The following is a 144,179-nucleotide window of genomic DNA, read 5'->3' as shown; positions in this document are numbered from 1 at the left end:
CCAGTTCAGTGCATCAATTTAACAAGTATTTCTTGATTTTAAATGTAATTAAATTTGCATTTCCCCTTATAAATAGTACCCATATTATGATGCTGTTTTATCCTGATACCAAAAAATTATCATCCTTGATTCCAAGGTCATGCTGCTAAAGCTAATCTCTTGTAATGAACTTCTTTCCAGCTTAGCCTGTCAACAAGGAAAGAATTCACTGATGTCAGTGACTTCAAGTATTGCAGTGCCTTGACAAATATGCTTATTATTGCCGTACTTTTATTTTTTTATTTCAAGTTTTTATTTAAATTCTAGTTAGTTGAGACATATGGTAAAATTGGTTTCAGGTATAAAATTTAGTGATTCATCACTTACATACAACACCCAGTGCCCATCCCAACAACTGCCCTCCTTATTACCCCTCCCCCACTTAACTCATCCTCCACTCGCCTCCGTCCATCAACCCTCGGTCTGTTGTCTGTAATTCAGAGTCTCTTCTGGTTTGCTTCCCTCTCTCTCTTTCTCTTTTTCTCCTTCTCCTATGTTATTCTGTCTTGTTTCTTAAATGCCTCATATGAGTGAAATCATACTTTTGAAAGCATGTAAAACTTTTGGTTTGGGGAAGCAGATGATTGAGGAAGAGTTACTATCCACAAAAGATTTGAGTCAACTGAGCATGATATGATGATTGAAAACTAAACAGATTAATAGTCCTTCGTTAGGGGAATAGTATTACTTTGTTTATTATGGGAATAAACAAATTTCATAAGAACTTTGTTTTAAATGAAACAGAAAATAATAATCCACATCCAGAGATGAAGATAGAAATACAGAATACACACCTAAGTTTATCCCTTTCTTTAAATTTTTCACATGTTCTCATAAATTTGGTAGATTTTTGCTTCTGGGCCCCCAAATGTTTTAATAATAGTATGATTCTAATATGAGCAAAATTCCTTACATTACTATGTTTCATATCACTTGAGAAAATTGAAGAGCTGTCACTGGCATTAATTATGTCAACAAAATAACATTTATTGTTGCATATTATTTTGTCCTTTATTATACCAAAAAGTAAAAGATTTCTAAGTATATGTATGGATGTGTGATATTTATTTTTATTTCTAAAAATTTTGTTGAATTAGCCACAGGATGTTACATGTAAAATCCATTTTCAATTTACTCATATTTTTATTAATTTTGCCCATAAGCACAAATATCATAATAATTATGAATAAAGGAGCTTCAGATAAGATAATGGCATATTTGCTCTGAAAGCAGATTGTATTTTGCTATGAAAACATGATAACAGTATGGTTCTAATTACCTCCTATATTTTGGAGAGTGGCAGCCGGCCAATGAACTGCATTTTTTCCTCCTAAAAGGATATAATCAAATAAATGGTAGATGAAGCTTTTGTTGACTCTTGGATATGTAAATTAAGCACGCCATTTAACAAGTTATTTTGTCATCCTGATGAGTGGAAACATTGATTTGCAAGACTAATTATACTCACTATTTTTAGAATAAGCAAAGGGATTTGCATTATGTAGTTTTGCAGAACATCAGAATCAGACAGGCAGGTTCCCTGCAGGTCAGGCCCTCTCGGAAGATGTCCTGGACTTTTACATAAAATTTATCTTAGTAGAGGAGGTGAGGTTTATAAGTCAGTAATTCACTGTGGGGCCATTTCATGTTTTGAAGTCAATTAGAGGTGGCTGCTTAGACACACCTTCCCAGATGTCAATGAAGGTCTTCACCTGCAAAAAGGCCACTAATTACTAATATATCTTTAATGGTACAATAAGTCTAGACCTTTGCTAGTCCTCAGAAAAACAGTGTTCCTCCAACAGAAAAATATTATTTTTTTGTTGACCTAGTAAAACATCTTGTAAGTTGATTGAGATTCATTGAACACATCTGTTTTATGCAATAGGGGTTCAAGGAGAGTGCCAAGAGAAGAGATAGCACTTAGGTTTTGGAGTTACCCAGAGATATCTAGAAGTAACAATCCTTTCCAAGGAAAAGAGCATATTAACTAGATATTATAAGACGAAATTGCATTTTAGGTTTCTGATTTTCAACTGTGAGGAAATTCCGGATTTTCATGGAGTATAGGAACGTATCACCTAGCCTTTCCTCTTTAGCACCTTTAGGGTGGAGATCTGTGAATTGGAATTTAGTATCAAGAATAAATGGAAAATACCCTTCCATTTGTTTGCATCATCTTCAATTTCTTTTGTCGGTGTTTTATAGTTTCCAGAGTACAGGTCTTTCACCTCCTTGGTTAAGTTTATTCCTGGGTATTTTATTCTTTTTGGCACAATTGTAAATGGGATTGTTCTCTTAATTTCTCTTTCTGCTACCTTATTATCAGTGTATAGAAATGCTACCAATTTCTGGGTATTAATTTTATGTTCTTCAGTATTATTGAATTACTTATTACTTCTAATAGTTTTTTTGGTGTAGTCTTTAGGGTTTTCTAGTACAGTATCATTTCATATAGTACCATGTCATCTGTATTGATAGACAAGTAGATAAGGAACACAATAACACACACACACACACGAATAGTATACAGCCACAAAAAAAAAAAAGGTAAGATCTTGCCATTTGTGACAACAGGGACCTCGAGGTTATTATGCTAAGTGAAATAACTCAGACTGAGAAAGACAAATGCCATATGACTTCACCCATATGTGGAATCTAAAAACCAAAAAAAAAAAAAAAAATGAATAAACAAAAAGCAGAATCAGATCAGTAAATATGGAGAACAAACTGATGGCTGCGAGGGAGAAGGGGTAGGAGATGGGCCAAGTGGGTGAAGGGGAGTGGGAGATACAGGCTTCCAGTTATGGAATGAGTAGGTCATGGGAATAAAAGTCACAGAGCAGGGAATGTAGTCAATGACATTGAGCATGGCAACAGGTGGTAGCTCACACTTGTGGTGAGCATGGCATAACAAGAAGTTGAATCGGTAGGTTTTATGCCTGAAAAATAATGTAACATTGAGTGTTAACTATACTCGAATTCAAAGTGCTATTGAAAAAAATAAGTGGAAGATACTTACAACTTGAAAATCTGTGTTCAAGTCTCACATTTATGGGGCTCGGAGCATGCTGGGCGCACTAAATTTATTAGGGAACAGAAAATAGTCTTCTTTCAGTGTTCCTTACTCAGAAATATGCCCAAGAAATACCTTTTTGATTTAAGAAGAGAAAGTTGCATCATTCTTCTAAGGTTAATTCCCCTAGGGTAGGGACAGTCACGGCGCTGTTCACCTGAACTCTCTTCCTGAGGAATTAATTTGCCTCGACTAAAGGTGCCATATTCCCGCTGGAGATGAAGTCAAATCACAGAAAGAATCTGAATCCATGTCAGCATCTGCCCAGGTCTTCAAAGACTCAATGACAAGCCCATTCTGGACTTTTCAGTAATGTTATTGCTAGTGGCAGTGGCTAAGCTAGCAAGATTCAGAGCTGTATTATTTATATTAAGCTCTAACTGTAAATCTTTATCCTCCATCTCCTTGTCCCCCCAGTCTTGGGATATACCCGGACAGTCGGCCATCAGATTAAAAGCCACAATTGGAAAAGTTAAGCTCTAATTTAACAGCAGTGGGATCATTTTTATTTTTTCCATCCTCATTACTAGTTAAAGACATATTTTACCTATACACTTCAAAACCTGACTTAAACATGCCTGAGTGACATGTTCTATAACGACATAGAGAGGTGAGATAACATTTGCCAAAGGTAAATTTCATGAGCCAGACACTTCACTGGGAACTTCATACAAACGATCTTCTTTAATCCGCACAGCAATCCTGTGAGATTGGAAGCATTTTCCTCACTTTACCAAGGAAGCTGAGGGTTACAGACGTTAGTGACTCTCCCGACAGGTGGGACCCTCAGCTACTAACCTGCAGGAGTGGAACTGAAACCAGATTTGTCTCAGTGAAAGCCTGTGCCTGCTGCATAATCTGAGCAAAAGCATTTCAGAATTTTAACTGAAACAAGTCAGTCACCCAGTGCAATTATTCACTTAATGCTGGGATTGCCTCTAAAATAATGCTTTTAATTAATCATTAGCTAAGGTTTAAAGACTGCTAATAATGATGAGAACTTTTAGATCTTATCTCTTAGCAACTTTCAAATATGCAATGCAGTATTGTTGACTAGAGTCACCGTGCTGAACACGCGTCAGAGAGCCATGACTTGCTTATTTTATATTATGGTGAATGTTTCGTAATATATACGAATATTGAATCATTATGTTGGAAACCTGAAACTACATTATGTTGTGTATGACAATTGCGTCTCAATTTTATTTATTTTTTCATTAAAAAAAAAAAAGATTTATTTATTTATTTATTTTAGAAAGAGAGGAGGGGCAGAGGGAGAGGGAGAGAATCCCAAGCAGACTCCCTCCTGCGTGTGTAGCCCGACACAAGACTCGATCCCGTGATCCTGAGATCATGACCTGAGTCTGACATTCAACCAACTCAGCCACCCGGGCGTCCCCCTTTATATCTCAATTTTTAAATAATAAATAAATAAGCCATAAATACAGAAATTAGGGAGCAAAATTAAGGCAAAAAATTTCTAATAATGAGAAATTGAGGCAGTTTATTTAGCTCAAAATTTCTATTGTTGCCCTATCAAGCATCTCAGAAGCTAGCCAGAGGAGCTATTTAAATTAAAATTAAATAAAACTAAAAATTCAGTTCCTCCGTCTCACTGACACATTTCAAGTGCTCGATAGCGTCCTGTGGCTAGTGGCTATCATACTGGACAGCATTTAATTGTATAAATGAACTGACACACAGATGTCTAATATATTAAGTTCAAGAGCAGCTATTCTAGTTACTATCTGAAGGCTTAAAGCCAGTCTTAAAGGTGGTGCATTGATTAACAACCTTGTGGTAACTCTTAAGCCCCTCCCAATACCCCTGTGGCTTGAAGAGCACAATTTGAAGGTGACTATTCTAGAAAAATCATCAACATCATTCTAATTGTGATGTATAATTATAGAATGTCAGAGGTGGAATGGATTCCAAGCTCAGCCCATTCAATCACCTCATTTTGCCAAAGAGGAGGCAGAGTGCAGGCAGGTGAAGCCATCCTCACGCTTCAAACTTAATAGCTCAATTGTCTTTCCTGTTTGCTTATTCTAAATTCCCATTCACCACACATGGGGGGAGAAAAATAAACTGGAGTTCCTTCAATGAAGTCCATGAACTCTGAAATTGCATATATTATTTTTGTCATTTATTGTACATTATCAAGGGAAATGACCCATAGATCCACACAGATTTCATCAAAAACCTCAAAGCATTTTTGTGATACTCAAAACAGTAAGACTACTGTGACCCTAATAGGGTTTGTGCAACATAAGTTTCCTACAGAATGATTGCACATCAGGCTTTAAAGGACTTTCCTTGCAGTACATATTGAGATCCAGAATAATAAGAAATGGGCAGGCATCAGAATTAATTCATAAAGCAGCTCACCCTTGCAGGAAACTCTTAATTGAATTAGAAACATCACATTAAATTAAAATAAACATTTGCATATTTGACAAAGAGACTAGACCACTTTGTTGTAAACACTGTTGAGAACAACTTTCATGATTTAAGAAACAAAACAAACTTATTTCCCCGGCTTAACATAAAAGCAGTAAGAGAATTGGAAATCCTAAAGCAATTCTTGGCAATGATTAGAAATATTCTTGACTTTTCATTCTGATATTGATGACATATAGAGCCCAGAGGACAAAGAATGTTGTGTGAAAAAATATGTAAAATAACTTTCATTTTAATTCCCATTATTGTGGATATGTAATCATTCTTTTCACATTCTTCAAGCTTAAGCACTTGTAATTTGTTATTTTGATTTTTGTAATATTTTGAAATATTGATACAACAAAAACTGTTATGCCAACTATGAAATTTTTTCATTATTTCTTTTTCTTTTTTTTTTTATTTATTTGACAGAGAGAGATCATAGGTAGGCAGAGAGGCAGGCAGAGAGGAAGAAGCAGGCACCCTGCTGAGCAGAGAGCCAGATGTGGGGCTCGATCCCAGGACCCTGAGATCATGACCTGAGCTGAAGGCAGAGGCTTAACCCACTGAGCCACCCAGGCACCCCACATTATTTCTAATGCCATTTACAGCCTGTCCATCTCTTCATTATCAAGAGTGAAACCTGTTTAATGATTGCTGGATTTTTTTTTTTCAGTGTTTTGGATAATTACCATTTTTGAGCTGTTTTCCTACAGGAAATTAAATGCTATTTACAATGCATTTGTATTTTTTTTTCTTGTAAAATGCTGCTTTGAAATAACTTCTCATGATGTGAATGGTCTTGGAAAAAATAAAGCAGCTGAAGCAGAGAAAGGGATATTTCTGCCCTGACCCCTTATACGTAAAACCTTCTGTCTAGCAACACAGCGCAGTCGGCAAACCCATAATAAGCACATGAGCTCTCCAGGATACTTGCCTCAAAGCCCAAGAGAAAAATGTTGCCAAGTGTTCGGCATCCAGAAGTGTTAACACACTGCTTTGCTGTGCACTGTGCCAGGAAATGGCTTTCTCCCACCAAAACAAACCAACCAACCCCAAAAAGTAATACAATTATCGAATTTCGCTGAGACCTAGATGGGAGCTGGGTCTACACAGGGTAATTACTGCATGTTGAGTTAAGCAGAGGACTGGCTTTTTAGGAGCTTGATGGAATTGGGGACTGATCTTCTGTGTCTAGCAGAGATGGATGACTGAGGGTCCACAAATCAGCAGCATTAAGAATTATACATCAATCTTTGGGAAAAATGGGGGACTGGAGTATTTTATCCACCCAAGTATCTGATTAGCAATCGTTATAATCTGATCATACAGAAGAGATTTGTGCATATATAATCTATTCTCCGGAGTCCGGGGCCACGGCTGGGTAGAATATGCCTTCACTGGCTCCTCCCTTTTTTCTGAAGCCTTTCTCTACTCTCCTAGCAGCGTTTCCTGGGACCACCTCCCAAATTATGTAGTGTGCACTAAAGAACTAATAAAAGTTTGTATCCTCTATCATTAGGGTAGCTAGACAATATTTAACCCCCATATCCTAATCCGTACAGCACTAACCTAAGAATTGCCCCTGTAACATTTTTAAGGAAAATGTTCTCGGTTCCTCCGTGGCTAGAGACAAAGAACAGAATGCTAGGCTGTAGAATTTTTATTACCTGATACTCTCTCGGTGTTTTCAAACATGAACCAGGCAATTCAATGAAGTAAGTTTTGGATGTATTGTCCGTTGAGGATCAGCCAAGCTGAGATATGTACCAATTATAATAAGCAGGGGGAAGGTCCTTATAGTTTGATAAATGAAAGTGACATCTCATTTTAAAAATTCATTAATAAGGAGATGAAGCGTCTTACCTCATTTATTTGGGGTCTACCTGAACTTTCTCATTCTTAACTACCCATGTATGGAGTAGTTAACTGGGGGCAGGCAGAAAAACGGAGGAGGAAGTTTCGAGGTCGGGCCTGGCACTGGCTGGGCGGGGCTCTGTCACCTGCTTGTTTGGGGACTTAAGGCACTTAACCTCTGTGAATCAGTGTACTCGTTCTTAAAACTCTAGTACCAGTATCTACCACTATCGAACGAAGCATTAAAATTAGGATAATGGAGGCGGGATCTCGGATGGCTCAGTCCGTTAAACATCTGCCTTCAGCTCAGGTCATGATCCCAGGGTCCTGGGACTAAGCATCAGGCTCCCTGCTCAGCAAAAAGTCTGCTTCTTCCTCTCCCTCTGCCTCGCTCTCCCCCATTCCTGCTCTGTCTCTCAATCTCTCAAATGAATAAATAAAATCTTAAAAAGATAAAATAAAATTAGGAAAATCGATATAAATCACTGAGCCCACTGACATATGATAAACATTCAGAAAATGGTAGGGATGGTGAATTTATGCCCCCCTTAGGTTTTTTTTAGGTTTTTTTTAGGTTTTTTTTTTTTAAAGACTATTTTTCACTTACTATACAATGAGTTCATGTAAAACTACTAACCCCATCTATTTACCATATGTGCTTATCCAACATGAACTGTAGTTTCATACAAAATGTTTATATATGTAGTTAAGTTTGTCTGTTTTATCTTTTCATCTGAAATCTCTAACCTAAGAAATTTTATATCTCCCTCTCTGAAGTTTGATAAATATTTAAAGTGTTTAATTACAAATGGTGTATTCTGAACTCATAAGCTCTCCTAAAGCCTTTATTTCATTTTTGGAGGAAAAACAAATAAAACATCCAACTAAGCTTCTCTTTATGTATCCTAAGGCATATGTTTATTTTCAAATACCCCTTTTTGTGCTTAAACGTTTGTAGCAAACAAAGAAATTTCTCTACTCCACAAAGTTAAAGACCTCCCTAAGGACTAGCTCTCTGTGTAATCCCCTGCCCTTGCGCACAGATAGAACCTTCGATCTAACAAAACCTCACTCCCTTAATTATGTGATGTTAGAGGGTAGAAGAGATTTTGCAGATGGAATTAAGGTCCCTCATCAGTTGACTTTGAGTTAATCAAAAGAGAGATTCTCCTGGGTGCAAGCTAATCAAATGAGTGCTTAAAAGAGAGAAGACACAGCAGCAGATACTACCAAGGGCCTGGAAGAAAGCACAGCCTTGCGAACTATGTCTGCAGGGCCCTGGGGTGGGGGGGGCAGCCTCGGGACTATCCTGCTGGGGGCTCTGCTCGCAACCAGCAAGAAAGCGGAGACCTTAGCTCTACACCACAAGGAATGGAATTCTGCAGCAACCTCGGTCAAGCTTGGGAAAGAACCAAAAACTCCAGATAAGATCATACCCCTAATCAAAATTCTGATTTTGACCCTCCAAACCCTGAGGAGAAGACCCAGCTTGGCAGTGCCTGGACGCCTGACCTACAGAAAGCATAAGATGATAAATGGTGGTTGTTTTAAGATGCAAAATGTGGGATAAATGCACCAATAGAAAATGAACGCACTGTTATATTCTGACTCCTACAAAATTTTACAGTTGTTTTCTAGATTTTTCTCATTTTGGTCTGTTGAACTTACAGAGATGTGCTTGACATCCTGCCCTACGTAGATTTTAGCCCTTCCCAGAAAGTAAGGCAGTCATTTGGGACATGAATTACTTAGAGTTAAAAAGTACCCATCCAATTATAAAGATTTGTGTCTAGCTTACTAATGTTGAATCACAATTTGATGGAACTAGGTAGATAATTATAATAGTGAACATAATCTAATACTGATAATAGTGTAATAGCGAACAAGTATTTCACAGTTAAGTATGTGACACACATAATATGTACTAATTTTTATTTAAGTCTCACTTTTTAAAAAAAACAATTGAACTCATTTTTTTTTTAAGATTTTATTTATTTATTTGTCAGAGAGAGAGAGCGAGCAAGCGAGCACAGGCAGACAGAGTGGCAAGCAGAGTCAGAGGGAGAAGCAGGCTCCCTGCAGAGCGAGGAGCCGGATATGGGACTTGATCCCAGGACGCTGGGATCGTGACCTGAGCTGAGGGCAGCTGCTTAACCAACTGAGCCACCCAGGCATCCCCACAATTGAACTCATTTAACACATGTGGAAATATCCTTGGAAAAATTGAGTGACTTGCTGAAGTTCACAGTCACTAAGTGATGAAATCCAGTGTTAAATAAAGGCCACCTAACTCGAGACTGGCTTTTGATCAATTCCCCCACAGTTTTGTGATTTCTTTTAAAGGAAGAGTTTTGTTTTTTGTTTTTTTTTTTTTTTTTTGAGTAAAATCCAGAAGATTATTTACATTTGGGATGTAAAGAGTGAAATTCATCCAAGAACAACCAAATTCAATATTATTTATTTGAGAACATGATGCAGTAAGATTCAGCCAAACTTCAGAGATTTCAGCTTCACAGATACCAAACTGCCTACAACTACAGGATATCCCAGTTCATAATGAAATTTGATTGAACAATTAATATTGTTAATAGAGTTTCTAGAGATTAATAGAACTTAGAAAATTTGAATCAAGATCATTATACAAATTAGTGATTTGAATCTTAGGAGATGAAATGACTTGCTCAAGCTTAGCTAACTTTTCCTTCCCCATTACACTTCTCTCAAGAGACCAGAAAAATCACAGGAGCTGCAGAAATGAAGGCATGATTGGGTCTCAGAATCGCCTTTAGGTGCTTTTCTTGAAGACGGAATGTATATTTTCTTCTCTTCCCTGTGGAAGATCAAGGGAATTTGTGAAAATCAGGTTCACATGGACATCAGACAGACATAACCAAGAGAAACTGTGATAAACCAGCAGAAAACAGGGAAAAAACAAACAGGAAAAAAACCAAAAAATATTAGTTTCAAGGCCACAGAAAACAGGGAACACCAAAACAGGACAAAAACAGGGAAGAACCAAAAAATATTAGTTTCAAGGATTAGTTTCAAGAATGAAGTACAATATTGAGACAAAACAAAAGGTTAAATCAAAAAGTCTGAGGCCAGGCTGGTATGAATACAAAGGTCTAGATAGGACAAGGATAACTCTTGAGAGTTTATGAGGTGTGGTATCTCTGCTTTCTAGATCTGAACTCCTCTGAACATGGAGTTATTTCAGAATAATTAATAAAATTATTATTTGTTAAGAAATAGGAAATAGACTGTATCAACCCATAAGCTTTTAGGTCTTTAAATGTTGAATTTCACACCTACTCACAGGCTCATTACTGCCTATATTGTCATTACTTCAATGGTGACTATAGAAATCCAAAAAGTCTCTTATAATCTAATGCTCTTAGTGTCTTGGAAATTTTCTTGTGAATTCCAGATACTTCCATGATAATATTTCAGATACCATAGCTTCTGCTATATACACTTTGCAAGGCACCCATGTATCTAAGTATAATTTCCCTCCAGCCCCCCTAGAAATCTATCAGAAAATAACCAGCAAGGACCCATGGTCTCCAAGCCACTTCTAATATACCCATCCACCGTATCTTTTTGCATGCTTTTTGATGGGTATGCAAAAAGTGCAATATTATGAATGTCTGTTCAATAAGTCATGTATTGACTACAAGTCAAAGCAAGCAAGTGCTAAATCCATCCCAATATTTTTTCTGCTCAAATCAATGGGCATTGGCCATTTAAAACAGGAATCAATAATAGTGACAGATTTCAATGCTATTGCTAAGAATTTATATTAATACAAACAGCATCCACATTATACTTGACCCTGTGACACAGAAGACAGAAAATCAATACCCTTATATCCCTGCTTGGATTAAATTCTCTTCTTGGAATATGCTAATGAAAAGTCAACCACAGTGCTAATGTTTTCTGCATAATTAAGATAACTTCATAAAAGGTAAAATAAATTATAACATAGCAAGCACTTTTGTTGGAAAATTAGTACCAAATTAAATAACACTCAAAAAACCCAATGGCAATAACATCCCCAGTCACAAGTATTACTTATTATAACCCAAGATGCTGAAACTGTAAGTCAAGTTGTTCTCTACTTTGTGTTGCTATTATCTATTAATAATGAAGTGGTGTGTGTGTGTGTGCGTGTGTGTGTGTGTGTGTGTGTGTGTATTTAAAGCACACAAGCTCAAAAAGTGGAAGACTGTGAGTGTTTTTGTACCTGGATAATGTGTAGATAGGAAAGCAATTTAAAGCAATAGAATGCATTATTTAATGTCAGTACAACTTTCAGTGTGACTCAAACTTAATGATTTTTGGAGTTCCATCAGATGTCTACTCAATTTCACACTGCAGACAGTGTTTTAAAAGAAAATTTACTATGAAAGTTGGAAAAGTAATTACTCTTCAACTACAGAGCTATTGTCTTTTAAAAGATGCATGTATAATTTGGCCTTGGCCTCAGAAAAGAGCAGTCACAATGTTCAGAGAAAGATCCACTAGTACAAAAACATCTAGAAGAAATGGAGAAATCAGACATTTAAGATATACTGAATGAAGTATAAAATACTGTCATAGGTGATTTAAGAAATCGAAGGTTGGGGCGGGGGGGTGGTCCCTGGGTATCTCAGTAGGTTAAATGTCCAACTCTTGGTTTATGCTCTGGTCATGAGATGGAGCTTCACTTTGGGCTCAGTGCCCAGCACAGAGTCTACATAAGTTTCTCTCTCCCTCTCCTTTTCCCCCTCCCCCTGCTCTCTCTCAAATAAATAAATAAATCAGAAAGAAAGAAAGAAAGAAAGAAAGAAAGAAAGAAAGAAAGAAAGAAAAGAAAGAAAAGGCAGGAAAGTAGGAAGTTAGGATGGCAGAAAGGGAGGGAGGGGGGGAGGGAGGAAGGAACCCAAGGAAGTTAAATTAGAAATACAAACATTCCCATTCTTTCTTGGATATTCCCAATCAACTGATTTCCTTGATGGGCCCTTTATTATTTAAAAAATGTGCTTACAGACAAACCAAATTTCCTCCTCCCCCTTTAATTTCTTCTCTTGCCACTTAGCCGGTGACTTTGAAACTATGGAGTCAATCATTTTATTTGGAAGATAGAGTCTTCCATTACTCTTATGTATAAGATTTCTAAGATAAGTGCCATCTACTTGCAATATATGTGCAACCTCTCAAGCATTCATCTTCGATCTCCTTTTAAACTCATTATTGTTGTGTATGTACCACACACACTGTTCCAGGCACTGGGGAAACAAAAAGAAACCAGACATTCAAGTGCCTCTTGTAAAGAAACTTAATGTTCAACTGTTATAGCAAATCTGTATCTAATCTAAGTTCTAATCTTCTATCAAATTTTGCACCAGCTCAACCATCTTTATTAGAGCTGACCGTTTCTGAGAATCACTCTTCTCTTACACTGCAGCTTCCAACGTCTCTAGTTTTCACCCTCTACACACTATTTTTTTAAAGATTTATTTATTTATTTGAAAGAGAGAGAGAGGGAGGGAGAGAATGGGGGTTGTGCTGAGGGAGAGAAACCTCCCATAGGCTCCCTACTGAGGGAAGAGCCCCACATGGGCCTGAATCTCAGGACCCGCAAGATCACAACCTGAGCTGAAACCAAGAGTCAGATTCTTAACCAATTGAGCCACCCAGGCGCCCCTCCATGTACTACTTTTGTATGTAATTTGAAGCTATATACATTTTCCTCTTGAGAATTTCCTGTGATCGACTTTTTTTTTCCTGCCTTCGCAACAGCAATCTATAGACAAATGAACTTGGTCTAATGCACTCAATGAAATAAATGTATTGATGATCTAACAGGGCCATTCACAATTCTGAACAGTGCAGATAAGAAATGAATAAAATAAACAAACACCCTTGCCTCAAAAAGCTTACATAGTGTTCATTAGGTATACATGATTTTCTTTGTCATTTGAGTAACTAGGACTGCAGCAAGACGGTGTGTCTGTGTCTAGAAACTCTACCACATTCATTACAAATTAAGAAAGCACCAGATAACTAAACATTAAAGGCAAAATAAAAATCTTAACCAGAGCCAACATCTATAAATATAATCATGGTGAACTATTTTAAATGACTTTAAAATTTTACTATTTAACTGCAAATTGTGAGATGTGATTAAAAAGTGAAGGTGGGGTGGGGCGCCTGGGTGGCTCAGTGGGTTAAAGCCTCTGCCTCCGGCTCGGGTCATGATCCCAGGGTCCTGGGATCGAGCCCCGCATCGGGATCTCTGCTCCGCGGGGAGTCTGCTTCCTCCTCTCTCTCTGCCTGCCTCTCTGCCTAGTTGTGATTTCTCTCTGTCAAATAAATAAAAATATTAAAAAAAAAAAGTGAAGGTGGGGAAATATTAGAAATAAAGTAGAAACCTATGCTTAAAATTAAATATGCAAAAAGATGATGTCATTGGATTCTTTTCTATATATTCTTTACATTTTTTTTTTCTTCCTGGAGTTCTGGGCACTCCAATACGGTTTCTCCTATGCTTATCTCATACAAGACAATTAATTATACTTTATTCTTCGTGCGATGCTTTTACTAGTCTCAAAACTAAATAGATAGAACTTCTACTTTGTTTCATATTTGTAGCTATCTCAGTTTTTTCTTTCCCAGAGATCATTCTATTCCCAACTGAAGATTGGCTGTGCAACTCTAGGACATGACAATGATCAGGGTCCTTTTCTTTTTTCAGTGATCATTCAATGTTGATATTTTACCCACTTCCTATTTCTTTACCTAAAAAAATAAAAAATCCACATGTTATTTTATTCCTTCAACCTATGTTAATGACCCATTTTATGCCATGTAATATCCCAGGTCTTGGGAAATATGAAATAGTGAACATTTTCTTTTTAGGAGTTGGTAGCCTGGTAGAGATCATTGTTATACAGACACATATTTACAATAAAATGTAATAACTTTTAATAGAGGTAAATAAAGAGGTAGAGAGTTGTGGACGAATGGGTTTTAGAGTCTAAACGAAGAACGGGAGAGGCGCTAACAGAATGAGGGCTGCAGAAACTATTTTGTTTACCTCTGTCTGAAAGCTCGAGGGGCTCACACAAATCTGTGTGATTTATCCCCCAATCAGTTACCCTACTTATAAAACATGAAATGTTTAATTTAGAGAAACATGAATTCTGATTTCACCTCTGTCCCAAACTCATTAAAAAGGAAGGAATCTGAATGTTATTGTAACACTAAAAAGCTGGGCATTTTGGATAGTTTAAGACGCTTCCACTTGTTTCTAGTTAACTTCTGTCCTGGAATGGGCCATCCAGTTGTTCTACTTGGGGCTGTCTTCCTGCTTCCGGACGGACTGCCTTCACTTTTGTAAGCTGCAGTAGTGCCAACCCTGTCTCCTCGTATCTCCCAGAACAATACCGTCTTGAAATGCACTTGACTCTTGAACAATGCAGGTGTGGACCGCACAGGTCCAATGATACATGGATTTTTTTTAATAAAGTGAGTACAGTACTCTAAATGTATTTTCTCTTCTCTATGGTTTTCTTGATATCATTTTCTTCTTCCTAACTTACTTTATTGTAAGAATACAGTATATAATACCTTTAACATATAAAATACGTGTGTTCATTGACTGTTCATGTTATAGGTAGGGCTTCTGGTCAGCAGTCAGCTATTAGTAGTTCAGTTTTGGGGAAGTCAAAAGTTATACTTGGATTTTCAAATATATGGGGGGCCGGGACCCCGACCCCCACATTGTTCAGAGGTCAACCTTATGCTATTTTTTGTCTTTCTTTTCATCTCATATTAAATGGGCCATTCTGTCTACTGATAGGCTTCAGGCAAATCCATGAGCAGTATTCCTGCGAGCTGCTGTAGGAAGGGCTTGTCTGGTCAGAATCTCTGAGAGACCTTGCTTGGCCTGATTCTCAGGTGGGTATAAATATGAACCCTCCCCCTCAGCCCCTCTTCACCATGACAGTGACAGTTGGAGTGGAGGCCTTTGGAAAGGGCATTCTTTCCAGGAGATTATTTACTTTTGCGTGAGGAAGGGCTGGGGGTTGTTAAAAACTTGAGCATCTACCTCTGGGCTTTCGATGTTTATATTTTAATATCTATGCCCCCTTTGCCTGAAATTACACTTTCTATATGAATTGTGTGCCTCCCCCCACTTTTTAATCATTTTGCTACTGGGATCAGTAATTTTGCTTTTTATTATGTAAAGCGTGGTTATTTCATTGACTTCTACTAACCATAAAGTGTGTGGTTTTCCCCACCATTGTTAAATTGTTTCATTCTTTAAAGTCCTGTGTGTCACACTAACTAAATGCCTTTGCTATTTTAAATGTTAGACACAAGGAATACAAGACATAAGCAAATACAGACATAAGTAAATGTAAGACGTAAGTAAATACTCACATGAAATGGGTCCAAAGGCAATCCCAAGCAGTGGGAACTCCCAGGCTTACTTCTCCCAGTCCCACTCTGCCGCTGAACAGAGGGGCTACCCAGAATTCCTCAGGAATTTAGGAATAAATCAAGAGTCTCGAGTTTTAACAAGATAGATAGAAATTTCCCAATGACTATCAACTATATGAAGTATGAACAGACTTGCCACAAAAATTTAAAGGATACTTCTACCGTTGTGTATTTGTGTGTGTGTGTGTGTGTGTGGCCTTGACCCAGGTTTGAGAGCAGCGAACAGGTCAGTCAGTTCTCCTTCTGGACCATTAGATTCTGTCACACCCCCTATGACCCCAAGTCCAGGTGCCAGGCAACCAGGGACAACCCTGCTTCCCCAGACCTACTGACATTATTCAAATGAGCCAATCCCAAGCATGTTTACCCGGCCTCCCCTTTCTTTTCCACAGAAACTACAATCAAATTGCTTGTTCATGGCTCACTTCCCGCCCTCTGCCTGCTGACCCACCCTGAGCTTGGTGCTTCCCCTGAGTGGCCCTGTCCTGGGGCTCTATGTCCTCCCCGGGATGCTGGGAGTAACCAAACTGTACAACTCTTTCCGGTCTCATCGTACGTCACCACCACAAAGTAACTAGGATTTCTCGGGCTCCTGAGTGGCCCAGTCGGTGAAGTGGCTGCCTTTGGCTCAGATCATGAACCCCGGGTCCTGGGACTGAGTTCTCACTCTCCTCCCCACTCCCATACTCCTGCTCTAACTCCTGCTCTGCAAACATGTTGGGTTTCTCAGTGATGTTTCATTTGAGAATGGTAAACAGAATACAGCACGTGTGGGAACAAACACAGTCAAAGCACCGGTTTCCATAAGACGGAACAAGTAAAGATGTAGGTTTTAGGAGTACTTTTACAGGACTCCGACCGCCTGTGGACTAATAATGCCACCTGGTGGACAAATGAAATAAATGCAAAGAAGCGTTTCTAGATAGGCGTGTGCGTGTGTGTGTGTGTGTGTGTGTGTGAGAGAGAGAGAGAGAGAGAGAGAGAGAGAGAGAGAGAGAGAGAATTAGGGTAAGGGATTTTAGTAAATGTTCTTGTATGAAGTCACAGTAAATCATATTCAGTTGAACCTATAAAAAGACCAGTTCCTGAGAGCTGTGATACTCAGTTTCTTCCCACATATATTTAACAAGGTTTACTAGTAATTAGTACCAGTTCCCTCATCTGTCATTTATGCAGAGTAAACTTAAGCAAGTTGCTTAATTTCTCTGAGTCTCAGATAATTTACATCCATAATATCGGTTAATTCTCACAAGAGAACACTGCGTGGAGGATATTAATATTCTCATTTCTTTAAATGAGAAATCAGATTCTGCAGCTTGAAACAAATTAGGCCTTCTACCCAGGTAATCCTCCCAGCTGATCAACCCTTTGAATAGTATTTCATTTATTAGAACTTTGATTAAATGGCACACAAAACCCTACAGTCTTCTGTTTCCTTAGATGTTTTTGCAATAGAAAATGATTTTTGTTTCATTTGATTTGATGCATACAAAACTTGTGCCAACAAAGATAGCTGCAGGTCAGCTGTGACTTCCATTGGACAGAGATTAGAGGATGAAGGGGTATGGCAGTGTCTAGAGAGAAGATGGCATCTTGTTAAAAAGAAGAAGGGAGAGTGGGAAATTGCTATTTGCTCTGGCTTGCCCGAGCTGTCCAGAGCCTCGGAGGCATTGGAACCTGCACTGTGGACTCTCCCCTCTTCGTGCCTCGGAGGGGGGATCTCACCGTGCCAACAGCAAAGGCACTGCCCAGCCGCGCTGCCAGGTGCCACCTTCCAACCCGGCAAAAGTCTCAGCGCTGGGGGAGGGCTGCCCCCCACTCTGCCTTAGCGTTTTTATTATTTTCTTATATCAGGTTTTTGGAGCACAACTTACATTTTTAGGTATATTTCTATCAGTTGTGTTTTTTGTTCAAGATTTTTGCTTTTTTGAGAGAGAAAGGGAGCAAGTGGGGAGGGACAGAGGGGGAGGGAGAGAGAGTCTCAAGCAGATTCTGGGCTGAGCTGGGGCTTGATCTCCTGACTCTGAGATCATGACCTGAGCTGAAACCAAGAGACTGCACACTGAACCAAGGGTGCCACCGCGGTGCCGGTATTTCTATCCGTTCTGACAAATATATGCAACCGCGTAGCCACCATCACAGCTAAGAAGCGGAGGATTTCCATTACCGCAGATTCTCCTCGTCCAGCTGAGAGTTAGTGCCCTCTGCACAGCCCCCAGCCCTAACCCCTCCTGCCCTACCTTTCCTTTGTTCATTTTGTCTTTTCTAAAATGTCACATAAATAGAATCCAACAGCATGTAGCCGTTTGTGTCTGGCTTCTTTCACTTTCGATAATGCTCAGGAGGCTCATTCAGATGGCCACGTGTGTCGGGGTTTTGTGTTTATTGGCGGATAGCGTCGCACTGTACGGATGCATCTCCGTTCATTTATGGAGCCATCACTTGGTGAGTCGCTCATTGGGACTATTAGGAATAAAGCTGCTATCAACATTTGCAAAGATGCTTTCGGTGGACATACATTTTTATTTGATTTGGGTAGAAATGTAGCCGTGGAATTGCTTTGTCATATTAAATGTAAAAAAGTATAAAAATCTGGGATGTCCGAGTGGCTCAGTCGGTTAAGCGTCTGTCTCGGGCAGGGTCATGGTCTCAGGGTCCTGGGATGGAGTCCTGCATTGGGGTGGGTGGGGGGCGGGGATCCCCGCTCAGCAGGGAGTCTGCTTCTCCCTCGCCCTCTGCCCCTCCCCCTGCACATGCTCTCTCACTCTCTCTCTCAAACAAATGAATAAAATCTTTAAAATATATACATAAATCTGCCAGACTGCTTGCCACAGTGATCGTTCAACTTTGCATGCCCACTAGCAATTTTGAGAGTTCCTATTCCTTGACATTTTTACGTGCACTTGGCATTATGGTCAATTTCTCTGTGTGTGTTATTCTAATTTGTAGTTGTTTTCCACTATGGTTTGATTTGCATTTTCCTAATGACTAAAGATGGTGATAAGCTTTTCATGTGTGTATTTGCCATTCCTATATCTTCTTTTGTCGGGAAGGGCTCCTCAAATGTCAATTAGATCAAATTGGTTATATTGTTTTTAGGCTTTTTTTACTCTGATTGATCATCTATTTGTGGTATAAATAGAAAATTACTGAGAGAAAATTAAAGTCTTTAAACTCTAATTGTACATAGGTTTAATTCTTCCTTAAATTTTATCATTTTTATTGTATTTTGAGGCTCCTAATAGGTGAATATACATAGAAGAAAGTGTTTTCTTGGAGAACAGACACCTTTTATCATTTCTTTACTCCTTCCCCCTCACTTAAAAGCTTTCAACCCAGGTCTTTATACTTAACTGGCACATGTCTTTAAGCCAGTATCAAAGCTCTGTCTTACAGTTGAGGCATTGAGAATGCCAACATTTACTGTAATTATATGTGGTTGGGTTTAAAACTGCCATCTTGCTAGTTATTTTTCTATTTTCTCCATTTGCTGCTTCTTTCTTTTGAGTTAAGACTTGTGGGTTGTTTAAAAAATCCAATTTATCTCCACCACTATTTGATTAGTTCTATGTCTTTATTTATTTTTTTAGTAGTTGCATCAAGGCTTGCAACATACATCTTTTATTTTAGTGACTCTCTTCCACATTGTACTTCTTCAGGAATGTGTTGGCCACTCTGTGGCTATTGTCTTTCCATGTATGTGTTAGAATCAGCTTTCTTGATATCTGCAAGGTAAATTCCTGCAATTTGGGTTGGACTTGCACTGAATATGTAGATCGAATTAGAGAGAATGGCCATCTGTGTCACGTGGTTGCAGTCATACAGTATGTAGCCTTTTGGATTGACTTCTTTTACCTATTAGCATGTACTTGAGGTTCCTTCCTATCTTTTCATGGATTGTTAGCTCATTTCCTGTTATCACTGAATAATTTCCGTTCTTTGGGTGGACCACGGTTTATTCATCATTCACCTACTGAACAACATCTTGATTGCTTCTAAATTTGGGCAATCATAAAGCTGCTGTAAATATATGTGTGCAGGACCTGGGGTGGACGTAAGTCTCCAACTCATTTGAGTATCAGTGAGTATGATTGCCGGGTCATAGGACAAGAATATGTTTACTTTCGTAAGAAACCTAGAAACTATCTTCCGCAGTAGCTGGACCGTTTTGCATTCCCACTGGCAGTGAATGAGGACTCCTGCTGGTCCACATCTTCATCAGCATTTGGTATTACCAGTGTTTTTTTATTTTTATATCTGGATTTTATTTTTATTTCCGGATTTTATTTCTGGATTTATTTCTGGATTTTATTTCTGGATCCATTCTGATAGACATGTGTTCATTGTTGTTTTAATTTGCATTTCCTTAACGACATATGATGTCAAGAATCTTTTCATATGCTTAATTGCCATTCGTGTCTCTTTCTTCATGAGGTGTCTGTTCTACTCTTTTGGTCATTTTTTTTTTTTAAGATTTTATTTATTTGTTTGACAGACAGATATCACAAGTAGGCAGAGAGGCAGGCAGAGAGAGAGGGGAAAGCAAGCTCCCTGCTGAGCAGAGAGCCTGATGCGGGGCTCAATCCCAGGACCCTGAGACCATGACCTGAGCTGAAGGCAGAGGCTTTAACCCCCTGAGCCACCCAGGCGCGCCTCTTTTGGTCATTTTTAAATTGGATTGTTCATTTTCCTGTTGTTGAGATTAAAGCGTTCTTTGTATATCTTGGATAACAGTCCTTTATCAAATGCGTCTTCTTTAAACATTAATTTCCCAGTCTGTGGCTTGCCTACTCCTTCTGTTAAGCTATTGGGTTTTGTAAAAGTTCCTTATCAAGTTGTGAAATTTCCCCTCTACTCATAGTTTGCTAAATGTTTCTATGCTGAATAAATGTTGGCTTTTAGCAAATGTTCTTTCTATATCTATTGATATGGTCATATGATTTTTCTTCTCTAGTCTGCTGATATGACAGATTACATTAATTGGTTTTCAGATGTTGAATCAGCCAAATGATCTAGAGCTTTAAAAATAAATATATTTTCTGTTTTTGTAGATTAAAGAACAAATTTAATCAGTAAGATTGGAAGATTAAATTTTAAAAAATAAGCCTTCCTTGGATACTAAAGTACATTGTGGATATTGCTAATTAGATTGTATATGGTCAGAGAGTAAATCCAAGGTTAAAAGAATTTTAAGATGAAACACCATAAATACATAAATTTAAATATTGCTGATTTTAACTTGACTTGACACTCCCACTCTGCCAATTACTTTTACTTGAAAGTTAAATTATAAGTAATTTTATTAACAGAATATTTCCTGCCTTAAAAAAAAACACTGCCTTTATCCAGACATTTTCTTTTATGTTTAAAATATTTTCTTTTAGATTTTTTACAAGTAGAAATATACTCCATATTTTCAATATGCCAATTCATACTTTTTCCAATGCAGTGTAGAAAATAAATTAGTATAAATTAGATAATAAATTGAATATAAATGATCTCTTTCCTCAAAACAAAATATTCTGTTTGTAATTAGGAATCAACCCCAGGAAAACTTTTTTTTTTAAATATTTTATTTATTTATTTATTTGAGAGAGTGAGAGAGAGCACAAGTGGGAGAAGGGCAGAAGGAGAAGGAAAAGCAGACTCCTTGCTGAGCAGGGAGCCCAACTATGACTATGCGGGGCTTAATCCTAGGACCCTCCGATCATGACCTGAGCCAAAGGCAGGCACTTAACTGACTAAGCCACCCAGGGGCCCTAACCCCAGGAAAATTTTTATTGGAATTATAACCTGTTTCAAAATGTCTATAAAACTTCTAAGATGTTTATGTGCACACATACTACTCCTTAAAATGCTTCTTAGTGATATGATGTGATATCTAATAGCTACAGTATGTACACAGAGAAGAATAGATAAACACTGAGTTTTAAAATGTAGTCAAAACTACAGCACATTTAATGAGACTTATGAAAGTTGCGTATTTAGATAAGCAAGAACTGGATAAATATTTTTCAGTCAATCCAAACATATCCTTTGTATTTCATGTTTTTCCAGGCCCCCCAAATTTCTAGTTGTATTTATAAATTCCTACAAAATATAGCGCCCTTGTCCCATAATTCACTTCCAAGGGGACCGCTGTCTCGGATAGCCCTTGGGTGTGACTCCTAGAGCCACAATCACAGAAGTGCCTCAGGTTTGGAGGCACTTGGGTTGCTCAGTCAGTTAAGCCTCTGACTCTCGGTTTCAGTTCAGGTCATTATCTCATGGATCATGGGATAGAACCCAGAGTCAGGCTTCACACTCAGTGGGGAATCTGCTTGGGATTCTCTCCCTCTGCCTCTCCTCCTACTCATGCTCTCTATCTCTCTTTCTCTCAAATAAATAAATCTTTTTTTTTTTAAAGGAAGGGCCTCAATTTTGAAATTCCTTTGTTCATAAATTTCATACTTATTCTGCACTTCTTCCTTTTTCTGTTACCATGGAATATCATTTCACCCTCAAAATCACTAATCACTCATCACTAATTCAAGAAACCGCACTTGGACATAAACTTCTTCCTATCCATCCAGTCCCTGGATACCTCCAGTTCATCCCACATCCTTCGGACCACTCCTCTGTACACTGCACAGTCTAGTCACCTGAGATTTAATGCCCCTGATCTAAGAAACTCTTGACGATAGCCTTCCATGCACTTCTGTCTTCTTTTGTATGCATGACACAACTTTAACCAAGGATGAGAACAACTACCCATTTTTAATTTGAATGGAACTAGGAAGTTGCTGATAAAGTCGTCCTATGTGTCAGCAGAATTTGTAGGGTCTCCATCTCCGGACTTTTTCATTCTGTACTTCTCTGTGGGGACACCAGTTTGCCTGGTCTTCAGTTACCTTTGTGTCTCTTCCACACTTCCATCTTGATGTTATTTCCATTCTTTAAAACTAAATTCACTGTGAGTATCTCACTTTTTTCTTTCAAACTAGAAATTCATTTTTGAGCTGGATGTTATGAGCATGACCACCATGTTACTTAATCCAAGGCGTGTTCCTCACCGCAGGTCTTTTATGATCTCTTCGGAGCTCTGAACTCTCGTACTACTCCCTTGTTCTAGATAGTCTTCTCTCTTAGCAACAATGGCACCACACTCTTTGGCTTTCCTCCTTACCTTCCAAGCTATTTCTCGTTTTCTGCTGGATCAGGCTGGATCTGGTCTTTGATGTTGGAGGTCACCAGCAAATAGTTCAAGACTCTTTTCTCCCCACTCATTTTTATTTTGAAAAATTTCAAACCTATAGTCAAGAAGAAAGTATAGTATTATGAACACAGAACACTCTTACCTAGAATGACCAACTGTTATCATTATGCCATATTTCCTTTATCTATCTATCTACACACACACACACACACACACACATAGTTTTTCTGGAAAAGTCATTATGACATTTAGTCCCAAATATTTTTGCATGTACATCTCTTAATGATAAAACATTTTCTTACATAACTCAATACTCTTACCACACCTAGTAAAAATTGATCTTAGTTCAGTGATACCATGTAATCACGAGGCCATATTTAAAATGCCCTAATTGCCCCCAAAATGTCTTTTTTAGTTGGTTTCATTTCTTTAGAGATCCAGTTAAGATCTACACAATGCATTTAGTTATTATGGTTCTAAATCTAGGACACAGCCATTTATAGCACTTCATTTATTTACTTGGACTCTAATGCCATTGAAACATGGTATATTCCTGAGTTATCCTGAGTCATCCTAACCTAATAGAATTTTACCTTTGTATCTTAGCTGGGAAATTGTACTTGGTCCTCACTTAATGCTAGTCACTGAGAAATGACCACTCTTATTTTTTTCAGGGAAATGACAGGAGCCTTTTTTTCTTGTGCATGTCAAACAGGTATCCTATTTTGAAAATGGACACGTCACAGTGTTCGGAAATTTGCTCAGGGTATTGTTCTCAATGTCTCAGTCACTTGCTGTCACAGTTGCTCCATCCCACAGACCTTGTAAAATGCTTTGCCAGCATAATTGCCTCAAAGCAATGCTTTTGGTGTTTCCCTCCTGAGCAGGAGTAGTAAAGAGATGTCCTCCATTCCTTCTGATTGCCTTTCTTATTTTAACAACATTGATGTTTTAAAATACTCTAGGCCAGTTGTTTTATAAAATATTTGACATTCTGTTATGAAGTCATATTTTCCTGGGAGTCTGCAAACCCCACGAAGTGGGATGTCTCTTCAGCAGGATCTCTTACTGAAGGGAAGTTTATCGGTCTCCTGTCCACTCCTGAGAGGACGTGTGGCGTAAACACACTGGCTACTAGATATTGCCTGCTGCACTGCTGCTCTTTGGTAAAGTACTGTGATTATTTCCTCTTCAAGTCCCAGACCCCACCAGCCAAAGCTTTTGTTTCTAACAAGTTTTTACCGAAAGCATGTTGAGTCAGAGTGAATAATTGCATCACAAATTAGAAAAAATTTTAATTGCATGTAAAGTATCACTAGAAGTGATATTTTGGTTAGTCTCCACCATAAGGAACTTCTGGACTATGGTGGGTGTCTACTGCAAGGAACTTATGGACTATGGCTAGTCTCCACCATAAGGAACTTCTGGACTATGGCTAGTCTCCACCACAAGGGACTTCTGGACTATGGTTAGTCTCCACCGTATGGAACTTCTGGGTGGATATGCATTTCATGAGGCTCCAGACTGCTGTTAAGTTACTGGACCCCCATCCCCTTGGATCCTTCTCTCTTATCTCTTTGCTCTTCTGTCCTCCCTTCTCTCTTATCTTCTAGAGGCATGAAAACAACACAGCTCCAAATCCTCTTTTGCTTTATTTCAGGGGAAAACTTATTCCTTACCTAAAACTCTCTTATCTAAGTTAAATATCATGGGACCCTACCTTCAGTAGTCAAACAGGGCTATTAAGTTCTTTTCTTTTCTTTTCTTTTCTTTTCTTTTCTTTTTTTAAGGTGTGTTGATTTTGGTGAGAGAGAGAGCACACAGTAGGACAGACAGAGGGAGAGAAAGAGAGAATCCCAAGCAGACTCTGCACCGAGCATGGAACCCAACGTGGGGCTCAATCTCATGACCCTGAGATCATGACCTGAGCTGAAAACGAGTCAGATGCTTAACAGACTGAGCCACCCAAGTGCCCCTATTAAGATGTCTTCTAAAAGAAAGAAGGAATTCTCTTTTCTACTATCCATCTAGCTTAATGGTCCAAACTGAATTAGCCTTTACTGTGTTTTCCTCCTGGTGTACTCACAGGTTAAATATGGTGAAGAAATAAACTGGACTCAGACACCGACAGCATCCAGAACAAACTGTGCTCTACCAAGTCACTAACAACAACAGACACTGATAAGCTCCAGTGGGCAGGCCGTGTACATTCAGGCAGACCCCAGCCTGGAGACTGTGCTGCTGGAGATCACAGCTGCCAGCTCTCAGATCCCTATAAGAAGTGATCTCTGCAGGACAGCTCCGAAGGAACCCTCAGCATTTTGCTACCCTAAATGCATTGCCTCCTACTTAACGTGGGCCATCCTTCCCAGCAAAAAAGTACCTTCCCAACTAAGGAAAGATATAATGAAGCTTTGGAGATGAGCTGTAAGAGGCGAAGCAACGTCATGTCCAGTGGAACATGTGTCTCTTTGCTGCGATGTGATCAACTTTTTCAATAAATAGTTACATGAACTAAAAGGAAGAAGAAGAAAGGGAGCGGACAGAAGAGGAGGAAGCAGAGGAGGAGGAGGAGGGAGAGGAGGAGGGAGAAGAAACAAAAATATTCTATTAGGGGCGCCTGGGTGGCTCAGTGTGTTAAGCCTCTGCCTTCGGCTCAGGTCATGATCTCAGGGTCCTGGGATCAAGCCCCGCATCGCGCTCTCTGCTCAGCGGGGAACCTGCTTCCTCCTCTCTCTCTGTCTACCTCTCTGCCTACTTGTGCTCTCTGTCTGTCAAGTAAATAAATAAAATCTTTAAAAAATATATTCTATTAAACAAACTGCTCTTTGCTCTGCCCAAAAGAGCAAAAGAGTAGGAAAAATAACACCGAAAGTTTCCGAAGCATCAAAGGCTGATACAGACTCACCAGTTAAATACACTACAGTCGATGTTGTCAGTGTCCGACTCAGCCTCCCTCATGGGCGCGCATCAGCAAGCCCACGGCCCAGCTTTACCAGCACCTGCATCTCTTTGCCTGTGGGCTTTATCCTGCTGTTGGAGCCTGGCTTATTGTACCCACAGCAAGCCACAGTGCTGGGGAATTACCATGCCTTAAAGCGAACCCCAGCCAATAATTGTTCACTTGCATAGCATCCCAGTGGGATTAAAATCCGTTCACTCAGTGGTGGCCGGGCCTAGGGAGGCCAATTACTGGCTCACATTCCTGCAGATGGTTCCCTTCACCTCCCGTATAAATTCAGTACATTCTCAGGATCTGTTTCTGGACCCGTCTAAATCATACGCTGTATAGTACTGCCTGAATGGCTGTAGAAACAACTGTGCTTGGAGAGTTCAAACATGGGTCTTCTCAGATCTTTAGACCATTCTTCAAAACTGTTAAAATATAAATTAAATATCCTTATTATAGTACCCCTAGGTGCCGTAAAGAAATCCTCTTCTGTAAATAATTGATACACTTTTTATTTTCACTTTCTTGGAAGGAAAAGCAACATAAACTAAATTAATGTTTTTGTTATTATAATATTAAAATGTAATAAAATGTGTCATACTTTATACTTTTCCAGGGATAAACAAGCATAATCCAATTTATGTCTCATGCTATAATTTAATTTACTACGAAAGAACATAAGGGATTATAATATTTGGCACTTACAATTTTAAAAAGGTAAATAGGGTATAAAGTAGCATAATATAAAGTAGGAAACCGATGGGAAAGAATAGAGAATTCATTATTTAAGTCATTAAAGTACATATCAAATTTCTCATGTTACATTTAAAATCAGTAATCACGCATTCTATTATTAATGAGTGTCCTTGGGTTTAGGAGAAGAAATATTCATACCACATTGAGATAACTCTGATAAACTATTAATCAAATGATATATCCTGATCTTAGTCAAGAAAAGAGGTTGGCTAACTATGACCCCTGGACCAAATCCAGATTACTACCTGTTTTCATAAATAAAGATTGACGGGAACATAGCTATGCCCATTTGTTTATGACTATTTTCTTTTTCTTTTTTTTTTAAAGATCTTATTTATTTATTTGATGGAGAAAGTGCACACAAGCATAGGGAGAAGCAGGCAAAGGGAGAGGGGGAAATAGGCCCCCACGGAGTAGGGAATCTGATGCGGGGCTCAATCCCAGCACCCCGGGAACATGACCCGAAGGCAGACACTTAACTGACTGAGCCACCCAGGCGCCCCTATGACTATTTTCACATTACAACACCACATTACAACAAAGTGGAGTTTTAGTGACAGAGACCACATGGTCTTCAAAGCCTGAGATATTCGCCAGGGAGCCCTTTACAAAAAAGGTTGACTGACCTTTGGTTTAGAGCACTAGAACATAAGATGTTTCTAAACATAATCATCAAAAATCTCATTCATTAATTACTTGATGATATATCTGTGACATTATGTTTTTTAATTTTTATCTAGAAAAATTTTTATACTTACAGAAAATTTGCAAAAATGGGACAGAGTTCTCCTGTTTCCCCAAGCTCTCCCAATGTTAATATCTTACACAGACATAGATAATCATCAAAACCATGAAATTAACATTGGTACAGAACTATTAACTAACCTACAGATCTTAATAGAACTTTTTCCACTTCTTCAGTAATGTCCAGGATCCCTCATTGCCTTTGGGTGTCACAATTCCTTGGTTTCCTTCAATACCAGGCATTCAGTGCTTCATCGTTTTTCATTTTCTGGGGGCATCTGAAGAATGTGGGATGTGCCTTTTCAGGGCATCGATGTTACTGGTATATCTGATGACTGGCTGATGCTCTCTCTGATCACATGATAAAGGTGGTATCTGCCGAGTTACTTCACACGTTTTTCTCTGTAGTTAATAGGTACATGAAGAAAATATTTCAAAACTATGGAAATACTCTGTTTTTTCATCATCATTTTGTCCACTCATTTCAGCACCCTTTGACGTCTGCAAGAACGATTACTGGGGCATTTGTGTACTCATGATGATCTGTTTTCTCCATTTTGTTCTAACATAAGGAAAGTCTTTTCTTTCCCCCTTCAATTTCCATTCAGTTACCCATTGGTATCAGAAGAGGTTCATGCAGATTGATTTTATTTCATAGACTAAAATTTAATACTATCATTATTTATTTTGTTGTTCAGATTCCCTCAGCGTTGGCCACTGAGAGGCCCTTCAAGTGAGTTACTGTGTTTCTGTGCCCTTTCTACAGAACGTCTGCTTCCTTTTATTGGAGAATGATACTTAGACATCAAGATCTGGGTACCAGGTGTATCCGGTGCTACTGGGTTATTATTCTTCTAGACCTCAGCAGACAGAGCTGGGAATACAAGTATGTATCCTGCTGTCTCCCCACTGTCTGCTTGGTTTTGTAACGTGTTGTCTGAGGAGCAACTGCCTCAAGGAAAATCTCCAAGTGTCTGGGGCACATCTTTGTGCCTCCTTCTTCTCTGGAAGCTTGAATCCTCTGATAGAAACATTAAGCCACGGCAATCCTGAACTCCAGCTTCTGCGTGTTAGCTCAGCGTGATTGCTCCAAACTCTGATGACTCCTTAGCGGCCCCACCTGTTCCAAGAGGCATGGAATGGCACTCGGACAGAAGTGGAATCCTAATTTTACTCTTACATCAGGGAGATTCCTCAAGCCTTGGTGGCTCTGGAATGCCTCCAAAGAGATGTTTTGTTGTACTTTACCCACGGTTTTAAATTTTTTTTTTTTTTTTGATAGGTGCACAGAAGTGTAAGTCTGGTATAAACTACCACATAGTAACTTAAAGTGGTGGTATTTTTAACCTTTTAACAACAGAGGTAAACAGTCATACAAAAAAATGCATACAGTGTAAGCATGTAGTTTAAGGAATTACTACCAATGGAACACTATCTGTTCTCCATATCAAGAGAGGACTATCTGTCCTCCATATCAAGAAATAGATCTTGTGACATTTTAACAGTTTGTTCTTGGATACTTTAAATGAAATGCCTAAGCAACATACACCATTTGTGTCGGAAAAGCAAAAACAAAAGATTAAAAAAGCAAATTGTATGGGGCGCCTGGGTGGCTCAGTCTGTTTAAAACGTTGGCCTCCGGCTCAGGTCATGAGTCCAGGGTCCTGGGATGGAGCCCATGCCAGGCTCCCTGCTTCTACCTCTCCCTCTGCCGCTCCCCCTGCTTGTGTTCTCTCTCTCTATCTCAAATAAATAAATAAAATCTTTAAAAGTAAATAATTAATAACTAACAAGTCATAGCCCTTTGTGGGGGGAGGTCAACTAAGGCTGAGATGTCAAATGTTGTCGCTTAAGGTGATTATCCTTTGCTCTACTAGAGACATCGGAGAAATTTAGGTGACGTGACATATAGTGAACATGTTTAGTATGAATTAAACTAGACCATTTGTTGAGTGGGTGTCCACCTCCATGCCACCAATGAATTTCACAAAGTTTCTCTAAACATCACAGCCATTACGAGGATTCTCATCAATGATGACCTTTTAATTAACTGAGAGGCAGAAAAATACTCTGAGAACAGTTCAGTTTGCTTTCTTTGTGGGACCTAATCCTAACCCTAACCTATTTAACATACACAAAAGTTTGCCAAAACAAAACAAAACAAACAAACAAACCAAAACCAGTAATGGAGTCAGAGGTTGCCATTTTTCTCAGTGAGAAATTTGGAAAGCAGATTGTACCTCATTTAAAGCTTTGTCCTAGGGGCAGAGCCTGGGTGGCTCAGGTGGTTAAGTGTCTGTCTTTGGTTCAGGTCATGATCTCTGGGTCTTGGGATCGACTCTCCCGCTCCCCCCACCATGCTTGCTCTCTTTTTCTCAAATAAATGAACACAAATCTTTAAATAAATAAAGCAAGCTTTGCCCTATGTGTATGCATATAAGGAATGGAAGTGTTGATGTTGATGCTGGTGAATGCCAGAGAAGAAAATGTGTTTCAGATGGAAGAACGGTGAAAGCTTTGAGGGTCTGATCATCTAAAAATCCAAGAAACAAAATCGAAGCCTCCCCAAACTGATGAATGAAAATAAATGAGCGAATGAAGAATAACCAAAGAATAAAATAATATATGGGCTCTTCAAACAAACCAGTGATACTAACAAAGGCAGAGTCCGTGGTAGCCAGAAATCTCCAGATGCTGATTGGCTTTGATCAAAACTGGATGTTAGCATGTGTTAAAAGATAAACTGAGGCACGGTAAAAAAATTTTAAGAGCTTATTTCAGCAAAATTCCATTAAAATTGGGCACAATTGCGCCAAACCGGAGGTGGCTAGGGGTGCTCCACACACAGGAGCATGGCCTCTCCACCCTCCATCCCTGCACCCCTGCTCGAAGAAAGTTAACTACATACAGGTGGAGTGGATAGATGTAGACAATGGACGAGTTTGACTCAGCCCTGACTTTGATGCTTAAATACTGGACCTTCCAATACAAAGTCCATGCATCCCCGCCTTGCCTTTTGCCGGCGTCTGCGAGCCCTTCCATAAAAATATACTGATTTGGGCTATTTTTTAAAGTCACCCCAGAAAAAAGGCGGGCATCTATTGTCAGGCCTGACTGGGTCACTGGTACCGAGCTGGCCCTAAGGTCATATTTAACTATAAAACGGGACAGCGCCACTGGGGGCAGTTCCCTGTCCCTGAAACGAGAAAGGCCGAGCCAGAGCGGATCCCCTGGAGGAGAGAACCGGGATCCACCGCGGTGACCCTTCCCGTGCGGAGCACGTGGCTGCCGCCCTGGCACAGGCGGATGCCACAGGGTCTCGGCGACCTGAGGGGGACAGCGGAAGTTCCGGAGCTGCCGGGAGTCCTTGGGCAGGGTGTCAGGGAAGAGGCTGCCCTGCAGAAGGGTCTGGAAGGCTGCGTGCGGATTCGCCTGCGCTCTGGCCTGCTCCCGGCAGAGGGAAGGGCCTTGCCGAGGCCCGCGGGCATGAGAAAGGCCAGAAGGGGTTAAAAACGGACACACAGTTACCGTGATAAAGAGGAAACCCAGGCTGACAAGAGCAAACCAACGCGACTCCAGTAACTCCAGTGTCTGCCGGAACAGAACGCTTTCAAGGAGGACGACCGAATCCCAGCCCCTCACTCCTCCAAGGCCGGGAGGAGTTCGCAGGCCCGGGTGCGCACCCACGTTGGAACGCAACATGGGACTGCGGCCGAGGGTACCCTCTCGGTGGGAGCGCAGCATCTGCCCGCCGAGCCCCAGCCCCGGGGGACGCAGGCCTCGGACGCAGGCCTCGGGAGCCCCCGGAGCCGAGCTTGCGCGGGACCCTGCCTTAGTGGGGTGCGCGCGCTCAAGGTAGAGTCCTTTGTGGGACAGAGACGCCGAGTGCTGGCGCGGGTGTGGACATTGCACGGTGCAGAGGATGTTAAGGTGTGGGCCGGAAAGTGTGTCTGGAAAGATTATTCCGAGGTCCCAAGGCCTTTTCCCGAATGCCTTAGTGGGACGGTTCTAGAAGAAAATGGTCACGTGGTCCTTTTCCTTCCCGTGGAGATCCTGTCTGCATCTACTCGGCGCCCGGTTTTTCCAGGCCCTGCTAAGGTTCGGCTTTTAGAACTGCCTGGAGAGGACGCAGACGATCGCTACTCCGATTAAGAAAGTCACTGCGGGTATAGTTTTGTTTCAGACCCAAGGGCCTCCTAGCCGTCCTGCCTTGCAGTAAGTGGAGCGAACCCTCCGGAGGGAGGCGCCAAGAGGACTTCGGACCGCGATCCGGGGCTGCGTCTTCCGCATCGAATAAGGAACCCGCGGTGCAGGCGGTGGGGCCGATCTGCAGGAGCCCGGTGCGGCCTGGGAAACCTCACTCGGGTCTTTTCAGCTCGAAACTGGAGTGTGTCCAGGCCCAGCGTGCCTTCAGTCGGATGGAAGCCTGGGTGCATGGACTGTGCTCGCACAGGGGGGTTGAATTTATGGGCATTTACCGTAAGTGAGTGAGGTCGGATTGGAAAGGACAGACGTGAAGAGCCAGTTCGCACATTACAGCGGGTGACACCACCGTGACTGCCTCCTCCTGGGCACGCAGGAGGGTAAGAGCTGTAGGCGCCTAGGTGACCAAAGCTGGCTGGTGGATAAATGCAGCCAAAATGTCAAGCTCATTGAAATTTCTTGGGAATTACTCGGGTTGGAGCAGCCAAGGCCATTACCGTGGGGCCAGGGAAGGGCACGGACTCGTGATCTGCAACCGCGTATCTATCCTGGAGGCTTTATAAATGAGAAGCCTGATATTTAGACAGTTAACCGTTAGTAGCAGAGACCATTGAAGGCTGAGAGCTTCCTGAGTCAGGTTTTCTGTCAGCTTAACGTTGTCAGCTACACCAAAGTGAATTTTTAATTCATGAAATATTTCAGTCGTAGAGATGATTTAACAAATACCCATTCACCGATCATGGAGATAAACAAACTTAATATTTTGTCCTTATTTGCTTAAGATTACTTAAAGAAATGTAACTGTCCATATCTTGTTGAACTGCTGTTTGAACTCTTTTCCCTCTCAAGAAGGAAATTATTAATTGTGAAATTGGTGCGCATGCCGCTTGCCCACATTTCCCCCCCTTTTTTATTACATTATGTATGAACTCTCACTTTCAGTTCTAGTCCCCTAGTGATTTATTGATCTACGCCTGTGCCAGTCCCCCAGTGTCTGAATTCCTCCGGTTTTGTGCCAAGTTTTGTAGGGCAAGTTCTTCCTTGTACTTCAAACTGACTTCGATTATTCTTGGCTCTTAATTTCTGTAAGAAATTTGCTATCAGGCTGTGATGTTTTTGAAAAGTACGCAAAAAACACCTGTTGAGAAGTTGATCAAAATGGCTTTGAACTTAAAGAGTAAGAGCATTCTATTTTAAGATACGGCGTCTTCTCTAAAATGTACATGCTCGGCTAAGTGTGATTTAATGGCATTTTGTTTGGGATACCCACGTCAGTGTTCACAAAGAAGTTCGGTATAAAATGTGATTTTATTATACTGCTTCTTTCTGGTTTTATTAAAATAATTAGAATATACATGTAGATTAGATTGAGGATCACCCTCTTTCCTCATTCTATGATAAACTTGTCTTATAAAGTCGAATTCTCTGTTCCTTGAAGGTGTGTAAAACCCAGCCATAAAACCTGCAGGGCCTGATGTATCTCTGTTCGTAGTGCAGCACAATTATTAAATCAAGTCCTTAATATTTTCATTTCTTCTATTCTATTTCTTCTTGAGAAAATTATGGTAATATATCTTTCAAAATTGCTAGCATAGGTTTTTTTCTTTGAATTTTATTATGTTTTTTTAAAAATCTCTGTAGAATCTATATTTGAGGCTCTGTTTCATCCTCAGTGTTAACTTGTTCTTCGATGTTTATTTTGAACATTTGGCTAGAGATTTGTTTCACTTATTTATGTCTGGAGGATACATTTGACAAGAGAATTTCATTTTTTAAAATAAGTATTAAACGTGTCAGTAACATAGAAGTTGAGTAGTTTTGGAGGTCAGAATTGTCACATAAATATTTCTTCTATCAAAGTCTGATACTAGAGTTTTGACCTTTCGATAGAGGCAGATGACACACATTTCAGATTTCTCCAATTTAGACTCATTCCTTATGCTTTGAAAATAGAAGGATGTTTTTCTAACAGGTTCCTCTAACTGTATTTAGTTGAAATCAAAGAGTGGATTAAAGCAGTTTCTGGTCAATTCTTTCAATTGGTCAAAATGGCTCAGGAGAATAAGATTAAAGGGACAGCTGTCCCATGGAACACTGAACAGCTCTCAGGGACCCACAACTAAGCCAAAAGAGAGACAGAGACCCCTGTCAGGAGGATGGGGAAAGAGGAGGTACTGAGGTGAGAATTTGGAGAAATACGTCAGTTCTAAGCTACAAGTCTGGAGAAGATCTGTGAATGAAGCTATTCGCATCGTGGACTGTTGGAATCGAATATATAAGGAGCCGACTAATTTTCTGAGAGAGAGAGATCCTAACAAAGGAAGAGCCAACTTGGAGTGTAGACAAAGTATGACTACGTGGCAATTAAATTAGCCTTGGATCCTCTAGCATCTATACGCAGGAGGTGGGCTGAGAAAACTACTCATCTGCAAGGAGGTCAGATCCTGCAATTTGCAGTTCAGCTGTGGCAAGGCAAAAAATGGAAAAATAAAAGCCTCCAAATGGCAGAGCCGGGGATTCTTGAGAAGAGTGGGTTGAGGTTGGAGTGATGAATCGAATGGGGGCCTACTCAAAGGCTATTCCCCGTCCTCAAGGTAGAAGGTGTGCTCCTGACATTCTCACAGTGATATTTTAGAATTGCTATGTACTCATAACAGCTCAGTGTCTCCTTGTCCTCTTTCTGAAAGAGAAGATCTCAGTGGTAATTCTGTCTAGTCCATCATTGTGCATTGGGTTTGTACAGGACACTTGACTGGTCTTTCAATTTTATTGGTCTTTGAATGAAGACATGCCACATCTGGTTCTTGGTTATAGACTACGGCTTACCACTCCTTCGAGGAGAAATTACCACACTTTACCCAACAATCCTGAACTTTGATCTTGACCCTGGAATGAAACTGGATTTTGTGGTGCTGGTGGTTGTTTGAGTTAACTTCCTGGAGATAGGCTGAGCATATCTTGTTCAAAGAAATGAGATAGAGTCCAATGGGGTGAGTGGTCAGTTGTGGTAATAATTAGTGACATTGACCAAATACTTCCATGTCTTTGCTTTCAGGGCGCGTTAGTTTTGTATTTAGCTGTCCTTTTTGAGATGTGGCACAGCCTCATAACTTGTTATGGCCCACACACATGATCGGAAGTGATGTAGGACTCCTCCTGGGAGCTTTAAGAACCCATGCGTGATTTATCTCTTTTCTGCTACCAGTGACGTTAGAGACAATTGTTCTGTCAGCCTCGGGCTGAGAATAAGACACTGGAAATCAGGCACCCTGATCATCTTCAATGGACATGGGGCACGAACAAGAAATAAAGCTTTGTTGTTATAAGCCACTGAGGTTTTAAGGTTGTTTGCTACCTATCCCGATGAATATAAAGGAGAATTTGGCGAGATATAGAGCTCTAAGAATTGAAGATATAAAACTCCAAGGATCAGCACTTTCTGAGAAGAAAGTTAAGAGAAGGACACACTGACATTCTTAATAACCATGTTAAAATGTTACATATTCTTTAATGCACATCCAAAATTTGAGTTTACGGAAATTACATTACTTGCTTATTGACATAGTTATGGGGACACTGCGAAGCCTCCTGCCATGGAAGATAAGATGGAAGGATAGCTCTTTAGCCTCCATGACGGAAACTTCCAGATTAAGGGTAAAGGCAAGTAGTTCCAAATGAGTAAGTTAAAAATATTTACATTAATATATTAAGTATATTTTTATTCAGTCACTTAGACATTAATTTATATGGGCAGAATGAAAAACCCACAAAAATTGTGTTCTTTTAAGTTATCCTGTTATTTTTCTAAGTGCAATGAAGCTCTTAATCCAAAGGTAATCTAGGCACCACGCACCCACCCCCCAACAGCTGTCACTCCCACCAGGCCACGGTAACCAGCGCCATCTAACAGATAAGATGAGTCCATGGGTAACAAGCGGCTGCTGCTGTTTCTAAGAGGAGCAACGAATGGTTTTTAAACATTTTAAAAATGTTTTCAGTTGCAGCCAGCACCAAGTGCTACGAGCAATGATGCCGTATTTTCAGCTGGATCCTCCCAGGAGACCCCACACCATTCCTACAGCTCTTCCCAGCTAGAAAGTTCATCCCCGGGTAGCTGAGCTGTAGTCTAGTGGGAGTCATTAGCTGCTCCTCTGTGGCTTGCTCTTCCTCTGAAGGGAGAGAGAAAACAACCCCGAGGCAACCTTACCTGGTGAACAGAGTCACACAGAGGACCAGGAGTGTTGTCCCTTTCTCATTCTGTTCCTCCACTTACATAAATCAATCTCTTTTTATTCCTCGTAAGTAACTGGCTTTAAGTCTTCTCCGTTTAGCTGATACACATGAGGAGGTTATGAAAGAAACAAAATAGCCTATTTGTAATCCCCCTTACGGACCTAGAAGTCATTAACATGAGACCTTTAAGTATCCTTAAAATAAGTCTTGCTTTAATTCTATAGTTTTACAAAAGACATGCCTCTTTTTGACTTAGGGAGAGACTTGATAGAAATAGATTCAGCTACTTGCATTCCAGAATGAATAACTGCTTCTCTCAGTATCATAAGACCTCCTTGACCAATCAGGTTTTTTCCTACTTAGAACCTATATCCAAATGCCATAGATCATAGTATTAACATATTAAATGCTTAGATGAATGAGTTCTTTTGGTAAATTGGATACTTTATTTAGGCTCAAAGTAAATATTTGATCTTTCATCAAATGTTGTAGTAGAGCAAGATACTGGGTATGATAAATGTGTAAATTCATTCTCATCAACAACTGGTCAATTTCTTGATGGCTATTCTGAGGATAGAACCCACTGAGGCCACACTTTTCTATTGAACTTTATTGGCTTATAAACCAGTGATTCAACTTTAACTGTATTTTAGAATCACTAGGAATGCTTTAAAACAACAACAGCAACCACCACCAAGATTATTTTTTTTAAATTTCATTTATTTATTTGTCAGAGAGAGAGCACAAACAGGTAGAGTGGCAGGCAGAGACAGAGAGAGAAGCAGGCACCCTGCTGGACAAGGAGCCCGATGCGGGACTCGATCCCAGGACCCTGGGATCATGACCTGAGCTGAAGGCAGCGGCTTAATCGACTGAGCCACCCAGGCATCCCATCCACCACCAATATTCTGATCACAACTTCAGAAATTCTAATTTATTTGTCTGGGGTAAATCCATGCATTTTTATTATTTTAAAAAGCTCCCCTGGAGAATCGCATGGATTGGACCAAAATGCAGGGTTCATGACCTGGAGTAAAAGAACTATAAAAACAATACAAGGTTCAAACATCCAAAACACTGAATTCCAGCCAAGTAATCCTTCTCTAATAGTGCACTGTAGAAACCTGCTTAAGGATTGGGAGAATGCCATAACAACCGTGGCATGATAATGTGTGGCAAATAATCAGATAAAATCATTATATTTACAAATTCTGATTCTGCTTCCCTGTGATACACACACTGGAAGCCTTGGAATTCAGGATATTACATGACTTATTTAGGCCCTCTCCAGGTAATGAAAGAATTAACTCCTGATTTTATGTAGTTTTATATATCCACAGTTGATGTCATATATGCCCGATGCATTAAATTATTCTACACACCTCTACAAAATCCTGAAGCATTTCCTATGTCCGTCTGAGTGCATGGACACCCACTGATACACTAGGCATCAGTGTATTCCCATTATTTCCCAGGACTAGAATAGGACATCATCCGTGACCTAGAAGACGTTGCTGTCCAGTGAGAGAGCCGGTTTGCCAAGCATATCATTTCAATGTAACATATTCAGTGTTAGTAGTCAGTAACCATATATTAATTGCGTTCTTCCATTATGTCATTAGCACTGGTTACAAAATGGGATTCAAGAGATAGTCCCTGTCCTTGTAGAACTTAATCATCTAACCGAATAGAAGAAGTATCTATTATTAAATGAGATATTATTGGGGGAATATTTCCTGTGAGTCACCAACACCTGCAGTGGGGAGATACCTTAAAGCCAGAGTAAGAAGTCATACATAACTCTGTAGATTGTCTCCACATGTCAGTTGAGCAACGACTTTCTCTTCTGCTGCCGGTGAGCGAGCTTCAGGGAAATTATCAAGCGAGTAAACATTGTGCACTGGGCACAAGACTACCTTCTTCAGTGGAGAAGAGTGTGGGAATCGATGTGGTCTGATGACACCACAGCCTGTGGGGTCATTGGGTCAAGGGCAAATGATTCACCAGGCTTTGTGATCATAAAAATTGATGGGACGGTTAGGAAGACAGCTTGCACCGAAGAGAACCAGACTGAGCCTACGGAGTGGTATGTTGAGTTATCGTTTTTTATGAGTTACATCATATCAAGCACGTGATTTCTGAAGAGCCATAGTTAGTGGCTCTTTCACCATAGCTCGTTGTCATGGCAACAAATGTAAAAGACCCACGGAGGGTTCAGGGATCAGTCCTTTGAAAATAAGGAGAGAAACTTGAACAAACTTCTCTGTTTTCCTTTTTTTTTTTTAAAGATTTTATTTTTTTATTTGACAGAGAGAGATCACAAGTAGGCAGAGAGGCAGGCAGAGAGAGTGAGAGGGAAGCAGGCTCCCCACTGAGCAGCCTTTAGTCAAGCAGAATCACTCAGAAGCCCAGTATTCGGGATCCTGTTCAGCTCCGATCTCTCCCAAATTCTTGTGACTCACGGTTATTTTCATACTTCAGATCATCTGTCGAAGTAGATGTTCACATCTTCTGCCAAAGTAGGAATTTGTCCTGTGGCTCGAGTTGTGAAATATAGGCTTCTTCAAAGTCTATTTTTTGTGGTACACAGTTTTTTGGGTTTTGACAAAGGCATGGAGTAATGTGTCCACCGCCATCGTCATGACGCAGAAGAGTTTCGTCGCCAAACTCCCTCATGCTGCCCCTTTAGGGACAACCCCTCCCCCAGCCTTCAGCTTCTGGGAACCACTCATCTGATCTCGTCTCCATAATTCTGCCTTTTTTCTTTTTTTTTACAATTCATATATATCTTCTTTCACTTGGCAAAATGGATGAGAGTCATCTGTGTTGTTAACAGAATCAAGAGTCTGTTCCTCTTTCTTGCTGAGAGAGTACAAATGGGGTATGTTCCACAGTTTGTCCATCTACTGGTTGAAGGGAATTTGGGTGGTTTCTAGCTTTTTTGGTGAAATGAAGAAATAAATCTGTTATAAATAAACATTTGCAGGATTTATAGGAATGTAAGTTTGTTTTTTTTAAAATCTTAATTTTTTTTCAGTGTTCCAAGATTCATTGTTTATGCATCACACTCAGTGCTCCCTGCAATACGTGCCCTCCACAATACCCACCACCAGGCTCACCCTTATCCCCACCCTACTCCCCTCCAAAACCCCCAGTTTGTTTCTCAGAGTCCACAGTCTCTCATGCTTCATCTCCCTCTGATTTCCCCCAATTCACGCTTCCTTTCCTTCTCCTAATGTCCTCCATGTTATTCTTTATGCTCCACAAGTAAGTGAAACCATATAATTGACCTTATCTGCTTGACTTATTTCACTCAGCAAAATCTCCTCCAGTCCCGCCCATGTTTGTTTGTTTGCTTTTTAAAGGTTTTATTTATTTATTTAATTTATTTATTTCACAGAGAGAGAGATCACAAGTAGGCAGAGAGGCAGGCAGAGAGAGAGGAGGAAGTAGGCTCCCTGCTGAGCAGAGAGCCCCATGCAGGGCTCGATCCCAGGACCCTGGGATCATGACCTGAGCTGAAGGCAGAGGCTTAACCCACTGAGCCACCCAGGTGCCCCCAGTCCCGCCCATGTTGATACGAAAGTTGGGTATTCATCCTTTCTGATGGCTGTGTAATGTTCCATTGTATATATGGACCACATCTTCTTTATCCATTTGTCTGTTGAAGGGCATCTCGGCTCTTTCCACAGTTTGGTGACTGTGGATATTGCCGCTATGAACATTGGGATACAGGTGGCCCTTCTTTTCACTACATCTGTATCTTTGGAATAAATACCCAGTAGTACAATTGCAGGCTCATAGGGTAGCTCTATTTTTAATGTCTTAAGGAATCTCCACACAGTTTTCCAAAGTGGCTGCACCAACTTGCATTCCCACCAACAGTGTTTAAGAGCGTTCCCTTTCTCCACATCCTCTCCAACACTTGTTGTTTCCCATCCTATTGATTTTGGACATTCTGACTGGTATAAGGTGGTATCTCAATGTGGTTTTGATTTGAATCTCCCTAATGGCTAGTGATAATTAACATTTTTTCTTTGTCTCTTAGCCACTTGTATGTCTTCTTTGGAGAGGTGTCTGTTCATGTCATGTCTTCTGCCCATTTCTTGACAGATTACCTGTTTTTTGGGTGTTGAGTTTGAGGAGTTCTTTATAGATCTTGGATATCAGCCCTTTGTCTGTAATGTCATTTGCGAATATCTTCTCCCATTCCGTGGGTTTCCTCTGTTTTGTTGACTGTTTCCTTTGCTGTACAGAAGCTTTATGAATGGTGCTGGGAAAATTGAACAGCTATGTATAGAAGAATGACACTCAACCATTCTCTCACACCATACACAAAGATAAACTTGAAATGGATGAAAGTCCTCAACATGAGGCAGGAACCTATCAAAATCCTAGAGGAGAACATGGACAGTAACCTGTTCGACATTGGCCACAACAACTTCTTTCAAGACACATCTCGGGGCGCCTGGGTGTCTCAGTGGGTTAAAGCCTCTGCCTTTGGCTCAGGTCATGATCCCAGGGCCCTGGGATCGAGCCCTGCATCAGGCTCTCTGCTCAGCAGGGAGCCTGCTTCCTCTTCTCTCTCTGCCTGCCTCTCTGCCTACTTGTGATCTCTGTCAGTCAAATAAAATCTTAAAAAAAAAAAAAAGACACATCTCTAAAGGCAAAGGAAACAGAAACAAAAATGAACTTTTGGAACATCATCAAGAATGTAAGTTTTTATGCCAGTAAGATAAATACTTAGGAGAGGAATTTGCTGGGTCTTTTGATGAGTCTATGTTTCACTTTATACAAAAAAAAAAAAAAAAAAAATCCATGTTTTCCAACATGACTGCTCTATTTTGCATTCCTAGAACAAACTCGGAGTTATAGTCTGTCTACATTCTTGTCTTGCCCAAGTAAGACGGCAATGTAGAGAGCAGAAAAATCCCAAACAGGTTTAGGGAAAGGGCCAAAACACAAAAGTGTGACATATCTTGTTTTGTTTCAGTTCTCCTAGCGAGTCCAGCATCCTTAATGTGGTGTGAGAAAAGCAGCGGATTTTTCCAGGTCCCAAGAGGTCTGAGGTCTGTGTGTGCTGAATGGAGACAAGAGTACAGAATTATGGAGCTACCAATAGCTGAAGTCATGTCATGGTGAGGGCATTAACCTTACTTGCCAATGCAAGACAAAGGAAGCCAGATGGGATGGAATGCGCAGTCGAGTACGGCATATCAATCATTCCCCAGAGCAGCATAATACAGTATTTCTACGCCTAAGACCACCCTCAGAACAAATTAAAGCAGAAGGAAAATTTGTCCTAGCCTGAGCCCTGTCTCACAATACTCAACCAGGAAGTCTCCATCTTTCATGGTCTTGGAGTTAGGAGGTGAACAGTAAGCATAAAATGAAAAGAAAAATGATACAAAATTATACTTCTCACCTAAGAGTAAAACAAAACCACAGAAATGTTCTTCACTTTGGAAATCAAGGAAGAAGTAGAGACCAAATTTGACGAAGCTATAAAATAACTCTATATAGTTGGCATTTTCACATTTTTGTCATCCTACTTCCTGGGGGCATTTAACTTTTCAATACAGTTATTGTAGCAAAAATCTGGAACTGTTAAATTATCATAATAAGTCATCTGTTCCAAGGAAATTTTAATTTATCACACAGCTACTGAATGCTTTTGCTATAATTATACGAAAATCAATCCATAGGATTTGAGAGGGGCTGAGTAATGTTGATTTTCAAAATTAACCATAAATCACTGAAATAGAGTGCACATTCTAAAGTTGACGTGGTGAATGTGGTTGTTGCACTTTTAATTATGCCAACTATTTCCTGAGATATGTGATCTGGGAAAAGGGAATTAACATAAACTATGAGTCGTGTCATACCTCTAGCTCTTGACTAAGCCAAGGATAATTTGGGTATGGCTTCATTCCTATTTCTATTTACTTTTAAATGATTTGACGAATGGGAATAAGGGTGCTGAGACTTGAAAATACTGTGTGTACTATCTGTGAAAGATTAGCTGTGGCATGAAATATTCCCAAGGGACTGCAGAGGTAAAATGCTCCCAGACAGGACGGCAAGGTTGCCAAGAGAAAATTTGAAATCATGGGTCAGTTCCAAGTATGAGCTCCAAATACATGTGAGGTCTCTGTAGCCAAGATTATATGGTCTGCCTGGGAATACAAGACCAACCTCCACAAATGTAACATTGATTGTTGTGATCCTAGTGTGTTTCTTGCTGTCTCAAAAATCCCTGGGGCTCATGTGAAAAGATGCTCAACATCACTCATCATTAGAGAAATACAAATCACAACTATGACGAGATACCACCTCACACCTGTCAGAATGGCTAAAATTAACAACACAACAAACAACAGGTGTTGGTGAGGATTCAGAGAAAGGGGAACACTTGCACATTGTTGGTGGGAATGCAAACTGGTGCAGCCACTCTGGAAAACGGTATGGAGTTTCCTCAGAAAGTTAAAAATAAAACTACCTTATGATCCAGCAATTACACCCTAGATATTTACCCAAAGAATACAAAAATTCATATTTGAAAGTGTATGTGCATGCTGATGTTGATAGCAGCTATGTCCACAGTAGCCAAACTATGGAAAGAGCCCATATATCAATTGACTGATAAATAGATAAAGAAGATGGGTTATATTTAAGAAACAAAACAGATGAACATATGGGAAGGGGAAAAAGAAAAGAGGGAAAGGGACGCAAACCATAAGAGACTCTCAATGATAGAGAACAACTGAGGGTTAAAGGAGGGGGATCAGTGGGGGATGGCCTGGATGGGGGATGGGGATTAATGAGGGCGTCTGCTGTGATGAGCACTGGGTGTTGTATGTAAGTGATGAATCACTGAGTCCTACTCCTGAAAGTAGAACTCAGTGCATATTGCACTGTATGTTAACTAACTAGAATTTAAATAGAAATTTTTAAAAAGAAATAAAAAATTTTAAGTTGGTAAGTAAGAAAAAAAAAATAATCCCTGAGTCTCTCATAAATATCTCATATATCTCTTTATATCGGTAACATTGGGAGTAAGATTCTCAAAAATAGCCTTTATTCTTGCTGTTGTCTCAGACAGGTGGGCACTAAGCTCACAGAGCATCCAAAAGTAATGGGCAAACTCACCATGGATCAAGAATAACTCAGGGAAAGAAATTTTACCAGAATTTCAGCCCTCATACCTATTTTCTAGAGGAAGTTTACATTTTCTGATAAAGCCTGGTCATCTTATCAGAAAGGTGGTATTCTTGGCACCTAGGAAATAAAATCATAGAATCATAGTACACTTGAAAAGTGTTTCCATTTTGGGGATGTTGTTGAATTATTTGAAATACCTCTCTCTTAACTAACAGATTCCTAATCTTTATGTTTTTCCATCTTTCTTCTTTCAGATCTTACCTTTCTTGACACTGCGATTTGCCAAATTCCTACTGGGGCTTCCAGGCCCAGGTGCAGACTGTTCCACATCATGCCTTTCACATAAATTTTTGCACATGGAATGGCAGCACAGCAAACTAGAAAGAATTTGAGTTTTGAAAGAGAATAGTGAGTTTGAAACCTACCTGAAAGAAAAAACAAATAAACAAGAACACTCGTAAAGCTTGTGTTTCTCGTATTAATATTAACATGTATTGAAGGCTTATTACATACCAGGCTATTTAAAGTATATAACATATGCAAAGTAACTCTTGTAATTCTCATACAACCTGTGAGGAAGTACTACTATACTTAGTAGAGAGATGGGGAAAGTGAGTACAGACAGAGCAGGGAACTAGCCTGATTTGCCCTGCTCGTAAGGGACGGAGCTAGGATTTGATCCCAGGAAGCCTGGTTCCAGCATCGATGCTCTTAACCTCTTTGCTATACTCTATTTTCACAGTTTGTGACCATGCCTTCCTCAGAAAACACACTCAGCTAAAATAAAATAAGTAATGCCAATGTGATTTTAAACTGGAAATGGCTATCAAAGATTAGGTATTATTTTATCACCTATTATCACATTTTCAACAAATGTTCACATTTGTTGCTTTTTATTTGTATAGAGTTGAATCACAATGTTACATTAGTGTCAGATGAACAGCTTAGTGATTCCGTACGTTCATGTTATGCTCTGTTCACAAGTGTAGCTACCATCTGTCCCCATATGTCCTATCTCGCTATTGTAATATCACTGACTGTATTCCTTATGCTGTGCTTTTTATTCCCATGACTTACTCATTCCCTAACTGGAAGCCTGTATCTCTGACTCCCCTTCATGAATTTTGCCCAACCCTTAGCCCCATTCTCTCTGACAACTACCAGTTTATTCTCTGTATTTACAGGTCTGATTCTGCTTTTTGTTTTATCTATTTAGTGTTTTGTTCTGTTTAGATTCCACATTAATGAAATCACATGGTATTTGCCTTTCTGAATTTGACTTATTTCACTTAGCATAGTACCCTCTGGGTCCATCCATGTTGTCTCAAATGGCACAATTTCATCTTTTTTTATGGCTACATACTATTCCACTGTGATTACAGACCACCTCTTCCTTATCCATTCACCCATTGGTGGACCCTTACATTGCTTCTTGGCTATTGTAAATATGCTGCAATAAATATAGGGGTGCATATATCTTTTTGAAATTCATGTTTTCTTTGAGCAAATACCCCATAATGGAATTACTGGATCATATGATATTTCTTACCTTTTTAAGGTAACCTCCATACTGCTTTCCATAATGGCTGTACCAGTTTACATCCCCACCCAGTGTACAAGAGTCCTTTTCCTCCACATCCTTGCCAACACTTGTTGTTGCTTATCTTTTGCATTTAAGCTATTCTGACAGGTGTAAGGTGATATTTCATTATGGTTTTGATGTGCATTTCTCTGACAATGAATCATGTTGAGTATCTTTCTATCTGCTGGCCATCTGTACGTCTTCTTTGGGAAAATGTCCATTCAGGTCCTCTGTCCATTTTTTTCATTGGACTGTTTAGGTTTTTGGTGTTGAGTTGTATAAGTTCTTAGTATGTTATGAATAGTACCTCCTTATCAGATATATCATTTGCAAATATCTTCTCCCATTTAGTAGGTTGTCTTTTTGTTTCATTGATGGTTCTCTTTGTTGTACAAAAATTTATTTATTTTGTTGTAGTCCCATTGGACTTTCATAACACAATTTACAAGTGATTTGAATTTAGGCAGTTACAGAACCTGGTTAGATTATTTGTTTTTACTGAAGTAAAAATAGCAAAAATAATCATGCCTTCCAAAGAATCAGAGCCTACAGTTCTGTTAGAATTTATTGACAAAAGCTAATTTAATTATTTTATAATTAAAAACATGGTAAGATTTGCAACTAGATGTACCAAAATTACTTTTTCAAGGAAATTAAAAGTTATTTTTAACAGGAAATTTCAGAATGCTGGGTGGAAATCGGGAGATGATAAGACTGAAATATGCAGTGCAGTGTGGAATTGAAGCCATATCCATGTTCTTTATAAATGGCTCATTAATTTAAGAGTATATAGATATGGCTTAATGGGATACCTATTATTTCTATATAGAGTTTGAATAACATTGGCATACCTGCTATCATTGCTGTATCAAGAAAGCTTTTTGCAAAATTTTTTCCTAGGTAAGAGGACTTTCCATGTGGGAGTGAAGATCAGAAAGATTTAAGGTCCACGAACTACTATATTTGTGAAAAAGGAGAACCACAATGGGGACCTAGAGATAAGACATCTCATGTGAGACTGGAGCAATAAATTCCAATATTCTTGTAAAATATTGGTTGAATTTGTACTCACATTCCATACTGGAGGGTCTGGACTAGGAAAAAGACTCAGGAGGAGATACCTTCGGTTGAACCTTGCAGGAGAGGTACAATTTTGATGGAAAGAACTAGGTCCCTTTACAGTGAAGTGAACAAGGAAGGTGCCAGTGAGGCACAGACACTGGTCGGGGTTGGTATTCCTGAGCCTTGATGGGCGTGGGATTAAGGGTCTGATAAACAGCTCATGAAGAAAAACAGCCCATTCTGAGTGGCTGACCTAGACAAAGGATTAATATCAAAGTCAGACATTTGAAGTGGGGAGGGGGAAAAAAAACCCCCAAACCTGACCCTTCAATCCAAGGGAGTTAAAAGACTGACTGAGCTGAAACAAAAGCCAGACGGAAAACTGAAGAATGCAAAGATACAGAGTAACATGATTCAGCAAAAGAGAGATTCTAGGGCCTCAGTGGCTTTTCCCTGTCCCAGGCCCAAACCTTCATGGCTGCACTGGAAATGCTTAAGAGTTAACTAGACCAGGAACTTCAAATATTCCTTCTCAGTCTCCTGGGTCAGATAATCACTGGGATAATACAAGGGCTCCAACTGTGAAATCAGCCTCAAACGAACAAGAGACCTTGTCCATATGAAACCTTACTAAGACTCTCTAGGACAGAGGTAATTATGAAGCACAGAGTAGGAGGAGGTGTGGAATGGTTCAGTGGTTTCCCGGATTCTTTGGTGCCGGTTCAGGATGCTCTGTGACCTGCATTAACAAGTGATGTATGATTCTACGTTAGTTACACAGAAGGGAGCTTGCTCAATCATGAAACATATTCATTTTATACTCAGAGTTACAAAGTTTATGTGATATTTTCTAGAGAGCTAAACCCTCTAAATTCATAAATTCCAGTTTCTTTACTGTATGCAAGCTAAACAGACCAATGACGTTGTGCTGATAAGGCTCTCCCTTTTGAATTTCTGTGCTCCTAAGATCTAAGCTCTCAAGCTAGAAACTAAACTGCAGGCTCTTTGAACTTTTCTCTTCCCGACGCATTTTGGTAATTTTACTTCCTAAATGGCTCTCAATTCCCTATCGGTTGGCCTTGCTAGACTCTTATCCTTCCTTGGTTTATTGCAATAGCCTCTAAAACTAGGGTTCTGAGCTCAAGGCTTGTACCTCCTCTAATGCATCCTTGAAACTGCCATCAGAATAAATGCCTATATGGTCTGCATGATCCTATAGCGGCACTTTGAATCGAAACGTAATTTTAAGAAACACATTAACTACTTTATTCAGTCTACCACAATGTACCCTAAATTCCGAAGATACAGTCTCCCTGGTAGTCATCTCTGTTGGTTAAATTAATGACATTCATTGTTTAAAAACATATTATGTTTAGTAAAAGCTCAAAAAAATAAACTTGATAATACTCTTCTAAGAATTTCATGTTAAACTAAATCTCTTAGCAGCAAGAAAGGGACCTTTCTATAGCATTTCTGTAAGTTATGGAAGGTAGTTTCATGTAATTCAAGGCTAATGCCAGACACTTGTTTGAGAGAACATAGCCATGGGAAAAGTGGTTAAGTGTTCTGTGGCTAAGATAATTTTGATTGACTAGTAAATAAACAATAATCCAAGGTCAAGGTAAGGAGTGACATAGGTTAATGAATATTATCCTTTAACTTAAATGTTACACATTTTCAACACTGCATAAAAGAGGTATTCAGATAATTTAAAATGTTGCATACCTCAAAATAACAGAACAATTCTTATTAGGTTCATTGTTATTAACTACTAGTAGTTCAGTAGGGAACTACCGAAAAACTCAGATTGTAGATTTTTAGAAATGCTACAAAAATATTTACTTAATTCAATTTGTTTATATAACCCACACGATATGCACATTACATTGAAGTAATATTATGATTTACTATGTTCTTATTTCCAAGTGTTTATTAAGAAATAATACCTGTACCTACAATTGTGAATATAGGGACAAAGAAACTTGAGGTACACTTTTGAAAAGGAAATGTTTAATCCCTCTTTGATAACCTTTACGTAATGATAGGCAATCATGCATAATGCATAGGGAAGAAACAGATTTATGTTTCTAAGCCTGACAAACCCGATCACATTTGGAACAAACCCTCCTGTCTAGAGCAGTAATTCTTATCAAGGGATACATTGCACTTAGATAATTAAACTGCCATTCCCTATATCTCACAAAGACACAGCCTATCAAAGTCTGTAGCATAATCAATTTTATGTTTCCTCTAAGGAAAACTTTGGATCTGAAATGTCTTATTTATTTGGTAGAAAAATAATTGGAAAAAAATCTCTATCCCAATTCATGTGTTTTTCTTTCTAAAATATAGAAGTTCTTGCACATTTAACTTAAATGAATGCAACACAGCTTGGAAAACAGAAGGATACAACGTCCTCTGTAGTAAAGAAATGTGACAGTATTTGATTATAAACCTGAATGATTAATAAAGATAAAATTAATGTTGTGGAACTTTATTTTTATGGTAATTTATTTTTACTTAGTATATATTTTTAAGTCTCTGGTTCTATTTAACATACTAAAAAATGAAATATGCAATACTAACAAGTTACATATACGCTATGTTAAATTTTTTCCCTCTTTATATTTTCTCTAGATTTAACCCTATATTTCCGTCCACTTTTCCCAGTACGTGTATTTAAGTTTTAAGTTTTCAGCTTCCTTTGAAGTTATAGAATCATTTGATTTTTTTCTATATCCAGAAAATATCTTTTTTTTCCCAGCTCGATTGTGATATAATTGACAAAACTGTAAGATATTTAAAGTGTACATCATGATGTCTTGATATACATATGCATTGTAAAAGAAAAAAACTGACACAGTTTAAAAAAATATTTAACATAACTACTTTATTCTAACAAAAACCTGTAGCTTGGGCATCATTATTATTCCTATCTCAGAGAGGAGCAAAGATCTGCTTGAGTCAGGTGATGTGACAAACAGCTCAACTGCGGGTAATGAATGATAATTGCCGCAAAGTACTTGACAGATTCTTCGTCGTGCATACTTGAGAAGAAACCTACCTAGCTTCAAATTTTGGTTTCATTACTTACCACCAGCATGATGTTAAACACATTATTTAAACTCTTTAAATCTTCATCTTCTCATTCGTGAAATGGAGATAATAAATCACTTAAATCACAGCATTAAAGAGAACTGAATGAGACTGTGCAAGCTGAAATGCTTAGCATACCATCTGATATACAGTAAGTGCTCAATTAATGTTAGCTATTATTATCTCCAAAGTGGAGATGGAAAACGCTAATGCTATCATCAATACGGAGTCGCCTGATTCCATTGTAGAAAACATGGCTGATATGATTTGGAGAACTGTAAAAGATGTTACTGCCATTGATCGTTAGAGACATTAAAAATGGTGTTGCAGACAGAAAATGAGTTAAATTATTGCATAGAAACATGGTAGACTCACAGTCCTTTCTAAATACAAAGGCAAGGATCGAAAGAGAGAGATGTCAGCTGCTGTCATTCCTGACTCTCGACTCCAAAATATAGAATACTTTATTCATCTGATCTGTTTGAAAAAGAGAAATGTGCTGTGTATGGTTTTATTTTTTACAGAGACAGAACACTACCAAGTGATATTGAAAATGATTTCAATTCAAGAAGTCTTTATTCAGTTAATTCCAACATGTAAATACAGGCCAAGTTACTGAATGCCCACAATGGAACTTCCTTTACAAAAATCCTCTAATGGAGGGATTGTCTTTCTCACCCACTGGTGTACTCTGAACACACCAAGAAAAGTAACTGACATTTAACAGATTTTCAATACTTCCGATCGCATTAATGAAAATAGCAAACACATGAATGAACTTGAACTTATTTATCTTCAGTGAACTGGCTTCCCTTTCATCATCTTAGATAGCAAAGGATAAAAGAGAATCTTGAGTTCTAAAAGAGGATATACCACTCACAGGATTCCTCTCTTGTTATCTTTAGCAGCATATTTTTTTTAAGTTGCTGTTCACACTTGTATCCAAGCTCATACTGAAGTCTCATAAATCCTTTCCAAGTCTTTCAATTTCATCAATAAGATAGTCAACATCTGCTCGTCTTGTGGCAGGGTTAGAAAAAACCATTCGAAAAAAATTTACTTTGTCCCCACATGGCTGGTAGTTTATCATAGCTGTGCCGGCCTCTACCATCTGTGATTTAATCTTTGGAGCAATCTGTGTGTAAATGTAAATATTATTAAAAGGTAATTTTACAAGTACATGCTCTCCCACATTCTAGATGGCTTACATAACTATAATTAGTTCAGAGTAAATGGCAGGCAATTTAAAACTATCAGGGATAATTTTTTTTAAAGATTTTATTTATTTGACAGACAGGATCACAAGTAGGCAGAGAGGCAGGCAGAGAGACAGAGGGGGAAGCAGGCTCCCTGCTGAGCAGAGAGCCCCATGTGGGGCTCGATCCCAAGACCCTGGGATCATAACCTTGGCCGAAGGCAGAGGCTTTGACCCACTGAGCCACCCAGGTGCCCCAATCAGGGATAATTTTTAAGAAGAGGCTTAGTATAGGGAAAAAAATACACCCAGCATGTTCTATATTCGTACTGTAGCTCTCGTTACTTCATGATTCACAATGACCAAATGCATAAAATAACATAAATGTGCTAGAATGCATTAAAGAAGGTTGTGTGACATTTTGCTTATATTTATAGGGCAATTAAAAAAGAAGGATCTGAGAAAGATGTGAGAAGAAATGGGAAATGGGAAAAAATAGCGTATTTTGGTATTGTCACTTTCATTATTTGAGTTATTGTATTACATGTTGAGTTTTTCTACAAGGTCACTATTTTGCAGCAAAAACATAGTTACTTTGTAAATTTCACAGAAACAAATTCCATCTGCAAAACTGTCCTGTACGGCTCTTCCAACGACAGCACATGCGTGAGACCAGACCGCATTAGTGATCCTGGGTTATTATTAGAGGGCAAAGTGGAACTAGTGCTTGGGAAAGCCAGAGGAGGGCATTCTAGAACTCTCCAACCTGTTCCTCTTCGCAAAATTTCAGCCTCTGCACACAGTTCACTTTTAAAATGCCGCAGATGCTATTCATGACTTAACTTCCCCGTAAGTCCGACGTAATGGCTGTGCAGAAGCAAATATATATACTTACCACCCTTACAGTTGGACATTTATGTAGTCAGGATGAAATAATGTAGTCTGGACAAATGTAATGTCCTTCCCTACTGAATATTTTAGTTAACCAAGATGATCATAAAATAATAGATATTAGTGTTGCCCACAATATTGTATGGAATTGTGTCACGGTCTTCCCCTTGCCCTCCATCCAGGAACATGCCCCAAGAGAGACGGCTCTCTGGCAAGTGAGCGGTGCGCACCTCGGGGGCCAGCTTGCGAGTCTGTGTATATGCTGTCTCTCAGCCGGTGGTCACTGCCCTCACGGAAGATCACGCGTACAGTTTAGAAAACTATGAAGGGTTTCACTTAAAACTTGCCTCGAACCGTAAAATAATTAAACAAGTGGTATCAGGAGAAGCAAACGGCCAAACAAAACAATCTTTATTTTCACTTAGGACTTCCAAGCCCAGTGCAATTTTGATGACAGAAAAAGCAGAAGGTCTTAAACACCCAAATCAGATAGTTTGTGTTCGGCGTATGGGGGCCACTCATGTTACCCAACATAAGTGGTCATGACATTGGCATAACTCAAAGTAAAATGTCTATCCGTGCTTCATCCTTAAGGCTGGTTCAGAACCTACAATAAATATATGCGATAACTACATACACCGGTGGTGATCCTCTTTACTTTAACATGTATCATCAAGGTAAAGACGAAATAGCCCCCCCGCTATGATACTCATTTCGATGTTTTTTAGTATTGTTGTTCATTGTTCTCTAATAAAATCTCACATTCTTGCTCAGATGGTCTTTTGATGAGTATTTCAAATTTTGTAACACTTCTCCAACTACCTCTTCTATTGCTGTTTGGAATTGTGATTATTTATATGCTTGTTTTCTCTCCTACTCAGCTTTCTTAGCCAACCTAGGACTGGGATTCTGTCTAATTCATTTCATACTTCTAAGTTCTACTGGAACATCTGATATGTGTTAATTGATGAATAGATTAAGCAAAGAGTAGGAAACATAGCATATTGCATATCAAGCACTCAGTAAATATTTTTCAATTATATACGCTATGACTGGATTAATTTGCAAAATGACTGACATGTTGAGATTGAGTGCATCTCTATACAAGTATTAAATTAATGGCTTGGGACCACATGACTACCATGTACTAGCCAATCAAACTAACATAGAGACATGTTATTTAAAAGGCAATATTAAAATTAAAAACAACACACACACACACATACATTTACCTTTTGGAGTTCTTGATCTCTTTCAAAACCTTTTGGGATATGTTTAAGTCTTGGTGGAAAATACCAGAAGCAGACATTGGTGAACTCAGGCTAAAATCGAACATAAAAATTGTATAAGTATCCTTAAAACCATACCTAATTCCTTAAGTATTTCAGAGGTATTTTAATGAATTTCATTATTAATATATTTAAAAATAGTTTTTAAGGACCTAATACATGTCAGACTCTAGACACAAAGACAACAAAAATGGTCACTGTTCTCATAGAGTGCCAGTCTGTCACAGGCTCTTGCTGTCTTTCTCGAAAACCTCTCCTGCCACAATTCTTGATGATTTTCCTCTCCAGCCAGTCATCCTCGGTGTGCTCTGGTCTGTCAGTTCCCTCAGAGATCGTCAACCACCCACTCCATGACCATTCCTCAAAGTATTTTACACAATAATGCTAGTTCCAGTTTCACATTTGAAAAAGGTCTTTGGATTGAAATATGGACAATAGATTAGAGGAGAGAACAAGTAAAGAAGGAAGAATATTAGATATTAGAATATTAGGCTCTGATTGTAAGTCAGGAGGGAATGGAGAAGACTTCAGTAAAGCAGTGGCCGTGGGTACAGATAGGAGGGTTTACATTTTCAAAATCTTCGACAGAAATAATTAAGCTCTCTCTGTTAGCTTTTCAAGATGAATTCAAATTTTCTGGTTTCAGTGAGTGGGTATCTTTCACATAGATAAAAAATGTAAGAGAACTTTACTTAAATTTAAGCTCATTCCAGAGAGGAAAACAAACTTGTAGAGGATGTATAGTATTAAAAAAAAAGAAAGAAACAAAAAACAGGGTTTTGGGCACCTGAGTGGCTCAATTGGTTAAGCATCTGATCCTTGATTTCAACTCAGGTCTTGATCTCAGGGTCGTGAGATCCAGCCCCATGTGGGGTCCCACTGGAGCCTGCTTAAGATTTTTTCTCTCTTTCTCCCTCTGGCCCTTCCCTTCCTCTCTCTCTCTCTAGAAAAATTGGACTCTGAAAAACAACCAGAGGGTTATGAAGGGGCGGCAGGGGGGTGGGGGGGGTGGGAGGTTGAGGAACCAGGTGGTGGGTAATAGGGAGGGCACGTACTGCATGGAGCGCTGGGTGTGATGCCAAAACAATAAACACTGTTATGCTGTAAATAAACAAATAAAAATAAATAAAAAAAATTAAATTTAATTAAAAAAAAAAGACTTCTTTACTTCTAGTTTCCACTTAAGACTGCAAGAGAGTCACAAAAATTAAGATAATAATATAGTCAGAGGAAGACAATTTCAAAGACAGACAAAGCACATTTTTTTTCCTAATAGTTGTTCTTATTAAAATGGTTTCATGCCATTGGATGGTTGAGTGGGCCTTGGAGAGGAAAATGGATGTAATTCTGGCAAAAAAATCTCAATTATTTCATTAATATCTACTTAGTGGCTTAATAACGATCTACCAAAGATGATCATAATTCGAAGTCCACCTTCTCCTATGACCTACTGTCCAGAAACCCAGCTGTATATTATAACATATGAGAAAAAAACCAGAAACAATTAAATTACTCTTATTCTGTGCCAGAGAAATCAGAAAAGCAATTATAACCAAACAGTTTAAATTGTCTTAAAAATGAAAATATTGAATACAATTATCAAATAAAAGTCTTTTGGACCCTTGACTTATAAGACATAAAACTTAAATGAAACAGGTTTTAAAATCTAAATGGTTTGCATTTAGATAAGATAAAATATTTATGATAATTGCTAAGTATACTTTTAAAATTATCTCAGGTAAGAATCAGGTAAGAATACTTAGAAAACAAAGTATAAATCCAGTAAATTATTAAAAAAAAAAGACATCTTTACCTCTGCATCAAACACAAGCTTAAAGTTATCTTTTTTCTTCAAAACCTTATAGAAGTATTTTGCAAGTTCCATATATCTGTTGATCTGTGCCTCGAAGCCATGGGTTCCCTAAAAGAAAAACAAAATCAAAGTTTCCATTCAAAAGTAAGTTCCTTTAAATTATATCGAAAAAGTTCCTGAAATTGATTACAGTTACTTAAATGTACTTGTTTCATAATGTGATTATTATCCTACTCCTAGTATGTGTTCTCCATTATCACTTCATCTTTATCGCCAGCTCCTCATCCCACTTTCATCCCTACTGTCTGGGAACTTCAGGCCGGTTACTTAGTCTTCCATGCCCCAGTGTCTAGATCTACACATTTGCTAAATATTTTGACATGTAATTTTCATCTGTCTAGTATGTAGAGGAAATTTTTAAAAATTACATATACTGTTACAAGGAATGGAGGATGTACTACAAAGAAAGCCCTTTGCATACTTGCCGGCAGAATGTATTTCAAAATTAATGACTGCTGAGCTTTTGCTACCTCACAGGCAGGTAGTGCAGTGCTTGATACACTTGGTTAAATTTACTCTTAGAAGAACCCTATGAGGTCGGCAACCGAGGCACAGGAGGAATTATCCAGTGTGTCTCTGTCCACCTTCTTCCTTGGTGATTTCCGCTTGTCTCATGGTATTAAGCACTACAAAAGGGGTGACTTTCTGACTTAGGTTTTCTTCTGATACCTTCTCTTTGAATCTCAGACTTTAATATTCAACTGCTTATTCAACTCTCCAATGAAATGACTGATGAACATCTCAAAATGACATGTCCAAGACTCAGCACCTGATCTTTCTACAAAAATTTGTTTCTCCCACAGTCTTTCCAATGTCAATAATGTATTAAGTTGACCTCTAGTTGCTAAAGCCCAAAACGTTAAAGCTCTTGTATCCTTGATCTTCTGCTTTTTCTCCTAGTCCACATCTAATATTAATCTAATTATCATTAATTAATTAATTAATCTAATAATAAATTTCATTAGGTTTACCTTCAAAATGTAATTAGAATCTAACATACCTTAACCTGTCCGCTGCTGGCCCAGTCAGTCTCTCCCCCATTATTGAAATTGCTTCCTAACTGATCTCTTTGCATCTGTCCACACACCTATAGCCCAAGCTGAGGGTATGCATTCATTGTTATTCTAGGCTTTAGAATCATACGAAGTGGTACAATACGTAAGTCTTTGTGATCAGAGCTGGCTTCATGGGTATACAACCTGCATGGTCACACAGGCCCTATACTCAGAAAGGTTTTGTGTTTAATTTAATTCTCTGCCATTGCTGTTCTGAAATTCTTTAAAATTTTGCCTTGGGCTTGTGTTTGTAGGTAGAGTAAGGAAAGTGTCCTTAATGAGACCACGGACCATGCATGTGAGCTGAGGAGATACACGCAGCTTCCATGTCCTGCCAAACTAGTCACACACAGCATTTGCCATGTTCAATGAGCAGAGAATTCCACCAGCCCAGTGCTATATGGAGCTCCGTGACTCTCAGTGCAAGTACAGGTGAACATAACTGGGATACAGACCCTGGGATAACAGGGATGCTAAGAGCCCTAAGAAACCACACTTCAGGGGCACCTGGGTGGCTCAGTCGGTTGGGCAGCTAGCTGCCTTCATCTTGGGTCATGGTCCCAGCATCTTGGGATCAAGCCCCATGTCAGGCTCTCTGCTCGGTGGTGAGCCTATTTCTCCCTCTCCCTCTGCCTGCCTCTCTGCCTACTTGTGTTCTCTCTGTCAAATAAATAAATAAAATCTAAAAAAAAGAAAGAAAGAAGAAACCACACTTCATGCTCAAACCAGACCTTGTTTCCAACAGACTTTGTTCCCTTCACTCCTTATCCTCTTCAATGCCTTCAGTGTCTTTCTCCACAGGAAATATACATGTATAGTTTGTGTAATATGTATAATAGGTATGTTTTATATATACATATATAATATATGTAAAAAATGTAATTATATGAATATGTAGTTAGAACCAACTCTCACAATTTTGCAGAAACATTCATTTGGAAAAGGCATTGTTAGATCTGAAATGCTTAAGAATAGGAATGATTCACTATCAGTGGACTCCTATCTTGTGATAACCATGTTTTCATCTGATATGCCAGCGATTCTTCTTTGAGGGCAATCTGGTTTTCTGGGGAAGCTATAAACAGGAAGGGAAGGAGAAAAGTTAACAGAAATTTATTGATGAAGAATGTTCCTACTTTTGATTCTGAATAAATGAGGCCAAGGGTCACTGGAGTGATCACTGTACAGTTTACTTCTCTCCAGGAACTGTGCATATAGAGCTTCCGGTGGCATTCTTGCATACTGAGCTGCCATTGAAAAATATCAAGGTATGTGTCCATATTACCAAGGCATCTTTAAGCTCTGTGAAAAAAACCTCTAAAAGTTGAATATTAAAGGCAATGGCACTTGTAATTTAAGCTTCATTGGTCCCTGTTAGCCCATGTTCTCCAAAAAGCAGACATCATGACGAGATTAAAGGTGCCAGGGTTTTATTAGTGGCAGTAGCTGGGAGGAAGACAGGGCGAGGAGCTGGTTAGGCTCGGAAGAAGTCGGGCCCTAAGTGAAGGGGAAAGGGAGGCTAAGTGGGGGGAGCTCACTAGACTACCATGAAGTCTGAGGAAAATTCAGAAAGGCCACTGGGGAGGCCTCACAGCAAGTCAGCCGTCAGCAGAGCCTTATGCCTCTTGGGAAGGGGAATGTCTTAGCATCCCTGACAAGCTCAGTCACTGGCTGGGAGAAAACTCCAGCAAACAGCTCTCCTGGGCAAACATAATCATGAATTTAAGAGAAGCAGATGGGGCTTTTGGACAATTAAACTCCCTGTAGCATTCTCATGGCCAAAACAGATTCATTTTATGAATCCAAAACCCGACCAACTTATGTAGAAAAATTGATGTGAAAGGAAGCTTTTGTGTTATATTTGCTTTTGCATATATAGTCAATGTTTGTAGCATCTTATATTAATATATGATTTTCTCATTTTTATAACCTATCAAAGTATGTTATAGGAAATATGAATTTCATTATCAATGGCTCCTCTTTCTACCATCAGTGAATTATTCATTGCGTAATTAGAGCCAAGGAGGACAAAACAGAATTTTTCCAAACTTGCAAGTCACCTCTCTTTCCAACCTGCCGTGGATATTTCCTGAAGTTGATTTCCAGGGTGAGAACTGGTTTTTTCATGTGAGAAGCATTTCCATTCCTGTGTATACTGAGTTTTTATGTAATCATCTGCACCCACTGAAAGGGTAATAAAATATTTATCTCTCCAGGAGTCAAATACTTTTCATGCTGGGGTAGAATGGGATAGAGACTTCCTTTTCTCCACCAAAAGATTCCTTAGCATTCGGGACGTTAACATGAGCTCTCTCTCCTTCCCTCCCTGTGTCTCAGCATGGGGGTGCCAGCTCCTGTACAAGATTCCAGTTTCCTAATTGCAGGTCTCTGTCCTATAGTTGAACTCTCCTTTGCACACTTAGGGTGATGTGTCGTGGCCTTGCCGTGTTGTCCTGAGGGGAACTGGGGGTGTGGGAAACTGACACTGAGATATTCTCTGAGTAAATAGTTGATCTTCCTCTGATTCAGAAACCTGTGTTTACAGGAAGGATGAAGTACATAAATATAGAAACTAAATATTCATTGGTCATATCTGCTTCGTAGAAGGCCAGACAAGGTGGCCCAAGTACACAATTCTCTGATGCTCTGGCTTAATCCAGGCCAAATGTGCTCATCTATACCTTTTGTACCACAGGTCACAGGCCATTAACAGGTAATAGAACCAGTTAAGTGGGTCATACCAGCTTTTCTTTCAAAGAGAAAGAGTAAGATTAAAAAAATTCGAGAATTTCATATTATAAGGTATTTTCCTGAAACTTTTGTTTTAATTATGTGTGTATATGTAATTATTGGGCCACAACATAAAATGTATTTCTTACCATGGATTGCATTAACAAGGTTAAATGCCACTCCTTTATTGTATAAAGGTATAGATGAACTGTATGAACCTTTTCATAATCCCTTATATACATAATTTCCTTCTTAAATATTTTGGAACATATTGAGCAGTTGCTAGTTCGAGGATAAACCTGTTGGCCAGTATCTAGGGGTACATATTTGTTTAAGGTAAGTCAAGGTATATGACGTGACTGACAGCTAAGCTTTGGCAGAACCAGCAACATCTTATAGAATTCAGGAGGCCCAGGAGAATATTTACATAAATAAAATCTATAGAGTCAGACTGAGGGGTATTTGGATTTTCTAGCGTCTGAGAGAGCTACACAAAATTTTGGGCTTTGTGTTTGCAAAAATTTGAACTCAGAATATTTTTTAAAACACAAAATTTGGGGCTTTGTGTTTGCAAAAATTTGAGCTTAGAATATTTTTTAAAGAATATTTAATATTTGGGGGCACCTGGGTGGCTCACTTGTTAAACGTCTGCCATCAGCTCAGGTCATGATCCCAGGGTTCTGGGATCAAGCCCCGCATCGGGCTCCCTGCTCAGCGGGAAGCCTGCTTCTTCCTCTCCCACTCCCCCTGCTTGTGTTCCTGTCCCCTGCTCGCTCGCTGTACCTCTCTCTGCCAAATAATAAATAAAATCTTTAAAAAAAAAGAATATTTAATATTTGAACAAAATTTCCAAAGTGGATATCTAAAAATTTTCAGAAAAAGAACTTAGAGAATGCCTATCTTCAAATAGTGAAAATTATCAGTGACCCTCCAAGACGAACTAATGGCTGATTGTCTTCCTGAGTCACTAATAATCCTGTATGAGAGTGCGGACTACACATTAGGTTCCTGCTGGGTGACTTCTGTGAAAAGAGGCGTCTCTGGTTTTGTGCTAGTAGATTTCTAACAACAACAACCACAAAAAAGACTTCAACTTAAACAGCAGCGTCAGTAATACATTATAGACAGCGTGAGCTCATCTCAGAACGTTCACCTGCACAGAACCCAGTGTCCATCTTTCTATGGAGGACTGGGAATGGAGTGATAGAAACAGCTTCTGAAAGCAAGCCAATTATTTCAATGAAAACTTACAAATAAGGGGCAGGCGAAGGGTACAGAACATGTCCTGCTATGGTCATAATCTTTGGATAGCCCATCTGCTGACCTTGACTCCAAGGTAGACTGCACACCCATGTAATAAGTAAGGGCCCACGTCTGAGAATCTATGTTGACTTCAAGTCTACCTGACTATTAACAATTCCAATGAGTAGGAGGGAAAAATCATTTTTTTTAAAAAGTTGCAGACAAGTTTATATTTGTAACAGATTTTTATTCCTACAGTTCGGTAGAGTATATAGTAACAGTGGAACATGCCAAATTTTTTCCACCTCAGTTAGAATTTAGACCTGAGAAGCCAACTTGTCATCTGTAATTAGAAATAGAGAGATTTCCTTGAGAGATGTTTAGGAAAATAAGGAGACTAAAGCCTTGGAAGAGACGCCCAAACAGAACTCTAAAAAGAATGGAATGGTCTATACTCTTTATCCAAATGAAGAGGACCTAATAAAAGGGATGACAAATTCCTACCTTTGCTTTCCACATTAACCACAGCTTAAAGACGTCAACATGTCTGCCGCACTGAATAGTTTTATCCCCGGTGTCAAAGTCCACATTGTAGAGTTTATCTGGCTGGAAAAGATAGCCCGCTCGCATCTGGTTGCATGCTTCCAGAAGACCCTACAGAAGGAATAACATATCTACATGCAGGTTATATACATTTCATCAAGAAACCACCACGATTTATTTCAATTAACTTAGCATTTCTACTCTACCTGCACTTTTGGGGGGGTACCTTCATTTATTTTATTTTTTAAAATTTTAGGAACTTTTGTATTTTAATTCCAGTAAAATTAACATACGGTGTTATATTCGTTTCAGGTGTGCAAAGCAGTGATTCAACAATTCTGTATGTTACACAGTACATGCACTTTTAAAGAGAATTTTGTTTATTTTATATAAAAAACACTATTTCTCTAGGATTTTAGTGCATCTAGTTGTTCTTTGGGTTTACGTGGAACAACAGATGGTGTAATTGGATTAACACGATTTCTCTATTTCTCTCTAACTTTTCTCAGAGTCCTTGAGGTTTTGCTGTTCTTTTGAAACCACTTGCTACCGTGTATTGACGTTAATGAGAACTGAGGGCCTCGTCTATTTGCACTAAACTATCCCATGGATCAGCCGTTCGGGGGCCTGTCAGCAAAGTGCTCTGACAGTCACAGTAGGTAGAGAATAAAGTAATCCGTTCATTTAATCTTCTTCTTCTCACGTAAAAGATGTTGAAAGAATGGAGAAACATTTGCTTTGGATGGTTAAGAAGTAATCACTAGAGGGGTGCCTGGGTGGCTCAGTGGGTTAAGCCTCTGCCTTTGGCTCAGGTTATGATCCCAGGGTCCTGGGATCAAGGCCCGCATCGGGCTCTCTGCTCAGTGGGGAGCCTGCTTCCCTTCCTCTCTCTGCCTACTTGTGATCTCTGTCAAATAAATAAATAAAATCTTAAAAAAGAAGAAGAAGAAGAAGAAGTAACCACTAGAGAAAAGGTAGGCTTCCTGTCCCCCAGTTAAAGAGAGGCTTTTCTCAAAGGGTGTGTCCAGATAGAGCACGACCCAGGCAAACGCACACGCGCAGATGGGGTACTGTTTAAGGAGACATGAAGAGCAACTTTCGTACAAGAAGCAGATAACAATATATTTATTATGTGTTTATTATAACTGACCTCTTCACAAATAGTACATCATTTGAGCTTCACAGAAGACTCAGAGCTGAGGTACTATTGTGTATCATTTTTGCAGACTGAGGAAATGGATACGCCAACATATTGAGCAATTTTCAAGGTCACATAACCTAGCAGTGATCGGCCTGGGACCTTTCTTGGAGTTTGTGGAAAGCTAACTTCAAAGGAAAAATCTCACACTCCTTTGTTTAGGATAGGCTTGTGGATCTAGGCAAAGGAGCACAATACGGTGGCAAGGACTGAAGTAGTTAGGGGAAAAGGAATAGAAATGATAACCTTGAAAAGAGTGTCTTAGTGTCTACGTGTTGGGAATCCCCCTTACACATGAAAGTATTTTCTCTTAAGTCTATTTCAAACTCCCTTTATAATATTATGTTAGACAAGAGCTGGAGACTATTTAAAATACTTTAAAACATATAATCAGTATAGGTTTTATCTACTCTCCTGATGTGATGAGAAAGCTACATACTGTCAGTCATAGTTACCCCCAACTGTCTCGCGCTGTGCGGGGCCACGGAGTTGTGGCGAGCAAGGGTGGAAATGCCCTGCCCCACCGACCTTGCAAGCTGGGCTGCTGGAGGTTGGGTGGGCTGGACACGAAACCAAATGTGGCATATGTGGATGTGAAATTGTACCCAGGACAAGTGTTAGGAAGGAATTTCACAGTATTGGGATATTTTGCTCTACGGATCAAGGATTTCACTTCGTCAGAAGGTCTAGGAAGGCTTCCAGCGAAAAGTCATTTTCCAGTTCAGTAGGAGCTAAACTAGGAAGATGCTGGGGGAAGGTGTGGGAGACAAAGTGGAGCCACACCCTGATAGGTAGAAGGAGAAACTCCTGCCAAGGTCACAGGGGACAAGCTGATGGCTCCTTCGTGGAAGTGAGGGCAGGTCAAGGGATATCAAGGGCAGAAAGCAAAAGGAAGCACAAGATGAACAAGAGAGCGGAGAAGGGCATGGGCTGTACCTCCCAGGCCTTGTAGGCCGCGTCAGGGATTTGAATCCCCATCCTAAAAGCAATGAGGAGCCACTGAATGAGTTTCAGTTTTGCATTATGAAAAAGTCCTTCTGGATGAAAGAGATTGACAGGATTAGTACTTCAAGTCAAAAACACATGGCACTTCCTTTCCCCTACACAATTAAATAAAATAAATTTAAAATGAGTTTTAATTGTATTTTATGCACAGTTACAGCAAAGTATATATACTTATAGTGCCTTTTCAGCATCAGAAAATATATTAATTGTGAATATACTTGGTTTAAATGGCTCATTAAGGCATGAGTCAAAATGGTCTAATGTGAAACCTTAGGCACTCAGATGGTTTAATAGATAAGAATCAAATGCTCCTCTTAATTTAAGGATACACCACAATAGGCTTATTTTCCAGAGATGACCTTAAAAATAGTGAAAGCTTTAGTAGTTTGGGGGTTCTGTTCTCCCTCCACTGACAATCTATCTGTCTTTAGGAAAAGATAAAAAGGAGTATAAAACAAGAAAACAGAAACTGAACTTTGAGGAACACATGATATGCGGTAAGAGAATAAAATGTACTATTTCAATATACTCATTGTAGGTATGGGTATATTGGGTGAAGAAATCAGGGAATACAGCAAAATATGTGTTTTTGAGTCCTAAACATAAAGGTATCAGAAATCTGAACACTGAGGACAGACCTGTCAGCACCAGGAAGAGGGAGCAGACTCCGAAGCTTCTTAAAGAAAACAAATGTAGTCAAACTGTCATTTCTGGGTATGGGACACACAGGAACAGACAGGAAGGAGTAGCTTATTAACCTGCAGGCTTCAAACACAAGGCAGCCGCCCTTTTATTGATGGGATATGGAAAGAATATGGCTGCCATGGGGCCAACTTCACAGTCTGAAGCAGAACTCAAAGTTCCAGCCTGCACTTCTGAGAAGGAACAAAGACTCTCTCAGAAGAGGCACAGTGGTGGGGACGCTGGGTGACTCAGTAGGTTAAGCTGCTGCCATTGGCTCAGGTCATGATCTCAGGGTCCTAGGATCAAGTCCTGCATGGGGCTCCTTGCTCGGCGGGGAGCCTGCTTTTCCCTCTGCCTGTTCTGCCTGCTGTTCCCCCCAGCTTGTGCTCTCTCTCTGACAAATAAATAAAATCTAAAAAAAAAAAAAAAAAAAGAAAGAAGAAGAGACAAAGTGGGCACTGGTTACTCAAGAGTGAGTTTCTTAAATTCCACACAGAAGTGAGATCATATAGTATTTTTCTCTCACTGACTTACTTTGCTTAAAGCAAGATGCCATCTATCTCCATTCAACATTGTTGCAAGAGGCAAAATTTCATTCTTTTTTATGGCTGATAGAGAGAAGCAAACCAAGAAATACTCTTAACTATAGAGGACAAACTGATGGTCACCAGAGGGGAGGTAGTGGGACAGATGGGCAACACAGGTGATGGGGATTAAGGAGGGCACTTGGGAGGGGCACCAGGTGTTGCATAAACATATTGAATCACTATATTGTACACTGTATGTTAACTAACTGGAATTTAAATACTATTTAAAAATAAATTAAAACAATTTTTTTAAAAAGACTGAAGACTGCCTTAAAAGTTAATGCAGTTTGTTTTAAGAACACAGACACTTTATTTTTACATCCAAAGTCTTTGGACTGCTGGTGAGTAGGAAAGAAAACAAAGCTATAAATGATACTACACAAAATGAATTTGCATTTCTGACAACGACATGGAGATAAGAATTCCTAAGCTGCATTTTATCACTGCATCCCTCCTTGGAGGAGATCATGGGCTTATCTCTTTGTGTAACATTGGGTTTACTACTGATGGAGATAAAACACAAAAACGTATAAGGAGATAATAATTTCATACAACCCATAAATTTCTGCTTCCTATGCTAAATATATTGCAGTTACTCATACTTATCTGCATTGAAAATGAGCGGCATTTCTGGCCCTACACTCTGAAATAACAAATGGCTCCGTGGGCCAAACGTGATCCCTAAGAGACATTTTGTTTATTTGTGGTGTTTTTCATAAGTGGGGCACGAACGATCAGGTTTTCTGTAGACCCTATCGCCGCCCATTGTGTGATCCCAGATCTTATCCACACATGGAGTTAACACCTGTCCTTACACTCATTTGGTCTTGTGGCACCTAAATGGCCCAGTGACTGCTACTTAAAGATCAAGGGGGAAGGATCAGCTTAGGAGGGCAAATTGTGCTGCACTGTGCTAATTCAATGAGGCCATAATTATTTTGGTTTTAAACATTCACAATGAACCTAGTCTTTACCAAGACATCCATTACCGCACTAATTAAAAATAGAAATCATTGGGCGCTTGGGTGGCTTAGTTGTTAAGCGTTTGCCTTTGGCTCAGGACATGATCCCAGGGTCCTGGGATTGAGCCCCACATCAGGCTCCCTGCTCCGTGGGAAGCCTGCTTCTCCCTCTCCCACTACCCCTGCTTGTGTTCCCTCTTTCACTGTCTCTCCCTCTCAAATAAATAAAATCTTAAAAAAAAAAAAAGTGGGGCGCCTGGGTGATTCAGTGGGTTAGAACCTCTGCCTTTGGCTCGGGTCATGATCCTGGGTCATGGGATCATGGGATCGAGCCCTGCATCGGGCTCTCTGCTCAGCGGGGAGCCTGCTTCCCCCTCTCTCTGCCTACTTGTGATCTCTCTCTGTCAAATAAATAAATAAAATATTAAAAAAAAAAAAAAGAAAGGAAGAAAAAAAGAAATCATTTACTTTTTCCCGGATCAGGATAGCAGAGCACTGAAGGGGGACACCCATGAGTTTATGTGGATTCCAGCTCACAGAGTTGGCCCTAGGGGAGATAAAACAGCTTCAGTCAGCGCTCAAGGTCTAATGAAAGAGAATAGAAGCCTAAACAGGTTATTTTGCTCTCACAAATAATGGTGCAGGTCTTACCTTTCAATGCCACTGAGTTTATGGGAGTGGTTTCTGGACAGCAACAGTCCACCTCCCCAGGCTGCCTACAGGTACAAAAGATATTCGTTCTTCTATTAATTCTTTCTTTTTAAATAGCATCAGTGACTTTTTCCCATGTTAAATTGATTTCAAAAGTTGAAGAAGCTTTAATTGCTGTGCTAGATAATTATAAACTTGGCTATCGTTATACTCCTTATAAGAACAATGCATTTTAAAATTTCCTCCTATGAATTCTCATTGCCTATTTGTGTCATGGTAAAGCTTTATAAAGGTTTCTAATTAATTCAAACACCTTCTGTATAATTTCCAGAGACAGATAAAAAGGTTGGCATCAAATTTGGCAATACCACAGAAAAATTAACATCTCTACCAGATTGTATAACTTTAAATTTGTCTAACTCTTACCAACGCTGAAGAAAGTTTTGCCCAAAGTCATTGTACTAAATTAATAGCATCAAAAATTGTTACTTCTTTAATAGGTATTAATTTTAAAATGTTGATTAGAGTAATGAACTAAATCTTTTGATTTAAAGTCAGGTTTAAGGGGCACCAGGGTGGCTCAGTTGATTAAGCGCCCGACTCTTGATTTTGGCTCAGATCATGATCTCAGGGTCCCGAAATTGAGCCCCACATCGGGTTCTACGCTCAGTGTGGAGTCAGCTTGAGATTCTCTTCCTCTCCCTCTGTTCCTTCCCCTACTCGCACATGAGCACTCTCTCTCTCAAATAAATAAAAATAAATAAATAAAATCAGGTTTAACTATTTCTTCAAATTGATCTTCTAAATTGTTGAAGAGAGGTTTGGGCTCTTTAAAAACATTGATACATTTGTAGCTCTTTCTGGGCTAATATATTAAGTCTATTTTATTCATTAGAAAAATGAGTTTCCAGAGAAAACTTCATCTGACCTGCAATGCCAATGAAGTGATTCTAAGGACTGCTCATAGGACACATTTTTTTAAAGCAGTAGTTTTGAGTCAGACTAAAGGAGGGGACTCACATCCACGTGCATCCAGAGTCCGTGTGTCTCACAAATATCGGCGATATCGTGGAGAGGGCCGAAGGCCCCAAACACTGTGGTGCCAGCTGCGGCTGTGACACAGAAAGGAGTCTGGCCCTGGTGACGACACAAGCTGAGTTGTGGGCGTGGCCTCAGGAGACACAGAAATAGTCCTGTCACTTCACCACTGCACTCCTGGCATCAGGAAGCTGGAAGACTTGAACACGAGCCCTAAGTACCTAACAATTTCAAATATTCTGAGGTATCTCCAGGATTGGAGGAAGTAGTGTAACCATAAAAGGAACTCATATCACTACCTCTAAGTTTCAGTTACTATATTTCTCTCCAAATTTATTTTCGCAAAGTAATACCATGAAAATGGAGATGAGCAAATTCCTTTATGTAGTCCATGTCCTGATAACTTTTCATTGGATATCTGACAGAAAAGTATGGAGAGAAATACTGCAATCTTAACTTAATTATTTCACTTTAATTGTATAAGGAATTTCCTACATTTAGGGATTATCTTATTTCTCCTGGTATTACCTTACCAGTTGTTTTCCACCAATGAAAACAGGTAAAGAAAATAAAAATGAATTTACATGTTAAGTATGGAGCTACAGAACATACCTTTGTTTTAGCTTGTAATATATTTTTCTCTAACTCAGCTGGAATCATCTTTCCCCTTAAAAATACAAATACACACTATGAATATTTGAATACGCATACCAATTCTACCAATGAGAAGAATAAATGATATGCAAGACTAAAAACAATTAGTTTTTAGTGTCTCCCTAAGGCATTTATATGTCCATAAACAGATATTGGGTAAATGTTCAGTTCCCAAAAACTAATAGTAAATATCATGTTGAATTAAAGAATGTCTAGTGTGCTATTCAGTCATCTTAAAATTTGCATTACTTAAGCTTTCTAAAAAAGATATAGAATGATAATCTTTCTTTCAAGTGATTAAATTTCAACTTATTCTATTTTATTTCTAAAGACTTATTTATTTATTTATTTATCAGAGAGAGAGAGAGAGAGCAAACATACAAGCGGGGGGAGGAGCAGAGGGAGACAGAGAAGCAGGCTCCCTACTGAGCAGTTGAAAGTAAAAACCTCTTCTCTGCCGTATACCCTCACCCTAACCCTGGCTGTAACCCTAACCTAACCCAAGATCTGAGGGGGGAAAAAAAGTTATGGTATATATCCACAATGTACTATTACGCAGCCATAAAAAAGAATGAAATTCTGCCATTTGCAATGACGTGGATGGAGCTAGAGGGTATTAAGCTAAGCAAAGTAAGTCAGTCAGAGAAAGACAAACACCATATGATTTCACTCATATGTGGAATTTAGGAAACAAAACAAATGAGCAAATGGGAAGAGAGGCAAACCATGAAATAGACTCTCAGCTCTAGAGAACAAACTGATGGTCACACCAAAAAAGGTGTGGGGGGATGGGTGAAACAGGTGATGGGGATGAAGGAGGGCTCTAGTTGTGAAGAGCGCTGGTGTTGCACGGTAGTGTTGAATCACTATATTGTACACCAGTACCTAATATTACACTGTATGTTGAGTAACTGGAATTTAAATAAAAACTTAAAAAAAAAAGTAAAAGCCTCTTGACATCAAGGTATAAAAATCAGGTATCCAATTGGGGAGGGAGGAAAAAGGGTGGCAAATTTCAGATGCCCTTCGCATTTCTTCACAGCAAATACCAGAGGGAAACAAGTCAAGACTCTTCTACTCAATCCAGGTATCAGACTGAAACCCAGCATGCCTACTGATGATTCACTAGAAACATTCCACTAACATCAGGATGCTCACTACCATCGGTATTATAGCATTTTTCTCTGAAGACATTATCTATTATTTAAATGTATGATAGAAAGAAAAAGAAAGAAAGGAAAAAGAAAGGAAGGAAAGAAGGAAGGAAGGAAGGAAAAGAGAAGAAAAAAGAAAAGAGAAGAAAAAAGGAAAGAGGAAAAAAAAAAACCCTAATGAGAGTACATATGGCAGTATACCAGGAATACCTAAAATTATGTATTAAAAAGCTTATGAAAATATTAAGAATATTGAGCAACTGGGTGCTTACAGGAGTAAATAATATTCCTATTTATATATTTGTATGTTTATTTATATTTTATAAATTTATTTTTTAACTTACTTAAATTTATTTAAATTTATAAATATCTATTTATAAATTGTTGTGAATAAATAATAGAATATCCCATTCATAATAATAAAAAAGATGTTAAGTATCTTGGGCAGGGGTGATTCTCAGGAAATGTACCCAGAATACATAAAGAAAATCAAACAACTTATGACAAAGTGATGAATAATAAACTTATAAAACATATCTGCAAGATACTTTATATTCATTTATTTTATGTTTCAGATTTTCTAAATACATAAAGATTCCTTACAAGCCGATAACAAACAATAAACAACCAATGAAAAATGGGCAAAGCACATGAACAGACAAATCACAGTTATACACAATTTCTGGTCAGAATTTTCAATGCTAAAAGTATTGTTAATATTCAGGGTTGGCACTGTAGATAAGAGCAACAATTAACTTAAAAATGTTTGAAGGGTAAATAAAAAATTTTTATGAAATTATAAATCCAGACATTCTTTGAATCAATAATTCAATTTCTAGGATTTCATCTGAGATATTCAAACACAGACTCTCAAATATTTTATACAATGATATTCATTTAATCATTGTTCTTAAACACTAACATCTAGGGGGAAACCCTTAAGTTTCTTTTAAAATAAGATTTCTGAATTTCTGTAACATTTATCAAGTTCAAAACTCTGAAGTAATTAAAAAAGAATAAGGTCTGCATGAATTCATGAGGTAAGATTTATAAAACATATGCTAAAACCAAAAACAAATCTATGAAAGCAAGTTATAGAATACACACAGAATTGATGTATGAGTACATTTGATATGCATAAAAATGATCCTCAGAATATACTTAATATTTGTCATATTATTTATTTCTGAAACATGGTATTCAAGGAAAACAGAAACACATTTTTACTTTGTAGACTGCTGAAACAGTTGAATTTTTATCTACAAATATTATTATATTTTATGTGTATTTTATTGCATTTAATTCAGTATACTTAAAATAGGGAAGATAGAGTCCCACTTGTATAAGACTATATTAAGTAAAGAAATGTTAAGAATAGGATAGGATGACTTTGATGCTTCTTTCATACTAATGGCAGTTAAAATTTATTGAAACTGGGAGAGTATTCTTGCTAAAAATTGGAATAGAAAATAGGATTTTAATCTATGAAGCATAATGATAATAACGATTTTTGAGACTGTGTTAGAAACATACCTTTCATCACATTTTACTTCAATTACATTGTCAGTTCCAATACCAAGGATTGCTGCAGCCTTTTTAACTGAATAATGACCCTTGGGCAAAAATGAAAATAGAAAAGGCATTCATTTCTCTGCAGTCCATGATGATTCGCACTAGTGCATCTGGGAGCATAAACACGTAGCTTTGAATGGGCCTGCGCATGTATACTTCTATATGCCACGTACGAGTCTCAAGGCATATTTCCAGACCCTCATCATGACATTTCTTCAGATGAAGGAGGTTGTGATGCCCATTTTAGAAGGCACCATCACACAACTCTTCACATGCAGTGGGAGTTTGAATATTCTAGTTCTCCAATCACAGAGAATGTCATGTCACTTATAAATCTAGTAATAATATTCTCTAGTGATAAAATCCTTACATTTTCCAGACAGTTGAAACTCTTGCATTACAGATATATATATAATGGATTAGGCTTGGAGAGATCCATTGATTCTTCTAATACCTGCAATTCTTAATCTTGACTTAATTCTTAATTAAGAATTCTTAATTAAGACTTAATTCTGCAATTCTTTTTTTTTTTTGGTTATATAATTCTGCAATTCTTAATTTTTGACTTTGACACCAACTTTGACTTCTTGCTTCTAAATAACTATTTCCTTTATCATTCTGCCTAGCGTAAGATGGAGTATTAGCAGCTCAAGATCTAAACTTGGACCCAGTTATTTTTAGTTGCCAGGAAAAGACCAGATATATGAAAGAAAAAAAAAATGCAGAAATTTAAAACCCTAACAATGCTTCATTTCCATGGAGAATGCACCAATTAAATAGGAAATGATTTTTTAAATCTACATTATGGGAATTCAGCCTATTTATTCCTTCTATGCAAAAAAAAAAATATATATGTCAAATGATGAAAATGACATTTGTAAGCCAGCATCTTATGTTTTACATGAATGACATTCATCACGCAGCAGTGGTCTCCAACTTGATAATATGCCTCGATATATGCCAGTTTGAGTTTGGTCATAGATGTATATTGCAAACATTTCAAAGAAAACCCTTGTTTCCAGGCACTTGTAGCTGGAATTCTCAAATGGGGACAGCTATTACATTTTTTTTTTAAAGATTTTATTTATTAATTTTGACAGAGAGAGATCACAAGTAGGCAGAGAGGCAGGCAGAGAGAGTGAGAGGGAAGCAGGCTCCCTTCAGTGCAGAGAGCCCGACGTGGGACTCGATCCCAGGACCCTGAGATCATGACCTGAGCCGAAGGCAGCGGCTTAAACCACTGAGCCACCCAGGCACCCAGCTATTACATTTTAATGTCACAAATGTTGCTGAGGTGGAAAAGAAAAATGTGACCAGATTTATTAAAGGGATGAATCGATTTTTTTTTTTTAAAGAAGCGTTGATGCTGTGCACAAGATTGGAACACTAAAACAAAAGGAGACATCAGTGGATACACTGTCAATATCAGAAACATTTCTCTGAGGACCTAGTCTATAAAAATAAGCCTTTCTCTTTAACTGATTCCTTTGATCCTCACTGGAAAAATAAAACATCAATCACATTTTTCTCTACATTCAATGATAAAGAGAATCATTAAGTCTTTAAAATTTTTATAGCTTGATTTTTTTTGTAAAGAGCACAATGCTTTATATTTATAATCATATTTTTGTCAGTTTCTTATATTTTGAAATTAAATTTTAATCCTGAGTTATCTGTATTGCTAATCTCTAGAGCCTATATTGACTGGAAAGTTGTTTTTTTTTTTCTTTCTAATATTAATATGCAGACCCAGACACAGAGATTACTGAATCTATATATTGTTAGAGTGAAGCTAATATTCTCTGACTTCCAATTACTTTACAGTTTATCCCAGAAGACTCTGAAAAGTTGGAAAAATCTAGACTTGATACTTACTTGTTCAGAAACCAATAACACGATGCATGGGAGTGCGGTCATGCCTTGTCTTTTTATCTCTGGATATTGCTTATAACGGGCTACTAATATACCGTAGAGGTTGGCCATACTTCCACCTATACAAGAGAAATAGTAATGTTAACCTAATTTCAAATATCAGAAATGTTTATTGAAATCATCATTTGAGAGCTTTCTGAAACTAAAATGGTGCCAAATCACCAATATTATTGTATCTTATTTTTTATTTAAAGACTTTATCTATTTATTAGAGAGAGAGAGCACGCACAAGCAGGGAGAGTGGCAGACAAAAGGAGAAGCAGACTCCCCACTGAGCAAGGAACCCTTGCTCGATCCCAGAACCATGGGATCATGACCTGAGGAGAAGGCAGACCCTTAACAGACTAAGCCACCTAGGCATCCTGCCAACATTATTTTAAAAATGTCTTTCCTTGGAAGTGTTGAGAGAAAGGCAAATACCACAATTCATAACTTTTAAATTTATGGAAATTTTGTTCATAATTATAACTAACACAATGATGCATATTTATAACTAACACAATAACTCAAAAATAATAGTATTTGTTGAAATATATTGTGGTGTCTCCTAGTAGATATTTTATTTAGTTTAGAGAAATGATTTCTTGCTTTTTCTTACCAGGTGCAAATATTCCGTCTGCTTCTGTTTCTTGCCAGCCAATAATTTCGTACATTTTCTTAAGAAGAATCATTTCCATGACAGTAAATACTGGAGCTATTTCATAGGTAAACCTATATTACATACAAAGATTTCTACTGTGAGTCATATAAAAGGGAAAAGGATAGATAAAAATCATGTGCTAGATAAGGTTACATACATTTTTTGGTATTCTATAGAAGACTGTAAAAGAAATAGTTAAAACTTATATGCTCTCAACCCCCCTTCCAGATTAAGAGTATATTAGTTCTACAAAGTTCTACAAAGACAGTATCGTGGATTCCAATGTTTTGTGCAGTGACTGGGAATTTTGATAATAACCCCTACATACACAATAGTGCTACAGCCAGAAAATGCCCAGTTTTATATATATATGGCAAGTTAGAAAGAGATCTAGAGCTACAGACAATATTGTGCAGAACATGAAATAGGTAGAAAAGCCTTTTCTCAAAATCGATTGATAATGATTTTCTACCTGAAGACTGTACTTTGGACGAGCACACCAAAAAAGGGCGAAATGCTATTATGTTTTCAGTAATCGCTCGAAGCAAGCAGATGGTACAAGGCAAGAACAGTACGTGATTCATGAACAAGAATTCAGAAAACATGGCAATGGGGACTCTCCTCGGAGTCACACTGTGAGATTAGAGTCCCTTCCACAAAAAGAAGGAGCTAAGATAAAAAAGAAGGCTATAAGCTTTTGTCTTTACACACCATATACAGTCAGCAATGAAGCACTTACCATGCATTCTGAAATCAAAGAGTTGATTCAGTTACTTTCAAGGAATTCTTCTATTTGTCCTCAAAAACCTTTTAAAGACCGCTGTAAGTGTCTTCTATAGAGATACCAGTATAGGACACCATTTATGTGCGACTTGAGATGCTCTCCGCTCGCTCTGTCTCTAAAGCCCCTGGACATAATCCAGGCCCTGCGACTGTTGTGACCACTTCCACTCACACACTCACAACCCAACAGAGACTTGCCTCCCGCCTACAAGGCACACTGACCTCCAGCCCAGGGGTCGCCTTTTGTACCAGGCATGACAAGTCATGGAATCTTCTGGGAGTCCCAGGAATGTCCAACCATGGGGTAGTTAGCATCCACAGTGAAGTCCTTTGGCCATAAGAGACCTGGCTGAAAGTCAGTTCCTTCCCCTTATTCCCTACAGATGGGCTGCTCTTTGAAGCAGCTGTTGACAGGAGGGGACTGTATCGCAGACGATGGAACATTCGCTTCTGCTTATACTAATGGTGCAAGCAGGTCTATCATCGCCCTCAAGGAGCTCTTCTGCCCCGTCCTGACTCCCTTTGTCTTTCCTCAACCCTGTTCTTCAGGATGGCGCAGCCTGATAAAGTAGTCGAGCCAAAACTCTTGCCCAGGGGCCCCACACAGAGACCCAGTAGGGAAACCCATTGCTTCCGAGAATGAAGACTCTTGTTCCATGAGACACCATGTAAGAAGCAAGATTTATACACTGATATTTCAACCGACTCATTTCTGCCAGCACATGCCAAGTCAGTTTCAACATCTACACACACCACCCTTCTGCTCCTATTGCCATGCCATGGAGCAGGCATTATTTTCAGAGACTCACTAAACTTCCCAGCACAGGAGAAGGTGGTAGGACTGGAATTTGGTTCTCCTTGTTCCCACTGTCTCAGAGTATGCTAAGAGATCTCCATTCGTTAAAAAGGAGCTCTTCTGGGCGCCTGGGTGGCTCAGTGGGTTAAGCCGCTGCCTTCGGCTCAGGTCATGATCTCAGGGTCCTGGGATCGAGTCCCACATCGGGCTCTCTGCTTGGCGGGGAGCCTGCTTCCCTCTCTCTCTCTCTCTCTGCCTGCCTCTCTGCCTACTTGTGATCTCTCTCGCTGTCAAATAAATAAATAAATAAAATCTTTAAAAAAAAAAAAAAAAAGGAGCTCTTCTTCTGTATTTTCTTCTGTAGAGAATGATTAAGTCTCCTAACAATGGGAGTCTAAACAATGGAGTAAGATTTATAAATTGAGTTTTATGTCATCATTTATAGAGCAAAGAAACGTATTCTCTCCGAAGATAAAGTTCTTTTAGGCAACATATTACTCTGTGCATGTTTCAAAGGCCATAATCAAGCAATGAAAATTAAAAATAGCAGTAGCTTCTGTGAGCCACTTATGTTTGCATTTCATACCTACAAAATGCTGATTACTACCGTGAGCCATGCATCCTTAAAACCCCAACGATAACAAACAGTTAAAATAAACCTTACTTTTTCCACATCACAAAGCAGTCTCTCCTCATAAACATTTAGTTCTTGGTTTTAAAGTTTAAATTCCTACCAGCTCTCTCTTTTGATTGCTAGTTAAATTATATTAACATTTGACACAGTCTGTTCCTTTTAATTTCATACCCAATCATTTCCCCTGTCCTTTTAACCTTGAAAAATATTGCCCTAAAATTAACTTTGCTTCAAAACACTGCGGTAGAGGCTCCTGGGTGGCTCAGTGGGTTAAAGCCTCTGCCTTCAGCTCAGGTCATGATCCCGGGGTCCTGGGATCGAGCCCCGCGTCGGGCTCTCAGCTCGGCGGGGAGCCTGCTTCCTCCTCTCTCTCCCTGCCTGCCTCTCTGACTGTTTGCGGTCTCTGTCTGTCGAATAAATAAATAAAATCTTAAAAAAAAAAAACAAAACACTGCAGCAGTAGATCTAATTTTTATAGGACTGACAGGTTTGCTGTGGCAAAGGTCAAATTTTTAAAGAATCACACTGGACTTGGATTTTGATTTCCTTTAGAAGTTTACTTTATTCACCTTTGATCAGACTCAGGTTCTAATTTATATTCAGGTGACTCCCATACACTTGTGTGTGTCTTTTAGACTACTGTACGCTGTGGGCTCTTTGGGGGGAGTGTTTAAATGATTCCAACCCTAGAACCGGACTCACAGTTGGCACACCACTAACCCAGACTTGTCAAGTAACCTTTACTCCTTACGAAGGAATTAAGATCCTAGAAGTTTCTAGAGACTGTCCAGAGGACTGGATAAACCTCGAACAGTTCATCCAGGGAACATGGAATAGCTTCTTTGCATTTCTCTCAGGGTATGGACTATTTGGTTTTGACATGGCAAGCATCATATCCAGCAAAAATATACAATCTGCATCTTCGCTCGTATTTATGCTTGTGTCTGAGCCCAGAAGGACACTCACATGTTGGTATTGGCAGTGGCGGTCAACCATTCCCCGGCAAGTCCAACCACATCTAGCCCACTGGAGAGCTGGTTAAAATAGCGAGGATGTCCTAGACAATAGACAAAACTACAAATGAGTCAAGATAAAAACACGGGGCTAAAAAACAGTTCAATTTCTAGCAGTTTCTCAGTGAACAGGTATTCAGGGATCAAACACACATAAACGAATTATTTCATTCAATAAACACTACCGAGAGCTGTCATAGGCAGGGACAGCGCTCAGCACGGGGAACACGGTAGCAAACAGCTGGACAGAGGCACTACTGTGCAGATCCTACTGACCAGTGGAAGAAAACACCCATGTGTTTCACTGCAATTGTGAAAAGCACCACAAAGGAAAAGATTGGGTTGTTGTAAGACCATAAGACCATTCCTCGGGGGCTTAAGGTGGTCAAGGGAGCAGGAGAGACAATCTTTAGAGAAGGTTTTGTGGTGCTAAGTGACCTTTCAGGTAAAAGCTAAACTTAGTTTCCAGACAGAGAGCGGAGGAGGAGATGCATCATGGGTAGGAGAAGCAGCTTCGAGAAGTCACTGGGTTGAGGAAGATCTCCTAAGCCTGAGGAAGAGGAAGCCATCCTGGATCTAAAACAGAAAGACCCAGGCTGGGACGCATGAAACCGCTCAGTGAGTGGGGAAGGAAACACCTAAATCAAATTAATAATTTTTTTTCCTCAAAAGATGCTTCCACGTTTTTTGGACAGATATTAAAATGGTATTTTGAGGATTTATATTAATAAAGAATCACCAAACATTGTTGCCACATGGAATATTCTAAATATTTAAATATTTAATAATATAATTTAATAATAATATAATATTATTCTAAATATTTACTCTGTGAATATTCTAAATATTTAAATATTCTAAATATTTAATAATATAATTTAATAATAATATAATATTAATATTATTAATTAAATATTCTAAATATTTACTTTCCTCCTTAGTGTCTTTGCCTATCCCGAGGATGAAGTCCATCACGGCTCTCCCCGCAAACCTCTTTTCCCTCTGGTCACTTTCCCTCACCTGCAGCGCCCTCCTCCTGTAGCATCTGCATCGTTTCTAACCTGTAGGTGCTCAGTAACTGTTCATTACAACGGAAGGGATGGAATGTCTGGCTTTGTTACCAACCGTTTCTTTCTCTTATTTACTTTTTGCTTTCTCAGCATCTTTGGCTTTTCCCTTAGTGCTTGGTACCGGGAAATGCAGAGGCAGGGAATGGGCCCCTGGAGATTCTTCTGGAAGGAAGCAGGACTTGATTTACATCTGTCCCAGTGCTTTCCAATTGCCCTGCTGTTTTCCAGGACTTCTTTTGCTATTTTTATTTCTAACGAAAACTTATTTCAACTTCACATTTTCTTTATATGGTTGAACTTAGTCTTAAAACGTGCCTTTTATTTCGGAATCCTGTGAGGCTTTCTTTTTGCCTTATTCCATCATTTTTTTTTAGTTGTAAATATACTACATGTTATAGAAGTGCATAGAATAGAAAATGATACATACAGAATAGTAATTTTTATGCATAGATGTAGAGAAATTATCTACATAGCTATCCAAATGTTTATAATAAATACACTTGGAAGGTATAACTTAAAAATGTATTTTTATAAATAGGTAGTTTTATATGTGTCCATATACATATATATGCTTTCAAAGAGTTTAAAATATAAACATAATTGAAATCATATTGAGCATATTACTTTGTGGTATTTTTCTTATAATAATTAAAATTCTGTGAGAAATTCCCCTTGACTTTCCTAGGACTTCAAATGGTAACATTGTATAGTATCCTCTCCAAGGCATCCAGTTTATATAAAATAAATGTCAAAATGAGTATACTACTTTGGGGTTTTGTTATTAAAATTAATGCAGAAATGAGCATTCTTAAATATAAGTCATTTTCCCTTGGGTGGCATGGTTGATCAGTTTGCTCTGAAGATAAAATATTTGTGATGGGCAAAATACATTATTTTAAGTGTCTATTTGATGTCTATCAAATACAAAGCAAGTCATCATACACAAATGATTTCCAGTTATTAAAATATTCATGAAATATTTCACAGATCACATAATAAGAAATGAATAATAAACCCAGGGATACAGGTTGTATTTGGACGCTTTTTGTGTGTGTCTCTTTCCAAAGATTATGTTGTTTCCAATACATTATTTAGTATACAGTTAAGACTTTTAGAAAAAGAGGGCCATACGGCCTATTCAAACAGTGTTATCTCCTGGAAGTACCATGGCTTTAAGTGGTTAAGAATAAAATTACAATAAAGTTAATCGAAAAACAATTTCTAAAATATAGAATGTATATATACATATATAAAATTATACATACATAATTTTATGTCTCTATATTTTATTGATGTAAAAGGATAACCAATTGAACATCAATAATGAATTTGACCAAATGAAATAGATTAAGTGAAAAGAAGTTAAGATGGTACATTTAGTTGCCCTTGGGATGAAACTCCCCAAACCAAAACTATTTCTACTTTTCTTTGTTAATTAATAAATAATTCATATGGGATAACACCAATTTGAAAGTAAATTAGACAAATGTTTTAAATAAAAATGAAAAAACTGGACCATCTTCAACATACACATAACTTAAGACTATTCAACCCGTCTCCAGCTCAAGCGCATTAATCTGAAAATCACCTGTTTTAACACCGTATTTCAAGGTGTCTGTACAGTCAACAAGTAACTGCTCCAAAGGTTCAGGATGGTCAGACAGTTCCAAGTTAAACCCATCCAAACCTTCGAGAAGTTGATGAGGATGATGGAAGTCCAGTATTTTACTCTTAACATCAAAACTTTTTTTGATGTAATGCAGAAGAATGTCTACCACTTGTAGCAAAAAACATTTTGTTAAATCTTTACCGTCCTTGGATGGCAACAAATCTAGAGAGAAAAAAAGAGAAACAGCCAGGTCAGTGACTGGAGTACCAAAGAAAATCACCATGGGGATAGAGTTTTGATAACTGGCAATTAAAGATACTAAAAGCTCATGTTAAATAACAAGTAACATTTGTCCAAATCTTACTTATAATCTTCATTCAAAGTCCCACTGGATAACAATTTTCACACACACACACACACACACACACACACACACAGCCATTTTAGATTAATGTCATTGGAGTAATGAACCTTCTAGATCCCCCAGGTGGGGGGAGATCTTAATATATTGTGTTGTCAAAAAATGAGCTGTCCATTGTACATTTAGAAGTAAATTAAAGCATCGAGGGCGCCTGGGTGGCTCAGTAGGTTAATTAGCCAATTCTTGATTTCAGCTCTTGTCATGATCTCAGGGTTGTGAGATCGAGCCTGGTGTCAGGCTCTGTGCTGGGCTTGGAGCCTGCTTGAGATTCCGCTCTCTCTCCCTCTCCAGCTGTCCCTCCCTGCACCTGCTCGTTCTGCACCTGCTCTTTCTCTCTCTCTCTCTCTCTCTAAAAAAAAAAAAGTTAAAGCATCAAATCTTAAGGAAATTACAATTGCTTCAATAAATATGTAGATGACAGAAAAGAACGAAACAAATCGCATTTGTTATGGACACCATACCTGAAGCATAAGCATTTGATAAATTAGTCATTGCCTTTTCAGTCTGAACGTCTTCTGTCACATTTTTCTCAGTTGATCGAAAAGTAGGACCAGATTTTTTTCTCATCTGTTCCATATCTAAGTTAGAAAAGGAAGTGTTTTGTGATTATTAAAGCATGCTCATAATATGTATTTAATGCTTTTATCTGTAAATAGATGCTTTCAAGAAATTTATAATCACTGAATTTTTATTTATATCCACATGTGACTCTGGTGGGTAGGTATAAACTGGAAAGAAGCATTAATACTACCAAAATTATGTAAGGCTCTTTTATATAGAGAACAAATGATACAATTTGTGGTTGTTAGTTTCATATCAGTCTTGTGTACAAGATTAGAAATTTAGTAATTAAGACCTACCATGTTTAATTATAAATAACAATGACTATTTCATGATAAGATCCTGCTGTTAACATTTAACTATATGTAATAATGTCTACCATATATATATATATATTTTTTTTTTAATATTTTATTTATTTGACAGAGAGAAATCACAACTAGGCAGAGAGGCAGGCAGAGAGAGAGAGGAGGAAGCAGGCTCCCTGCTGAGCAGAGAGCCCGATGCAGGGCTCTATCCCAGGACCCTGGGATCATGACCTGAGCGGAAGGCAGAGGCTTTAACCCACTGAGCCACCCAGGCACCCCTAATGTCTACCATATATTAAGAGCTCTAAGTGATTTGTACACATTTTAATCCTCACAATATAATCCTACAACATAATCCCATTTTTCCCAGTATGCAGATAAAGAAACAAATTTAAAGAATAGTAATAATCCTAAATCTAAATAATTATAAATAATTCTAAAATCTCACATGTATTTTTCTATTTAATCCTCATAACACAGGGTTATATAGATGCTATTATTAACAAAAATAGCTTATATGGTAGAGCTAGGATTCATCGACAGATGTTTGAATCCAAAGACCATTTTTTAAAAATCAGTATTTAAAAACAGTAAGTCCTGTGGTCCTCTTCAATAAAAATATTAAACCAAGCATTCAATTCAGCAAATAAGCCATTCTTAAGTACCTTTTAATGTTCTGGGCATTGTGGGGGAGGTTGGAATTCATAATACCAAGGTGTTTGCCTACAGCTAGACAGAGAGAAAATATGAAGTAATCAGAAAATAGTTTCTAGCCAAATTTTGTAGTTTTGGCTTTATAATAAGCTTAGTGGTATTAAATGCTTCCAGTTCTAATGGATTTTTCTTAAAATAAAATAAGCCATTCCCTATATATTTCAGATCGCATTTTTAGAATATAGCAAAATCACTTTTAAATTGTTTTGATCAATGCTTAAGCATTTTAAAGTGTTTATGTATGACAGATAAAAATGTTCTTTTAGAGCTTTTTCTCATAAAGACTAAAAACCTGATACATGAAAAAACTGTGCAAGACTCAAATTACAGAAATGTGGGGTGATTTATAAAGCATACAGTGTACTTAAAACAAATTTTCCATATTACGTGTTGACCCTGTAGAAAGAAATATATTAGGCTAACTCTTTGTACAATTTTTTTCTAGAGGAAAATTGCTTTTTAAAGTTTCCCTGCTATACCAAGTGAATAATAATTAATAAATTAAGTTCTAAAGTAACTAAAATTTTAGAAGCATACCTCCTTTTAAATGATTAGTGGAAACAACAATTATAAGAAAAAGTGAAAATGTAAAAAATCTACACATGGAACGATATTACAAATGTTTATAGAGAAATTATGCAAAACCCAAAAGATTTGATATATTTGCCTAAAAACTATCCTCCATTATTAGTTCAACTACACATTGAATCTACAACCTAAAACTATATTAAATTTATATTTAATAACAAAATGACCATTTTAAATACGTAAGACAAAGACTGCTAATAAGTTTTTGTCAAAATATGTGATATATGATTAATGTGATTAATAACCATATAAAATAAGACTTTTTTTGACAGTCTGCACTTTTTGACAAGTAACATTCAAAATCCTACTCTTTCAGTTAATAATAATTGCCATTGAATTCCCACTTCGCACAAAATTTCAACTTACTTGTCAGACCACATCCACACTTCTTGACGTCCATGTTCTGTGAGAAGATTGTACCTGCTTTCAAAGACTCCCTGGAGCCAGAGTGTGCTTTTTATGTGATGGGAAAGAACCTGATCATGAAAGGTGTGTTGACTGCTCTAACTTATAACATAGACTCTCTTAAAGTCCTTTTTATTAATGGCACAGAAATCTGAAGCAATTTCATTATTTGTAAAAAGGTCAGGGATACAATGCTTTTATTTGTTTAGTGAATTAAACAAAAGATGATTGCAGTGTATTTGTGTTTAAGCATAGCTTTTTTAAAAGTATGATTTCATGTCAAAAAAGGAATAGGTTTCAACTTCCCTTTCTTTTTAATTTTATTTTTTCTTCCAGTGTTCCAAGATTCATTGTTTATGCACCACACCCAGTGCTCCACGAAATACTGCCCTCCTTAATACCCACCACCAGGCTAACCCACCCACTTCCCCTCCAAAACCTCAGTTTGTTTTTCAGAGTCCAAAGTCTCTCATGATTCGTCTCCCCCTTGGATTTCCCCCAAATCACTTCTCCTAAAGACATGTGAAAAAATGTTCATCATCATTAGTCATCAGGGAGAGTCAAATCAAAACCACATTGAGATGGGCACCTGGGTGGCTCACTGGGTTAAGCCTCAGCCTTCGGTTCAGGTCATGATCCCAGGGTCCGGGGATCAAGCCCCCACATCGGGCTCTTTGCTCAGCGGAGAGCTTGCTTCCCCCTCTGCGGAGAACCTGCTTCCCCCTCTTCTCCTTCTGCCTGCCTCTCTGCCTACTTGTAATCTCTGTCTGTCAAATAAATAAATAAAATCTTAAAAAAAAATACCCAACACATTGAGGTGCCACCTTACACCAGTTAGAGTGGCCAAAATTAACAAGATAGTAAACACCAAGTGTTGGAGAGGATGTGGAGAAAGGGGAACCCTCTTACACTGTTGGTGGGAATGCAAGTTGGTGCAGCCACTTTGGAAAACACTGTGAAAATTCCTTAAGAAATCGACTTCCCTTATGGACATTGGGGAGGGTATGTGCTATGATGAGTGCTGTGAAGTGTGTAAACCTGGCTATTCACAGACCTGTACCCCTGGGGCTAATAATACATTATATGTTAATAAAAATTTAAAAAAAAAAAAGCAACTTCCCTTTTGACAATAGCTTTTATCTGCAGAGAGAAGCATTAGGTACTTAACATTCTAGGGTAGAAATGAAAAAAATGGATGGTATGTTAACGATACAATTCCCACTCTTGTAACGTGGGAAAGACTTTTTATTTCATTTAATTAATTAGTTAAAAAATTTTAAAGGTGTTATTTATTTATTTGAGAGAGAGAGAGAAAAAAAGAACATAAGCAGAGGAGGGAGGCAGAGGCAGAGGGAGAAGCAGACACCCCGCCGAGAAGGGTGTCCAATGTGGGACTTGATCCAGGACCCTGAGATCATGACCTGAGCTGAAGGCAGCTGCTTAACCTTAACTGAGCCACCCAGGTGCCTGACAACCTTAACATTTTAAATAATCCAAAAATACATAACGGTCATCACTTCTGAGCCTCATTTCCAAGTATATATTTTCTCCAGAATTAATCAAAAGTCCACTTATCCTTTGAGATTTAAAACTATCAAATAACGTGCTGGTCAACATTATTTTTCTTCATTAAACAAGTTTAAGCATGTTAATGAAAGAGCAGGAAAACACTGATGATTCACATAAGAAAATCACCTGGAATACATCATTCTCTATCCTAGGCATTTGGGTGCAATTTATAAAATGATGAAGTAGCTTAATTTATTCTAATAATAATGGAAAAAAACATTGTGGTTTGTCAAAAGCCATTGACAACTCCCAACGCCATTTGAGATCATCACCACAACTTTTTCCTCATTATAGAGTGCATTTAGAGCTTGTAACAAACAAAAGTATATGCATTTGATGATTTGAAAACCATTTCCCCTTCCATTGCTTTCCAGTGGAACTGATGACGGCCGAAGTGGCATCCATGTGGGAAAATTGAAGAAATAAACTCCAAGGAGCTCACAGCTGTCTTCCCACTTCTTTCAATGATCTGCCGGGCTTCCTTGCTCTGATAGTGCGTGACCTCCATTAAAGAAGATTGTCCCATTATCTGCATTCTACAAAGACGAACCCTTCTCAGCACTCCTCGACTTGCCCCCATCTCTGTCAATGAGGCCACCCACGAGCGCCCACTCCTGTGAAGTGAGGCATCCCTCCCACCCCACGTTCGTCCCCAAAGCTCCTCACCTGCCCCTTCCTTTCTCACACATAAAAACCACCAGCAGTCTCTGATCAGGACTCAAACAATCCCAGTTCTGAGGAAATGGGTTTTGAGCCATAAATTACTCTCTCTCTACCACTCACTTCTTCCCTTTCCTGTCCTCGCTGTTGACAAATAGACTCTTGTCTGTAGACATGCTGAGAACAGAACCCTCCCCAGCCCAAGGGGAAATCAATGCTGTGTTTGTTTCCTCTCACCCTAATTGTATACATTTGTAAACACAGATAAATGAAATGAAAACCCACAATTTGTCTCTACAAAGCAAGTGAAAGCTTTCTTATATTACACAACATTATATAGGACTACAAAGGGAGAAAAAGAGGACAGACAATACTCCCCCTTCTGAATGAATAGTAATATTAATGCCTAGAGATTTCTTTCGCTGGATCCCTGATGTATTTTGTACAGTGCTAAATATTTTTCACATGTTGAATCTTCAAAGTTGTTCTATGATTCTGGTATTATTATTATCTTGTTCTGTTCCACATGTCTCCTTACCTCAGTTGCACCATCAAAGCGGGCATGATAGGAATACCTGCTCACGGCTTTGTGGTATCAAGAGATAATGCCTCTTAAGGTCTTCTAACATTAATTCCTCATGTCACTCTTTTCTCTGGAAATCCTGACAGACCAAAACAAACAAAAAGTAATTTTGAGAATGCCACTTGCTCTCACTTGAAGTGCACACTGACTTCCCAACCACTACGTGATAGAGAACTTTACTGACATTTTCCTTCTGCTACCACTTACTACTCATTTACAGAAATTTTCTGCATCTCAAAAGTAAGTTCATTCACTCTTTTTCTTACTTCCCCTCATTATATTTTGTGAAGTTTCTTCTGTTTCAAAGGCCTTCCTTCTTCCTTTCTTCTAATCCAAAGGTCACATTTAACACATATTTATCAAGCACTACTTATACGCCATTCTTCTAAGCTAAATTTGCATTAACTCATTTAATTCTCCCTGAAACCTTATAAGAAACCCTGCTGTTGACTTTCTCCATTTTACAGATGAAGAAACTAAAGCACTGAGATTTCATGTTATTTGCTAAGAATCACATTGCTAATACAGGTATTCTGGTTCTAAAATCCACTCTCTTAACCCTATCCTGAATTCTATCTTAGAAGGTCCAACTCACATCTTAGTAGCACCACAAATATTTTCTTATCTCCATCACTGAGCTGAAGTGATCTTTATTTTTCTCTGTATTATCACACCAAATATTGGTCAATTTTTATATAGTTTATTTGGCAGTTTAATGCATTTATTAGAAGTTGTGTCTTAGGGCACCCAGCTGCCTCAGCCAGTAGAGCACGAGACTCTTGAACTCAGGGTTATGAGTTCAAGCCCCACGTTGGGTGTAGAGCTTACATTAAAGAAAAACAAAAGAAGTTCTGTCTTGATGTGGGAGGGAAAGTACAAAATGTACATTAAATATTGCCCTTATGGAAGTTACAACTTAGCAGAAAAGTGAGTAAAGGACAGGAAAGTGTCCTATCTTACTAATGGGAATGTATTATTAAAATGTATTATAAATACACTTATAATAAGAATGATAATCATAGATTCTAGAAGAGACATGGGACAGAGTGGTACAGGAAGGTTCCATCAAGGTGTTCTGTGAAAATTTAGCAGGAGATGAACAAGGAGGATCTCTCTACAGAGGACAACATGTAACCTAAAACATAAAGATTAAGCATCATCTAACTATATGTTGAGGGAAGAGAACATATTCAAGGAAGAATCAAACAAATGCACAAGAATTTAAAATATCATGGGGGCACCTGGGTGGCTCAGTGGGTTAAACCTCTGCCTTGGGCTCAGGTCATGATCTCAGGGTCCTTGGATTGAGCCCTGCATTGTGCTCTCTGCTCAGCAGGGAGCCTGCTTCTCCCTCTCTCTACCTACCTCTCTGTCTACTTGTGATCTCTCCCTCCGTCAAATAAATAAAATCTTAAAAAAAAAAAGAGTTTGACATGTCAGATGAAGAAATAAGAGAAAATCAGAGTAGGGGACACCTCAGAAAACCAACAGGGAAAATTAATCCTGGGCAGGTGAGAAGGACATGTGAATGTGTTTGGTGCTTATCCTTAGAACAACAGAAAACCAGAGAAGGTTTGAGATGTGCAGTGACATGACTGTGGTTTCCTTATGGTTGTAGAAACAGTGGTGAAGGGATGGTGACTGAACATAATAAGTATATTAGTAAAACTCTGAGCAAGAGCTGTTTATCATCTTTGAGATTAACAGATAATCTCTTATTATGAACTTATGCCTTCTGAGAAATTTTCCAAAGTGAATTCTAATTTAAATACATGAAATTGAGGGGCTCCTGGGTGGCTTAGTTGGTTAAAGTCTGCCTTCAGCTCAGGCCATGATCCTGGAGTCTTGAGTTGGAGCCCATATTGGGCTCCCTGCTCAGTGGGAGTCTGCTTCTCCCTCTTTCTGCCTCTCATGAAATTGATAGTGATGATGTTACTGAACAGCTGCATTTGGCTGGAAACCACTGAACTGGACAGTGCAGGTCGAATCTGTTGTTTTCATGCACTTTTCAACCATAAAGCTAGTTCGTTAGCACTGTATCTGAATTCTAAACCAAGGAATGGGGGAAAGGGAGGTAGGAGAAATCAGACCATCACCTGAGGTGTGATCTAGAACTTAGGCACATCTTATTGGCCAGAACTTAGTCACATGACCAGAGAGCTAACATGACCACACAGAGCTGCTAGGAGGTTAGGATACAAATTAGTCTCCTGCTGGATGGACATCTTCCCTGCTAACACTTTGTATATAAGGGAGGAAAGAAGTGAGCCGAAAAGAGATTTACCATAACTAATACAAAGATGAGATGGATATTGGGAAGCATTAACAATCTATGCCATGTGCAGACACTGTGGCACTAACTTTCAGATAAGGAAAGGGAAGTACAAAAGGGTTATTTGCCCTGCCCACATTTGTGCATTTATTAGCTACAAAAGTTGAAAAAGTTACATTTGGACCGTGATATAAGAAATGTTTGGAATTTCAACATGTTAAACATGTAAGATTATAACAATTGTTACCTAATATTTTCTTATTTCTTAACTTACCTATGTTGATATTCCAGAGACTTCAGATTATATAAACTTTGAAGGTGAGAAAAAGTATAATTCAATTCCATCTACACTTTCACAGTGCTTAATATCACGTAATGTTTTAAACATTTCTATGATGTGTAGTCACAGTGTAATATCCAAAGGAGAGTTACATCATTCCTTTCATCTAGGTCATATTCATTAGCCTTTTTATCCACAGAATTTCTGATTATATGGGTTCAAAGAGAAAGATAAATTTGAAGATAGAGTAAACAGCTAAAGCTGTGGGACAGGAGGACATAATAATTCGATAAACACATAGAGACATATTGATTCATCTTTGCTTTGTAAGGTTTGACTTCATCTGGTTTTGTAAGTCACTGAAGTCTTCTGGGAAAATTTCTTTTCATCTCTGAGAAATTGTTTTCGACAATACCATGAAGCATGATATTCTAAATACACAAAGTACAGAGCAAATCACTCGAGCTTTTATCTGGTATTTTACATTCATGTGATTCTTTCATCTTTCATTTCACCTTCATTTTCCCATAAGCACTTGCAAATTTATTGTTCATACCCATTGAAAGGAGAAAAGATCACAATCATATAGTATACTCAAAACCATATATTGTTCTTTGTAGTTACTGTAGATAATTACAGGATATTTTTGTTTTATTAGCTTGATCTTTAAAGTTGAAAAAAAGAGTTTTGTTTTGTTTTTGTATATCATCATTTGCATTATACAGATCTATAATTCTAACAAAATACCTACCGTGGAGAAACCTACCAAAAACTGAAGAGAGTTTGCCCAACAAAGTACAAGTAGCAATTGTCAGGGCAGAGTGTTGACCCCAGACCAAAAACCAGATCTTCCAACCTTAATCTCTTTGTTTTGCTAAAACAACATAACATACTAACTATTCCTGTCCACCTAGTGACTTAGTAAATAGACCCTGTAATGTTATCAAAATTTGAAATTGTTTTCAGGTAGTGCATGTTTTTACTTGAAAATAAAATATTAATATGTAAAACAATACCGATTTTTTGCTTTTAACATTAATTTTTTCAATTATCTGAGTTCACTGAGGCCCTTCTAAATGGCTCTCTACATTGAGGGAATTGAATTGCCATTTTATCTCTACATTCTATTTGTTGACACATGTAATTTATATATTTTCTCAAAAGCTCCCACATTTTCTCAAAGCTTGCATTATGAAGAATGATTTTTTTTTTTAAGATTTGCTCATTTATTTTAGAGAGAGAGCATGGGAGCAGGGGAAGGACAAAGGGAGAGGGAGAGAAGCAGACTTCTTGCTGAATGTGGAGCCCATCATGGGGTTCAGTCTCATGAAGCTACGATCATGACCTGAGCTAAAACCAGGATTCAGACACTTAGCTAACTGAACCAGCCACGGGCCCCAAAGAATGATTTTAGCATATGGACTAATAGGGACAAATAATTCCAAGTTGAAATTCACAGGTTTTTAGTATAACCTGGCCTGAGCCAGATCTATAACATCTATGCTAACTGACTCACAGCAGCCTTGGAAAATCAAGGCATACCTCAAGTTATCCCAGTTATGTAACCATAAAACAGCTACACAGTATCATCTTCATTATGAATAGTTGTTATTCAGAGACAAATAAATCCAGTAACTGAATGAAATGTATAAGGAACAAATGGCAATTAAACCAACAAACTTTCTGGTATTTTTAAGAACTAAGGGTATTAGTATTTACTAGGTTATATAACCTGGAATCAATCATTCCCTTCCAGATTGGAACAAAAAATTCACAATGTTCAGCATCCAATAAAAATTATAAAATGTACAGGGACGCCTGGGTGGCTCATTTGGTTAAGCGGCTGCCTTCGGCTGGGGTCATGATCCCAGCATCCTGGGATCGAGTCCCATATCGGGCTCCGTGCTCGGCGGGGAGCCTGCTTCTTCCTCTGCCTCTCTGCCTACTTGTGATCTTTCTCTCTCTGTCTCTCTCTCTCTGACAAATAAATAAATAAAATCTTTAAAAAAAATTATAAAATGTACAAAGAAGTAGAGAAAAAAAATGTGACTTGCAACCAGGAAAAAAATCATTAATAGAAACAGAACCAGGGGCGCCTGGGTGGCTCAGTGGATTGAGCCACTGCCTTCGGCTCAGGTCATGGTCTCAGGGTCCTGGGATCTAGCCCCGCATCGGGCTCTCTGCTCCGCAGGGAGTCTGCTTCCTCCTCTCTCTCTGCCTGCCTCTCTGCCAACTTGTGATCTCTCTCTCTGTCAAATAAATAAATAAAATCTTAAAAAAAAATAAAAAAGAAACAGAACCAGAAACAACAGAGAGGATGAAATTAGCAGGTAAGGACTTCAAAGAACATCTGCTACAATGCATTCAAGGATTTAACAAAGACATGCAAATAATGAAAAGATAAATGGAAACAATAAAACTAAAATAGAATTTCTGGGACTGAAAAAAAAGAACTGAAATGAAAAATTCACTAGCTCGGCCTAACAGAAGAAAAAAGATAAGACTAATGAATTTCAAGAAAGGACAGTAAAAACTATCCAAACTGAAGCACAGGCATAAAAAATGCTGAAAAAATATGACAAGAATCTAGTGATATGTGCAGCAAATCAATCTAATACATCCTTAACTGAAGTTCCAGAAAGAGAGTAGATGCAGAAAAATATTTGAAGAAATAATGGCTAAAAAATTTTCCAAATTTGATCAACATAATAAACACACAGATTCCAGAATGCTCTACAAATCTGAAGGTAAATAAACAGAAAAAAAAAAATCTTACCAGAATACATACATCAAATTGCTGAAAGTAGTTGTTTAAAAAAATTTACAACAGCCAAGAAAAGATTCCTTATGTACAGGGAACTAATGTTAACAATGACCAGACTTCTTATCAGAAATAATGTAAGTCAGAAAGCAAGGGGTGCCTGGGTGGCTCAGTCAGTACTCTTGGTTTCAGCTCAGGTCATGATCTGAGCTGTGTTGTCTGAGTCTGTGTTGGGCTCTGCACTCCAAGAGGAGTCTGCTTGAGATTCTCTTACTCTCCCTCTGCCCCTCCCTTCACTTGAGCTATAAATAAATAAATAAATAAAACTTTAAAAAAATATTTAATTTTTTTTTCAGTGTTCCAAAATTCATTGTTTATGCACCATATCCAGTGCTCCATGCAATACGTGCCCTCCGTAATACCCACTACCAGGCTTACCCTACCCCCCACCCCACCCTCCAAAACCCTCAGTTTTTTTTCTCAGAGTCCACAGTCTCTCATGGTTTGTCTCCCCCTCCAATTTCCCCCAACTCACTTCTCTTCTCCATCTCCCAGTGTCTTCTGTGTTATTCCTTATGGTCCACAAGTAAGTGAAACCATATGATAATTGACTCTCTCTGCTTGACTTATTTCACTCAGCATCATCTCTTCTAGTCCCATCCATGTTGATACAAAAGTTGGATATTCATCCTTTCTGATGGAGGCATAATACTCCATTGTATATATGGACCACATCTTCTTTATCCATTTGTCTGTTGAAGGGCATCTTGGTTCTTTCCACAGTTTGGCAACTGTGGTCATTGCTGCTATGAACATTGGGGTACAGATGGCCCTTCTTTTCACTACATCTGTATCTTTGAGGTAAATACCCAGTAGTGCAATTGCAGGGTCATAGGGTAATCCTATTTTTAATTTCTTAAGGAATCTCCACACTGTTTTCCAAAGTGGCTGCACCAACTTGCATTCCCACTGACAGTATATGAGGGTTCCCCTTTCTCCACATCCTCTCCAACACTTATTGTTTACTCTCTTGTTAATTTTGGCCATTCTAACTGGTGTAAGGTGATATCTCAATGTGGTTTTGATTTGAATTTCCCTGATGGTTAATAATGATGAACATTTTTTCATGTGTCTGTTAGCCATTTGTATGTCTTCTTTGGAGAAGTGTCTGTTCATGTCTTCTGCCCATTTTTTGAGGTGATTATTTGTTTTTTGTGTATTGAGTTTGAGGAGTTCTTTATAGATCTTGGATATCAGCCCTTTGTCTATAGTGTCATTTGCGAATATCTTCTTCCATTCTGTGGGTTGCCTCTTTGTTTTGTTGACTGTTTCCTTTGCTGTGCAGAAGATTTTTATCTTGATGAAGTCCCCAAAGTTCATTTTCACTTTTGTTTCCTTTGCTTTGACAACATATCTTGAAAGAAGTTGCTGTGGCTGATGTCAAAAAGGTTACTGCCTATGTTCTCCTCTAGGATTTTGATAGATTCCTGCCTCACGTTGAGGTCTTCTATCGTACTCAAAGAACTACAGAACACTCATGAAAGAAATTGAAGAAGACACAAAAAGGTGGAAGAGCATTCCATGCTCATGGATCGGAAGAATAAACATTGTGAAAATGTCTATACTGCCTAGAGCTATCTTTACTTTCAATGCTATCCCAATCAAAATTCCACTGGAATCTTTCAAGGGGCTAGAACAAACAATCCTAAAATTTGTATGGAACCAGAAGAGACCCCGAATTTCTAAGGAAATGTTGAAAAGGAAAAACAAAACTGGGGTCATCACGTTGCCTGATTTCAAGCTTTACTACAAAGCTGTGATCACCAACACAGCATGGTACTGGCACAACAGCAGACACATAGACCAGTGGAGCAGAGTAGAGAGCCCAGATATGGACCCGCAACTCTAAGGTCAAATAATCTTCGCCATAGCAGGAAAAATACACAGTGGAACAAAGACAGTCTCTTCAATAAATGGTGCTGGGAAAACTGGACAGCTATGTGTAGAATGAAACTTGACCATTCTCTTACACCATACACAAAGATAAACTTAAAATAAGACTTTTTGAAGACTGTTGGAAATGATAACCATGTGAGGTACACACACACACACACACACACACACACACACACACACACACACAACACACACATATTACTATTTTCCTCTGATGCAACAGAGAAAACTAGTAATAGAAGAGTGAAAGGGTGAGGAATACTTGCTGGATTTGGAAGTATAGAGAATATTGGTTGTCCTTGCCAAAGTAAGTCACAATGAAATATTGACAACAGAAGCTGGTCTGGTGGATTGACAAGTGAATGGTGGTACAATTTTTATTTAGGTTTTGGAACATAAGATTAATTTTATAAAAGAATGTTATTAATGTTAACATATATGATTGTTAATATAATATACGATAAATAAACTGATTTTAAAATAAACTGATGGTTTTTTTAAGTTAACCAATTTTAATTTATAATATTTCTAATACAGTCAAAGTTATTAGTTATATCCCAGATAAAACAAATTCTTTGGGTTTTCTTTGAGGTTTTCAATAATTCTTAAACATATAAAGGGATTCTGAGACCAAAAGTTTTCAAACCACTATGTTATAAAATGCTGCCTTCATAAGCATAGATGTTGTAGATACAAAATTATTCTGAAACAGAAAATAAGATTGCCAATGGTATTGTCTTATTGAAAAGAAAGCAGTAAGTAATGTGCTTTTACTTATGGTGACTTATTATTCATTTTTAATGATATATAGGTATGACAACTATGCCTAGTGTTTGCATTTGAATCTCAAATGATCATTACTGAATACAAAGAGGGAAAAAAACAACATCTGGATATCACAAAATAAACCAGTAACACAAACTGGCTCATGAATATTTAATTTGTACATTAATTCACCTACTAAGAAAGACAGCTTGCAAAACAAATGAATATATTCATAAATATTCTTTGAATTATTTATCTATCTGATCTTTTGTAGAGGTATTATGCAAAACTTTTGCTTCTTAAATAAATGACATCTGAATAGTTGAAAAAATGCTCTCTCGTTATAATCACTGGACACTGCTATGCTAATAAAAACAAAGATAAAAGATAGAGATTGACATAATTGAACACCATTTGAAAATGAAATATTAGTTTGAGTCTACTTTTATATATTAGAAAACTTGAAAACTGATAGAGATGGTGATGATTAACTAGGAAAGAGCAGAGCATAGTACATTTATCTCTCCTCTCTCTAATTTTTTGGGGGTGAGGAAGAGTTCTCTCTACCCATTCACACTCATTCACGTACCCTCCTGTGTGATTTATACATACCAGAAAATAGAGTCTGGTGTATATGTCCAAAATATATTTATTCCTTATAAAAGTTTACTTGCATTAATTAAAGATTAAGCTCTCCTAAAACTAACTCAGTTTTATATGCCTTCCCTAAATTTCCTTTATTATTTGAGTCCCATTTTATCCTTGATGGTCTTCTTAATACCTTAAGATGAAATAATTTTGTTTCCTCAGTATTAACGTTGAGTATTTTAAGTTTTATTCTGTTTTTCCCGTAAAGTGCTTATCAAATATCTTGGGCTGTAATTATTTATATGCATCTTACATCATTGATTACAATATCAGTTCCTTGAACTAAATTAGCATTGTGTCTTACTCACCTTTGTGTCTTATTCAGCTCTGTCTATATTGATCTGGTGCACAGCAAAGAATTTAGTACATGACTATTTTGTGTTAAGTAAAGTGAATCAAATAACCTCAGCAAGTTCTATCAGCTCAGCTCAAATCTCCTTCTGTGAGGACCAAAAAATAAACTTGACCCAGGGAAAGTCAAGTGCCAAGAGTACCATCTTTTGTATTATTACTAAATAGGAATGAAAGAACACCTTACTTCCTGTTGCAAAAGAAAAAAACATAAAAGCTATGTTCTTAAATCTTGGGATAAATACTAAATACAGTCTTTTATTTTTTCCCTCTAAATTATATCAAAGTCCTAACTATTAAATATTAGGTTCTATGGAGAGATGAAGTGTTAGAGATGGGACCGAGAGTTGAGACACCTACAGCATGTGCCCATCAAGGTTCACTTTGAGGAGTCAACTTTTAATCATCTCCTAAGTGGCTAACAATATCTCAGTAGCTTCCTAACTGAATCTCTTCTCTATGTTCTTGTTTTTTTCTAATCCTATAAACTATAGCCAAGTGAGTGTTACTTATATTCCTTCAGTGATTTAGTCAAAGGACCTGTACTGATGTGTCGGTCAGGGAGGAAAAATAATTTTCCCTCTGCCCTTTTAGGTTTGTGGCTGAGACCCTTATAATAAAAGACAGAGTAACAGGAGAACAATGAAAAGAAGTTGAATAACATGCCTACCTCCTGTATACAATGGGAGATATCCAGGAGAGACTGAGTAATTTCCCCAAATGGCCCAAGCCACCACTTCAAATACCACCTCTGGCTAAAGTCAGAAGACAAGGTTGGGGGGACAAGGAGTAGAGACAATTTGTGGGGGTTACCAGTGAAGCACAACAGACAAAGGTATGGTTGTTATGCAGATTAAATCACTGCCTTCTTTATTGATAAAGAGTTTCTAAAGATTTAATCACCTGCCTTTTCTGGTACAGAGATGGAGACAACTTTATAAATGGAGATAATGTTTATACATGTAAGTGTCTCTTACAAAAGAGTAACTTCTACCCGATTTTCAGAGCTTCTCCTAGATCTGCTCTTTCTTAAAAATAATCAACCTCAAAATGTCAGTGTACCAAAGAGGCATATTTGGGGGTAGAATATTTTGTTCCACTTCATGTCAAACACATAGGTCCTGAAGGGCCAATCATACACCCTAAAACCTGATCAATCTCACAACCTATGACCATTGTCATTCATCTGGGGTTGAGCATATAACCCAAGCTAGAACAATCAGAGCCCTTTCCCAAGAATTTTTAAATTGAACCAGATTTACCTCACTAACATATTTATGTCTGACCCCAGACTGCTGGTACTGTGTTCTTTGCCACATGAATCAGCCAGAGTGAATGAAGCTGATTATCAGAGAAGATAAAAAACAGAGGCTGAAAAAGAAAATTCTGGATCTAACCAACTTCTGGTTCAGTTTCTTGAGGGACTCTAGAGTTGTTAGAGTAAGCAATTAGGTTCTAAACAGGAAACTCTGAGATTGGCAACGAGGAAGTCATGGCCAGCTACTGGAAAATCCAAAACCTATCCTGGCAGCATTCCACATGAAACCAGATCAAACCAGAAAAGCCCAGGATGGTGGGCCTCATGACAGGAAACCCCTGACCAAATTGGTTAGATAAAGCCAGAAACGATTTCCCCACCCCATGGAATCACTACCCCACTCCCTAGTAACTGCTGTCAATAAAAGATAGAAACCCAGCTTCCAGGGCATGCAGCTCGCTGGCTCTCTTGAGCTCACCTGCTGTCTTATTTCAAGAGTGTAATTTTCACTTTAATAAACATTTCTGCTTCTGTTATTCATCCACTCTACTGCATGTCTGTCCTTTTATTCCTTCTCATGGCAAGACCAAGAACCTTTGGTGACTCCTTTGGGTCTGGCTGGGTCCAGGCTCCAGGGCCCCAGTGTCTCTCTGCTTCGCCCAGCAACAGAGTGGCTCTATTTTCTAAAATGCTTCCTCTGTGAACTATTCCAATATTCTTAATATTCTTCCAACACCTTTTATTACTAAGATAGTTCAAATAACACTACTATGTTAAAGACTTTTAAATTATCTTAAAGGGGGGCACCTGGGTGGCTCAGTGGGTTGGGCCTCTGCCTTCGGCTCCGGTCGTGGTCTCAGGGTCCTGGGATCGAGCCCCGCATCAGGCTCTCTGCTCAGCGGGGAGCAGAGCCTCTCTCTGCCTGCCTCTCTGCCTACTTGTGATCTATCTCTCTGTCAAATAAATAAATAAATTCTTTAAAAAAAATAAATTATCTTAAAGGTCTTTATTTCAAAAAGCCACAAAGCTAAAAGAGGATAAAATCAAATCTTGGTATTTGAAAGGAGCATTTTGTCACACATATCTTCCTTTATCATGAATGTTACTCAACTTGGGTAATAAAGGTTAATACAATATTGCAATACAAAATCCAAGAATCAAAATTAAACTGAAATGAAAATAGTATGTCAACTTCCAATTCAATTTTCTAAAACGAATAGGCAAAATTTGCCAGCATTGCACCCATGAATCAATGAGATGATGGTTAAGTTTTCTCCTTATACTATGTAATTATAAACAAAATATTATTTTAAAGTAAGCATATTATGTATAGAGTGTAAATCTGCTGGCATATTTGTATCAAAATAGAAGATTTAAGTACTTTCACAGTCTTCAACGATCATTCAAACCTTGGTTATCATGCCCTTCATTGTATCCTTTCCTCACTGAGGGACTTTGGTGGAAAAGCTTGAGAAGAGTGTTCTCAGATACAAGAAGCCATTGGGGAGTGTATCGTCGAAATGCCCTTATCAGATTTGTGTTTCAGAATTCTCAGAGTTGCAAATGTGTATGGTAATAAGCACTTAGTAACTGCTATTCTTAGAAAGGGCACCAGATTCCCTTGCAGTTTCCCTTAAGAGTGATAAGCCCGTATGCCTGCAGTAATGTTGGGCAAGACTTGAGAATTTATCCAAATTTCTATTATGCTGCACAGCTGTAACTTGCTCTTCTTTGTTACTGCTGCAGAGTATTGCACCTAAAATATTAAGTGTTTTAATTGTATATTATCTCTCTCCCCCAAAGGAGTGTAAGTTCTTTGAAATCTGAGCCTTCATTTGTTGCTGTAGTCTTATCACTCAAAATCTCTGCTTGACATATTCCAGATTATATGTATATATGAATACACAATGCATAGAAGAGATAATGAATCAATGAGCACGAGAAAAAAATTCCTGATAAATTATAAAGAAAATAATTTTGAATATGTATAAAGTGAGCTCAAAGCACACTTAACATCTTACTTACATTAATCAATTGTGGGAAAGTTTTATTTATTAAATTTATTTCTTAAACACCTGACCTTGAAAACAATTCTATATTATTTTCTTTTATTTTTCTCGATAAAAGGTAATCAAGTTAATTATAATTTCCCCTCAGGGAAAATGCCACTTCCCCAATGAGAGAGAGCCTTGAGCATGTTGCAGTAATTTTAAAGCTTAGTCATGCATAGAAAATTAAAATGAACTTAACTACATAGAATATACATGAGAACAAAAGATATAAAAGAAAACTAAAGAGTGGAAGAGTGGCCAAATGCAGTATTTTACCAATCTTACATCCCAGCGTGCTACTTTGATGTGAAAAAAATAAATTCCAACTTTCTGTTTAAAGAGAAAAGAAGAAGAAAGGGTCGGGGAGGGAGGGAGACAGGAAAGAAGGAAGGAAGGCAGGAAGGAGAAGGAGGAAGAGAGGAGGGAAGGAAGGAAGGACAGACGGACGGACAGACAGATGGACGGGAGCGGGGAGGAAGGGAGGAAGGGGAGTTATAGCACTACACCACTGACAGAAAGTTCTGAAACATGTTACTTCAACCTTTTAAGGTCTTTGAGGTCTGTGAAATGGGGTGATTTCCTCCTTCACTGGGTGATTGTGAGTCTCAGGCATGACTGAAAGTTTAGGAAAAATGTTGCCATCCATGCCCCCTTCTTATTTTTAGATGCACAGTGCCAGGTATAAGAATCAGTTTCTTGGGAAGATAAAAGAAGTTCTATTATTCTTTTGGAGGAGGTCAACTAACTAAACAAATAGCTATCTCAAGTCACAAGTGAACTTTCTACCTGCTTTGCCAATTAAATTGTGTAGAATTTTATCCTGGCTCTACAGTCTTTATGGCCGACCTACATGCACCTTCTCTATTATGCTTATTTAACAAGAAATCAGTTTTATTTCCATATTTATGTGGAGGGATCTCTCTGTTAGTAGAATTTTTAATTCCAACAAGATAAACGACTGAAGAAAAACATTTGTTTCATACAGGAAAAGAACAGATCAAAATATGCTCGTCGCTTTCATTGAAACTTTAATTTGTAAATTCCCTGTTATTAAGCTCAACGAATCAAATATCAGCAGTGGTGGCCTATGAAGGCAAGAGACTGCTGGGGCACCAAAGGAGCTATTCTGGTTACAAGAACCCTCTCCCCCAACAGGGGGAAAAAAAAGGAAACAGGCATAATTGAGACAAGTTCTATGAACAGGAAGTTAAATAAAATGGATGAAATAAGATGGGAAACATTTCTGTTATGCAATCCAGCCAGTGTCCTCAAGGATAAGAAACAGGATCTAGGAACTTAGAGAGAAGATCAGACACACAGTAAAAAGTGCAGATTCAGAGGTGACTGGCTGGCTCTGTCAGTAGAGCATATGCAACTGTTGATCTCAGGATTGTGAGTTTGAGCCCCATATTGGGTGTAGAATTGTGCAGGTTCAGAAAAAGGTTGTAGCCCACTGGGATTATAGTAAGTCCAATGAATTGTGGTCACTCCCATTGTTAAAAATAATGGAGGACTAGTGATTTAAGTAACATTAAGACAACTTGGAAAGTCCCCTATTAAAAATCACCTACAAATTCTGTATAAAATACAACAGTCATACCTTTTATTGTATAACTGAGCTCATACGAAAGTAAGAGTAACTTCCAGGAATCAAAGGAAAGAGAGAACTTGTGGAGATCAAGTTGATTTTCGGTTGGAATGGGAAAGCTCTGCACTTATCTCAAGAGAAGTGTGCTTGTCTGGTTTTACTCTGAGCCTAGATCAGGGCAGTGGAATTTAAGGTGTACTATTTAGGATGTCTAAGTTTAGGTTCCCTGGTAGCTTCCAGAGTCAGCTTCTTTACCTAGGTTTTGCATGTGGCCTACCTGCTTTGAAAAGCTTGGTCTCATGATTTAAGCCTCCTTGAAAGGCTTCTTTTTGAACTCTCACAAAGCCATGATTTCTCATATTGATCCTGGCTTCAACCTGAAGACACGGTACAGTCCCTGTAGGAGTGAATAGGACCCTTGGACATCTTGCCCTTAAGATGTCTAGGACTTCAGATATTTGCTGCATTCTCTTTCTCTTATAACACCGCATTCTCTGCCTTTAAGTAAAAGCCCTTACATAGATATGCCTTTTGGAGTCTCATGAGCCCTTTCAAAGAACCAGGGAAATCTTCGCCGGTCTAGAAGAATAGTGACAAGCACATGAGCTGATGCCATCTTACCACTAAGAAGCAAGTCTGTTAGGGGAGGTGGCCTGTGCTCATCTCAGGAACCAAGAGCTCAGATGTCCACATCCTGGTAGGGACAGAGTCTTCGTAAGGCTGCAAGTTAAAACCGAGACCATCATCGACACCTGAGAGTCTTAGAAACCTTTACCCTCGGTGAAAGATGAACTAGAAACTCTCTGTCTCTCAGGTTCAGAAGACAAAATGTTCTTCTCATCCTGGGCAGCTTGCCGCGGCTGGGGGAGGGGGGCAGAAAGAAAGAAAGTCTCCTTTGAGAATTCGGAACCACTGTCTTGACTATGTTTGAGTTTGGGTTTTAAATTCATTTGGCAGCAGTAACAATGTAAAAAATATACACAATAGTAATCCCTGGAAAAGGATTTAACTGGAGAGGACTTGGCAGAAGCAAAGGCAAACTCCTAAGGATGAAAATAGCCTCCCTCAGAGCCACACACTAACCCCAAGTTAAGTCCTTATTCCAGCTACGCAGTATTTCCAAATTAAGTCCCAGAGAAGATGATCCCCAGTTTCAAACTGTCCACCATGAGAGACAAGCTCTAGACACAACATATAAAAAGATTATATTTTGAGAATTTTAATAATTAAATTTTTAAGGTTTTTTTTTTAATCACTCCAATGAAGTTTTAGTTTTTTTTTTAATATTTTATTTATTTATTTGACAGACGGAGATCACGAGTAGGCAGAGAGGCAGGCAGAGAGAGAGGAAGGGAAGCAGGCTCCCTGCTGAGCAAAGAGCCCAATGTGGGGCTCGATCCCAGGATCCTGGGATCATGACCTGAGCCAAAGGCAGAGGCTTTAATCCACTGAGCCACCCAGGTGTCCCAAGTTTTGGGTTTTTTTAATGGGCAAAAGAGACCACTACCAAAATAACCAGATTTTCGTAAGAACCAAATATTATTCCTACAAATGAATCTATAGTCATTAAAAATCAAGTGGAACAATTAAACAACATATTTGATACAGTTCCACTCATGATGGATTATTCTCACCACACACACATGAAAGGTAACTGTGAGGTGATGGATGAATTAGCTTGATTGTGGTAATTCTTTTTTTATTTTTTTTTAATTTATTTATTTATTTTCAGCGTAACAGTACTCATTGTTTTTGCACCATGATTGTGGTAATTCTTTCACAAGGTATACGTATATCAAGCCATCCCACATATAACTTAAATATACACTATAAAAATTTTTTAAATTTAATTACATCTCAACAAGGAGATGATGAAATGATGAAAAAACAAATGATAAGTTAACAAATTTCAAAACAGACATGAAGAAATCACTCCAGTTATATTATAGAGACCCAGAAATGAAAACTACAGCGGAGATAAAGAGGTACAGCAGACAGCACATGAGGGTTTAAATATGTCTAATAAAGAGGCCAGAAGACTAAAATGAGGCCAAAGGGAAGACACTGCCAGAAGAGATCGTGGCTGTTGTTCCAGAAAGGGAAGAAAGCTCTGGCCCTTCACACGAAAGAACATGTTGTCTTGAGCAGGACTCAAACAAAGAAGCAAGCAAAGCCCACTCTGCACCTCACATGAGGCAGGGCAGCAATTCCCACATACCCTGGCCTCAGTCCCTGCAGTGTAACAAGTCACTGCAGAAAACAAAACAAGCCTCTTCCATGTTAACATGAACACTGATATGAAAAATGTATTTTCCAAAACTACCAAGGGTATCATTGTTTCACATTTTTGCAAATCTCCTTAAATATGACTTAAGAGAAATGGATCCTCACATCTTGTTCTGCCTTCAGTATCAGTCAGGTGGCCTCTGAAAAACCAGCGTTGCCCACTTGGGAAAGAACAAGAGGGAAGAGGATAATAGTATTATCCTTTATATTACTGTCCTCTTATAAAATTATGAACATCCTTCCAACTCATGAATCCTCTCACTGCTGACAAGGTGACATTAAAGAACAAAAAAGATAAAGGACAGATCTAAAAACTAATCTGACAGGAAAAGGCCAAGAACAGATGGTCTAAAGTCATCAGCCAAAGAGACGGATTGGAAAACAAAGGACCTTCTGGGACCTTCTGCGTGACCTTTGGTTAGGCAAAGAGCTCTTGAATATATAACATCAAAAGTATAATAGTCTGCAAAAGGCACCATTAAGATGGGAAAAAGCCACCTACTCCGAGGAAATATTTGCAAATCATATCATTTACAAAGGACTTATTTTAAAGCATAGAACGCTAACAACTCAATGATAAGACGACAACCCAATTTTTTAAATGGGGAATATTTTGAATAGACATTTCACCAAAGCTATGTGAATGGTGAATAAACACATGAAAAGATGTCAGTATCATGAGTCATCTGAGAAATTCCAGTTAAAACCACAACGAGATATTATTTCACAAACATCTGAATGGCTATATGTGAAAAGACAGACCTACCAAATGTTGGAGAATGTGGAGAAATGAGACCCCCCTCCTGTGTTGCTGATAGGAATGTAACAAGTGCAGTCACTTCATAAAACAATTTGCAGTTTCTCAAAAAGTGAAACACAAGCTTGCCATCAGACCCAACAACTGTACCGTTTGGCATTTTCCTAAAGAAATGAAAGCTATGTCCACCCAAGCTTTGTATGTGAATGTACATTGCAGCATCGCCCACAACAGCTGAAGGGGATATTGTAGCGGGAAAGAACAGGCTCTAAAACTAGATTTTGGTGATGCTTACACAATTCATACTGTATTTCTATTGACATGTTGGATTAATAATTTGTAGGAGGCTTTAATTTAATACCTTTGAGTAACCAAGTTCAAAATACTCTCCATACTACTATTAACTATAAAGTGGCTCATAGTCAGTTTGGTTTAGGAGTGGAAACGTAATCCTTACACATTTCCCTCTAAACCAAGAATACTAAAGCTTTTGGGAGACTAATCTTGTCTCCACTGTTAAGGGATGTAAGTCAGGAGGGAGTGAACCGAGGACACTCTTGAAAGCTGGAAAATGATCGAACAATTCTCTATTCAATTCTATAATTCTTGTTCTATATTGTCCTGAGTTCTGGAGGCTCTAGCCTAACTAAGGTGATTCATGAGAGATGGGATTAAATTTATAGATATGATATTAAAAGTTATGATGGAACATTTTCCTAATTACTGTGAATGGCACCCAATGAAACGAGCTGGAGGCTACAATGGGATAATTAAATGGAAACATATCTTCAATTTATCAGATGTATTAGAGAATGAGATGAAGAGAAATTAATAGGGAAAATACTCTGCTCTCAAAAGTAGGTCAAAGGAGGCTCAGTAGGTTAAGCCTCTGACTCTTGATTTTGACTCAGATCATAATCTCAGGGTCCTGGGATGAGCCCTACATCAGGTTCTGTGCTCAGTGGGAAGTCTGCTTGAGATTCTCTCTCTCCCTCTCCCTTTGCCCCTCTTAAATAATAAATCAATCTTAAAAAAAAAAAACAGGTTAAAGGAAATAGTCTGTTATTACAATGCAAATCAAGTGATTCTTCTTTAATTATTGAAGAATTGCATCATTATCCTTTAAAAAAATTTAAGGTGAACTTGTCTTCCTGGTTCATTCCATATTGGAATTCTTGGGATCTGAGAGCACAGACTGTAAAATTGTTTCCAATCTCCTCCCATGATTTTTATTATGATTATCCCATTGCCACCAAAAATACAGGGTTTTTGTTTGCTTTTACTTTTTTCATCCTGCTATGATTCTTCTGTCTTGTTGTCCACATCCTGCCATTGGAAAGATCTCCTCTTCTGACACTATCCTGGGACAAACTTCCTGAGGAAATCCTCACTTTCACAGAAAGCAGCAATGAGCATTTCAGATGAGAAATCGACCTGGAGTTTATGCAAAGTAGAGCTGCTTTTCTCCTCCTGACAAGCTCTAGATTTGCAAAAACAGTGATTTGCCCTTTGATTTTCAAAATCTTGAAATAGATAACATAAAATATGTAGAATTCCTTGCTGCTACCATAAGCCAGAGACATTCTAATCAGTGAGATAGTGAAATTTACATTTACACTGATTTTCTTTGATTGCCTACCTCACTGCAATCATGGAATTGAGATTTCCCCACCCATATTGCTTTTAGATTAATTGTAGCTTTTACTGACAGCCAAGTTTAATTATGAAACATACAAAATAATTGTAATAAATATGATTTAAGTGATTGGGCTGTAAATGCACTAATGACCATTTTTTCCTTATATTTAAGAGAGATTTCCATACATGGATATTATTTTATATACTTATAGGATAAAATCATAATTTATTCTAGAAAAGGACTCTTCAGCTTGATTTTATTCTAAATTAGTTTCCACCAGTCTGGTATAGTGTCCCCATCAATTTTCCCTTCCTTCTAGATTTAATTCTTTAAAATTAAATCATCTTATAGATTTTTAAAATGTCTCTAAACAGCCACATAGGATTAGCTGTTCCTTTCTGGAGAAAATCATAGGAAAAAAAAATCTTACCTATTTAGAGCAGATGTAAATTATGTTTAAGCAGTTTAACGTTTCCTTGTGTGTTTTTATTAGCATTATTCCCTCTGCCTGGAATACTTTTTCCCTTTTTTATATCAAACCGAGCTGCACAAACTTCAAAATCATAATCTTATCATATTTGTGAAAATTCCCTACATCTCCTACAGTTACTTGCACTTTACCCACATCTCCCAAGAGACCTTTGACCCACAATAATCGCACAACCGATTGAGCCGTGCACCCAATAAGGCACAAACCTAATAATGGCTCCAACTAGAATATGATCTTTTCAGGGTTATGAATGGTAATCATTTTCTTCTGTATTTCTGGCCTCTAGCATATGCCTAGCACATAATATGCGTGCCATTTAGACTCTTTCAAAATGAATAAAAAATTATCTGAGCCTCAGAACTGAATCTCTGACATTAAGAATCTGTTCCCGCCAAAGAAACTGTTAGGAGGATCCCTTTGTCATCCTGCTTTTACTGAGATGAGTTTTGGCTGGCTTTCTCCGTCTTTCCCAAGGCAAATTGCCCCCCTGCCCAAACCGGTCACCGAAATGCAAATGTGGTTGTGTCCAGATTGATTTGGGCCTAAAACCTAAACCCACTTTTTAAAACAAACATCCCCCCCCAAATTATTTAACTCAGAGGCTCACATCCCACCTGTGTCCATGTCTGCAGATTTGTGGTACCGTCGTATCTAAGGAAGGCTGAAGAAGGGTGTCAAAGAAAAGGAGGAGGAAGAGATTTGAAAGGAGGTGGAAAACCCAAGAGTGACGCTCTTTGAGAATGACCAGAGCTACAGGCTGCTTGGTTTTTACTGTGTAAAAGCCAACAGTGTCGTTCACCATCTATTAAAAAAAAAAAAAATGACACTCCTTGAGATGGAAAGACTCTGGAATGAGCACGAATGTGTACGATTTATTTATTACATTTTTAAATCTTCAAAATAATTTATTTCTTCTTTTTTCGCTGTAGAGCAGCCGAAGCAGGAGCGGAGCGGTGAAGTCAATAGGAGGTTTCCTATTTCATTACAGAGTTTTGTGAATTTATGGCACATGGAAGGCAGTGCTGAGCAACAGAGGAAGGTGGTAGGAGTGATGAATAATCAGGTGATTGTTTTGTATCTCATGACACAGTAGCTACTTTTGGAAAATAAAGCTTTTTTTTTTTTAACAGAATGCATCTTTGACACTTAAATATTTAATACATTCATCTGTTACTTTTCTTGCTTTAAAGGATATTAATTTTAACAGACTTTAATAACAGTGCAGTACTAATTTATGATATAGGGAACGGCTGAACATTTTAAACTCCAGGCAGCGAACTTAAAATAGACCCTTTATAACTCAAACATAATTGTGATCACTCATCAGTTCTCATTTGATTTAATCTGGGGCCCTTGCAAGTGAGACTGACCCACCCACATACACACACCATTCTTTTCTTTTCCAGACATTTCTTTCAAAATTATTTTTCTGCCCTCCATTTGTAGGCGCCCTCTGCAATCTACTGCAACAATTCTCATTTTATTAGTCATGAACACTTCAACCCTCAGTTATGTTCCTTCAAAATAACTATTATATTCTTTTACCCAAGGGCAGCATCTTTCAAAACATCACAAGATAGTGGTAAACATGCCTAATATTCATTTATATTTATAGCTGGTATCAAAGGATGTACTGTGTGACCATATTAACCTCTATGAAAGAACAGGCAACTTTCTTACATAAGAAAGTTTGATGATGTTGGAGAAGATAAAACACAGATAGATTTAGCTAATAATGAAAGTTAGGAAAAAACATCATCCTTTAGAGTTTTATTTTTCAAATTAATTCGAAATCCTGAGATCTCTAGGCCCTCAACACCCTTGTCAATACCTTCCCATTAACGTCGCTGACCTTCTGTCCCCTCCCCATCCAGCATTGGCTCCATGGCTCCTGGTTTTACTTCTTGCCAATAGTCTCAACCTCTTGTTACTGTTTTCTGGCCTCTCCCACTCAGCAAATCTTCCTTAAAACTCTACCTCAACTATCACCATACTTCCTCTCTCTACATAGAGAAAAGCCATCAGACTCCGATTTCTCCATAAGCTTAAATTCATCTATATCCATCCACTTTCCAACCTCCTTTATCTAAAGCAATGTCTGTCCTCTACAGCTGATCCTCCTCTGCATCCTGTTCTAGTGTATGTCCTGCAGGGACTTCATTCTCTCATGAATCCCCTCTCTTATGACTCCCGCGTCTTCCCTTGTACCAGAAACAGAGCTCCAACAAAGTGTGTTATGAGTTGAACTGTGTCCCCATAAAACTCATGTTGAGGTCCTAACCCCTGTTAGAACTGAATTTGGAAATAGGTGTTTTGTTTTGTTTTGAGTTAATCACCTCTTTAAAGACCTATTTCCATAAGACAAGGTCTTAAAAGAGGTGATTAAGTTAAAAGGGATCCTTAGGATGGGTCCCAATTCAGTATGATTGGTGTCTTTGTAAGAAGAGTATCAGGAAACAAGAACACATAGAAAAACAGCAAAGTAATTACAGAGAAGTAGAGTCCTATCACAAGCCAAGGAGAGGGAGCTCAGAAGAAACCAGGTTCACTCATATCTTGACCTGGGACTTCTATCTTCTAGAACTGATAGAAAATAAATTCCTGCTCTTTAGGCTACTTAATCTATGGTAATTTATTATGGCAACCCTACCAAACTAATACAGATTTCACTGGACCTTAGAGAAACTCAAAATTTCTCCAAAAAAATTCAAAAGCTTTTCCAACTTCAAAAACTCCTCCATTTTTTAATCCACACGTCTCTCTTTTATCATACAATACCTTTCTTCTCCTTAAGAGTGATTCTCCTTGAACTGTAGACCATTCTACTTGTGTTTTCAAATAATCTGGATCCACTATTCAAAGTAGAAGATAGGCATTTCTCATTTTATTGCACTTCACCTTACTGCACTGCACAGACACCACATTTTTTTTTTTTTAACAAATTGGAGGTTCAAGACTTAAATGAAGAAAGTATCATAGATGTGATGGGAACAGCAAGACAACTAGAATTGGAAATGAAGCCTGAAGATGTGGCTGAATTGCTGGAATCTCATGACAAATGTTGGACAGATGAGGAATTGCTCTTTATGGATGGGGACAAAAAGTGGTTTCTTGAAATGGAATGTTCTCAGTGAAGATGTTATGAAGATTGTTGAAATGACCACAAAGGATTTAGAATACGAGGTCATCTTAGTTGATAAGGCAATGGCAGGGTTTGAGAGGACTGACTCCAATTTCGAAAGAAGTTCTACTGCGGGTAAAAGGCTATCAAACAGAATTACATGAGACAGAGAAATCATTCCTGCAAGGAAGAGTCAATCAATGTAGCAAACTTCACTGCTGCCTTATTTTAAGACATTGCCACAGCCAACCCAGCCTTCAGCAACCACCACCCTGATCAGTCAGCAGCCATCCACCACCACCAGCAACAACATTATGACTCACTGAAAGCACAGATGATGGTCAGCATTTTTTAGCAATAAAGCTTTCTGCAATAAGCTATGTGTATTTTTTATATAATGCTTTGCAGACTTAATAGACTACAGTATAACATAAATATAAACTACAGTATAGTGTAAATATAATTTTTTAAAGATTTTATTTATTTGACAAAGAGAGGGAGAGAAAGAGCGTACAAGTAGGCACAGCAGCAGGCAGGAGGAGAGGAAGAAGCAGACTCTCTACTGAGCAGGGAGCCTGAGGTGGGGCTCCATCCCAGGACCCTGGGATCATGACCCGAGCTGAAGGCAGAGGCTTAATCCACTGAGCCACCCAGGTGCCCCTAAGCATAATTTTCATAGGCATTGGGAAACCAACAAGTTCACGTGACATGCTTTATTGCAGTGTTTACTTTATTGTATGGTCTGAACCAAATCCACAGTATCTCTGAGGGATGCCTGGAGACAGAAAAGAGATCATATATTAAGGATAAGGGAGCAGAGAGAAAGAATGGCCAGCTCTGTTTGAGAGAACTGGAAAAGCTCTTACAGGTAAGGGTAACAACTAGATTTTGAAGTTAACCTGTAAAGCAGGATAGAGCATTTCAAGCAAAGGAGGCTGGATCTAAACGTAAAGAGGTTCGAAGGCCCTAGTTTGAAGAGGTTTGAAGAAATCTTGGAGACTGCAGTGTGATAAGTGCACCTCATTGGAGATGGAGAAGTGGGAATGGGAATTGAGCCATTTTGCATTCACTGGGCTCAAAGACACACCTTACCCCATGTCTTATATGAGTATTCAGTCATAGAAACTTTGGATGGGAAAGGGGCATTTTTGGTACCCCTTTGTCATTTAAACTGTTCTACCTGCAGGAGCCAGCCTATAAATTCCAGTCAGTGTTCCTCCAGTTGGGGAGCTGTCATTTCCCTCTGACCTTGACTTGTTCCCTCCCTGCTCTACAGTGGGATATCCAGCAGGCTTTTTGTAAGAGCCAAGATAGTCATTTTTCTCTTTTCTTTTATCTTCTTTTCAAAGATTTTATCTATTTATTTGACAGAGAGATGGAGAGAAAGAGCCTGAATGGCGGGAGCGGCAGGCAGAGGAGGGGAGAGAAGCAGGCTCCCTGCAGAACAAGGAGCCCAATGTTGGGGGCTCAATCCCAGGACCCTAGAATCGTGACCTGGGCTGAAGGCAGATGCTTAACTACCTGAGCCACCCAGGCATCCCACTAATCATTTTTCTTATCATGAGAACCAAGAAATAGACCAAAGCTGAAGGGACCTCTAACACACACACACACAGTGGGGGGAGGGAGAGAGAGAGAGAGAGAGCGCGCGAGAGCAAGAAATCACAAGAGGGTGCCTGGAAGGTCGGAGAGTTAGAGCATAAACTATTTTATCTTCAAGTTACAGCTAATGCAGAAAATACGCAGGTATTTATTTTTAACTTTTTCAGTGTCTGAAGGATGAATGTTGGGGTGGAGTTTAATTCTACCAAAGGCTGCTGTTAGATGAAACATCAGAAGGCTTGCTGTACTCTCAAAGGCAATTGTCCTTATGCAGTATCTCAAGGCTCAGAAGGTTAGCGTTGCTAAAGGACATTGTTCTATGTTGAATATAATGAAATCCATGCTTTGTGCTCTGGGACAATAATTGGGAATATCCTTAAATTTGACTGGCTGATGGGGCATGAAATTCAATTACTGTTCATTCAAGTATTGTTTGAGCTATACAAGTTTGTTCTTTTGTAAAATTTAACAAATGAAAAGGAAATAGAATGTCTTCCAGTTGAGAGATATAATTGGCATTGTTATCCTGTAATTATAATTAGCCTTATATTCCATTATTTTTTGAAGCCTGGTCTCAGAGGGAAAAAAGAGAGAGAGAGAGAATAATAAAATAGAATAAACTTGAACAGTTTGATTAGGTCACCTATATCGACTTAGGAAGTTTTTCAGCTTAAAACTTTACAGCAAATAGCTTTAGTATAAATAAGTTAGCAATACATTTTGTCATGAGATCAAGTCTCATTGAATTATTCTATCAAAGATACAGCCTCTCCTCTGAAATACTGATGTCAAGGGACACATGGTCTCTTACACCAGAATCTGCCTTCTTGTTAGTTTCTCTGCTGTCCAAGTCACTTCTTCCTCTCTGCAGCGGTGAGAATACTGGATCAATCTTCCCCTTGAAACTTTCAGTTGCCACAGAGTGGATTATGGTTATTTTGGAGAATAGCTATAATTTTTTTTTATCAGCCAGGAAAAATATAGAATAAATGATTGATTTTCATGAAAGGACTGTAGTCTGGTTTTTACAAACCTTCCATTTTAACATGTATTAAAAATGCTGAGGCTAAATTTAGGCTTCGTTTGCTTTTTATGTAAACCGTGAATCTTGTAGATTTGTGTTTGTAAATAGCCGTTTGTTTTACTTAGAAACTTCGCTGACATCAAGCACAATGTCTACAGGTGAACAATAGAGCTTTCCTTACAACCTTATGCAGTGAGGTGCGGTTAACAGCAAATAATTTCCTTTTGGTTTTTACATTCGAACATTATTTTTAAAAGTAAAAGACTATTTTGAAGCTAAGCATAAATATGAGATAATTAAAGCAAAAATAATTATTAGATATTTGATTGTTTACTTGGATGATCTAAATTTACCTAGCTTTACCGATGTTATGGTATTGGACTTTAGTTAAAACGCACGAATTCAATACAAATCAAAGACCTTAGTCAAACCATTTACATGTGGTTTTAACAATCTAGTTAAGAATTATTCACACTCCCGAAAAGGATAACTGAACGATTGCTAAAATATTTGAATTCCAAACTTTTACAAAAGCCATGGGAGAGATTCAAATTCTTTATGCATTCTCTCCTCCTATCTTGGTTTGGTTACCTTTCAGATAAATCACAATTAGAAATTTTAATATCTTGAAACTTGTTATGATTCAAATAAAATTTGAACAAATGGCATTTTAGCAATTCAGAACCTTCATTATTTAGAACCAACCGCTTTGGTTGTCGTACCATAAGCCTCAAACAAAATATCTTGCTGAATCAAACCGATGTCCTTGCTACTGTCAGTCAAAACAAAGTTGCTACAACTGGAAGGCAGCTTTATAAATGTGTCCGCAGCCCCCACATGCCCATCATCTCCTTCCCACCCAACAACATAGAGACTTGTCAACTGAAAGGCTAAAAACAGGGTTTTTTTTGTTTTTTTTAACTAGCAAATTATGAGATCAAAAATTAAAGTCACTTTCCCCTCAATCCACCAAAGGTTAGAACTAAACCATAAGCTGAAATACTACATCTAGGAAGAGTCTGAGCTGATACCTTTTGTTTTTTACATTCTGATACCGATTTTACGAACTTCTGAAAGTCCGGTTCTATTAGTTCTTAGCAGCCACAAACTTCGTAATTTTTTAATTTGAGTATAGTTGACAGACAATGTAATATTAGTTTCAGGTGTACAGTGTAGTGATTCATCTTCTCTCTACTGTGCTGTGATCACCACGGTGTCGCTACCAGCGGTCGCCTACAGTGTTACCCCAGTACCGTGAACTGTATTCCTTATGTTGTGCCTTTGGTTCCCAAGACTTATTCATTCCACTGCACTGACAAATTTTAGAGATCACATTTTTAAAGAAAGAAATTCCAAAATTTACCATAGTTCAAAAACAGCTTTGAAAATAAAAGTAATATATAAATACAAAATGTAAGCTATACCTGGCGTCTGTCTTCTTAGGAAATCAGAAGATATTGCTATTTTAAAAGACAATTGTTGAGAATATGTATTTTGGATTAAAGATTACACGACTAAAATTTTCTTATTATTTCTTATTACAGAGGACATGAATTATAAATCTGAGATTAGGGTTTTTTTCTCTTTAATCCTTATATGCTGTTTTCAAACACTAGAATTCTGTGCAGAGACTGGGATATAGAGGGCACTGTTGTACTTCCAATCAGATGCAAGAAGCCCATGCATAATAAAATTCAAGGAATTAATTCAGCAGGACCAGTCTCTTTCACTTTGTTTACCAGAACAAAAAGCAAAGTATTTTTTAACTATTTGATAGTCAAATTATACTTTTACCTCTTAGACTATTCAGAAAATCAGATTACTGTATTATTAATACAGGAATTTTCTTACAACATAGTGAAATCGTTAATGAAATTATAAATAAAATGGGTGGTGAGGGGTGGTTCAGTTGATTAAGTATCTGATTCTTGATCTCAGTCAGGTCTTGATCTTAGGGTCGTGAGGTCAAGGCCCATACCAGGCTCCATGCAGGGCGTGGAGCTTACTTAAAAAATAAGTAAAATAATAAAATAAGGTAGTAAGATTTATAGTGAGTCAAGTGGTAATGTTTTTCAATCTAGGTAAGATATGTGTTGGCTTGGAGAAGTCAAATTTAGGGGGAAGCAATATGATTCACCCAGGACTCCCACAATAAGATAAATCCTTTTGTAATCCACACCCAGCAAAATCTTCAGTTTGTTCATAACACTCATTTTTTGATGCAGGTGTTAGAAATATATGGGATGCCTGAGTGTCTCAGTGGGTTAAATCCTCTGCCTTCAGCTCAGGTCATGATCCAGCATCTCGTGGTCTCTCTGCTCAGCGGGGAGCCTGCTTTCCCCCTCTCTCTCTGCCTGCCTCTCTGCGTACCTGTGAGCGCTGTCAAATAAATAAATAAAATCTTAAAAAAAAAAAAAAGAAGTATAACTGTCCCCTTTGATGGAGATGGAGATAAGAGTTCTTTATCCCATTCTTTCTTATTACTTCAAAATCCTGCCTAACTATTAATATTCAGCAAAAATGCCATCTTAATTCCCAGTCTTTTGGTACCTATGACTTACAAAGTCTCTTTCTGCATGCAATTCACTTCCTCCTTCCTTTACTTCTCTCACAAAGCATGTCTGCTGTTATTTACCATCACCTGTGAACATGTCAGCCTCTTGCTAGACTCCTGAGAAGCCCCTCACAAAGCCTCACTCCAGAGACTCCAGAACCAACATCACCAATTTGTCCTTCTTGGGCTTAGCTAAGAGCCCTTCCCTGCCAGAGGCCCAGGCAAGGTCCACATCGGCTAAAGGAAACAGAGTTTGTCCATCTTCCATTTTTATCTCCCCTTATTCTCCCACTGGGATCCTATCCAGAGGCTTCTCTCCCCTCTCCTATGAGGTGAGTGGCCCACCTCTCACTCTGGTATTTTACCTCGGATCATCTTCCTTATGTAAGGCAAATAGATCAGTTTTCATTTAGACACTGTGAGAATGGAAAGGATATTATTAAAAATTATGGTAGGTGTAAATCAGGACTGTCCTGGGCAGTGGGATGGGTGTTCATTCCATCTTAATGTGAAATTATGAATTGTAAATAGGGCCTTATCAGCCTTTACAAATGATGTCTTGGAATCTGCTGAAGAGGAAGACTCAGGAGTCCAATAGAACTGGGTTCTCACCTTACCTCTATTACTCACAGTTCGTGTGATAACCAGAAACTGCCCTCCAGTTTTCCCATCTCCAAAAGGTGGACTATACCATCCTCTCTAAGTCACCATGAAGTCTAACTTCTGTTTTTGTTCATGTCTATTCTGACATTAATAGTCGAAAGCAAGCTTCTCTGTTCTTTCACTCTTTGTACTAAGGAATATTTTAGTTAAGAATATCTAGAGACTCAATTCCACTCTGCCCAGTTTATAAGGTGTTTATTAGAAGATTTTCTAGTAGAAGGAAATGAGAAACAGCCCAATTTGTATCAGTTTGGCAATGGCTAAATAATTAGTGGTAGCTTCATATTATTTAATATTATACAGTTTTTAAAAGGCATGACTTGAAAAAACTCATGAAGCACATCATTCTAGCTATTACCTACACATATTTGAAAGGATGAAATAAAGTTCAGGTTAAATATTTCCAATAAAATATATTTTGGGGAACAGAAAGGAAAGAGAAGAAAATGAGTACATTTTAACAAAGGTAGAGGAAAATCTTATAAATAGAAAAGAGTTAGCTCCAATGAGATAGAATTAGAGATTACTATTTTTATATATTTCCATATTTGTCAAGAATGGAATTTTGAATTATAAAAACAAGCATGAGTTACTTGTATAATTTTAAAATTACATGAAGAAAAAGTCCAAATGAATAACTATGATATTTTATTTATAACGTTTGCTTTTTGATATAAAATCCAATAAATGTAGTGTTATCTGATTTTTACATTTTCAAATATTTTCATTTTATTTCATCCATTTTGAATTGAGCAACAAACAAAAATATGGCAACTTAGCTTGACTATTCAAATTTTGCCATTTAAAGGTAAATTTATGCATTCCAAAAATCATACATAACCCTAAAGCATTCACTTTGTATTAGCTGAAATCCTACATTTCATTTTTCCTCAGTACTTTCTGTTTAAATATATTATTTAAGTAAACATATGTAATACATTATTATTCTAACAGAAATAATAAATGAATTTTTAAAATATTTTTAAGTTTTTATTTAAATTCCAGCTAGTTAACAATCAGTGTAGCATTAGTTTCAAGTGTACAATATAGTGATTCAACACTTCCATACAACACCCGGGGCTCCTCACAAGAACTGCCCTACAACCCAGCAATTGCACTACTAGGCATTTACACGAAGAATACAAAAATACTAAATCGAAGTGGTGCATGCACCCCGATGTTTACAGCAGCCAAAAAATTATGGAAAGAGCCCAAGTGTCCATCAATTGATGAAAGGATAAATCAATTTTTTAATAAGACAAAAATGTGCATATCTCATTCAAAATAAGAAGCTGAAAAAAATTGATTTCTATTTTTGTTTTGTTCTTGGTCCTTTTCTTGTCTATTATTTTTTATTTTTTGAAGATTTTATTAATTTATTTGACAGGGAGAGACATAACAATAGAGGGAACACAAGCAGGGGGAGTGGGAGAGGGAGAAGCAGGTTTTCCGAGGAGCAGGGAGCCCAATGTGGGGCTCGATCCCAGGACCCTGGAATCATGACCTGAACTGAAGGCAGACACTTAATGACTGAGCCACCCAGGTGCCCCAGTCCTTTTCTTGTTTTTTTTTTTTTTTATATTTATTTTATATATTTCTTAGATTTTTCTGGAGGTATAATTATACCTTGGTGAGGTAGATACTCATGATAACATATTGTACTCGGCACCTAAAATTACTATAGAATCTTAAAAATTCCAGTTCAGACAAAAAGTTTGAAAACAAAAACTTAAATTCAAAACTAAATTTAAGATAAAATGATTTTGTCAACACAGAATATAATCCTGAGTCAAAAAGAAATTTCTATTTCAATAAGTTTGACTTTCTTGGTCCTTTTTCATTACCAGCTTCCTTCAGATCATATTTCCAGGCTTAAGAATGCATGATTTTCAATTTGGGGAACAATCACTTTTGTTAATGGAACTACTCAATACAGGATTTGTCAACATAATCTATCACAGCAATAGCCAAGAAAATGGAGACTGGTTTGTTTGGGGCATCAGCTACTTGCCAGGTACTGAATTAAGTGTGTTTACCTTCTAGAACCTTCAGTATTGATAAATACCCAAAGTCAGGTATGAAAATGTAAGAGACTTCATTTTCCCAACATAAATGTTCATTCCATCAAGAGTACTGACCAGGGTGCCTGGGTGATTCAGTCAATTGAGTGTCTGACTGGATTCTGGCTCAGGTCATGATCTCAGGGTCGTGGGATTGAGCCCCACCTCAGGTTCTATACTCAGTGGAGAGTCTGATTGAGATTCTCTCTCTCTCCTTCCCTCCGCCCCTCCCCGCCATGCTCTTTCTCTCTCTCCAAAATAAATAAATAAATATTTCAAGAGTACTGACCAAATAAAGTCCCCATATCATAAACCTCCACTTCTCTGAATCTTCAAACCCGAGTGATTAATTCTTCTTTACATGAACTTAGTTCATCAATCACACATGTCTCACACTTCATGATTTTCATGACTATCTCCCTCATTATGTTCCCAAAACTTTCAGAGATTTTTAAAAATCTCTTCGTGGTGGTAGATCAGTTTGGACCTCTTCAAGCCTCAAAGGGGCAGTGATTTTTTTGTTTGGGAGAAACACATATTACAGGGTTTCCTTCTTGGTCACAGGGCCTCTATCAGCCCTACTGTTTAAGTGCTTTCTCTGATGCCATGGGGCTCCTTATAACATCTCATCAGACTCAAGAACCCTCTTTACGTATCAAAGGAGGGGCAGCAGTAACACATCACCAGGGATCGACGCCTCTTATATACTGCATTAGCCATAGCTTCTAGCTGAGAGAGCCAGGAACAATCTGTTGAAGGTCTAGCTGAGGGGTAGCTAGGAGATTATGCCCGGTGAAGATAAGGTGTCCTCCTTTGGGAGAAAGTGTGCACCATAAGTCAATAGCTCTCTTATGAAATGATGTCACCTGTCAGTAGAACACACAAGTTCTGAAACAGGCAGAAGTGGCCAGACTATCATTGCTCCCAGCAAGCCATTTGGAGACTTTATGCTTCCTCCCTTGGAACTCGGATCTGTGCTGGGTCAGGAGTTGTATCTCCCAGAGAGAGAATACTTAACCAAGGAGCACGACAAGAGGCCAGGAAACTACAGCTGCTGCCTGGCTACTGCAGGCTTCTTGTGGCAAGAAAGGAGTCACTACCCTGGCCGTGGTAACTGACCCTGACCATCAGGATGAGGTAGGTCTGCTGTCCCACACGGTGGGGGAGGGAATCAGTTTAACATCTAGGTATGGACTGTGTCATCTCTTTCTACTTCGTTGCTCAAGTTGGAGGTAAAGGAACACGTGCCCCAACCACAGTCTGCTAAGAGGGTTGAGATCAGACCCCTTCAGGTGTGAGGACTTGGGCCACCCTATCAGGTAGGAAGAGGTGCCTGCTATGGGCAGAAAGAATGTAGAGTAGAAGATGGGGAGAAGTGACAGGGGCAATCCTCAGACCAGTTACAGTGCTTAGAGCCACAAAACATTCCATGACTCTTGCAGGATTCCCAGAGATGAAACCAACCAGAATTCTGAAGAAGCTATTTCCAGACGGCACAGACTTATTATACAAAGCCATCTGAGTGGTGCAAGAGATCAACCGGCGAGGACACGGTGGCACACCACCCCTGTCGGAAACACTAATTACTCCGGCTGCCAGCAGCCTTGGCAGCTGTTGGCTTAGAGCTGAGTCACTTGCCTTTAGCCAGAGAAAGCTGCCTTCCTTAATGTCACAGACTTCCCAAGGGTAGGGGTGCAGGAAACCTGTATCTCATGACTGTAGGTGCAGGGGTTCAAAGTCCTGGTCTGGGAACATCTCGGAGTCTCCTGAGCATCTGCTAAAGCCTTTGTTGTGACTGCACCGCCATTCATCTCTTTCCACCCAACTTTCCTCCCTTCACTCCACAGATGCACCCCCCCGAGTGCTCCCCAATAAACCTTCCGCACTCAGATTTCTGTCTCATGACCTGTTTCCTAGGGGCCTCAACCTCGGCCAGCATCTTACCAATGTGCATAGACTACACACTTTACCATATTATGGATTACAGAGAAGAAATACATGCTTTTTCTTCTCAAGGATGTATAAACCGACTACACAGATAAACAGTAAACACTGCAGAATTCTCTGAATAATTTCACGTGTTCCTGTGCGAAGTGGGGGCACAGATCAAACTGACCTTCCAGTCCTGAATCAGGATAGTTCTAGTTAAGTGGCTTGAATTCCAATTTAAATTCCACCATTTAGTAGATATATAAATGACTGACCTCTTTGTGGTTGTGAGGAACAATCAAGTTAAAATACGTAAAGCAGTTAGAACAGTGTCTGGCATTGCACGGTCAGGGCTACAGTAACTGGTCTAGAGTGTTCATCATTACTGCCATGGGCGTGACCTAAAGCAAATGAAAAAACTACCCAGACAAGGAGGGTTTGTGCTGATCTGAATAACAGCCAATAACTCTAACTTCTAGTTCAAGAGTGCTTTACTGTGTATCAGGCGCTCGCATCCACACTGCCTCGTTTGATCTTCCTAACAACTTGGAAAGGTTGATTTCAATTTCATTTTGTGAACTGTAAAACTAAAATTGAAAGGCATCGAGACTTCTAGTCCAATGTTATTTTGAATGGTGTGGTGGAGGGGAGAAAAGGTAAAAGAACCAAGGAGAATAGCATTTAGGGAAGCAATATTATGTGAAGTGTATGGGACACAAACAGGCCAGAAATTGCTTCCTGGGACATTAGTTTCACTATACAAGCTGTGGTCAGATTATAGACAGCCTTGATTTGAGTGCTGAGAAAAAAAAAAAAAAGTAGGGCATTGGCTGTTTTTCAGCAGGAGAAAGATAATCAAATCGGTATTTTAGGATAAATTTGTCAGGACTCAGATAACAGGAAGTTTAAAAGTGAAACAATTTAATGAGAATCCCAATTGGAATAAAGGAGTATGAGGTTTTAGTTTAGACTTCTCCCTTAAATTACTCTGACATATAAAAAGGTATTCAGACATGCTGAGTATATTTCTTCCTCAGGCAAAGCAAAAACAATGATAATGTTCACAGCCACCTGGAGCTCTTCTGTGAATTGTGGATGTTACAAAGCCTTACATTACTGCTCAACCCATCCTAGCTTGGTTAAAATGAGGGGATGTGGCAAAATCATTTGCATGAGCTTGTAGAAACTTTTGTCTTTTTTGTTTTACAGAAATTCCGATTTATGTCTTTTGGCATAGCATGAAATATTCCTGTTTGCCAGTTTAAAACAGCTTGGTTCAGTAAGATTAAATAGCTTCACAAACTTGTTCTTCCCCCTTAGATAAACCACAAACAAAGTGAAATCCATGACTTTCACTTTGCACGCATGACATGAAATATGGATAAGAAGAACGATTGCCTAACCTAATTAAATTCCCTAAAAATAAACATGCTTGGAAGTTGCGTTAATAAATTGAATTTCATTTAATTGAATAACAATTTCAGTTAACCTGAGATTCATACATGAGCTTGAGAGAGGTCCTTGACCCAACCGCAGGGCCTCCCTGCCCTCCCCCAAACACACGTACCATGTGTCCTTGAGGGATACATATACCTGTGAAACAATAGCAAAAGGAAGCCAAGTAACTTTGCATTTCTTCTGATAACTGAGAAGAAAATTGGAAATAAGTAACAGACTCTTCAAGGAGAAAATCTTTACATCCTCCTGCCAGTAACTCACAGGAATGTACCAGAACCTACTTCCAGAAACCTGTGGAGGAACAGTGTCTCCGCCTACTAGAGAAACAGCCCCATCAGGGATTGTACTGCTGACCCAACCACAGCCAGCAGCCCTGTTCCTTAGGGAGGGGACGTTGGAGGATGGGTCAATCAGCAACTGCAAGAAAACTGACTTGCAGGGTGAATTTGGGTCACTTAGAAAACGTCATTCACATCAGGGCTCCTGGGTGGCTCAGTTGGTTAAGCAACTGCCTTCGGCTCGGGTCATGATCCCGGACTTCCAGGATCGAGTCCTGCATCGGGCTCCCAGCTCCTTGAGGAGTCTGCTTCTCCCTCTTACCTTCTTCTCTCTCGTACTCTCTCTCACTCATTCTCTCTCAAGAAATGGGCAGAGGACATGAACAGACATTTCTGCAAAGAAGACATCCAGATGGCCAACAGACACATGAAAAAGTGCTCCACGTCACTCGGCATCAGGGAAATACAAATCAAAACCACAATGAGATATCACCTCACACCAGTCAGAATGGCTAAAATTAACAAGTCAGGAAATGACAGATGCTGGCGAGGATGTGGAGAAAGGGGAACCCTCCTCCACTGTTGGTGGGAATGCAAGCTGGTGCAATCACTCTGGAAAACAGCATGGAGGTTCCTCAAAATGTTGAAAATAGAACTACCCTATGACCCAGCAATTGCACTACTGGGTATTTACCCTAAAGATACAAACATAGTGATCCGAAGGGGCACGTGTACCCGAATGTTTATAGCAGCAATGTCTACAATAGCCAAACTATGGAAAGAACCTAGATGTCCATCAACAGATGAATGGATAAAGAAGAAGTGGTATATATACACAATGGAATACTATGCAGCCATCAAAAGAAATGAAATCTTGCCATTTGCGACGACGTGGATGGAACTAGAGCGTATCATGCTTAGTGAAATAAGTCAATCGGAGAAAGACAACTATCATATGATCTCCCTGATATGAGGACATGGAGAAGCAACATGGGGGGTTAGGGGGATAGGAGAAGAATAAATGAAACAAGATGGGATTGGGAGGGAGACAAACCATAAATGACTCTTAATCTCACAGCACTCTAATGTGGTGAAACTGACGGCTGGCTCGAAGACTGAATTTCAGGAACACCATGTGATGATACTTCACAAAGCCCCACTCGCAAGGCAACAAATACATACATTCACACAATTCTGAGAAGTCGTGTGTGTGAGTTCATAGTGCAGAGCTGGAAGGTAATATTCTGCTCTGAAAACAAGCCCATTTGCTGACTGCCCGCTGACATTTTCCCCTACTGCTAAGAATCTTGATTTCTGACACACTGTGTGTGATAGATAACCTTATTTGAAATGTACCCTTTATGTCTGGGTATATGCTCTATCAGTTGCTTTATGTCAGTGACAAAATGGCTTTTAGTTCACCTCCATTGAAGTGTATAGTGGAAATCTCATAAGTGGAATAAGTTTGCTTTTTTTTTTTTTTTATGAACTTACAAGAATCTTCAGTTCTGTCAAAGGGGAATATCAGACTATTGGAAGCTTTTCCCTGGGTAGAGAGGTTTGTGTCATTTATGGGTTACTTCCTATGAATCAGCTTTCTGACTCTTAGTAATCTGGTCTGAAGGTACAAAAATGGGTGAATGTTGGGGTGCCTGGGTGGCTCAGTCGGTTAAGCATCTGCCATCAGCTCCGGTCATGATCCCAGAGTCCTGGGATCAAGCCCCACATCTGGCTCCTTGCTCAGCAGGAAGCCTGCTTCTCCTTCTCCCACTCCCCCTGCCTGTGTTCCCTCTCTCGCTGTGTCTTTTTCTGTCAAATAAATAAAATCTTTAAACGAAAAAAGGGTGACTGTAAATCTTATTCTTGATAATACCATCAACGGATATTAACGAGGGCACGTGTTGTGGTGAGTTCTGTTGTACACAACTAATGAATCATTGAACACTACATCAAAAACTAATAATGTATTATATACTGGCTAACTGAACATAGTAAAAAAAGGCACATTTTTGAATTAATGATAGCAAATCGCCAGTAATTTTCTTCTTATGAAGACAAATTTTTTCTTCTAGTCAACGCAGCTTTTCCTTTTTTTAATTGCCTGAGTTCTCTATGCTAAGCGCTTTGTCATTTTGGATTCCGAAAGGACAAAGAGGATGATGGCATAGCTTTGGGTGTTCTGTAGTCTTGTGTGATAGATAAAAAAGCTTCTACTGAAAAACGTGTGTGAGCTTCTCAGAAAGTTCATAAAACCTAAATTTTAGAAAACATAAATATGTCTTGTAATTTTCAAATGGCAATTAGAGGAGATTTTTTTCATCTGAACAGACCTTTATTTTCCTTCATTTGGGGCTCATGTGGCTCTCTTGTATATTACTCGATCATATATTTGAGGTTTGTTTGGACAAATTTAAACCTCATTGTCTTTCCTGCTGCTTGTTCCAAATTCATATATTTCCCTAAGGGAAACAGCTAATAACAGAGCTTATATTCAATCAGTCCTGAAATATTAAACAGGTTATGAAAATATTGAAATGTTTCAATACTCTACTACTAGAAAAGAGAGGCCCTACTCCCACAAGATCCCTCAGTACACAGCTCCACCCCTCTCCCAGGGACACTGAAAAATAATATTTGGGGTTAGAAATACTGGGATTTTGTAACTGAGTTTCTTGCCAAGTGAGAAAGGTATAGAATTGGAGCTGATTGAAATTTGAGGGGTAGAAGGAAATAACCTTCAAGAGTTAATTATTCAAAATGTATCTTGTGACAATTTATGTTCTACTGTGGTCATTTCTGTTCCTAACTTTAAAAAGACAAATACAGCATGATCTCACTTATATATGAAATAAAAAACAGTCAAGCTTATGGAAGCAGAGAATAGAAGAGTGGTTACCAGGAACCTGGAGGAAGGGGAGACAGGGTGATGTCGGTCAAAGGTCAAAGGTTACAAACTTTCCGATGTAGAAGATAAGTCCTTGGGATCTAAAGCACAGCATGGTGACAATGGTTGATAATACCGTATTGCAAACTTCAAATTTGCTAAGAGGGTAGATCTTAAACGAGGTATTCTCATCACAAACTAGGAATGGTAACTACATGGACAGGATGGATCTAATAATCAGCTTGAAACGGTGAACATTTCAGGAGACAAAAACCACACAGTGATTTAAACGGGGCAGATTATTAGATATAAAGAATTACTCAACCATGATAAAAGAGTGACCACTAAATGCAAGAGAACTTTGTAGAGTGTGCAAGAGCTGAGGGAATGTACCCAAGGAAGGAAAAATCTTCAAAGGAGACCCTTTGCCCAATGTTAGGAATGAGACTTCACTGGAAAAAGTGTGGTTGCAGCCCCTGGCTGGCACAGGGTTTCGCTGGGAGGCCAGAGTTTGAGCAGATCTTGGTAGCTTTCCAGCTATAAGTGAGTCTCGGCTCGTGGCTGCATACAAGGGTGTGCAAGGGGCCCAGGGGTGGGGTGCCAGGGCATGTGGGGAGCCTGCAGCACATGCCAGGCTGGGGCAGGGCTGCAAGGTCACGAAGTGACCACGCATCTGGGGTGATGGCTCAGGCAGAGCTGGACCGGGAACCTTCCCACCCACACTGGAGGCAAGTGTGTAGCTATTAGTATCAGCAAACGAAACTCCGTCCTCCTGCAAAGTCCGGCAGCACCCTTGACTAAGAAAGCTTCCTGTGGTTCTCGCTGCAAAGGCAGACTACTTGAAGGGAGTCTAGCCTTTATCACAGACCAAGTATAACAAGGCCTATTTGAAGCTGGAAGTCAATACCTTGATATCTGGCAAGCAGACCCCCAAATATTTCTGTCCTCCAGGTGGCTTCACATAGATGCTTTAAAGCAGATAATTTATCATTCTTATAAAAACGTCTGAACCCACTCACACACGAACAGCACAGACTACAGAGGACAGGAAAACAGCTGAAGTGCTACCATTGCTGGGTCAGAGTTTGGCCTCTACAGTTTCAGCTTTTCAAGATTTTATAAATGTTTTATATACGTGGCTTAATGGGTCATCAAATGTAATGAATGATCTTCGCATTTGAAAGATTGCTGCTCTAAGTATTTATTAAATAAAATAAATGAAATACATTTTCAGCTCCTCCATGTCCTTTTTGTTTACCAAGCACGCTATGTGGAGACACACAGAGTTCATTAGAAAACCAAGCAATTGACTACTTCAGATCCTCTTCCTAATAGCTTCCGTTGAATGCATTTGATGTAATGTTATATGAGACTCAAGCACTTGCCTATTTTACTTTTTCAAAATAAAACCATCATTTTAAATTTTTTTATTTTTTTAATTTCTTTTCAGTGTTCCAGAATTCATTGTTTATGCCCCACACCCAGTGCTCCACGCAGTACGTGCCCTCCATAATACCCACCACCAGGCTCACCCAACCTCCCACCCCCTGCCCCTTCAAAACCCTCAGATTGAGACTATGGACTCTGTAAAACCATTTTTATCATACATTTCCTCTCATAAACGACATAACTCCTATTTATGTATGTTTGTAAGAAAGAGTTTATCCTGAATTCTTTTGATGATAAAAATAATGCACCCAAATTGGGAAAGTACATAAAATTATAAGCATGAAAATAAGCATTACTTTCACTTTTCCATCCACTAATAACTCTGTGTGCCACTTGGATGTACGTCCTTCCAAACTATCTGAGCACAAAAGGCTTGTGCTCACCACAACACTGCTTCAAGTATACAAGATTCAAGAAAGGGTGTTTTTATAGATGTTGTTACAGAGTAAGGATTTACTCTGCGAGTATTACAAACGATAGCACAACTCTGTTATTAACAACAGGAAAACATTCTACAACATATCGTTACAGCAAATTGTAATGGAATATATGGAACAGAATTCCATTTTTAAAATAAACCTTTAATTTTAGACCAGTTTTTGATCTACAGAGAAACTGTAAGCCTAGTACCAAGAGTTCCCAGCTTCTCCCATTATTGACATGTTATATTACAGAGACATGCTTCATGCTAAGTTTCTGTAGCATTTTATCGAAAGAATGCTTCTGGGCAAACATTCAAATCTGCATTTTGCTATTTGACACTAAAAACATTTATCTTTCAACAGGTTGGGGTTATCTTTTTCCACTTAGGTTTTAAAGGAATATATTTGGTTTTACTTCTCTCATTTCATTGTTTTATGCTTTATGTTTTGGTTTTTCATGCTTCCTTATTTTCTCTTCTTCCTGTCTTTACTGTATGAACTGTGCGTGCACGCATTTGAGTGCGCACACAAGGGCTTTATGTGTGGGCAGCATCAAGCTTTTATGTCTCGGGCAGCTACTGTACATTTCTTGCCCTATACATACCCTCATACTTCTGCCTGCGCCAAGAGCTATACCTACGTCTTGTCTTCTCTGTGTCTCTGTCTGCATTTGCATTTTCTTTGTGTCCGTCTCTCCTGGAGCTCTGGGTGTCCTGTTGTAGCGACAGCAGCTGTTGCGGCTGCTGTCGTTTTCAGGAAGATAATAGGAGTAATACATTATCTAAGTTTTGAATAAGCGAAAATGTCTCTGTATTAGATCACACAATAATTCCAACCTGATGAGCTGGAGATGTTTTGAATCACATTATGTCCTGTGAAAACTATCTACTGCATCTTTATATTTATTTGTTAGTTTTGTAATTTAATCATCTGAGAAAGCCTGGTATTTCTTACGTTGCAACCCATGTGTGTTTGTGAGCGCCTTTCTGTTTCTGTCCATTCTCCTTCTGGTAGTTCCTTTTTTAAGCTAAAAGAAAGAAAGAAAGAAGAGAGAGGAAGGAAGGAAGGAAGGAAGGAAGGAAGGAAGGAAGGAAGGAAGGAAGGAAAGAAGGAAGGAGAAGGAAGGAAGAAAAAAAGAAAGAGGAAGGAAGGAAGGAAAGAAGGAAGGAAGGAAAACACCTCCCAGATACATCTGGGAATAGGCCTTTGAATCTTCTGTATAGAGAAATGTATTAATTTTAGAGTTTTTGCTTCTGTTTATTTGCTGTTTTTGTCGTGAAAGTGTTGTGTTTTTATAGCAACCATCTACATGAACTGAGTGATATGTTCCAGGTCTTTCTGAGAAACTGCCGTGGCTGCCTCAGAAGGGCCTAACCTGGGGGGCCGCGGCTAGGCAGACGGCTCACTACTCATGATCAAGCCCCTACAAAAAGCTGTGTTGGCATCTGTCCTCCTCTGATGTGAAACAGACAGAGCTTAACATGTAAAACACAAAAGTGAAGCTGGGAGAGGAGATGCTAAGTTTCCCAGTGAAATGGATGAATGAGCTGCTGTTGAAATCCATCTTGCTGGTGAGGAGGGAAACCTCAGAGGTACAGAGAGCAGAGAGGATCAATCTGGAGATCTCAGAACAAGACAGGACTTCTGCTTTGCTTACAAAGTGGGCATGAAGAAAGTTGACCACAGGGTCTATGCTGAGGGAGCACCAAGCTTGCTTTACCTGTAACACCTGCTGAGACTATACATTGTCATGATTCAGTTGTGAATAATAAAAACGTACGGTGTGGGAGACAACACTGAGATGGTGAGAAACTTCCGAGTACTGGCCAAAGACCACACCTGGCATGGGACATACTTTGACTGCTTTGCTCGTGACTGTGATGGCTCAAGAAACCCCAACTCATGGTCAATGACAAGTCTATTTGCAAGCCTTGCTATGAAAAATGACACTGTAAGGTGTTAAGCATGCCATATTGTTCTAGATCCAGAAGGGTGTTGGGTGACCTATATAGTAGGAGCCCCTGGTTCCTACATGCTCTCTGGGTTGCCCTTGCAGGGGTTTTCCTGGCCAAAGTTCATGATCATAGAAGGACAGATCCTCTCTCTTCAGAGAATTATAACAAATAGTAATAACTTAAGAAGAGAGTAATACTCAGCCATGCTGTCCATAGTCATCTGTATTTTCATTGCTTAACTGTATTGTTGGGAACATATTTAAAAAAGAGAGAGAGAAGAAGAAAAAAAAAACTAAGAAAAACGAAGAAATCTTTGTCAATACTCTTCTTTGCTCTTTTTTTTTTTCTTTGAAATCAAAATTTATTTTAAGCCTTTCATTTACAAATGTAGAAGTGTACTCAGCTTTAGCCTTCCAGGCTTAAACTTTTAATGTGAGAATTTGGGGTCAATAATTATTAGCATCGCCCATTAAGTCAAACAAAGTACAGAGTTAGCACCAGACAGCATTAGTATAGGAGATGAAGAACTAACAAATTCAATTCTGAACACTCTTTCATGTGTAAAAGGAAAACAAAATAAAATATATACTTTATTGAACCTTTTCATTTGTTCAAATTTGTAGTGAAATACAGTGAAATCTTTCAGTGAAACATAAAACTAGGATATGTTATCATTTTATGTGTGTTCATCTGATTTAACTAGAGGTAGGTTGTTTTAATCTTCTTTCTTAATAACTATGGTACTTTTTTTATTTTTGCCCTCTTAAGCCCTCTCATTGTATATTTTTATCTTTTTTAAGAACTTGGATGGGGCACCTGGGTGGCTCAGTGAGTTAAACCCTCTGCCTTTGGCTCAGGTCATAATCTCAGGGTCCTGGGATCGAGCCCTGCATTGGGCTCTCTGCTCATCAGGGAGCCTGCTTCCCACCCCCCCCGCCCCGTCTGCCTCTCTGCCTACTTGTGATCCCTGTGTGTCAAATAAATAAATAAAACCTTAAAAAAAAAGAACTTGGATATGCTTTGATATCTCACAAACATATTTACATGATTTCCATAGATGGTTTTGAACTTGGATATAAATTTTGAGTCTGTCATTCATAAAAGTAAATGGTGTCAATTCAAAAAATCCACTTAACAAGCAGTTCTCAGAATTTGGTCTCTACAACCTTTTATAATCTTTAAAAATCTTGAGCATCCCAAAATTTCTGCTTATGTGAGTTTTATTTATTGCTGTTTACTGTACTAGAAGTTAAAGCTAAGAATTTAATATTGTTAAAATGTCCATTTCCCCCCCAAAGGAATCTACAGATTTAATGCAATTTCCATCAAAATACCAATACTATTTTTCACAGAACTAGAGCAAATAATTCTAAAATTCACATAGAACCACTAAGACCCTGAATAGCCAAAGAAATCTTGAGAAAGAAGAACAAAGCTAGAGGTATCACAATCCCAGATTCAAAGTATGCTACAAAGCTCTAGTGATCAAAGCAGTATGGTACTGGGGTGGTCAGGGTGGGGGGGAAAGGGTGATGTAGGTGATGGGAATTAAGGAATGCACTTGTCCTGTTGAGCACTGAGTGATGTATGGAATAGCCGAATTACTTAATAACTTAACTGATGCAACTAATATGATGCTGTATGTCAACTATACTGGAATTAAAATTAAATTAAATTTTAAAAACAGCATGATACTGGAAAAAAAAATTAGACACACAGATCAATGGAACACAATAAAGAGCCCAGAAATAAACCCATGATTATATGATCCACTAATCTATAGCAAAGAAGGCAATATTATACAAAGTCCAAGGGCAGTCTCTGCAATAAATGATGCTGGGAATGGCCACAGTCGCCAAACTGTGGAAAGAACCAAGATGCCCTTCAACGGACGAATGGATAAGGAAGATGTGGTCCATATATACAATGGAGTATTATGCCTCCATCACAAAGGATGAATACCCAACTTTTGTATCAACATGGATGGGACTGGAAGAGATGATGCTGAGTGAAATAAGTCAAGCAGAGAGAGTCAATTATCATATGGTTTCACTTAGTTGTGGAGCATAAGGAATAATACGGAAGACATAGGGAGATGGAGAGGAGAGGGGAGTTGGGGGAATTCGGAGGGGGAGACAAACCATAAGAGGCTGTGGACGAAACAAACTGAGGATTTTGGAGGGGCAGAAGGTGGGAGGTTGTGTAAGCCTGGTGGTGGGTAGTATGGAGGGCACGTATTGCATGGAGCACTGGGTGTCGTGCATAAACAATGAATTTTGGAATACTGAAAAAATAAAATGGGTAAAAAAAGAAAAACAAATGCTGGGAAAGCTGGACAGCTACGTGCAAAAGAATGAAACTAGACCAACTTCTAGTATCATACAAAAAAAAAACCAACAACCCTCTAAACTGACTAAAGAAATACACGTAAGACCTGAAACCATAAGACTTCAAAAAGAAAATATAGGCAGTAGTTGGCCTTAGTAATATTTTTCTGGTTATGTCTTCCCAGGCAAGGGAAACAAAAGCAAAAATGAACAATTAGGACTCCATCAAAATTAAAGGCTTTTGCACAGTGAAGGAAACCATCAACAAAACGAAAAGGGAATCTACTGAATGTGGGAAGATATTTGCAAATGATATATCAATAATGGATTAATATTCAAAATATATTAAAAACACAACTCAACACCAACAAAACAAATAATACAATTAAAAAATGGACCGGAGATCTAAATCTCCAAAGAAGGCAGATAGATACATGAAAAGATGCTCAACATCACTCACCATCAGGGAAATGCAAATAAAAACCAGTATCACCTCACACATCAGTATCACTAGTACCAAAACAAAAATGAAAACAAAAAACCAACCAAACAACCAAGCAAACAAACAAAAAAACAAGAAATAACAAGCGTTAGTGAGGATGTAAAGAAAAAGGAACCCTCATGCACTGTTGGTGAGAATACAAATTGGTGCAGCCACTATGGAAAACAGTATGGGGGTTCCTCAAAATATAAAAAACAGAAATACCATGGGACACAGTAGTTCCATTGCTAGGCATTTACCCAAAGAAAATACAAGTACTAATTCAAAAAGATATATGCACCCTATATTTATTACAACATTATTTACAATGGCCAAGATATGGAAGATAGATGAATGGATAAAGATGTGGTATACACACACACACACACACACACATGCATGCGCACACATGCGTGCACGCACATACACGCACAGGACTATTACTCAGCCATAAAAGAGCATGAAATCTCGCTCTTTGCAAGATAGATTTAGAAAGTATAATGCTAAGTGAAATAAGTCAGACAGAGAAAGACAAAAACAACAGAATTTCATTTAAATGTGGAATATAAAAAACAAAACCATAAACAGACTCATAAATACACGGAACAAACTGGTGGTTGCCAGGGAGTAACAGGGAGGAGGACAGCTGGACTAGGTAAAGGGGATTAAGAAGTACAAATCTATGGTTATAAAATAAATAAAGCATGGGGATGAGAAGTACGGCATAGGGAAGATAGTCGATAACGCTACTGTAATTTTGTAGGATGACCGATGGTGACGTTTATCATGGTGAGCGCTCAGCGCGGTATAATGTGCAGAACTGTCAGATCACTTTGTTGTGTACCTGCAAGTAATACAGCATTGTTGTCAACTACACTTCAGTAATAAAGCTTTAAAAAGTAATAATAAAATCTTTGCTAGACTGTATTTAATTTAGAAAAAAATGTCTTAGTCCTTAAATATGTAAAATAAGGGTGCAGGATACAGTAGATGCTGCATCGGTCCCCCTTACTTTACTGCCTCACAAAATTTTAGTTGATCATGATGAATATAATTTTCCACTTAATCATATCTTCTCAATGATTATACTTTTATATTTAAGTTGCAATTGTTTACATATTCCTCCAAGTACTTTCAGCACTTCAAATTGATGTATTGCTGTGGTTTTTATTTATTCTTAGAAGTCTGTCTTTTTCTCCACAAAAAAGTATCAATCATCTGACAACCAATCAGATCATAAACCCTTCATATTCTTCATAGTTCAATGCTAAACACATCCATAAATTTATGATTTCTTGAAGCAACATTTATTTACTAAAAGGTTTTTTTTTATTCAACACATTTTACTTTAATTTGTTTATTTTTTCAGCATAACAGTATTCATTGTTTTGCACAACACCCAGTGCTCCATGCAATATGTGCCCTCCCTATTACCCACCAAGTGTTCCCCCAACCTCCCTCAGGTTGTTTTTCAGAGTCCATAGTCTCTTATGGTTCGCCTCCCCTTCCAATTTTTTTTTTTATAAACATATAATGTATTTTTATCCCCAGGGGTACAGGTCTGTGAATCGCCAGGTTTACACACTTCACAGCACTCACGATAGCACATACCCTCCCCAATGTCCATAACCCCCTCCCCCTCTCCCAACCCCACCTCCCCCCAGCAACCCCCAGTTTGTTTTGTGAGATCAAGAGTCATTTATGGTTTGTCTCCCTCCCAATCCCATCTTGTTTCATTTATTCTTCTCCTATCCCCCTAACCCCCCATGTTGCATCTCCATGTCCTCATATCAGGGAGATCATATGATAGTTGTCTTTCTCCGATTGACTTATTTCACTAAGTATGATACCCTCTAGTTCCATCCACGTCGTCGCAAATGACAAGATTTCATTTCTTTTGATGGCTGCATAGTATTCCATTGTGTATATATACCTCTTTATCCATTCATCTGTTGACGGACATCTAGGTTCTTTCCATAGTTTGGCTATTGTGGACATTGCTGCTATAAACATTCGGGTACACGTGCCTCTTCGGATCACTATGTTTGTATCTTTAGGGTAAATACCCAGTAGTGCAATTGCTGGGTCATAGGGTAGTTCTATTTTCAACATTTTGAGGAACCTCCATGCTGTTTTCCAGAGTGGTTGCACCAGCTTGTATTCCCACCAACAGTGTAGGAGGGTTCCTCTTTCTCCGCATCCTCGCCAGCATCTGTCATTTCCTGACTTGTTAATTTTAGCCATTCTGACTGGTGTGAGGTGATACCTCATTGTGGTTTTGATTTGTATTTCCCTGATGCCGAGTGACGTGGAGCACTTTTTCATATGTCTGTTGGCCATCTGGATGTCTACTAAAAGCTTCTTGATGAATGCATTATGTTGATTCTATGGGAAAAATTACCATAAATACTTCAAAACGACAACAGTGAGGTACACAGAAAAATGAAAAGGAAACTTCTGGTTTTTTGGAAGTTTGGTGTTTTTTTTTTCATATTGAAGTATATAAAGTTAAATTTGTGACTCTGATCCAAACTTATTTCCAAAGAATCATTGAGTTTACAAACCTCTGCTGCCCAGAAAAGTGGAAAATGACACATTTAGGGTTTTCTAAACATGATCCCTGCTCAAAATACATTATGCAGCTTTACAGTTGTTTGCCCCATTTTTGTCTTCTGGACATTTCCAAGACCACTTGTTATCATAGCTTTCTAGCTATGTTAGTGTGATTTCATGTGTTCTTCAAATGTTTAGTTGATGATATTAGTCAATTTTGTTTAAAAATAATTACTGAGCACCTACCACGTTTCTAGTAATGTTCTGGGCATATTTTTAAAAATATTTAATTAGAAAGTTTAATTCAACCAATTGAGGATTGGGGTAAGGGTAACTCCTGGAGTGGAGGTGGGTCCCTGAGAGTCAGGAGAGGGAAGCTCGTGGCCCAGCCTACTAGGGACAAGACTCAAGGTCATTTTCAGCTGAGAGATCCTTCTATGGGCTCAGGCAGAGCTTACTGGCACAGAACTTGGTTTAGAGCATGGGCCAAGCTCCAGGTGATCTGGCCCCAAGGAAGGAGAAGCAGATTACAACTTTGCCATGGGGCATAGAGCTATGACCAAAATATATCAAGTTCCTGTTATCACAGAGCCTTCATGCTAGCTGGAAAAGACAGATCATAAATAATAAATAAATAAATAAATAAATAAATAAATAAATAAATAAAAAAAATGGTCAGGCGATGGCAGGCTATGAAAGTTTGGTGAAATAAGGAAGACTGTAATGTGGGAGAGTGTTGCCATCTTCTAGAGGATGGTCAAGAGAGTCTCCTGTAATAAGATGCTATTAGAGCAGAGACCCGAATGAAGTAAGGAATGATGTAGCTGTTGGGAAAGAGTGGAGTGAGACAATTCTAGGGGAATGAATACCCAAAGCCCTGATGTCCGAGGACCTGCAAGGAGGCCAGCATGAGCGGAGTGGAGGGGCCAGGGGCAGAGTGGGAGGAGATGAGGCCAACAAGGTCAAACATTTAGACTGTATAGAACCCTACAGGCCACCTTGAAGGTTTTGTCTTTTACCTTGAGTAAGACGGGAGCCACGGGAGCCATTGAGTAAGCCATGGGAGCCATTCAGGTGGAGAAGAAAGATGGCTGGTACGCATTTTAAAAGGATCAACTGGTTGCTGTGTTAAGAGAAGATTGTAGGCAAAGGCAGGAGCAAAACGCCAGTTAGGCTTCTATTGCAGTGATCCAGTTGAGAGATGGTGGCACCTACATTTGGGCGGTGACAGTGGCGGTAGGAGGAAGATGCTAGATTAAGAAAGACTTCAGGTACAGCTGATAGGAACTCCTTCTGGATTTGATGTGAGAGAAAGTGAGGGGTCAAATATGATTGATCTTTTTTTTTTTTTTTTTTAAAGCTGGAACAACAGATGAATTGGAATTTCCATTTACCAGATTGCATGAGGACAAGGTGTGGAACATGTGTATTGGGGTTGGGTGAGGTGATGAAAATTCTAACAAGGGATGGGTTTTAGAAACGTCCAATTTGACATGTCTACAGATACTCAGATGGGAAGCAAGACATCTTAGTCTGGAGTTAAGTAAGAAGGTGAGGAGGAGGGAGCTACTTTGAATATGTGTGTGTGTGTGTGTATATATATATACACACACTATATATGTACACATACATATATAATGTATATATACATATATATATACATACATATATATATACATACACATACATATATAGTCACACAAAATGAAACGTATAGGTAAAATTAAATATCATAGGAGATCACCTAAGAGTAATTGCGGCGAGAGATGAGAAGAAAGATGAGTACTGATCCTTGTCGAATCACAAAATGTAAAGGGTAGGAAGATGAAAAGGATCCAGTAAGAGTGACGAAGGGGCTGTCCATGAAACTGAAGGGAACCCGAAAAGATAACAGCATACAGGAGACCAAATGAAGAAAGTGTTTGAAGAAAAAGGTGACAATCTATCAAATACTGCTAAAAGAGAAAGATGGGGACTGAGAAGTAGCCATGGGACCAGGGCAGTCATTGGTGGTCTTGGTAAGAATGGCTATGGGGATAAAAGCCTGATTTAAAGAGGGCTCCATATCCTATGACCCAGCAATTGCACTACTGGGTATTTACCCTAAAGATACAAATACAGTGATCTGAAGGGGCACGTGCATCCAAATATTTGTAGCAGCAATAGCCAAACTATGGAAAGAGCCTAGATGCCCATCAACAGATGATGGATAAAGAAGATGTTGTATATATATATGTGTGTGTACACACACAAACATACACACACACAATGGAACACTATGCAGCCATTAAAAACCCACAAAATCGGGCGCCTGGGTGGCTCAGTGGGTTAAGCCGCTGCCTTCGGCTCAGGTCATGATCTCGGGGTCCTGGGATTGAGTCCCGCATCGGGCTCTCTGCTCAACAGGGAGCCTGCTTCCCTCTCTCTCTCTCTCTGCCTGCCTCTCTATCTACTTGTGATCTCTCTCTGTCCAATAAATAAATTTAAAAAAAAAAACCCACAAAATCTTTCCATTTGCAATGATGTGGATGAAACTAGAGGGTATTATGCTAAGTGAAATAAGTCAACCAGAGAAAGACATTTATCATATTATCTCACTGATACGAGGAATTTGAGAATCCAGGCGAGGGGTTGTGGAGGAAGGGAGGGAAAAATAAACAAGTTAGGATCAGGGAGGGAGACAAATCATAAGAGACTTAATCTCAGGAAACAAACTGAGGGTTGCTGGAAGGGAGAGGGGTGGGAGGCATAGGGTGACTAGGGGACAGACATTGGGGAGGGTGTGTGCTATGGTGAGTGTTGTGAATTGTGTAAGACTGATGATTCACAGACCTGTACCCCCTGAAACAAATAATACATTATATGTTAGTAAAAATGATAGTAAAAAAAATAAAGAAATAAAGAGGGCGCCAGAGAATAGAGAAGAGGGGACATGAGTGCAGATGATCATTTGAAGAAATTTCACTGTAAAGAGTGTCCCAGAAGTGCATGGTAGCTGTAGAGTGATGTGTGATCAATGAACGATTACAGCATGTTGAAATCCTGATGGGACATTTGACATGGGAGAGAAAAAGAGAAGAGAGCTATAAAACAGAACCCTAGAAGTTGCTTTGGATGGCAGCACACACAGCATATCTGCAGAAATGGGAGGCAAGGCGGAGCAGGTAGGTACAGAGCCAGGCAGGGAGAGCAGATCTGGAGGAAGGAGCTGAAGTTGTTTCCCAGTTGCTTACAACTTCTAGCCAACTGAGAAAGGTGATCAACAGACAATGGCGGAAAGGAAAGAGGAACTCTTGAAGGTTGGGTACTGAAAATCTATAGGGAAGTTGCAGAGTGAATTGACTGAGAAACTCAAGTAGGACTACAGGGCATATTTGAGGAGATTATGACTTTAAAGGGAGATCAGTCACGAGTGATAGAGATGTATATTGTCCCATACGAGGATTGTCCAACAGTGTACATCAATGTCATGTGTTTCCTTGTGTTTTCTTGTGTCCAACAGTGTACATCTATGTCATTTCCTTGACTTATTCTATTACACTTCATTTAAGCATTCCAATATTTTTGTGTCTTTTCGAAAATTTGGTTAATGAATTACTGGGATTAACCATCTGGATCATTATCTTAATATTTTTATAGACAGTCAATTGTCCATAAATGATACCATTTAACTTAAAGAGATTCCCAACTTTACAGAAATGCTTTTATTTCATAAAATAGTAATTTGAGAAGTGGCCTAACAAGGTGATGGTTTTTATCATGGTAGGCCTAAACAGAAATGAATGCTGATTTTTTTCATGGCTTTCTTTACGTAATATCACACTAATCACAGCACTACTTAGGAAAAAACAATACGTTAACAAGCACACTATATGAAAACATGGTCTGTTTTGCTGTGAATAGCTGAGTTTGTTAAATTGTAATAACAAATTTTAAAAGGCCAAGGAGGTAAACTGAGTTGTGTTATAAAATTTGTTCATTTTCTCAGTCTTTATAAATTTGTAAAGTTACAGTTTATAACCTGACCATTTTTAGAATCAAACTAACTTGTAAGTCTCTAACCCCAGGCTTTGTTTCAGATGCTTTCCCGGGGATCCTGGGGATGGAATTTCTAAGGTGGGAGAGAACCGGTTAGCGATGATGATTAACTCTGCTGGGTGTCACGCTCAGATTACTGCCCCACAGCAGGCCAGGCTCATTCTCATAATACAGGATAATTAGACTGAGTTTTCCATGTAAAGGAGTACCACAGTCAGAATTTCTATGAATAAAATGATATTAAGTACCATTTGTATAAGCCTCAATAGATTGTAGATGCTGTATTTTATCTTTTCATCACACACAGCAGCTCAATGATACAGATAGGACATATCATCCCTGTTTCTCTCATTAGAGAGCTAGAACTCAGAGAAGTCAAGCAAGGTTCCCAAAGGCACACAGTAAGTAGAGGTGACAGAATTCACACCCATGTGTTCAATGACTGAGTCCATACATTGTATTATTGTGCAGGTGCCTTGGAATGGAGGGGTCCTTATTCACTGTCAGGAGCCTGGGGAGAGCCTTGCACTTCCCGCCGGAAGCCTCCAAGGCTTCCTGAGACAAGCTCAGCAGGGACACAGACCTGCAATGGAATTCTAAGTGAGAGAGTCAAGTCCTTCCCTTGAAAAGCATGCTTTATTGTTCCGAATTGTTCTGAAGTCAAACATGTGTACCTCTTCCACAGTCCAATCCAAAGTCAGATAGGCAAACTGGAGTCTAATGGGAACTGCCCTAATGACTTTAATACCTGTAATGCCACCGGACGGTGGTGCACCAGCAAAGTCCTAACAAATCCTCAAACTCCTCATGCACACTGCTTCCAGGGCTCCTCTCAGAACAGGAAGTTGTGAGTCACATTGATCAGAATAACGATCTGTATTACCAAAGTGTTTCGTTGCCCTTGAAAAGCAAAACTTGGCTCTTTTCCTTAGCTTGAAATTTTACAGAAAGACGTTATCAAAACCGAGGTCAAGGATTAATTTTTCTCGGGGCACCTGGGTGGCTCAGTGGGTTAAAACCTCTGTCTTTGGCTCAAGTCATGATCCCAGCGTCCTAGGACAGAGCCCCACATCGGGTTCTCTGCTCAGCAGGGAGTCTGCTTCTCCCTTCCCCTCTCTGCCTGCCGCTCTGCCGACTTGTGATCTCTGTCAAATAAATAAATAAAATCTTCCAAAAAAGGATTAATTTTTCTCTTAGGGGCTTAAATAATTATGAAAATGATTATTAAATCATGTTATTTCATTCATTTTATGAAAACATTATTAAATTACCAAATAATGATGAAAAATAATGGTGATAAATCTTAAGCTGAATCTGTTACATTCAGTCAACAATCCCAACGTACCAATAATGATGGACTAAGAGTAAATAAACATACATTAAATCTCAGTAGTTTATCAAGAATGGTCAGTTTTAGAAATTGCTTCCAATGAGAATTTATTTAATCACATGAAGTTTTTCCCCTTGTTGGGCTTTCTCTTTAGATCAATGAAAGATGAAAAGAATATTAGACAAGGTTAGTTCCTTGTAAAACCCTTTAAAACGATCTACTTTAAAGCCAAGGCTGAGTAAAATTCAGCCACCAATGATAGTGGTTACCAAGGTTGTTTCATATTTCCAAGCAGGACATTTAGTGGAATTTTTCAGGAATGGTAATTGTGCAGAAAAAGGAAAAACAATGGTTCCCTGCAATGGCTGCCTGTATAAATGATTTTTTTTTTTTTTTTTAGTTAGCAAAGCAGGCTATCACGTATATAATATTATTCCAGATTTTATCCAATCAAGGTTTACCAACTCCTCTAAGGTTTAGTTAGATCCTTTCCTCCAGCAACCAGTTAATACAGTCACCCTTCCTAACGTGGGCTCCAGCTGACTCCAGGCCTGGAAATCTGAGCCAGGAGGCAAGAAAAAGATATTTTTTTTTAACGGGCAGGAGTCGGGGAGGAGAACAATTCCAGAAGGAAACCCAGAGCCAGGTGTCTCTCAAAGGCAGAATGGAACATCAGAAATGAAATCAAAGATGAAGGCCAGGTAGCGAGTGGAAGTAGAGCTATCAGCAGGCAGGTGGCCTTCAAAGCCAGAGTAAGCCTCATCTCAGCAGGGAAGCTTCTTAGACCCGGTCTTATAAAAAAGGAGCTGACTTTATCTGTTCATTCATTCATTCATTCATTTGCTTTAAACCAAGCCTGAGGTCCAGACTTGTGATGCTTAGATTCAGAGGCACAAATCAAAAGAACTAAGGTAACTTAGAGATCACAGATTAACTAGTTCGACAAAGGAGAGCACTCATGGCTTGAGAAGGAAGTTGCTTACAGTCACTCACTTAAGAGCAGATCCGGTACCAGAGTCCAGATCTGTTTGTTCAAAATCCAACTTTCCTTACACCATAGCACATAAATGGAAGATACTGACCCTGAGAAAATGCAAGTTCTGATGCGCATAAAGAATGGACCTATATTTGGATGAAGGACAAGCCCCTGATTAAAGGTAGCCCTTCTAGGGTGACAAAGTAAAGAGAGACAGCATAAAAGTGAGGGGGGAAACTGCTCAAGAGGATATCCGTGGGTCCAAGGGGCCCAGAGATGAAACATGGAAGAAGGGTAAAGATGTCTTCCTCCTCCATCTCTGGTTTACTGAGATTGGACCTAGAGATATTGTCTAAACCCCACAACCAAATAAAGCTGCATTCTCATTGCCACTCTTCCAGTTGGGGTCATTTATATGTAAGAACAAAGGGGATGACACAGCAGTCAAGGACAATACCAGAAAAAATGTCTTGCCTGTTCTGTCCACCAATATTCCACAAGGTCATTCAGGTCAGCTGCGTCTATCCAGTATAGTGTGCCAAAAATAAAGTGTTTCCAGGGGTATTTTATTTCCCTTCACATCAACTTTGCTTGAAAGAAAAAGGACTGTTTCCTATCCAAGGGAAGGTCACTTGGCAATTTATTTTCACTTTCAAAAATGTGGAATAAAATGTTCATTTTTTGATAATATTTTATATCTTCATGCGTCGTATAAGGCTTAATATTAAGTGCTGCCTTGTTATTTGATGAAGTTGGGAGGGCCTCAAATGGCCTTAAACCATAAGTTCCCCTCTTCACTCTGCTCCAGAGGTCCCCTGGCTAAACCACTGTCTTTACCAAAAGGACCTGGAGCAATTCTTGATGAATCCTGGAGTAATGGGTTTCAGTTTTCAACTGAGCAGAAGGATTATTCAAACAAGCCAATCACCTTCTGCAGGAACCCAGGGCTATCCCACCTTCTTGATGCTTCAAAGCTGGCCACCCAAAGCACCTGGTTATTTGCCCTGTTCCTGAGGGCAACCCCAGCATGGTCCTGCAAGGCATGGGATGTCCTCCTCCCCACACTGTCCATCTCATCCGTTCAGTGACTTTAAAGTCTTTTGGTGAGTCCCTATTTTCAGGTGTCATGTGTTCAGCCATCCCCAGAACTCTAGTGCAGGATCTGTCCCCCACCAATGGGGTGAAGAGGCAGTGATTAAAACCCATCACATGTTCACCAACTTTCTGAACGTTTCCTCTCACTTTGGTAGAAGTCATTATAGTCAGAGAATCCAACAACATCATCATTTTCAAGGCTCTCATGAGCAGTGATAAAAAGGTAGCTTTTCAGCAACACAGAAACCAATCACTCTCCTCTCAGTAACAGCCTGCATGATTAGAGTATGAGATGCTTCACCTTCAAGCTTGCCAAACACATCCAATTCCTTTAAAGTTCCTCTTTTTTATCTATCTTCATATTTTTTTCAATCGTCCCACATGAATAATTCCTAATTTTTCCCATGTCTATTATATCATGAAGACCTAAATAGTATTATGTTAATAGTATGGCCTTGTAGAGAAGATCTGGAAATCACACATCTGAATCACACCCATAAAATAATTAATCCAGCACTCAACACATATTTATCAAGCATCTTCTATAGGCTAATGGTTTGTTGATAGTCACTGATTCACTGGTTGAGATGGAACCTCTACAAATGTGTTAATACATGCTTTATAACTTGTCTTATACTGATACATTTGTTCATCAGGGCACTTATTTCAATCTATTAAATATTAAAGGTTATTTCAATACTAATTTGGGCCATTTTGAATGATTAAATTAGTTCTCTCTTTTTAGAAGGACAGTCAAAATAAAAGGATTATATTCTATTGATCATATGTCTTATGTATTCTAAATTGTCCTATTTTCATCCCAAGGGCATTTTTATATTTTATATATTTTTTTACAAAAACAAAGCATGCATGCACATGCATAATGCACGAGGGGGAGCTGGGGTAGGGGGAGGGACAGAGGGAGAAAGAAAATCCTAAGCAAGCTCCATGCCCAGCCCACACGGGGCTTGGGGTTCCACATAATGATCCTAAGATCATTGACCTAAGCCAAATCAAGAGTTGGATACTTAACTGACTGAGCCATCCAGATGCCCAAAGGCATCTGTATTTTTAAGAACAAAAGCCAAAAGAAAATTAATTTTAAGTGTATTTTGAAGAAACTCGACACGACAAGGTTTCCAGGACTAGAAGTTCTATTTCTCCAAAGTGCTAAAAAAATTTAAAAAGCCAGTTAAGTAATAAGCAACACTTGATAAAGTATTGGAATTCTCCGTATTACATAGATTTTGCAAAACTATCTTTAAAAAAAAATACAACAAATCCTTCAAAGCCATTATTGCAATTGTATAAAGTATTATTTTGGCGTACCTATAATGCTGTAGGCATTTTCATTTATATTTTTCAATCACAGCAGTAATAAAAGGGTTCATTTTGGGTATTTATATTTCCCCCCATTAGTCGATCTAAGAGTTTTTAAGTCACTGCAAGAGTTCAGATCCCACCTGTGACTTATTAGTTAGCTTCTAGAAAGGCAAACCTCCTTGTCATTAAAGCACAAGAATTACAGCATATCTATGTCATAGGGTCATTATGGGTATTAAAGACAGAATATAGAATGAAACATTCAGTGCAGTGTTTATCAGAAGACTTGAACATATGTTAAGCATTATTATTATTGATAATATATTACTTCAGTGTTTGTCCTAGCTTTTCAGGTAATTCATCATAGGCCATAAATATGCAAACACTGGGCTCCTCAGAGGTAGCGGGTGGCATTCTTCAATTTTGTATTTCCTACATGATTCTGTAAAACAATATGCATCTGCCCCATCTATATTTTCTTCTCACAGCAGAATCTCACATCTGCCACCCATATCAATTTTTGGAATGTTGGATACTGATGCTAACTCACTGACTGATTAGAGTCGGTTAGAGTTTGTCAAGAACAGAAGTGTTGTGCCAATGCATTTTAAATATTTACGCAGGATTCTCAGTTATGCAGACTGAGGGCAAACATTATATACTGTTTCCTTGACAACATTCATCTCATAGATGAAAATCCTTCTTGTGTTTACTACAACTTCACTATCTTTATTTCTTTTATTGTCTTTTATTGTTACTTATGTTTTGGTCCTGACTAAGTGAAAGCCAAGGGAGGTTTTATCTCCTTAAGACACAAATAAATAACTGTATCAGGCAAATAAACAACTGTATCAAAAAATTAGAACTTTACTTACTCTCCTACTTCTGTTTATTCAAGTGGCAGTTAATGGGGTTTTGCATGCACTGTACCTTTTGGGAATGATCTCCACATGGTGGAAAATGAATGATTTCTACCCTTAAAATTATTTGGGGAAGATATTAATACATACAATCCAGGCTCTCACCACAGAACATTAGTTTGTCTCTTTGAACCAGTGAAGGTCGTACCACCAACAGTTCTTCAGAAAGAATAAATCATTAGAAACAGGCAGAAGCAGTGGGTTTCCAAGCTGAGCGAGCACAGAATCCCCTAAAGAATTTGTGTTTAGTACAGATATCTGTGCGCTCCCCCACACTTAATATATCAGCATCTCTACAGGGCAGGACTTTCATACTTGTGCCTCTGGAAAGAACTCCCAGTGAACAGACCGACCAGTCAGGTTGGAGAACCGCTCAAGCAAGGCACACAGCGTATGTCTCATCATCCAGGCCTATGATTTGAAAAACTTATTTGTTTGTATGTTTGCTTAGCAATGAAGTATTTTTCTAATTATGCTCATACAAAAACAATATGTTAAGTCAGATTAAAAAATACTTCTTCTGGTTGAAAAATGAGTTGTGGTCTGGAGCACCCAAAGCCCCCATCTCCTCCTTACTCCTTAGTCAGTTCTTGGGCCAGCAGAACCCCTGGGTCTAGAACACAAGTGTAAATCCACAAAACACAATTCCCTGGGTATAGACCCTTTAGCCTTTGAATTAATGGAAATTACCAGAAGTTTACATATGTGTGGCTCCTAGCATGCTCCTTGTAAGATCGCTATACTGTTGGGTGCTGTTAATATTAAGACTTCAAATTACACCAGATTTCATCACAGGAAACAAACATTTGGACTTTACATCTGCATTTGCTATTAAAACATGTTGAGGACAGTGGCTGATGATGTATCAACCAATGCTTGATAAGATCCCAAGCAAGAAATTCCCCTTTAGATTTAGTAAGTGGAAAATCTGTACTGCTATTAAAAACTTGGATTATTTCTTTCTTTCTGGATAACGAGTCCCAGTTTGTTGGGGTGGGGTGGGGTGGGGGTGAAATGTAGGGGTTTTTTGAGAAACTATTTTATGTAAGCAGAGTCTCTGACCTCAAGGAATTTGGTCTAGTGGGAGCCAGACTCTAAGAAAGTTAATTTCAAAACAATGCATAAGTTCAATCCTAGAGGTATACATAAGTTGCTATGGAAACAAGAAGATAAGTTCTATACATAATTACATTACCATTTTTTGCCTTAGCTACAGGAGATAAGAGCTAAATTGTGTGCTCAATTATAGCAATGACATCAACATTTATCATACTCGCTGCTTCTTTCCCACCCTGATAGTACTTTATCTATTTTATACTTTTTAATTCATCATATTAAAGCATTGCATTAAAAAATATAATCCAGAAAATTTCTTATCAGATATTACTTGCCTTTGTTAAACCTCTTTTAAACTTATAGGATGAAAAAGACAAGTCACGAGTATTTAGTGGCGATGTTATATTCCATAAACACATGCATATTCTAAATAGGAGAGTATTAAGAGATAGAAAAATGAAAGCTGACTAAATGTGAGGCATTATGTATAATTTATCTAATCTATTTAGTGGCAGAGTAATAAGGAAAGTGACCCACAAACTCATTTCTCTAAGAGCGGCAAATCTATTGACTTAATGAAACAGAAATCTTGATGCTCTTTATTATGGATCTCCCTTCATTTTAAAAAGCCACCTGGAAGCTGGTTAACAGAATGATCCTCAATATTCTATTACAAACACACTTTCTTGTCCCATAACAATTTTCATAGAGCCCACCGTCACAGTACTGTGGTAATGACTCTCAGCACTGTTGTAATGAAGGCTCATCTGTGCATGAAAGATGAGGCACTAGTACCCTCACCACAGTCACTCCTAGGACGTGCTACCTTATCCTGGAGAAAAATGCTGCTTATTTACAGAAAGGCATGCAGTCGAGTTATTTTTTCTTTGCTGGGCACAGCCCTACCCACGCTGGTATTTATTAACTCTACACAATCCCCTTCCTGGGCAGTATGGAAAATAAAACAAAGCTAACTGGTCCCAACAAGCGTGACCTCTACAACTGGACCTCTGTTTTCCAGGTGTGGCTTTAAGCAGCTGCGTTCCCTGTGCCGAAGCTGAACAACATTACTGGTTTTCCTTTCTTCCCTCGGACTTCGCTTTACGAAATAGTAAGAAATAATGTAAACAGCAATAAGCATTTTCATCTTCTTTTTCATCTCACTCTGTAAAAGTCAAACATCTCCCGTAGATTATGGACATAATAAATATTATCTGAGATCTCAGCTCTGCCATTCACTGTGTGATCACTCCTACAAGATACTCAACCTCTCTGTGCCTCAGTTTTTGCCTATAAAATAGGGACTCTACAATACTTACATCATAGGATTACTGAGGGAATTTAACAAATTTCAAAAATGTTTAGTGCTTAGAACACCGCATTAGAATACTAAATGCTCAAAGAGGCTACTGGTGATGGTGGTGCTATTGCTATGCTCCTTAAGAATAATACCAAAACACATCAGTGATATTCGTGAAAAAGTTGTCCTGGTTTTTGTACCATCCTAATGGCAAAACCCTCAAGCTGTTAATTCCTAAGTGTTCCTGCACTGTGCATGCTGCTATCTTGTCAATCCTGTGTTCAGCCAGAGGCTTCACGGTTTTTAGGTTTGCTTGTTTTTTCAACGACTTAGAGTACTTTTAAAATAATTTATAGCATCACGTGACTGATAAGTTTCTTCCTCTATGCTAATGAGAGTGATTTAAATAAAAGTGCTTCCATTTCTTCAAAAATAAATTTGAAGTTCACTGCAGCAACCATAAGAAATCTGGCTGGTATGTATGCACTTCTTTTCCAGATTATAGTACCCTCAGGCTCACTCTGTATTCCTAGTTATATTTTGGTCCATGTGTTCTGGCGTATGCTGCCTCTAATACTTTGTGGAAGGAAAAAAGTTATTCATAAATAATATAAAATAACTTTCTTTTTGTATTTTGCTAAAATATCCCTTGTTACATGGGAAGAAATGAAACCCATGGGTGATCATCCATGTCAATCTCTCTGAATTAATTACACCTTTGTTCCAGGCTTGGCAGTACCTATGATCTATGTTTTTTTATTTTTATTTTTTTAATCTGTGATCTGTGTTTTAACCAATGGTTCAATGACTGGAGGAGTAGATGATAAAAACAGAGATAATAGAAACAAAAGTATGAATCATTTAAACACAGCTAAATCACTTTTCTTTTCTTTTCTTTTCTTTTTTTTTAAGATGGGCAGAGCCGGCTGAGGCTTTATTTGGGACAAGACACTCGAATTGGCTTTTAGTTGGAGACAAAGAGGGGGTACCCAGGGCAGCAGACTCCACCCAGGGGCAGGCTGAGGATTGGGGCTGAGTGAGTCTCAGGTGGGTCTCCTGTTCCCGATGCTCCCCTGCACAGCTCCTTCCCCCAAAGGCTCTACGGAAGCCACGAGGGCAGGGAGGCTAGGCGGAACCACGGTGGTTGTTCACTTGGACAGGACATCAGACGACTTGGACACCAGCTTCCCGTCACGGGTCTCAATCTTCTTCACCACACAGCCTTGGAGGAGCTGCCTCGGCTGAAGGACGCAGAGGGGCCAAAGCTGGACTGGAAGGAGCTCAGGCCGTAGTTGAGGCCAGGGCTTGGGAGGCCCCCATAGGTAGCGCTCAGGCCACCGCTGGTGGTCTTAGTATGGATACTCATGTTCTGCATCCCAGACTCCAGCCGGCTCTCCTTGCCCTCCAGCAGCTTGTGGTAAGTGGCAATCTCAATGTCTAGGGCCAACTTGACATTCATGAGCTCCTGGTACTTGCGCAGCTGCTGGGCCATGTCCTGCGTGGCTCTCTGCAGGGCGGCCTCCAGCTCGGCCAGCTTGCCATTGGCATCCTTAATGGCCAGCTCCCCGCGCTGCTCAGCATCGGCAATGGCAGCCTCCAAGGAAGCCCTCTGGTTTTTGAGGGCCTCAATCTCAGCCTGGAGTCGGCTGATGCTCCAGTTCATCTCAGAAATCTCTGTCTTCGTGCAACGGAGGTCATCTCCATGCTTCCCAGCCAATGTCTGCAGCTCCTCGTACTTGATCTGGTACATGATCTCAGCCTCAGCCCGGCTACGGTTGGCGATCTCCTCGTACTGGGCCTTGACCTCGGCGATGATGATGTCCAGGTCCAGGGAGCAGCTGTTGTCCATGGATAGGACCACAGACGTGTCCGAGATCTGGGACTGCAGCTCACGTATCTCCTCTTCATACAGCTGCCTTAAGAAGTTGATCTCATCGGTCAGCCCTTCCAGGCAGGACTCGAGTTCTACCTTGCTCATGTAAGCTTCGTCCACATCCTTCTTGATGAGGACAAATTCATTCTCCATGTCTGCACGCTCTTTGATCTCCTCCTCATATTTATTCTTTTTTTTTTAAAGATTTATTTATTTGACAGAGAGAAATCACAAGAGAGGCAGGCAGAGAGAGAGGAAGGGAAGCAGGCTCTCCGCCGAGCCGAGAGCCCGATGTGGGACTCGATCCCAGGACCCCGAGATCATGACCTGAGCTGAAGGCAGCGGCTTAACCCACTGAGCCACCCAGACGCCCCCTCATATTTATTCTTGAAGTCCTCCACCAGCCCCTGCATGTTGCCAAGCTCCACCTCCAGCTTCAGCTTCTCCTGGCCCAGGGTGTCCAGCTGCCGCCGGAGGTTGCTGATGTAGCTCTCGAACATGTTGTCTATGTTGCTCCGCGCGGTCTTCTGCTGCTGTAGGAGGCTCCACTTGGTCTCCAGAACTTTGTTCTGCTGCTCCAGGTGCCTCACCTTGTCGATGAAAGAGGCAGATTTGTTGTTGAGAGTCTTGATCTGCTCCTTCTCCTGGGTGCGCACAGCTTGGATGTTGGGATCCACTTCCAGCTTAAGGGGGCTCAGCAGGCTCTGGTTCACTGAGACGGCCGTGATGCCCCCCACACCCCCGGCCCCACCGCCGTAGCCCCTGACCACACTCATGCTGCTGTTCAGGCCACCCTGGAAGCTGCCACCCACCCGGGAGAAGGCGGACGAGCTGATGCGGGAGCCAGGCCCGCTGGTGTAGGAGCGGCTGCTGAAGGCCTGGGGGCCGGAGGTGGACACCTTGTAGGACTTCTGAGT

General features: G+C 38.8%; 2 protein-coding genes across 2 annotated transcripts in view; both read right to left on the bottom strand.

The window, feature by feature from the left end:
• Positions 1–49,841: 49,841 nt before the first annotated feature.
• Positions 49,842–122,813, bottom strand: LOC123953924 (glutamate decarboxylase 1-like). The gene is made up of 15 exons (XM_046024366.1): positions 122,672–122,813; positions 78,563–78,679; positions 77,660–77,938; positions 74,955–75,045; positions 71,734–71,846; positions 71,079–71,194; positions 69,165–69,244; positions 66,436–66,490; positions 65,806–65,922; positions 64,786–64,850; positions 64,603–64,681; positions 59,660–59,809; positions 54,069–54,176; positions 52,199–52,288; positions 49,842–50,015 (listed from the first exon to the last, which is right to left on the bottom strand). The coding sequence occupies exons 1-15, from the start codon at positions 122,811–122,813 to the stop codon at positions 49,842–49,844; spliced, it is 1,776 nt and encodes a 591-aa protein (XP_045880322.1).
• A 19,771-nt stretch (positions 122,814–142,584) lies between these two features.
• LOC123954203 (keratin, type II cytoskeletal 8-like) overlaps positions 142,585–144,179 on the bottom strand; it is a 1,674-nt gene continuing 79 nt past the window's right edge. Inside the window, exons 1-2 of the mRNA XM_046025157.1 lie at positions 143,634–144,179; positions 142,585–143,436 (exon numbers count right to left, since the gene is read on the bottom strand). The exon at positions 143,634–144,179 is cut by the window's right edge and continues 79 nt beyond it. Coding sequence (XP_045881113.1) covers positions 142,600–143,436; positions 143,634–144,179 — 1,383 coding nt within the window. The 3' untranslated portion in view covers positions 142,585–142,599. The remainder of the gene's footprint in view (positions 143,437–143,633) is intronic.

This window comes from Meles meles, chromosome 12 (genome assembly GCF_922984935.1).
Source record: "Meles meles chromosome 12, mMelMel3.1 paternal haplotype, whole genome shotgun sequence".
NCBI classification, from domain to species: domain Eukaryota; kingdom Metazoa; phylum Chordata; class Mammalia; order Carnivora; family Mustelidae; genus Meles; species Meles meles.
Note: the sequence above shows the minus strand (reverse complement) of the source record. Positions and strands in the feature narration are given on the sequence as shown.

Excerpts from the sequence above, each read along its gene's own strand:
- LOC123953924 (XM_046024366.1), bottom strand. The coding sequence starts at position 122,813 with ATGTATTACTCCTATTATCTTCCTGAAAACGACAGCAGCCGCAACAGC. Across the intron at positions 77,939-78,562 it reads ATCAAATGCTTATGCTTCAG|TCACTGACCTGGCTGTTTCT; the intron begins GTATGGTGTCCA and ends TTGGTACTCCAG. Across the intron at positions 65,923-66,435 it reads TATTACAAGCTAAAACAAAG|GGCCAGACTCCTTTCTGTGT; the intron begins GTATGTTCTGTA and ends TGTCGTCACCAG.